Source organism: Capricornis sumatraensis, chromosome 21 (genome assembly GCF_032405125.1).
Source record: "Capricornis sumatraensis isolate serow.1 chromosome 21, serow.2, whole genome shotgun sequence".
NCBI classification, from domain to species: Eukaryota; Metazoa; Chordata; class Mammalia; order Artiodactyla; family Bovidae; genus Capricornis; species Capricornis sumatraensis.
This window is the reverse complement of record NC_091089.1, coordinates 6661835-6806013: the sequence shown is the minus strand read 5'-3', so window position 1 is coordinate 6806013 and position 144179 is coordinate 6661835. Positions and strand designations below refer to the sequence as shown.

At 44.5% G+C, this 144179-nt stretch overlaps 2 protein-coding genes across 3 annotated transcripts; one reads left to right on the top strand and one right to left on the bottom strand.

Moving 5' to 3' along the window:
* Nucleotides 1-30200: 30200 nt before the first annotated feature.
* Nucleotides 30201-65074, bottom strand: CYB5A (cytochrome b5 type A). Of its 2 annotated transcripts, XM_068993544.1 has the most exons (5): nucleotides 64837-65066; nucleotides 39378-39506; nucleotides 37251-37280; nucleotides 33758-33792; nucleotides 30201-31863 (listed from the first exon to the last, which is right to left on the bottom strand). In XM_068993544.1, the coding sequence occupies exons 1-5, from the start codon at nucleotides 64963-64965 to the stop codon at nucleotides 31782-31784; spliced, it is 405 nt and encodes a 134-aa protein (XP_068849645.1). In that variant the 5' UTR covers nucleotides 64966-65066; the 3' UTR covers nucleotides 30201-31781. The 2 variants fall into 2 exon arrangements, with proteins under 2 accessions (XP_068849645.1, XP_068849646.1); XM_068993545.1 differs by lacking the exon at nucleotides 37251-37280 and having other exon boundaries at nucleotides 64837-65074.
* Nucleotides 65075-79079: 14005 nt separating this feature from the next.
* On the top strand, nucleotides 79080-102767 carry C21H18orf63 (chromosome 21 C18orf63 homolog). Its single transcript, XM_068994012.1, has 11 exons — nucleotides 79080-79213; nucleotides 81178-81256; nucleotides 84559-84615; nucleotides 86527-86638; nucleotides 87347-87388; nucleotides 89667-89743; nucleotides 92324-92433; nucleotides 93328-93424; nucleotides 93538-93623; nucleotides 94542-94725; nucleotides 101706-102767. The coding sequence occupies exons 1-11, from the start codon at nucleotides 79080-79082 to the stop codon at nucleotides 102765-102767; spliced, it is 2040 nt and encodes a 679-aa protein (XP_068850113.1).
* Nucleotides 102768-144179: the final 41412 nt, after the last annotated feature.

The following is a 144179-nucleotide window of genomic DNA, read 5'->3' as shown; positions in this document are numbered from 1 at the left end:
AACAAAAGTCATGAGACAAAAAGCCACGACTGTGAGGTTACTGAAATTCAGGCCACAGGTGAATCTCTAAATGGGGCAGCTAGCTTTGTGGCTCTCATGCACTGATGAGGCAGGAGTCCTTATATCGAGTGTCTATTGAAGAACACATCCAAGTAAGTTGGAGTTTCAGATCCCTTTGAGTTTGGAAATGGTTTAACCACGAATCAATCTGAGAAGAAAGTTAGCAAGTAGCTACATATCAGGAAAAAGATCAAGTACCTTCTGAGAATATTTCTGAAAGGAAACTATCTAAGAAAGATAAGTTTAACATCTCCTTGTGTATCTTTAGGAAGCAATCATCTCACTTAAAATGCAATTTAAATAGTTGAATACAAAAATGTATATTTTCGCAAATTGCAGGATTTCCTTCTTTCTCATGCTTGAATAATATTCCATTATATATGTATATAATGTATATTATATATGTGTACTATATTTATTATATATCATGTATATGTGTTATGTGTACATTATATATAATATGTGTTATTATACCCACCATGGGTCAGATGGTAAAGAATCTGTCTGCAGTGCACAAGACCTGGGTTTGATCCCTGGGCCAAGAAGATGCCCTGGAGAAGGGAATGGCAACCCACTCCACTATTCTTGCCTGGAGAATCCTATGGACAGAGGAGCCTGGTGGGTTACAGCCGATGCGGACACAAAGAATCGTTCAAGACTGAGCAACTAACACTTTCACTTCACTTTTCATGTTACATATTATATATGTTATGCAATGTGTTATATATTATGTATCTGTTCTATATTGTGTGTGTGCATATCGTGTATGCACATGTGTGCTGTGTGCTTAGTTACTGAGTTGTGTCCAACCTGTTGCAACTCCTTGGACAGTAATAGAATATTGTATGTATATACACGCCACGTTTTCTTTATCCATTCATCCCCTGAAAAATAGGTTTCCATTTCTGGCCTGTTGTGCATCACACGGCATGAACACGGGGTGCAGACAGTTCTTCCGTACCCTGTTTTCATTTCCTGTGGGTATATATATACCCAGAGTTGGCACGGCAGCTCTATCCTTGTTTTTGAGGAAACTCCACACTGTTTCCATAGTCGCCGCACCAATCTACATTCTCGCAGCATCGCACGAGAATTCCCTGTTCGCTACATTCACACTGTCACTTGCTACCTCTTTTCTCTCTGATAGTATTCATCCACAAGGTGTAAGGTGATATCTCACTGGGGTTTGGATTGCATTTCCCTGACGGTTAGTGATGCTGAGCACCTTTTCATGTACTTGTTGGTGACGACATGGATGGATTTTGAGGGCGTTAAGTAACGTCTAAGCCTAATACTGCATGGTGTCATGTATATGTGGAATCAAAAACAAAAAAGTCAAACTTACAGAAACAGAGCAGAAAAGTGGTTGTCAGGGGCCAGGGGTTGGGGGAAATAAGAAGAGGTTGGTTTTAAAAGGGTACAAATTTTCAGCTAATAAGATGAATGAGCTCTGAGGATCAAATGTACAACATGTTGACCACCCTAAACGACACTGTTGTATAATTGAAATGTGCTGAAAGAGTAGGGCTTAAATGGTCTCATACACACAAAAGATAAATACATGAGGTGGTGGGGGATTAACTAGATGAGGGACGCCTGTCACAGTGTATATGGATATCAAGTCAGTACTGTGTACACTTCAATATCTAACAGTTCTGTTCATCAACTGCACTGCCATAAAGCTGAAAACAATTTAAAGTATGTTTGAAAAATATGTCTAAATTAAGAAGGCTGTGTCTGGACTAGGAAATGTGTTTAGGAGGATGGTGAGCGGCCCAGATTCTAGAGAAGGGCTCACGGGAAGGTGAGAAGCGATGCAGGCCTGGGAACCAGGGTTATCAGAGGCCACGCAGCCGGGGTGCCGCACAGCACAGACCCCCCGCCCACCTCCCAGTATCAGCTCACCTCCCAAGTGCTAACTCATTTCTAGAGTGTCTGGATGCATGCATAGGTGCTGTTCAGGAATAAACTGACACAGTGTGTAATTAATCTTGTGCAAGTCAGGCTTTAGCTTCGAATGTCTGGAACCAGATCAGCAAGCTTAGGGACAAAAGAAACTGAAAAAGCCCTGGAATCCAGGCTTGAACAGCCAAATGGTAGGGAGGTCACGACTCCTCCCACAGGTGACCGGCTCCTCCTCAGCAGAACGTCCTAGGAGATGGCCTGGGCTTAGCTCGACATTCAGAAAACCAAGATCATGATATCTGGTCCCATCAGGGGAAAAATTGGAAGCAGTGACAGATTTTCCTTTCTTGGGTTCCAGAATCACTGTGGATGGTGACTGCAGCCATGAAGTTAAAAGACGCTTGCTCCTTGGAAAGAAAGCTATGACAAACTAGTTGGTGTATTAAAAACCAGAGACATCACTTTGCCAACAAATGTCCGTATAGTCAGAGCTATGGTTTTTCCAGTAGTCACATACAGATGTGAGAGTTCGACCATAAAGAAGGCTGAGCAGTGAAGAACTGATGCTTTCAAATTGTGGTGCTGGAGAAGACTGTTCAAACCAGTCAATCCTAAAGGAAATCAGTCCTGAATATTTATTGGAAGGACTGATGCTGAAGCTGAAGCTCGAATACTTTGGCCACCTGATGCGAAGAACTGACTCCTTGGAAAAGACTGTGATGCTGGGGAAAATTGAAGGTAGGAGAAGGGGATGACGGAGGATGAGATGGTGAGATAGCATCTTCTGCTCAGTGGACACGAAGTGGGGCAAACTCCGGGAGGTGAAGGGCAGGGGAGCCTGGTGTGCTGCAGTCCATGGGGTTGTAGAGTCAGACATTACTTAGTGATTGAACAGCAATAACAACAACAACAGCCATGTGTGGCCTTAATGGGAGCCCAGCAATTCTTCCAGAGACAGTTGGTTGGAATGGGAATAGCAGGGGGAGGGGGACCACCCCCAAGTGAGTGGCAAGTTGTTGGGTGAGGGTGGGGATGGTTCTCACCTGCAAGGCACAGACATCCATCACATGGGTATCCAAGTGACAAGTAAGTAAGCTGATTTGGGGGGTTGTTTTCTTAAGACAACTTCTGGGGGTCAGATCATACATAACTCAGTTTTTTGTACCTTTTACTCAAGAGTGTTCCATGTTGAGACCAGGGATTCAAAAACACCTTTCCTTCACCAGTCATTTAAGGCATGCCTAGCGTATTTCAGGGCTTACGATCAGTGCTGAGGATCCATTGCTCAGGAGAACTGGCCCTTCCTGGGCGCCTCCTTACACTGCCATTAGGTGACTTTGCCTCTCAGAACTTCAGTTTCTTCCTCAGAGTGACTGAGACAGTTGACACCCAGCTTCTCCTTTGTAACAAGGAGACAAAGGCATAATACCCATACTCTAAAACATCCAAGATCGGTTATGTTCTACTAGCTGGTGATATTAAACATGTATTGTGAAAGAGTGTTTTAGTCGCTCAGTTGTGTCTGACTCTTTGTGATCCTATGTACCATAGCCCGCTAGGCTCCTCTCTCTGTGTCCATGGCATTCTCCAGACAAGAATACTGCAGTGGGTTAGCCATTCCCTTCTCCAGGGGATCTTCCTGATTGTAGGATCAAACCCGGGTCTCCTGCGTCTCCTGCGTTGCAGGCAGATTCTTCTTCCCATCAGGGAAGATCTGAGACTTTGTAGGTGAAATTAAAGAGAGTTTTTAAATCATATTTTAAATATTTTCCAGTTTTTTAATATGAGTAATGTCACTCATTAGAGTGACAGTGAAGTGCAGTCAGGTAGAGTTTGACCTTATTGACATGTTATTTTTTAGACGAAACTTTCTAAGCAGTAGTTGGTCATGGTTTTAAGTTTTAAGAGCACTTTTAAGTTTCCTGGAGATTAAAAGCTCACATGCTTAAGTGAGTGAGCAACTCACTTTTTCTCAGAGTCGTGAGACTAGTAAAAAACTTAGCTTTCACTGGCTATGACTGAGTAGCTGGGAATCCATTCTATAAAGTCCTTCCAGGCAAAGGGCAGCAGGGTTGGGGGAATGGGAGGAGGAGGCAGAGGACAGTAGCAGGTTCATTGACACCAGGGTGTTATCAGCAGGAGTTGACTTGTGAGACATTTAGTTTTGCTTTTCCAAAGAGCAATTGTCTTAAGATCTTGAGTATTGTCAACCAAAAATAAATCGGTATGGAAGAGTGAGAAATGGCATCTATCAGAAAAACTATACCATTTGTGTGATATGGGAATATTATTTCCAAGTCCATGACATATAATCAAAAGATGGAAGCATGTCATTGAAATGGCAGAAATTAAAAAGTGGGAGAGATGAGACCCATTAGTTTGGTTCAGTGAACAGTGAAATCATCCCTATTCATGTCTGCTCAATTCCACTCAGTGCTAGAAGCAAAAGTAGCTTAAGAAAATGAATACCCACATTTGATCATAAAATGCTGAACGTTTAATAATTATTTTACTTAGTTTCTTATAAACATTCATCGGGAAGGTGATATAATTGTGTTATGCTGTGTGCGTGCCAAGTTGCTTCAGTCGTGTCTGACTCTCCTATGACCCCATGGACTGTAGGTCCCCAGGCTCCTCTGTCCATGGGATTTTCCAAGCAAGAATACTGGAGTGGGTTGCCATTTCCTTCTCCAGGGGATCTTCCTGACCCAGGGATCGAACTAGCATCTCTTATGTCTCCTCTATTGGCAGGCAGGTTATTTATCACTCACATCACCTGGGAAGCCCGATTATGCTGCAAGCACTCAGAAATAAAAAATCTTCACAGGAGAGATATAAAGGTGAATTACTACAAAATGTGTAATTGAACTAGTGCTTGCAGTGTCATTCATATTACCTTTGAAAATGCCATTATATATCAAATGACCAGGCATAGTTCTAACTGTGGGAAATGATATATAAAAGAAATTCTGTATTTAGATGTGCATGTCCAATAATGGTATTATCATTGCGATCTTAGCCAGGACTCCAGATTTAGACTATTTTCCACTCTCGAAATAGAGCATCTATTGGCATGTGAACTATACCTCAACAAAGCTGTTAAAACAGGGCATGTACCACATTCAGAACACACACAAACAAAAATCACAGGTAACTCATGTATACTCTCAAGGACTATTTTCTAAACTATGGTTCATTATTTAGAGTTCATCAATCTGAACATGTTGCAATTCTAGCCCAGAATCTGTGCCTATGTGAACATTACCTTACTACCAAAACCCAGGTAAGAGCTAACATTTATTGAATCCCCACTAAATACAATAAGATGCTCCAGACACATTACATGAACTCACTCACCGAATTCTCACAGTGACATTAGGAAGTAGGAGCCGTTGCCACCTCTGTTCTATGAGAGAGGACACTCAGACACAGAGTCTGTACAAATTGCCTAAGCTCGCCTGCTGAGAGACAGGGCCAACTTCTGAGCTCAGGCAGCCTGGCTCCAGGTTATTTAGTTGTTAAGCTGTGTTTGACTCTTTGTGACCCCATGGACTATACCTCACCAGGCTCCTCCCTCCATGGGATTTCGAGGGCAAGGATACTGCAGTGGGTTGCCATTCCCTTCTCTAGGGGTTTTTCCCGACGCAGGGATCAAACTCGGGTTTCCCGATCTGCAGGCAGATTGCCTCCCTCCAACCCTAACAGAAACATGAAACAATAGATGTGCCTGCCTTCTCCCCATTTCTGCTCTAAACACCGGCTGCTGCTAATTACTAGTTAACCTGCTTTCTCTTTTGCATTCAAGTATTTTCATGTTGAGACTTATTAATAGTTTCCTAATTTCAACCCTCCTCCCCAGGTGACGAAAACATAGTATTAATCCACCTTCAAACCTTCTCAGCTGATGAATGGGCAGATAAAGGAAGTTTATCTGGAATCTCTCCTGTAAGGCCAGATGCAGGGGAGATGTGACCTACAGCCCTGAGTGGCACAAGGAATTCAAGACAGTTGGGTGGCGATCGAGGTAATGTCCAATTTCACGCAGCCCACCTTCCTTTTTTAAAAAAATTGTATTGACGTCTAGTTGATTAGAATGTTATGCTAAACCCACAGCAGACATTATCCTCAATGGTGAAAAATTGAAAGCATTTCCCTAAAGTCAGGAACAAGACAAGGGTGCCCACTCTCACCACTACTATTCAACATAGTTTTGGAAGTTTTGGCCACAGCAATCAAAGAAAAAGAAATAAAAGGAATCCAGATTGGAAAAGAAGAAGTAAAACTCTCACTGTCTGCAGATGACATGATCTTCTACATAGAAAACCCTAAAGACTCCACCAGAAAATTACTAGAGCTAATCAATGAATATAGTAAAGTTGCAGGATATAAAATTAACACACAGAAACCCCTTTTTCATAGTCTTTTCCATTATGGTTTATCCCAGTTTATCACTTGTTGTTGGAAGTTTTCCTCTCTTGAAATGCGAACTGAACCATCTAAACCAGCAGATTTCAAAGCTGTGAGAACAGAAAGCAAGAACTCTTCTGTGGGTTATTACGTCCCACCCTGTGGTTCCCAGAATGAGGGCCAAAGAGCATCATCAACCCATCTACTGGCTTAAGACATCCGCCATGTCCTTTGGGATGGTACCCAGCTTCCCAAGGGGCTGCCTGCCAGGCTGCTCTGTTCTTTCAGGGCCACTAATGGGGTGTGTGATGGTTGGCTGGAGGGTGAGAAGAGAGGAGCCCAGGGCTACATGTCTTCACCAGGAAGGAGGATGATCCCAATGCAGGGCTCCAGGACCATGGGCAAGGGGTGTCTGAAGTTCACACAAGCATTTCATTCGAAGAGGACAGACCCATACCCAGAAAGGATGCCTTTCCATTCATGAAGGACCAGTCATGATGAGAGGAGCATGACATCAGTAACTCACCGCTGGGTTTCCGGCAATGCCTCTCATCCCTGCCCCCCAGTTACCAGGCAATGGCATCCATTTATGGCTGTCCTGTTGGCAGACTGGGCCCTTGGCGGTGGTGGTACCCAGGTTGCCTTGAGAAAGAGGATGTCAGTGCTGCGCAGTCGAAAACCTCCATCTCTGTTCCCTTGGCCCACTGAGCCTCCTCAGAGCTGGAGGAAGAGGCTGGTCCACAGCACGGACCATCTCGCCCACTGATTACTGAGTCTTCTCTGCAGTAGAGACACTTTGACAAGCATTTACAGGGAACAAAGATCCTGGGACGCACTGGGGTTATAGGTCTGGGGGCAAAGGCAGGTGGTGAGAACAGACCTCAGCACACAGTCCTTATACAGGACTGCTTTCCTCGGACAGGGAGAAATCTAGTGAGACAGGCTGGAGGAATCGGAGTAGGGATTGTCCGGATTCTTAGCTGAGTCCACTTAGCTGTCTCCCTCCCAAATCCCCAGGGCCCTCCTCTTCCCCACTAATGCCACGAATTTAACATAAGGGATTTACTGTGGTTGTCATTTGGTTTTCTTTTTTAAATATAATATTATTCACTTATTTTTGACTGAGCTGGCTCTTCGTTGCTGCTCACGGGCTTTCTCTGCTTGCAGCTAGCGGGGGCTGCTCTCGAGCTGAGACTGGAGGGCTTCTCATCGCAGCACCTTCTCTTGTTGTTGGGCGGGGGCTCTGGAGCTCAGGCTCAGTAAGTTATGGCTCACTGTCTTAGCTGACCCTCAACATGTGGAATCTTCCCAGGCCAGGGATCTGACCCGTGTTCCCTGCGTTGGCAGGCAGATTCTTAACCACTAACCAACCCCCCAGGGAAGTCTTGGTTGTCATTTCTGCTGCCCACTCAATTAGATACCGGGCCTGATCCACAGCCAGGCCTGCCTTGTGGCTACAAGAAATGAACTGTTGTTTTAATGCTGACCTCTGAGTGACCTCTTGGATTTGCGCCTAACCCAAGACTTCCAGCTCAGAACTGGACGGTCATTTCAGAAGCTTTCCAGCACCATCTGCGTGACCATTATTACTGCACGTCAGTGGAATGTAGCCTCTAGTTTGTATCCCAAACCCTTGAACTCAACCAGCATCCCGACTCAAACAACAGGTGATGGTTTAGCCCAGAGAGGCGGGAGCCAGGGCAGGCCTGTCCAACAGAAAGCCAGTGCCAGAAAGAGTGCAGCCACTGCCTGAGACCCAAGGAAACATGGGGAGAAAAGCCCCTGTAGCTTGTCCCTTCCTCCTGCTCAGTCCTCCAACCCTGGTCCCTACTGACTGAATCACCTTTCTGCTCTTTTTGTTCAGTTGCTTAGCTGTGTCTGACTCTTTGAGACCCCATGGACTGCAGCACGCCAGGTTTCCCTGTTCTTCACCATCTCCTGGAGCTTGTTCAAACTCATGTCCATTGCATTGGTGATGCCATCCAACCCTCTCATCCTCTGTTGTGCCTTTCTCTTCCTGCCTTCAATCTTTCCCAGCATCAGGGTCTTTTCAAATGAGTTGGCTCTTCACATCAGGTGGCCAAAGTATTGGAGCTTCAGCTTCAGCATCAGTCCTTCCAACAAGTATTTAGTGTTGATTTGGATTGACTGACTAGTTTGAGAGTCGGGGAAATGGAGTCGGGGTCAGCCTCAAGAGACACAGAGCCGAACAGGGGACATATGAGGAAGAAATCTGAGAGCACAAACTGCCAAGGACCAGTACCCTGCACGGCAGGCTTAGGGCAAGTAGAACCCAGGTACGTAAAGCAGGTCGTGCTCACAAAATGGGCTCTGATGGGCAACAACCCCAAGGACTCGCCATGATGCATCTGAACGAACTCTTGGACTTGTAAATAGAACCACTGAATGTGAATAAACGTCAAGGGCAAAGAAAACACAACAAAGGTGAGATCGAACAAGCAAATACCCATGTCAGATAAGGAGGTCACCACTCCCGATGTGAGGCTCTGGGTCTGGCGGATCCCTGTAGTCCACCTGGGAGGGGAGTGCTGGACTTGCTCCAGGCAGAGCTGGAACGAGCTGGCCCCCTCGCCCACACACCTTCCAGTTCACAGGTGCACCCAGAACTCTGCCCTGGCAAACAGATTTCAAGCACCTCTTTTGAAACCCTCTACATATCTTTTCAAGACATACCAAGTATCTCCAAGAAGTCAAAACTATCGCTACCACCAGAGGTTAGACAGGGGGCTAGGGGTGGGGGAAATCAAACTTTTCAAGCTGCAAGAGGTCTTAGAGTGACCTCGTCTAATAAGGAGCCACCTACAAGTGACATACTGTCTATCTTAGGAGAAAGAAGTCTCGAATGTTACATTCAAAGGCTGATGCAGCGCTGCGATTCCTGATTTTAAGTGGGCATTTCTTCCCTTTAGCAGAGGAGGCCTGTCAGCCATGTTTTCCTACACAGGCCCTTCTGCAATAAGGTGCGCTCATCACCACCCCGGGCTCTGCCACTGAAGAAATCTGCACCCACAGAGGGGCGTGGCTTGCTGCCCAAGGTCGCACAGTCAAGCACATTGAAAACCCGCCTCTCCTTGCTCCTAAGCCCAGCGCTCCTTCCTGTTTCAACCAGTGCCAATTGCCAAGAAAAAGATGTGTGCTCTCACTTGAAGCCCAGGAGATTACAATGAGGCAACAGACCTCTAGCCCGGCCTGATGGCCCACGAGACCAGGCCCCCCTGCGAATGATCGATTGCGCCAGCCCAAGCTGTGTCGCAAGAGGGCTTGAAATATCAATCCCAACTGTGACATATGGGACTTCAAATGAAAAACTTGGGAAAAACCAGGCTTGGGACAACCCAGGCTCTCATTTGGGAAGAAAGCACACCGTACTTTGAATCCTACGTGTCACGCACATTTATTTATCTCTTGTCTGGCTCTCGTCCTGGGCTCTGTCGGAACACGGGGCAAGTGTCTGTGACAGCAGGGGTCCCACGCCCTCCCTGCCTGCACCTGCCCACCACCTGTGCTAGGTGTTCACAGCTCTGGGTCTCTAGAAACAAGTGGTTCCAACAGGTAGCAGCACTTGAAAAAATACATGCTCAATAGATGAAAGCACCAATGAGTGGAAGGTGCTGGTCAGTCATCACGCTTTCTAGAGACTGACGATTCCTGTAGTTCCAAAGGTGATGTGTCACGTGGTCAAGTTCTGCTGGCATCTTCCACCCACCAGGCAATATATGTGACAAATTCATAGTCCTTGAAATCGATTTCTAATAACCCCACAGCTGAGAAGTATAACTCCTAAAATATTTGTTGGAAGAATATTTACAGACAGCTTGTCGTTGTCATAAAATATTACATGGCATTATGCCTTAGCACTGTATAAAAGGCTAATATGAACATTCTGGCTTTACTTATTTCTTTTGGCTGTGCTGGGTCTTGGTTGCTCTGCAGGCTTTTCTCTAGTTGCAGGGAGTTGGGGCTGCTCTCTAGCTGCAGTGAGCGGGCTTCTCACTGAGCTGGCTTCCCCTGTTGCTGGGCGTGGGCTCGAGGGCACACTTGTGGCACATGGGCTCAGTGGTGGCGGCTCCCGGGCTCTAGAGCTCAGGCTCAGTGGTGGCGGCTCCCGGGTGCCCTGAGGCACATGGAATCTTCCCAGACTAGGGATCGAACTCATGTCTCCTGCGTTGGCAGGTGAATTCTTCACTCCTGAGCCACCAGGGAAGCTCTCATCCTTGCTTTTAACTCAGAAATGTTTCTTAAGTAGGTTAATATGCCCTATGGTCTCTTTTAAAATATGAATTAAGATTTTATTGAGTGGTTTATCATCTAGAAGATTATTTCTAAAAAGGAAAATGAAAAGACCAACTCAGTGAACATTGGCACAGACACAGATTGGATGGAGCTTGAGTTCGTGAGCTTGGGTTTTTGCCATCGAAGCCTGTAATCTGAAACTGGGCTAGGAGGTCCCAGGAGATCGGTCCTGGGACGAGCCCACGAGAACAAGCAGCGCATGTGCGGGGTGAGCCAGGCAAGGGCAGACAGGCAGCCGAGGCTGTGCCAGTGGAGCAGGGAAGGGCGCGGGCATCAGGGCTCAGCGAGGGCACGGGGCACACTTCAGCACCACCCCCTGCCGCGAGGAGGAAGGGGAGGTGCTGGCCCCCCACCCCAGCCCTCACTGATGGAGCCACTCCTAGGAGATCGCCTCCCAGGCGCTCGAGCCTGCCCACCAGCTGGCCAGCCGGGGTCCAAGACAGAGCCAGAGAACATCCCAGAGGCAGAGAACGCAGGGAGCCGACAGCTCCAAGGAGAAGCGGCCAGGGAGGCTGGGAGGACATGGCCAGATACTTGCCCTCTGCCCTCTGCTCTTCCTAGGCTTGGGAGCCCCAGGCCTCTACAAGACCTGGGTATCACGGAGGCCTCCTCACTGGTGAATATCTGCTGTGATGCCCAGCCCTTCTCCAGGCCCCAGCTTCCCTGGATGGGTCCCAGCTTCCCTGGCTTCCCTGGCTTCCCTAAGTGAGGGGTGCTGTAGCCTGGTCCAGTGATGGCAACATTGCTGAAAGACACCTTTTATTAACGAAAACCACACACTCCAATTATATACACTTTCTGCATCAGAAATGCCATTTCAGAAACAAATATGTTGAGAACCCAGGACACCAAAAGAAGAGACTCACTCATGAAAATCAAAGCCAGGGAAGCAAGTCATTAACTACTCACTAAAGAAATGTCAAATGTGCTAGAAGAAAATATCCTTTAGCTCACCAACCGGTGGCCAATCTGCTAGCTAAGAGTGAGCAGTTTGCACCTTTTGGCGGCTCAGGGAGTCCTGGAGAAGAAGAGCGGCCTGGCTGGGGCTTGGCTGGGAAGGACAGAGACACGAGGAGGGGGTCAGAGGAGGGGGGCGTGGGGTGCAGACCTGTGCTGGGCAGGGCTGTCCTGGCTCCTGGCGGCAGCTCCAGCAAGCACACAGCAGACCCAGGCCCACTGTGACATCCCGCAGCCACCGGAAGACACACTGCATTCTCTGCTGCCACCTCGCCTGCCAGGGCGCCATTCAGGTTCTGATTTTGCCAACAGACCCCCGACACCCTTTACGGCACTTTACCCTCCAGCACAGCGACCACCCAGGATCTGGTACTTCATCCATCTGCCGTGTGTCCTTAGTCATCTTTACCCTGGAACATTCCAGCAGCTTAAAAAAAAAAAATCTTTTAAGGTATTGCGTTTCTGAAGAATAATTTCCTCCTCCCTTTTGAATAGAATTGCTCTCATTTAGGGCTGGACACCTTTCTGGCCGGTGAGCCACATAAGCAATGCTGTGTTCACTGCAGACGTGCGGTGGCCTCTGGCCCCTCTCTGACAATGCCCGTCAGGAGTCACCCAGTTCTCCTATAGCATGGTTCCTCTTCGGGCTTCCCAGGTGGTGCTAGTGGTAAAGAACCTGCCTGCCAGTGCCGGAGACACAGGAGACCCAGGTTTGATCCCTGGGTCAGGAAGATCCCCTGAAGGAGAATATGGCAGCCCACTCCAGTATTCTTGTCTGGAGAATCCCACAGAGGAGCCTGGGGCTTTGGTCCATGGGATCACAGAAAGTCGGACACGACTGAGTGACTTAGCACACACACACGGCCCCACTGGTTCCCCTGCAGTGGGTACACGTGTGCTGATCCTCACAGACCTCCCCTGAGACTCAGCATCCAGCAGGAATTCTTGCCTGAGTCCGTCTTTACCTTGATGGCTGCACACAATGGCCCATGGCTGACACTCCTCAGACATCACCAGCCAGCACTGGGCATTCCTGTAACCCTCCTTTCTCTCCCATTTATTTATCCTTTAATTATCATTATGGCCTGAAGGTTGCTATTTTTTTTAATGGTTAATAAGTCACACTGTGCTTAATTGGCTGCTGAAATTGAGCTAGATTTGGCCAATGAAATCCCATCAAGTCGGCTCCCATGTCCTTTCAACACGCCCCATCTTGATTTTTAATGCTCCTTATTTTGTGGCATATGATACCCCACGCTCATGCAATCCACGCCGTCCTAGCTCTGACATCAGCCATTTCTACAAGGTGTCCGGCTGGCTCCTTTTGGTGGGAAATAGTACTCTACACCAAGGTCTGGGTGCAGGTGTGCTCATTGCTCCAAGGTGTACTTGGTTCTAGGTCTTTCAGTAGACACAGTGCTCGACAGTGTCTTGCATGACTGGGCAAATTCGTGCATCCCTATCTTAGGGATGTCCTTTCCAAGGGTCAGCTTTTATCAGAACTGGCATCATAAAACACAGTTCTCTACCAGGAACAAAGAGTCCTAGAGTTCAGACGAAGAGGAGAAAATCAATACAGACACTGTGATAAAAAACTGGGTTTCCAGTGCAAAGGTTGCATCTCTGTGCAGGTGTCACCAGGATCAAACATCCCTCCAGGATAGAGCTGTCAACATCTGAACCCCCATACGGGTCACTAGGGTTTGAATCTTTCCCGTGACCTTGGACAGCAAGCCACCAGCATACTTTAACTAAAAAACAGAGCAGTGAACTTTCTGGGACCTTCATGGAAACCACGGGGAGTGCTCTGCCGTCATGTCGATGAGGTGAATTCAAGGATGTCCATGCACGGTCTGCGGCAGCGTGGCACCAAAGAGCATGTGGCCCTTGTCCACAATAAACATAGGTACTTTACAAAAATGCACACACAGGCCTATGGTTGCAGCCTTAAACTGTCTTCTAGATGTGGGAATATTAGCCATTCCCCTCATCTTCCTCTTACCCCTCCTCCAGCATTTCACAGATTAAGGACTGGACTACATTTAGCTCCAAGAGTACTCTTGGTTATCAGGATGCTCACAGCTTTGGGGTTTGAGGTGGTAAATATTCAGGATATGTGAAGCAGCATGATCCATAACTGTATGGTCTTAATTACATAAAAATGGATGCTTAGCTGTGAAAATACACAAGTGAGACCTAGAGGGACACATCAAATGGTAAACTGCTTGTGCTTATGAATGAGTTTGTTTTTTGCTTCTTGTGTTATTTGGTTTCCTATTGTGCACATGTTAACTTCTAAGAAATAAACGTTATTTTGAAAATGTTAAAAAAAAAATCACATGGTTCATGTGTACTTTTTAAACCACTGTCTTTTGAAAAATTTCAAGCGCACACAACCACGCAAGAACCTGTGTGGCCTCACCCACCGTTCTTAGTTTGTCCACACCACTTGGTCCCCCATACATTCTGGCAAGAAAATCTTAAAGCAAACTTTAGACATATTTTCACATGCATCTCCAAAATTAAGGACAATGCCATTATCATCTCCAACAACAAAAAAAAGCAATAATCTAATTAGCTAATAGTACCCAGCTGATGGGAAGCTCCCTTGGAGGAGGGCATGGCAACCCACCCTAATGGACACAGGAGCCTGGCGGGCTACAGTCCACGGAGGCTGGACATGACTGAAGCGACAGAACACAGCACACACACCCCGTCTATGCTTAATCTTCTCCAGTTATCTCAAAAGTGTCTTTTCACACTTGATCTAAATGAAAATCTAAGCAAACATGACGGGTCTATCTCTTAAGAGTATTTTAACCCATAATTGTTCTCCTTCCTTTTTAATCCCATTTACTTGTTGAAGAAACTGGGTTCATATAGAAATTCCCATGTCTTAGATATGGCCGATTGCCAAATTAACTCTTAATATACGACAAACATTTAGTCCAGGAGAAATTACCCAGCAACCCGGTGCGTGGTTAACCCAGTGGGTGACATGGTGATAAGAAATATGATCGAAAGGGCCTGTGGGGGCCATTCAGCAGGTGAGAAAAGCGTAGACAAGGGGGCAGGAAGAAGGAGGCATTCCTAACTCAGGAAAATGCCTCTAGGAATTTGACATGGGTTCAGCTGAGAGAAACCGGTCCCTGCGGGTAGTTGACAGGTGGGCACCAAGGAAATGGTGCATGTTGGTCACAGGAAAGCCCAAGTCCTCTTTTCCAAAGCTATGCAGAGAGGGCCTTTCCATGGGCGTCCACCATGTGGCTGCCAGCCTGCATTTCTGATCCTCTGCCCTCTCTCTGCTGGTTCATATTACAGAAAGCATCACATTACCACCATTCTTATCGCCAACAAACAAAAACACACCTCAGTTCATTTTACAACCTTTCAAACAAACCCGAATGCTCTTTCGATTGCCTTTCAATGTGCATTCTTATTTAATTAACAGGCTTACTTGAATCTTTCCTACTGTTTAAATATCTGGGTATGCTATGAGGCCAAGGTCCGCGGGCACACAGACACGCATGACCGGTTACCCTGTGGGAAAACCAGGGCAGGTCAGCCTCTCTTAACCCGGCATCTCACAAGGGGCACCGCCCCGTTTCTCCCGTGATCTAGTTTCCTGGAGATGCTCGTCACAAGAGGCCACACGCCAAAGGGGCTGAAAACAACAACAGGGCAGCGCTGGGGGCCGAAAGTCCAAACCTGAGGTGTGGGCAGGGCTGTGCCCCGTCCGAGCCCAGCAGAGCAGGGGCCCTGCTCCTAGCCCGGGAGACTGCGGCAGCGTTTGTCTTCCTTGGTTTACGATTGCATCGCTTTCTCTCTCCCTTCACCAGCACAAGGCGTTCTCCCTCGGTCTGTCTCCCTGAGAGCATCTTAGAGGGACACTGATCGTACTGGATTAGGGCCCACCCTGCTCCAGTAGACCACATCTTAGCAATGGCATCTGCAACCATCCTATTTCTAAATACAGTCACATTCTCAGGTGCTGGGGCTTTGGACTCCAACATGTCTTTTCTGGAGGACATAGCTTTTAACCTATCACATTCTTCTCTCACATACAATTGCAATATAAATAAGCACACAGGTGTCACTACAACAAAGTACAGATTATCAAGCCCCCCACAACTTAAAATCATACATCTGCCCTATCCAGAGCGACCTATGAAACTCTCCAGGCCACCAGTGTCTGGAGGTCTTTTGTTGTTGTCGTTTAGTCGCTAAGCCATGTCCGACTCTTTCACGTCTCCTTGGACTGTAGCTCTGGCGGTCGTTACGATGCCACTATTCTAGAAAGCAGCTCATCACGGTTCCTTTACCAGTAAAGAATAAATGTACGAGCTCCTATGAGCCAGGCTAGGGCGGAAGGAGCACAGAGATGCTGGGAACCGGAGGGGGCAGGATGCCGAGAGCAGAGCCGGGTCCAGAAGCCTACACGCAGCCAGAACAATGACATTAGACACACGTACGTGGGTCCTCCGAGCTGAGCGACCTTCTGCAAGTCCCTGAGCTTTGCTGAATCCCCATTTCCTTCTTTGTGAGATGCTAAGTGGGCTTGCAGGGTTGCTGTGAGGCTGGAGTGAAAAGATGGAGGCGTGATGCTCAGCAGGCAGTGGTCATAAAACAGCAGGTATGGCCACCTGCTTCCGCCAGGCACAGACGGCACGGAGGAAATGCTGGAACCCACCCCAAGGACTTGCACGCCTGGGGACTGTCTGGGCTCCCGCCTCCTCACAGGCTTGTCAGGGTGAATCGTGCACTTCAGAGGCAGGCTCTGTGGCGGTAGAGGGGCCACCCCGCAGGGCTGCCCCATCAGGGACGCCTGGGGCTAAGAGAACCGTCGTGGGTGGTTTGAACCTCAGACCAACAGGAAGGAAGCTTGTGGTTCACAGAAGCAGCACCTCGACCTCGTGTGCACGGAGTAAACTTTGACACAAACTCTGCTCTGTGGAGAGATGCGGAGAAAGGAAAGGTGACCCAAGGGTGCGCCTGTGGCATTCCCAGGGAGGCGAGATGACCGGCAGTGATATTCCTGCCAGCCAAGAGTCTTGTCGCTGGGGCAAGGAGGGGGGAGGAAGCAAGCACTGTCCTCGATCGGCTGAGAACCGGGGGTGTGGGTGTCCACTGGGGTGCACGGACGGGGATCATCACAAAGGGGAGGGGGCGCTCAGTTCAGGGACTGACGCATGATGCTCCATAGAATCATTGCCCCAAACACGCAGAAATGAGCAAGAAGGCTCTGGGAATGCAAAAGTGAGAATGCCGTGTAGCAGAGGGATGGAATTCTGCACCAGATCTGTCCATGGCTCTTCCCCAGTCCAGCAAATCACACCCACTCTGAACCAGAGGTCATGATAATGCGTGACCAAGGGTTCTATCCAAGGTCTAGATGACGGAGCAGAAATCCAGAGCAAATAAACACCTGGCTGATAAGATAAAATCAAACGGGCATGCAGTCTCTGCCAAAGGCTCTTGGCTCACCCGGCTCCCCGGGTGCGCTATTCCCCACTTGAGCTCAGCAGAGGGGCTGCAAGGAGCTCGTCTCACATCCCACTCCTGCACCTTTCATCTGCATCCACTGTGCATGAACACGGGCTCACTACTTCCATGTCGATTCTGGTGGGGGAGTCTCCCCAAAACCTGACAGGCGTCTCAAAGTTAGGGTCAACGTCGGAAATGTGAGGAAAGATGCAATCGTTCTTTGGAATGAAATGACTTATATCTATATGTTAGGAGACATGGGAGTTACAGTTTCTCAATGCTATCAGACCCCAAGTTGTTGTTTTCTTTGCTACATCGTGTCCAGTTCTTTGCAACTCCACAGACTGTAGCCGCCAGGCTCCTCTGTCCATGGGATTTCCCAGGCAAGGATACTGGAGTGGGTCACTATTTCCCTCTCCAATCAGACCCCATATGTACCCTTTTAAAACTAAGATTTTGTGATGCTATCTTAGTCTGAAGTAATTCCTAGATGATAGCACATACACACTCTCATAACAACCTCAATCTAATATGAAGGGAAAATAAAATGGAAGCAGTTCATAATTAAACAGTAACATTTATTTCAATACATTAAATGCTTGAGGACAGTTTTGCCAGAAGACAAAAAGGGCCCACGCACATGTCCAAAGTACCCCCAAGGCGGCAGTGTGCTGCCTCCAAGAAGCACTAGGGCTGTGCTCTGCGACCAGGGCCACAGTTTGGACACAGAGATCCCCGACCCCGGAGGGCTCATCCACGATCTGCAGAGTCGGAAGCCGACAGTTAGCAGAGGCACACAGGTCCTTCCCAGCATCTGTAGTGGAGGACGTAAAGCAGACCGTCCAGAAGTCAAGACAAGGGCTGGGGACAAACTCACTGGGCAAATAACGGCACAAAAGGAGGCAATGGTCAGAAATAAACAGGGAGCCACAGTCCCCTAGAGTCATCTCTGATCCTGCCCCAGGCTCTCAGCCCGTGTCCCATCGCATGCACTCACTCCCCCGCCTTCTCTTTGACACGCCCTGACTCAGCTCCTGCCCTGCAGAGTCAGCCTGGAGTGGAAAGGAAGTTTGGATGAGGCCTGTTTGTTTGAGTCTGCTCCAGTGCTGGCAGCGACAGTGCCAGGGGAGCTCCAGCTGTGAGGCAGTGTGACTTCTAAATCTTTGTTCATCACAGACTCAGCAGAGAGCTTGAGGCTCTATTTATACAGCGTTGCATCCATTGCAAACGCCCCTTCTTCCCAGGTAAAGACTGAAAATTAGATCACTTGACTAGTGACCTTGGGATTGGAGCTGACACAAACCTGTACCACGCTTGCACAGAGCGGGTGTGCCCACAGCCCTGCCTGACTCTGCCCACAAGCCTCGCAGCACCTTTGGCCAAGCTCTCCTTCCAGAAGGGGCTGAGTCATGTGCCCTGGGAAGGCAAGGAAGGGCACTGCCAAGCAGGGAAGAGGTTTTCAACTGAGAAGGAACAGCAGACCCTGATGAAACCACGCGAGGCCCAAACTATCCATGACGGTCACAGGGCTTCGTTCTGGGCTCCCATCTACTGTTAACCAACATTTCAGAAACTGAGACCTGATTGAAATGAAAGGTGTTTGCTTTCAGAGTTTGTTAGGACTGCAGCCATGGACACACAAGTTCAAGAAGCACCTGGATCGCATTCTGCCAGAATAAAAAAAGCAGGGGAAGTCTATAAAGGCAAAACCCACAAGATTTCAGTTACAAGAGTTATTTACCAAGAATTCTCATAGGATCTGGCAAGAAGTGAGGGTGCTTGTTAAGTCAGGGTTGGTGGGGGGCTGCAATGGCTGCAGAGTTACAAGAGGGGACTTTGAGACTGTCAGGTTGCAGCCGGCAGGTGTGACTGGTGGTGTCCTTGGTACAGTTCATAGAAGACGGCTGAGGCTTTCAGCGGTGCAGAGATGTGTCTGAGTTCAGATCCTCAGGGGCAGTCTGACTCCATTTTTGCCTCCCTGAGCTGCGATAACTGTGGTATAATTTCACTTTGTCATCACTGCCGGGTCCTTGTGCTTCACCACGTGCAAAACACACAGTGCCCCTGCTTGCCTGGGAGCCGTTTCTCCATCGCAGCTCACGTCAGGGTCCTGCGCTTCTCCTGGCCTTGCTCTCGGCTCCCCTGCCTTTCATGAGGACATGTGGGAGCAGACAGAGCCCAAGGAGTCGGATGACCTCCTAACTCCCCACATTAAAGAGCTTTATAAAGCCCCCTCTCCAGATGATGTCCAGACCGGCTGCCTCCGGCCGTGTCCCTGCACCAGCTGGTTCTGGACGCTGCCCCGGTGCCGCTTTCCCAGGACAGACGAGCCCGTCTGGATCCAGTAGCCATTTCATTTTCATTGCTTTTCTTCCACCAACGAGAGGTAAAACCAATTTCTGGCACATTACTTTTCTGCTCTAAAAAGTTAAAAACGTGGGCTGTGGGTCACATTTTCCCTGAAATTCTGGCCCAGTGTTAACTTTACCAGCGGCTTGGGGTGCAGTGATTTCTCCCCAACTTCATATATTGAAGCCCTAACCCCCAGTGTGAACTTGTTTGGAAATGAAGCAACTAGTCAAGGCAAAGTCATGCTGGAGCAGGCTGGCCCCACATCCGGTGTGGCTGGTGTCCTCTCCAGATGGCCTGGGAGGACACACCTATGGAAAGCAGTGTGAAGATGGGGGCAGAGACGGGGTGATGATTCTGTGGACCAAGGCCGTCAGAGCCAGCCAGCCCCTGGCAGCCAGGAGAAAGACACACACGCACACACACACACATGCACACACACGTACATACATAACATTAATATACATTTATCTACATATATATATATGGGATCTTTCCTGGTGGCTTAGTTGGTAAAGAATCTGCCTGCAATGCAAGAGACCTGGGTTTGATCCCTGGATCGGGGAGATCCCATGGAGAAGGAAATGGCAACCCACCCAAGTACTCTTGCCTGGAGAATTCCATGGACAGAGGATCCTGGCGGGCTACAGTTTGCAGGGTCGCTTTATTATTTTCTCATTTAGTTATACTTAAGGCCAACTGTTAAATCAGGCGCACTGGGTATTAAATACATCATTTTCTTCTCTTCTGCCCACACAAGAATCAAAGGCAGCTTAAGCCGTGCAAGGGAAGGAGCTGGTTCTGCCTTTAAGGAGAAAAAGTTACAATGAGAAGACTCATCTAATGTGACTATCAAACACTGCTGAATTCTGGGAACCTGTCTCTGCTTCGGGAAGGGGAACACTGAGAGAGGCTTGGAATCTGACTCTCACTTAAATGGTATAATTCTGTGTGATTCTTTGTTTTGACTCCTTAGGAATAAACTGGGTTTTCCAGGTGGCGCTAGTGGTAAAAAAAAAAAAAAAACTTGCTTGCCAGTGCAGGAGACATAGGAGACGCAGGTTCGATCCCTGGGTTATGAAGATCCCCTGGAGAAGGAAATGGAACCCATTCAAGTACTCTTGCCTGGAGAATCCCATGGACAGAGGAGCCTGGCAGGCTACAGTCCATGGGGTCACAAAGAGTCAGACACGACTGAGCGACTTAGCACGATGCACAGGAATAAGGTGGTTAAAGACTTTAATAGCCCCCTGGTCGTCAGCCCTGGCAATGCAAGAGATTGCCTAGCAGGAAGTGCACCAGCAAGCTGGGCTGTCTCCTGTGTGCTTTGTCTCAGTAAGGAGCATAGGCAAATATTTTTGAGACAGAGTGTAGAAACAGACAGCCTGAGGTCATTGAGGGCAAGGGGACCATCTTCAATCTCCCTGCCTTGAGGGAAAGAACCATGAAATCGTGAATCCAAAGAACCCTTGATTTGAAATGTTTGGGCTCAGAGGCTTTGTCAACAATGCGTTTCACCCTGTGGCTGGGTTCAAGCCACCCTTTGAAGACTGGACGAGCAAGAAGCACTGGAGCCTCCACAGACCTCGGCTGGACCAAGAAAAGCACAGGACTTCACTTCTTTGGCTTATGGAGCAGACGTCGTCCCACCTGGACATCAGCTCCTACCCCAGCGAGGGGCAGGGATGAAGAGGCCCAGGGTGCCACGCCCCACAGGGTACCCCACCTGCCCGGGGCCCCGACAGCTTGGCCAGGAATGGAGGAGGCGCTGTCAGGAGGAATGAGTGAAACAGACACACGCGACGGAAGAGCAGCAGGTGTGCAGACTCTGACTTACCATTTCCTCTTCCTCCAGTTAAGCAAATGCTTGTTCCCTGAGGAAACACCATGGGCTAATAATACTAATTAACTATGGTCTCAAGTTATTGAGCAATATGAGGAGGAACGATCAACTGTCTGAAGCATGCACGGTCTAACCCACAAAACCTTCCTTCAGCCAGCAAGCTTGGCGTTGGTCTGACTTACCTCACTGCACCCAAATCCCATCTGGCTTTTCCCAAATATTCACTTAGAGTTGAAAAATCCAAACAGCTGCGGGCACCTGGAAGCCCCGCCATCCATCCTAATACATTTCCAGAAGGCACTTGTTTTCAACTGGGCTTCCCAGGTGGTGTTAATGGTAAAGAACCAGCCTGCCAAAGCAGGAGACGCAAGTTCGAACCCTGGGTCAGGAAGATCCCCTGGAGGTGGTCATGGCTCCCCACTCCAGTGTTCTTGCCTAGAGAATCTCATGGACAGAGGAACCTGGTGGGCTACAGTCCATGGGGTCATAGAGTTGGACACGACTGAAGTGACTTAGCACGCATGCATGCTTGTTTTTAGCCACGTAGATACTTAAGAGGAGGTAACATTCACGGCAGACACAACTCTCCTCAAAGATAGCTGTCGTCCCCCTCTCCCTCTGAGTCTGAGGACGTTTCCCAAATGGAGGAGGACTCCTGCCAGTGAATTTGCTCCAAGTCGCTGAGCTGGGCTGAGATCTGCTCTGAATCAAATTCTCCTGGGCAGGGACTCTCAGAAACCTGGGGTCGGTTAATCCGAGCCTGCCCCTCGTCTGCCAGCCTGGGCGTGCGCCAAGCAGCCTGTGGCCATCGCTGCTACAGAGCTAACCAGTGCACCTCTGTGTCACCTGGGTGTCAGCAGCAGGGGGCCCGGTAGCAGCAACAGCGCCACAGAGGCGTCCTGGAGTGGTCAGCACCCGGCTTCTCCTCTGTGTGAGGCTCTAAGTTCCAGCCTGTCTTAGCTACAGCTCACCTCAGACTGACTTAGACATTCAAAGGGATTTATGAATGTCAACTCTCAGGATGAACCCAAAGAAATTGCCATTCTTATAGGTCAACATCTATCAATTTATCAGCAGTATCATAGGCTTCCGACCTCAAGAAAAGGCCCATGATAGATCTGAAAGAGAGGCATGATCCAGCAGCTCAGCCAGTGTCTCTAAGAATGCAGATTTTCTCAGTCCTTTAAATCTCTCTTCCATGGCGACAGGCTCAGCTCCAGACCTCATGAGTCTCCACCCTAGTAGGACCCAAGATACCTCACGATGCCAAAATGGCTACAGCAGCCCATGACATCTACTTTTGCATCCGTCATTCAGGAGAAGAGAAATAGTCTCTTCTGACAACACACACAGAGGAGGGAAGGAGTTTCACTTTCCCATTATCACTGGCAAACAGCTCTCCTGCCTCTTTGGTTCTGATAGTACAAAATATTTTCCCACTGTGGCCAAGAGATCGGATTTTTTGTTTGTTTGTTTTAGCTCAAGAAAATTAATCATCCTGGATTTAGGAATTGTGTCAATCCTACCCATATCACATTGCAGAGAAGGATGAGGCTGGTCTCCTAAGAGACAGATCTGGGTTGTGTTACTGGAAGCCCTTGAATTGTGTTTCCCGGGGCTATAGTTAAAAGCCTATTAAAAGACACTTGCTTCTTGGAAGAAAAGCTATGACAAACCTAGGCAGTGTATTAAAAAGCAGAGATGTCACTTTGTGACAAAAGTCTGAATAGTCAAAGCTATGGTTTTTCCAGAAGTCATGTACAAATGTGAGAGTTGGACCATCAAGAAGGCTGAATGTCCAAGAAATTATGCTTTCTAACTGTGGTGCTGGAGAAGACTCTTGAGAGTCCCCTGGACAGCAAGGAGATCAAACCACTCAATCCTAAAGGAAATCAGTCCTGAATATTCACTGGAAGCACTGATGCTGAAGCTGAAACTCCAGTACTTTGGCCACCTGATGCGGAGAACCAACTCACTGGAAAAGACCCTGATGCTGAGAAAGACTGAGGGCAGGAGGAGAAGGGGATGACAGAGGATAAGATGGTTGGATGGCATCACCAACTCAATGGACATGAGTCTGAGGAAACTCTGGGAGATGGTGCCACAGTCCATGGGGTCACAGAGAGTCAGACATGACTCAGCTTTAAAAAGAAGAGGGCTGTAAGTGAAGAGGGCTACACACACTGACTCTGGTGGGAGCAGGTTCATGAGGAGAGAGATGAAAGTGTTATGGAATCCAGTTTGAACTTGAAAAGTAAAGAACCAATCAAGAATGGGCATAATGAGCAGAAGAGATTATTCTGAAACATAATAAGCAGTCACAGCATTGGAGATAAAGGCAATGATTTCCCTTAAAGCGTTTTGTTCTAATTTGTGAAAAGTGAAAGTGTTAGTTGCGTCCAAATCTTTGTGACCTCATGGACTGTAACCCACCAGGCTCCTCTGTCTATGGGATTCTCCAGGCAAGAATACAGGAGTAGGTAGCCATTCCCTTCTCCCCCTCTCCAGGGGATCTTCCTGACCCAGGGATCAAACCTGGGTCTCCTGCATTGCAGGCAGATTCTTTACTGTCTGAACCACCAGAGACTTTAGCCAAAAACATTGAGCTGTTCCCAGTTGTATCTGTTGGGAATTCTCCTATGAGATATCCAGTGTTTCAGTGCCTAGGGGTAGATCAGTGACCAATCTCACACCAAGAGGAAAGAGAAATATGCTTTCTCTAGTTACCTCAGTGGTAAGTCTTGAATACTGAAATAATCACGGTTTTCCCAGAAGGAGAGTGTCACTGGGGGCCCTTAAAACCTACAGCTTTCTGTTAAAAGGAAGGCTTTTAGGGAGGGCTTACTGCCAAGTAAACTTTACCAGCTTGGAAGAGTCTACAGGCTTAGGTCTGGGGTGGCTTTGCTGAAGTCATGAGATACTGCAGCTCGGCATAGATAAAGAGTAACTGGCAGAAGTTAATCAAACTCAGCTCCAAGAGCACAGAACTTCCCTGACCTCTGGGTGTGTAAGCAGCCTTGCCCTCCTGTTTGCACCTGATAACCTCCCAGCCTCCCTCACCCTCCGTCTTTGGGACAGGCTCCAGGGCTAGGTACTAACCTAGCCTCACTGACCAACTGGTTCCGACATGCTAAGAATATCAGTGCTTTGTCAGATAACACCTTTCTCCACATCGTGTCATTGCTGAAAAACGGCTAGAGCCTAAACATACCTGGGCTTCCCTGGTGGCTCAGTGGTAAAGAATCTGCCTACCAACACAGGAGATGCAGGTTCAATCCCTGGGTCAGGAAGATGCCCTGGAGGAGGAAATGGCAACCCATGCCAGTATTCTTGCCTGGGAAATTCCTTGGACAGAGGAGCCTGGCAGGCTACAGCTCCCTGGAGTCACGACTGCACATCTGAGCAAAAACGCACCTGGGCTCCAGTATACAAAACTGGGAGCCTTCTGGCTGCAGTTCTTAACGTTAACATCCTTACAGGCTGAGGAGCAGCCCTACCAGGTGCCTTCAGCACTGCCTTAGACTTAGCGCCATCACTAAAGCTTTCGTGCAAGAGTGACATCAAAGTGGTATTTTAGAATAACATAATAAACCAAACAAAAGATTAGAAACAGAGATGTGAGGTGGAGACCAGCTAAGGGACTTCAGTCATTTATTAGTTTAGTTAATCAGTCAGTTAGTTAATCAGTTTAGTTAAACAAATACCTCCTCTGTCCCATGAATTGGACAAGGCTTAAAGGATACACCATGGAACAGAACTAGTAGCGGGAAAAGACAGGGAGCTTTTGCAGCAGACATTCAGAAGAGCAGAGCTGAAGGCCTGCACTAAGGTGGGGACACTGGAGGAAGAGAAGGGAGGTGGCTTTGAGTAGAGAACAGACAGACCAATAGAGCTGTTTCTTATTTTTAACTGCACAAGTTAAACATTTTCATTCAAAAAACATAAGAGAACAAAATAGTAAGTAAAAAGAAAGAGTCCTTTCTCTGTCTTCACACCCCACATCTTTCAAGAGGCCACTTCTACCAGAGTGCTGATTTCAGGAAGTGATGCAGTGTGTGAGTGCAGCGCGAGTGACTCCCAAAGCTGGCATGAGCAGATGGATGCTTCCAAGATGACAGACACGTGAAAGGACCAATGTCTTCAGGCAGAAGGTGGCTGAGCTTGCCTGGTGGCCCAGCAGTAATGAATCCACCTGCCACTGTAGGAGATGCAGGTAGATGTGGGTTCGATCCCTGGGTGGAGAAGAGTCTCTGGAGGAGGAAGTGGTACCCCACTCCAGTGTTCTTGCCTGGAGAATCCCATGGACAGAGAAGCCTGGTGGGCTACAGTCCCTGAATTAATAAAGAGTTGGACAGGACTTAGTGACTGAACAACAAGGGCTGTTTGTGCTGAATTTTTTTATATAATTTTTTTTTAATTTTTGGCTGTACTGGGTCTTCGCTGCTGTGAGAGCCTTCTCTAGTTGCGGCACACGGACTTCCCGTCGCAGTGGCTTTTCTTGTGCAGCACGGGCTCAACAGGTGTGGCTCACGGTCTTAGTTGCTCCACGGCATGTGGGATCTTCCCGAATCAGGGATCAAATCCATGTCTCCTGCATTACCCACGTCCACAGGATTCCTTCCCATGGAGCCACCAGGGAGGCCCCGTGCTGAATTTTCTATAACTGCTTTATTGACCTATATTATAATCCCACACCATACAATTCACCCACTATAAACTGCATAATTCAATGTTTTTTAGTACTGATACATTCACAGATATGTGTAGCTATCACTCTAATCAATTTTAGAACATTTTCATCACCCCCAAAAGAAACCCCATGTGCATTATCAGTCACTCCCCACTTCACAACCCTAGGCAACCCCCTTCTGTCTCTATAGATGCGCCTGTTCTGAGCACTTCATAGAAATGGAGTCATACACAGTATGGCCTTTTGTGACCACTTTCACTCGGCGTGCTGTTTCCAGGATTCAGCCATGTTGTAACACACATAGCACTTTTTATCATCCAATAATCCTCCATTGCATGGATATAAAACCTCTTTTATCCATTCATCTGTTGACGAAGAAATACTTGGGTTGTTTCAACTTTTTGGCTATTATGAATAACGCTGCTATGAACATTTATGTACAAGCTTTTGTATGAGTCTTCTGTTGTTTTAGTCGCTAAGCTGTGTCCAACTCTCTTGTGACCCCGTGGACTGTAGCCCACCAGGCTCCTCTGTCCATGGGATTTTCCAGGCAAGAGTACTGGAGTGGGTTGCCATTTCCTTCTCCAGGGGATCTTCCTGACCTAGAGATCAAACTCAAGTCTCCTGTTTAGTAGGTGAATTCCTTACCACGGTGCCACTTAGAAAGTCCCTTTGTATGAGTACCTGTTTTCAATTTTACTGAACATATTGAATTTTTGGGTCACAGGTAATTCTATGTTTAATGTCTTTTAAACTGAAGTATAGGGTGGTGCAGTGGTAAAGAGTCTGCCTGCCAGTTTAGGAGATGCAGGAGATATATCTTCAGTCCCTCAGTCAGGAAGATCCTCTGGAGTAGGAAATGGCAACCCACCCCCTATTCTTGCCTGGAAAATTCCCTGGACAGAGGAGCCTGGCAGGCCACAATCCATGGAGTCCCAAAGAGTCAGGCATGACTGAGCACACACCCACATAACTGATTTACAATGTGTTAATTTCTATCATACAGCAAAGTGACTCAGTTATATATAATTCCCTTTTTAATATTCTTTTCCAATTATCATAGGAATGTTTTTACTTTTTTAAGAAATTGCCGTCTTGTTTCCATCTGTGGCCGCACCATTTTACATTCCCACCAGCAATGCACAAGGGTTCCAATCTCTCCATATCTTTGTCAACACTTGCCACTATCAGATTTTTTTTATTATGGCCTTCCTAGTGAGTGTGAAGTGGTATCTCATTACGGCTTTGACTTCCATTTCCTAATGAATAATGCTGGTTGAAATCAACTCATTTATGTGCTCATGGCTTTATACATCTTCTCTGGAGAAATTTACAGTCAGATCCTTTGCTTATTTTTCAATTGAGTTATTATTTTTATTGTGTTGTAAGAATTCTTTAGAAGTCCCTTATTAAATATATGATAGGCAAATATTCTCCCCCATCTGTGTGTAGTCTTTTCACTTGCTTGATGGGGTCCTTTAAAACACAGAGTTGTTAATCCTGAAGAGATCCAGTTCATTTCTTCTTTTGTAGTTTGTGCTTTTGGCATCACTCTCTAAGAAATGATCACCTACTCCAAAATCATCAAGAACTATGTCAGTGTTTTCTTCCAAGATGATTATGAAGCTTGTACTGTGTTGTTGAACTGGTTAACTGAGAAAGTGAATGTGAGAGCAATGCTGACTTGTTTTAAATATGTCCATCTGACAATTCTCAGATGACTTCTTCCTGAAGAGCTATCACTTGACAAGCATAATCATAAAGGTGAAATAAATTGTTAGGAATAAAATATAAGGACAATGAAACAAGAGTTTACAAAGTGACTGAATGTTCGCCACAGGATCAATGTTACTTAGACATATCACGTGAATTTTAAATTCTTTCTACCAGAACTTTTCTAATTGTTATTACCAGAATTCCTCCATGGCTCTAAGAGTATCAAAACAAATAGAATTTTATCTAAAATGTCATTTTAATGGTTTCTTAAATTATTTGGATTGAAGGTAAACAATTTTTGCAGTTGTGCCTTTTGAATCCTTTTTTTGGAGGATGTTAGCTGCAGATATAAGCAAGTTTGTTTCACTTGGGACTTCTCTGGCGGTCCACTGGCTAGGACCCTGAGCTCCCAGTACAGGGGACCTGGGTTCAATCCCTGGTCAGGGAACTATATCCCACAAACTCCAACTAAGATGTGTTGTAGCCAAATAAATAAATATAAATAAGTGTTTCAAAATTTTGTCTCCAAGCATCCTTGGGGTTGGTGCACTGGGATGACCCAGAGGGATGGTATGGGGAGGGAGGTGGGAGGTGGGTTCAGGATGGGGAACACGTGTACACCCTTGGCAGATTCATGTTGATGTATGGCGAAACCAATACAATATTGTAAAGTAAAAAAAAAAAAAAATTAATTGTACTTCCCCTTGACTGAAAATTTTTATTGTCTATGTATTGAACCTATAGATAAATGCAAACATGCATTCACCATTAATTTTAGCATTTTTGCAGTAACAGAAATAAAAAACAAACGAAACTGTAAAAAAAATTTTTTTTTTTTTTGGTCTCACTTCTTTCTTCTTTAAGGGAATGGTGCAGTCCACTCACAGCCCTACCCCAGAAGTATAACTGCAAAAAAAAAAATTTTTTTTGTCTCACTTCTTTCTTCTTTAAGGGAATGGTGCAGTCCACTCACAGCCCTACCCCAGAAGTATAACTGTTTCACCGCCAACCTGAAACCTTGAGCCAACTTTAGTTGGAAAAGCCAAATACCACCAGGTGCAGAGACTGACCATGGGATCAGAAAGACCTGCTGCCCATTCACCCTCCTTAACAGCTAACCTTTATTTAAGAAATTCTGCCTCCAAAGTTCACAGGGGTGATTATCACGATTTAAGGGTTCTTTGCATCATCAACCTCACTAGGAAAGTGGAATAACTAGGAAGATACTTGACATGAGGCAACAGCGGACAGAAGCAAAATGCAAGGTTACCTATTTCTCCACTTTTTAGGACTTTCCTTGAGAGATGCATCATTCCCACCCACAACTTGGGATTCATTTTCTATCTTGATGGAGGTTCATGTTTGACTTTCAAAAAGACAAATTAAGACTGCGATTTATGTTTCAGAATTTAGAGAATGACTGCGAGATCTTTCAGATTCTCAAACAACTGTTGATTACAAAAGATGCCTCCAGGTGAGCCCCCTGCCGCTCCTCCAGTCACCATGGGAACCCCTTGAATCGCTTTCTAGTTTCTAGAGATTGAGGCCAGGAGTCCTGCATAAAACAGCTTTCTCTCCGGTTGCCCTCCCCCAGTCTGCCCACCCTTCCAGCAGCTGGACACAGCAGACGGGGAAGTCCAGCCCGATGCCTGCCATCACATCTTCTCTTCCATGCCCACGCCTCCCAGGGCCGTGATCAGGCTCACAGAGGGCAGGGGTGACATGAAAGCTTGTCTTTGCTAACGCTGGTGGCACAGGAGTGGACCCTGATCTCTAAGGGCGACTGTGGACTACCCCCAGTCCCAGAGCTCCCCACCCGGATACGGAGCCAAACCAAACTGGGCTTCCAGATACGGTGACAGGAAAGACCCAGCAGCCAGGGCAGAGCAGAAAGAGGTGTCTGGAGGCAGAGGCAACCCAGCTTCAGACTCTGCACACGGACAGGACACGGCTTTTAACTGTAAAAACTGCAATCACAGTCACTCTGCCCAAATTTCCCATGCCAAGCATCTCATCCTCATCCTAATTTAAAACAAGCTTCTCTCTAAGAGATCCAGATGAGGGGCATACAAATAAATCACTGGAGTGTGACTTTGGTGGTCATTTCAAGCTTCACAGGAACCAGCTATGGGGCTGGGGGTGAGGGTGAGGGTCCTGCCTCAGTCGCTTTGGTTATACTGTTTATTTCCAGACACACCGTTCATGATGATGCTCAAAACCACATCCAGAGCTGTGAACCAACTGCTCTGCTACCCCAGAGGAAGAACTGGGGAACTCGACATGGAAACCCTTGATAGGTAGCATCAAAAAGCAGGGTGATGGTCCACGGTAATTTTTATTTAGCTGACCTATTCGTGACAGTCAGGATGGCACGTTACAGCAGAGCCTGCTGACTTGTCTGTGGATGTACCAACATGCAGAGGGTGGGCGGGCGCTTCAAGTCCATCACGAGAGGCATGAGTTTTGTTCCAGGAATATGTTTATTAAAATCTGAACAAAGGAGTCCTCTGCCAGGCATTTCCCCACGTGATACAGACACATCCCCCACCGCCCTCCAACATTCACTCTAACTTCCAGTCACAAAAGAGGCAGAGGGTGGTACATGTCATTGATTATAAAAATCTATGTATGCTCTGAAATTTAAACAACTGCTTTAATGTGCTTTAGATATTTCTGATGACTGCCATGGCTCGTCAGTCAGCTAGCATGCCAATGGACAATCATCGCTAACTATGATGTACTTCGAGTTTATAAATTCATCTCTCAAGTTTTTTGAGAGGGGAAAAAAAAGCACAGGGTAGAGAATAAACAAGAATGGGATGGTTGAATCAGAGTCACACCAGAGTTCCCCGGGGCCCATCACTAGAGCTAAATTTCTTCAAAAATCAAGACTCCGAATGTCCTATAATCTCGTGTGTGTTTGTACAAATTAGTGAATCACCAGTTCAAGACATTTTAAAAATTATCTGGGCCCTCTTTGACCCACATGTTATTTGGCAGTGTGTTGTTCCACCTGCAAATATTTCCAGCTCTTTTTTTTTTTTTCATTACTGCCTAGCTTCATTGATTTGCAGTCTGAGAAAATGCTTTGTAGGATTTCCTCTCTTTGAATTGTGACCCACAATGTTGTCTACCTCAATCAAACTTTCGTCTGAGCTTAAAAATGTGTATTTTGATGTAGTAGAAGAAAATATTCTATAAATGTTGATTAGATTCCGCCCCCCACCCCCACCAAAAAAAACCCAGAGTAGGGAATCAAGATTTCCTTATGGGGGCAGAAAAGCAGTTTTCACTTCTGAAGCAGAGTCTGTAAAACCTGAGAAACTTAGCTGAGAATCTCTGTGCAATCAGAATCTTTGTGCAAACTGTTTAAGCTCAGAGATGGGACAGCGGCAATGTTCTCTCATGGTTCTTAGGCTTCTTGTTGACGTTGCTGGTGTTTTTAATCAAAGACGAGATAGATTATCTTTTCTAGGTCTTGTAGGCCACTTTCCCTTTTTATCATCTATTCGATTGTTTTTTTTGTAGAACAGTTATTAGAAATCTTTAAGCTATTATTTCTGGGCCTTCCTAAAAAAAAAAAAAAAACAAAAAACCCTACACTAGAAACATGCAAAATCTGATCATTCAATTAGATGAAGCAGCACAAGGAACGACCCAAGGACACCCGTCCTTACCTCGGACAACTTGGGTCTGAAAGATGAGCGCATTAAACAACCGCCAAGTAATCAGATTCTAAACACTAAAGACAATTATACACCCAACAGACAGCTCAGCATGGTGGTATGTTTTAAAAGATCATGTCCACAATAAGCAAATGGTGTAGTGATGGAACAGCAAAACAAAGTTGGTGAATAAGAAGGCACACTCTAGAAGTTCAGTAGTCGAAAGAATGGAACAGTTTTGGTTTGTTTTGTGTCGAATGTAGGAGGAAAGGAAAATAGGTGTATTCAGATTATTTTCAGGTGAAGGGTTTGTCAGTCGAAGTTAAGAGTGGTGGCTTCTTTCTCCCTGGACCAACGCAGTCTTTTCTTCCATTGGCTTCTGAGAATGTATTTAGTTTTCCGAAGTGTAGAGGTGATACATCAGGGCTACAACCAGCGCTGAAATGGCTGGGATCAGCCAGTTGGTCCACCAGCTGGAAAGAAAGAACAATGACGCTTGCGTGATATTCCACACAGGAGACTCAAAACTCTGCTCCGTCTCCTTACCATGACAGTCACCATGGAGTGTTCTGTTACCCCTCTAACCTTTCTGGATGAAAAGCTCACTCTAAATTGCTAAAAGGGAAGTGAGTCCAACACACGTCCTGGTATAACACATGTCCTGGTATACCAGGACAACTGCTCCACCCTTCCAGCCTTATAAGAAACTGAACGCCCTCCCAGTCCCACTTAGATCTATTTCTATGAATTTATACAAACAGCTATCGATCACTCCCTCAACAGATGCCACCAAGGACTAGTGACTTATCCAAAGGACATCAATTCTGGGTTTCATATCACAAGTTCAGAAAAGTAAACAGGTATTGATCTAGGTACGTCCGTAAGGTAACAATGGCACTGAACTGCGAAGCAGAAGAGCAGGTTTCTCATTTAAAGAAAGCCATCAGCAGGCTCCACAGCCAAGGGCAAATCACGTGCCCCGAGCTGCAAAGCTAAGGGATGTGAAGCACAGGTTACTAAGGTTGCTACCAGCACCACAGCTCAACATTCTGTGATTCTGGTTAGAAAATCTAATCGCTACTTGTGCGCAGGAGGTTTAACGTGTTAAACAGCATACCCAAATGACTGCATCTGTAGTCCATAGCTGTGAATTCACAAAAATCCCTAATTTATATACTGTTCAGTCCCAATACATTGATCGACTATAAATGACAGATTAATCAGGGGCAGGGCTGGAAAGGTCATTAATACAGATGTGAACTTATAATTTCTTAGAAAACAGAAATCAATGTATGGGTTTTAGAATCTGGAGAAAGAGCAGGTAACAGCTGACACACATGTGACGGTTTCTGTCATAAACTTCCTGTCCTTTAATACTCTTCACAAAGAGCAAGTTCGAAATCAAGATTTAAATTGCAAAAGGATTACGAGTATAATTTGGTAGGTTTTCAGTTTCCATTTAGGAGGAGACGGACATTTCAGGGTAAAGCAAGAGGAAATACTGTGGGCAACGTACCAGAATATGAGCAGCCTAGGGGCAGCAAACTTAGGGCAGAATATAACAGGCAGCAGCGTGCGGCTTCGAGCCTGGGTCCAAAAAAGTGTATCTGATGGCAGTCCATAAGTCAGCATGGTAGAACTGCCAAAAACGTCAGGATGATCTTGTGTGTGCTAGGTCGCATCTGACTCTGCAACCCCGTGGACTGCAGCCCACCAGACTCCTGTTGTCCATGGGATTTCCCAGGCAAGAATACTGCAGTGGGTTACCATTTCCTCCTCCAGGGGATCTTACCGACCCAGGGATCGAACCTGAATCTCCTGCTTTGGGAGGCAGATTCTTTACCACTGAGCCACCTGGGAGCTATCAATATGATCTTAAACTATATGAAGAAATCAAGTGCCTAGAACAAGTGACTCAAGCTATACTTGGATCACTGGGTTCAATTTCAGGACAGACTAGAAAAGGGACAAGGGGAAAACTGAACCATGCTTAGGGAGATATAATCATGACAATTTAAGAAACTGGCCATATATCAAAGGAGGAAGGAAATGGAATGTTTGCCTCAAGATAGAAAGGTTGTCCAGCTCACAGTGGGGAGAACTGTTTGCTCTGTTCCTCCAGGTAGATGTGGCAGCATGGTGAGGTGTGGGGTTGTCTGAAATGTCTGAGCCATCTGACAGTTTAGGAAGGAAGGCCCTGGGTAGTCTGGATGCTAAGTGGAGAGGACCCCGACCTGTCCACAGAGAGAAGCATGGCAGGAGCGCGAGCAACAGAGATACCTTGGGTGTGGGGAGAGACCCTCTAGCCCAACTCTGATTCTAGGAGCCTTCTGATCAGTCATACTTTTAAAGAAAACTACCACATACCTGGAATTAGAATCAATGGTAGTAATAATACTTTCCTGAAACACAAGAAAAGGCAAGTTAAAGGGAACATCTGAACGTTCATTCAATTAACTATAACCTGCTTTAAAACAAGATCACAACAGTTTATTCAATTCATTAGTCTTATTCAATGCATTCTTCCAAAAAAAAGTCTGAAGGGAAAATGACATCATACTCTTCACTAATATACCCAAACTCACCATTTTTTCCGAAGAAAAAAATTTTAAGAAGGGTCTCTATTTAAATTACTTACGAACATAACCTCAAAAATTTGCAAGAAAATGTTAAAAATTAATAGGCTACCTAATTCTGTACATGACAGACATTTAAATGCTTGTAGAAACTGAACACAGGTATCATTTATACATACAAAAAATGTATCATTATCTTTAAGGAGACCAGCTTCATCCTTCAAAAGCAGTAATGAAATGTTCAATAAAACATCAGTTATTTCATCAAATCTCATAGAAGTAAAAGTGCACCCAGATTATATTTTTAAAAGTGTCAACCAAAAAAACAAAAACAAAAACAAAAAGAAGTGGCATTTAAATTGTAATAGTCTGGACCACCTTTCCTAGTCTTCTTTAACTCTGGCAGGTTTTTTTTTTTAGAAAAAAACAAAAACTGGCGGCCTCGCAGGCTGACATCACACCGTCACCCACCAAGAAATCCTCAGACGCCAGGGGCATTCACAGCTGCCTCCTGGTTTACCTTCCAACACCTTCTGAGAGAGGTTCTTCTTATCAATACCATGAAAATGAACTGCAGATGGCTCTGGGAAGACACAGTCTGCCCCAAACAATGGGGTAACCAAGGCCAAGTAGGATGTAAGCTTTTTCAGGCTTGAAAAGTTGTTAAGAAGCACTCTTGAAGCTCCACACCAGCAAAGCATTAGTGCCTCACAGGAAGGTAGACGGAAATTATGCAGCTGTAGTTTCCCAAAGCACAAGATAAAAAAGCATTAGCAAATGTTCAGTGATCTGCAGCAAGGCAATGCTATATACAGCAAAGCGCATTAAAGACATTCCCGTAAAAAGGCAGAAACCTTTCAGGGGAAAATCAGGCAAAGCAGTTATGACACCCACCAACCTGGAGACATGGCCTTTAAGATTCCTGACACAGGAGGAGGGAAAAACACAGTCATTCAAATAGAAAACTTCACAGTCATTATCTTTTGAAGCAACATTAAATCTCAGACACTACAAAAGTATTCATAACTACTGCAAGATTAGTTTTCACATTTTGTATAGGCAAATAAAATGAACAAGGATTACAAGAGGTAACTGGACAATGTGAAAATATTTAGCTATTAGAGACGTACAAAGACATAACCAGTCCTGAAACAAATGCAATAGTCCATTTAAGGTGAAGTGTTATTGGCACACTAGAAAGCTAAGCTTCAAACAGTGAACAGAGGTTATTTTGTCACGCCCAGCACATGCATTGCACCAAACGTGCTAACAACCCTGCATGGAAACTCGCTGGCCTGCCTTCCTCCACCTTTGTTGCTACCATGGGTGGAATGCACTACTAGGGTGTGGTCACCACCAGCAACAACGAAGATCCTCTAAAGAGCTGCACTGTAAAAGACAATACGCATTTTAGATAATAACCCAGGGATGCTTCAGCGTTAAGACAAGTTTGAATCACCACTTAGCATTGGGCCCCAGTTGGGTTTTGGTACAGAACTGACAAATCTGTCAGAAGACGGGGGAAAGACTGCAGTCTTTATTACAGTTCCTGTTCTCACAGTGAACTTGAGGGGTTCAGCTTCAGGTAGGAAAGGGTGAGCAATGAAATCAACACGTGATAAGCTCTCATGCAAAGCTCATGTAAATCATTTATAAGTTCATTTGACTAAACCCATTCCTTCACTGGAAGGCTCCCCTAAATATACTGCTGATGGAGTGATGCCTTTTATGCAAAGATCGGAGCCTACAGAGGCTTGAGAGACTCACAAGCACTACGCCTTAAACAGGTGCTAGCAGTGGTTCCACAGTGTGTGACCTTGAACAAAGTCAAAGCTTGGAACAAGGCTGAGTTTCATTCTTTACACTTTCTCTGGTAGGTCCAGGAGCTCCCCTATGATACCTTGAGAATCAATCAACTCAGTTATGTAGCAAAGCTTTTAAGATGGCAACCACAGAAACCTATCAGTACGTATTGCCATTACTGGTATCCTCCATGTCAAATTGATAGATCTGGATTTGCTCACTTAAAAATGCATTGTCTCTGTATTTATTAACACAAATACCTTAACTTGGCAACTCAATCTGTTTCCCTCTCGTGGGTTCAAGCTAATACTCTTTGGTGCATCTTATTACACAATTCAAACAGTTTAAGCAGGCAGGATTACAAAAATTCAGACCACAGTGTATGTTTATCAACCTGGAAACAGATGGATAGTTATACAGACACAACAAAGAGCTCTCTTCTTCCAGTAAGCTATAAGCACAAGAAAGATAAATCTAGGAAAGTGTCCATGTGTTTGCTTCTGGCCTCGAAAACCAGCAGGTTCCAGCCCCGCGCTCCCCCAGTTCTGCTCTGCAGTAAGCAAAGCCATGTCTGTTCGAGAGGAGCAAAGAGCGTGTCTCTCGGGAGTAAAGCAATCGCGTGGGAGACCTTAGCTTGGACTGGTGCTTTCTGCTGGCAGGAATCGTGGTTCAGGATATGGCTGGATCTATATCAGTTCTAAGTTCAGGTGATGAGCATTACCAAATCCTCATTTTACTATAGCTGAATAATATGTGCCAAGATAATATACTGGACACCTAACCGGAGAAATTACACTTCTTCCCTGACAGACTTTGAAGAAAAAGCAAAAGACTTCAAGCACCACAGAACTTCAGCAGTCCAAAAGGGAGCCTCAAAGAAGGTACTAAGTCATACAAATGAGCTGATCAGCTCAGAGAGAAGGGCGGGTGAACCTGGACATAAAATGAACATTACTGGAATTATTTTCCTTTCCTAAGGAAAAATGCATCAAAAAGTTATTTAATTAGCATTAAATTCAACCAATAAATATTTATTGAACACCTACTATGTCCCAGAGATGTGGAGATGAAGAAGACATTGATAGACACCTTAAAGGTTTAAGTATGAAGACTCCACTGAGATTTTAAGTTCTCTGAAAAGAAGACTTTTGTCAAATATTTCAGTTCAGAAGCACAATGCTACTTATGTAAATAAAAAGTAGAAGTAGCCCTTCAAAAGTCATCTGCTGATAATGATGATGGAAATGTTATTTTAAGTATTGACAATCTTATGAGGAGAACATAAAGCTATCCTAATAAAATATACTGATGGATCTAAACAGACAAAAATTTTGCTGAACCAACAGGGTACATATTCATCTAACTTAGTAAGACCTGTGCTGGTCTCAGGTAAGTAAATGACCTTTGCCCTCCAGTTTGACAGGTATGAAATACAGCGAAGATAATGTAGCCACCGAGATATTAGAGATGGTCACACGTACCGAAGGCTTGGTTATCTTTGATCTGTCATCCTGCAATAAAAAAATAAAGCCCATTATGAAAGGAAAAACATCTACAGAACTTACCATTTCTGGAGTGTTCACTTTTACTGACATTTTAAAAACTGCTATTCAATAATTGGCATTTTAGGTTGAACCTAAGTTATTAAACACCCAGTTTGATCCATCCTACTGCAACAATTTAAAGTGCTGAGACATACTGTGATCTAGAGTTCCAAAATTTAAAGCAGCATTTGTGGTAGTCATATTTATATGCTGATCTGTATATACATTTATTAGACTCAGATTCTGATCTGTAATTCAGGGAGCAGCTGAGATTTAATTAAATTTTTCCTTTCTGTCCTCTGAAACTCCCTTCCAGGTGTGTGTATATACGTGTATGGGTGTGCAATCTGTGAGGTATACTCAGTGAATTCCTGCAGTCTCTCAAATGTAGGGTCATAATCTACTCAAACTTCCATCTAAAATAAAGTGTATTAAAAAGGTGATTGGCTCAGTGGTAAAGAACCCACCTGCCAACGCAGGAGACGAAGATTTGATCCCTGGGTCGGGAAGCTGCCCTGGGAAGGAAATTACAGCCCGCTCCAGTATTCCTGCCTGGAAATCCCATGGACAGAGGAGCCTGGCGGGCTGCAAGTCCACAGGGTCGCAAAGAGTTGGACATCACTTAGCAACTCAACGACAAAGGCTGATCACAGGGGAGGCAAACACGCAGGTGGGACGTAAAGCACCACAGAATTTCAGCAGTCCAAAAGGGAGACTGAAAACTCACCTGCTCCAACCCCTGGAGCTTTGGAAGGGAAAGAATAAGGACAGGAGGGAGCATTTAAAGGGCAGGCCTGTCCGATTACCATAAACCTACATCACTTCGGGAAAATATGAAGATAAAGATGAAAACATGTGGGTGAATAAACTTTCCTGGGAAATGAAGCTGCCTTTCTCAAAGCACCATCTCCTACCACCCAAAACCCCACCTCCCCACTCAATGGAAACCTCTTTAAGACAGCTCCAGGCCCTCCCCAGAGAGCCTGCTTCAACCCTCCTTCAACAGCGGCCGTTACGAGAAGCCGCAACCAGACACACTACACATTCTCACGGGGTGTTTTTTATAGGGTTTCTTGGTGTGCTCACTGGGGTCGAGGCTTTTTGCTATGTTATTTCCTCGTTGGGGCCCACTTCTAGCAGTACCTCCACCCCTTCAGGTGGGCCACTGGTACCGTGTCCAGAGACGGGGGAGGAGACAGGCAGGCTCAGAGGGGAGATCCACGCCCTCTCGGAGGTGCGGGGTCCCCGCCTGCCTGCTCCACACTCCAGGTCTGCACATCTCCAAAGTTCCTGGCAACGCTGGTTGACGGATGAGCGCAGTCACACGTGCACATTTCAACATGCTGCACAAGGGCCTCAACTCCTATTACACCCCTGGGTTTATAGAAAAGCTGAAATAAGCCTCTGTTTTCCCAAAGTCAGTCCATGGACTAGCACCAAGGGAGATGTTCTCAAAGGTCTCAGGTAGAGTGAGAAGGATGAGGACTGTGTGTGGGCTTTACAGAAGGCAGGGTTTATTCATTTAACAGCTGATCTTTTAAAAAATTTCTAAATCACATTTTACAATTAAAATATCCTCAAACTAACAAAAGTAGAAAGGAGTTCCTTTTTATATATTTATTTTTCAAAATTTAATTTTAATTTTTCATTATTTTATTTTTAAAACTTTTATTTATTAAAATTTTTGTTTAAATAGATATAAAGAAAGAAAAAAAGAAAGGTATTTTGGTCAAAAAAGAAAAAAATAAAAATGACACTACTCTGGGCCGACACCCCACTTTCTAAAATCTGCTACTCAGGGGACTTCAGAGTCTGGGATGCACCGTCACCAGGACATGACCCTGGATGAGAGGGTTCTGAGTGCTCATGAAAAATGCAACCAGGGAGTGCAAGAAATTTCTGGTCAGTTTACTTTTTGATGAAATGGTGTTCTAAAGTCAGAAGGAATTGCTTTTTGCTTTATTCCTTGTTATATTTTGTAATATGCAAGTCTAAAGGTTTGAATAAGGTCAAACCATAGCCTGAAAGAGAAACAAGCCCCACCCCTTACCAAAAGGTACTTACCGGGTGCAGCTCCCCAATGATAAATGTTTTGGACAATTCTCGAGCATCTGTAGAGTGTCCAACGTCCTCAAAGTTTTCAGTGGCATCACCTCCAGCTTGTTCCCTTAAGACTTCCTCCCCACCAGGATGCTGTTTGAAGAAGAGAGAGAAAAATGAATATTTTTCTCCAGGCAAATGAGTTAAAAGGAAGTGGCTGGTTTACTTAACCAAAAAGGCTATTCTGGCCACCATAGGTGACAGTGTGGGAGTGTAACTTGTTCCTAAATCAAACAATTCCTTTGCATTCAATTTCCTACTTGAAAGTACAGAAAAACTTTCTCCAACAGTAAGATGTTCATTTCGCAGTTATTTATATGGCAACCAAAGCATTATGTACACATTTGTATCCTTTGAGAATGTCCCCTTTGCTTTGCCATAAAACTCTTCTCAATCTTCAAAAGTGAAAGTTTTAGTTGCTCAGTTGTGTCTGACTCTTTGTGACCCTGTGGACTGTAGCCCGCCGGGTTCTTCTGTCCACAGCTTTCTACAGGCAAGAATACTGGTGTGGGTTGCCATTTCCTACTTCTGGGTATCTTCCCAACCCAGGAATTGAACCCAGGTCTCCTGTATTGCAGGCAGACTCTCAATATTTAGCCAATCTGTTTTCAACTTATTCATATACCTTCAACTTTGACTTATTTCATCTAATCATGGACTTACTACATCCAAGACAATTCATCTCTGAAAAGTGCTCTGTATGCCTGGCAAGTACAGCAACGTCCAGTCAAGCAGATCCCCTGCCTCTGGACAAACTCACTTTCTAGAAGGAAGAAAAAGCAATGCAAACATGTGTAGGAGAGACCTGCTCAAGGAGGTGCCATGGGGACATGTGACTGACAGGGAACAACAGAGGCAAAGAAGAGAGAGCCCAGTTCTATAGGGCACAGGGCGGAAAGAGCCTCCTGTGGAATCTCAGCAGCCCAGCTGCTTTAACTGGTGCAACCTAGGACGGCCGCCATGCAGGACCCAGGACTGGCAGGGGCAGCTGGTCACGGACACAGCTGGAGACGTCCAGAGACTCTCAGGCTGGGGAAGAGGGCTCCCAGACAAGGAAAAGGAGGTGCTTGCTCACTTCATCCTAAACACTTCTGCAGGGGGAAAAACTTAGATCAAATTCACCCTGCCCTGAGCCAATCACCCACAAGTGCCCAGTTACAGAACAAGAGGGTTCTCCCGTACCTGACTGACTACAGGCTGTTCTTCCTCTCTCCCACTAACGGAAGGCACAGAGGGACAAAGACTGCAGAAGGTGGACAATTACTGTGAAATCTATGTCTCCTACCATTTAGACGTATCTAGTGCTAAAGAAATTTACTTAATTTTTTCTCTACTACTCATAAAACCTATCCATCTACCGTATAGTAATACTGGAAAGCACAAGAAAGAAAATAAAAATCATCTAAATCACCCATACTCTCAGCATCTAGAGAAGACTGGATATACATATACACGTGCATGCACGCCTGCGAAGCCGATTCAGCCGTGTCCAACTCTGTGCAATGCCATGGACTGTAGCCCGCCAGGTTCCTCTGTCCGTGGGATTCTCCAGGCAAGACTACTGGAGTGGGTGGCCATGCCCTCCTCCAGACATATGCATATATGTACGAATAATTTTTAAAAGAAGGTCATGATCATACCTAAGGCATACAGTTTTGTTAGATAAAAAAGGAGACTATAATATATACAGAGACAGTACTGCCTAGCGTTACTATGTGACCTTGGGAAAATAGTGTACTTATCTCATATAATTTTTGAAAAATAGGTGTTAATGTATGTGTTAATATAACCAATAAATATTATCCAGCATTTTTGTTAAATACTTTGCAATGTCATTGACTATCTTTCCTTAATATGGCTTTTTAAATGACAACATTACATCTTGTATGCATTTCCATACTTATTTAAGTCTTCCACTGGGACACAGGAATCTATTCAGATGTGGGAAGCTGCCCTGGAGGTACAAGCTAGTTCAGTTTGAAAGCCAACCCGAAGCTTCCTCATGCAAGTCCAAGGTTGTGACAGTAACAAACACGGTTTGTTCATCCGCAGTCTTTTTAGTCTTGGGCACAGCAATTGCACTCATCTCACATGCTAGCAAAGTAATGCTCAAAATTCTCCAAGCCAGGCTTCAAAATACGTGAACCGTAAACTCGTGAACCGTGAACTTCCTGATGTTCAAGCTGGTTTTAGAAAAGGCAGAGGAACCAGAGATCAAATTGCCAACATCCACTGGATCATTGAAAAAGCAAGAGAGTTCCAGAAAAACATCTATTTCTGCTTTCTTGACTATGCCAAAGCCTTTGACTTTGTGGATCACAATCAACTGTGGAAAATTCTGAAAGAGATGGGAATACCAGACCACCTGACCTGCCTCTTGAGAAACCTATATGCAGGTCAGGAAGCAACAGTTAGAACTGGACATGGAACAACAGACTGGTTCCAAATAGTAAAAGAAGTACATCAAGGCTGTATATTGTCACCCTGCTTATTTAACTTCTATGCAGAGTACATCATGAGAAACGCTGGACTGGAAAAAACACAAGCTGGAATCAAGACTGCCAGGAGAAAGATCAATAACCTCAGATATGCAGATGACACCACCCTTATGGCACAAAGTGAAGGGGAACTAAAAAGCTGCTTGATGAAAGTGAAAGAAGAGAGTGGAAAAGTTGGCTTAAAGCTCAACATTCAGAAAACGAAGATCATGGCATCCAGTCCCGTCACTTCATGGGAAATAGATGGGGAAACAGTGGAAACAGTGTCAGACTTTATTTTTGGGGGCTCCAAAATCACTGCAGATAGTGATTGCAGCCATGAAATTAAAAGACACTTACTCCTTGGAAGGAAAGTTATGACCAACCTAGATAGCATATTCAAAAGCAGAGACATTACTTTGCCAACAAAGGTCCATCTAGTCAAGGCTATGGTTTTTCCAGTGGTTGTGTACGGATGTGAGAGTTGGACTGTGAAGAAAGCTGAGCACCGCAGAATGGATGGTTTTGAACTGTGGTGTTGGAGAAGACTCTTGAGAGTCCCTTGGACTGCAAGGAGATCCAACCAGTCCATTCTGAAGGAGATCAGCCTTGGGATTTCTTTGGAGGGAATGATGCTGAAGCTGAAACTCCAGTACTTTGGCCACCTCATGCGAAGGGTTGACTCATTGGAAAAGACTCTGATGCTGGGAGGGATTGGGGGCAGGAGGAGAAGGGGACGACAGAGGATGAGATGGCTGGATGGCATCACTGACTCGATGGACGTTGAGTCTGAGTGAACTCCGGGAGTTGGTGATGGACAGGGAGGCCTGGTGTGCTGAGATTCATGGGGTCGCAAAGAGTCGGACATGACTGAGCGACTGAACTGAACTGGACCGAACAGCCTGAGAGGTACAGAAGCAATGATGTGGGAGACACAAAATGACTACACCCAGAAATTATGCAAATTCACAGACTGCTGTTTCTTCTGTGTGGCTGGCTTCACTCATGAGTTCCTTAACTTTTGGGTCCTGTTAAGGATATGGGAAGAATTGATGCTTTCAAACTGTGGTGCTGGAGAAGACTCTTGAGAGTCCCTTGGACAGCAAGAAAATCAAACCAGTCCATCCTTAAGGAAATAAACCCTGAATATTCACTGGAAGGACTGATGTTGAAGCTGAAGCTCCAATCCTTTGGCCATATGATGCAAAGAGCTGACTCTTTGGGAAAGACCCTGATGCTGGGAAAGATTGAGGGCAGGAGGAGAAAGGGATGAGAGAGGATGAGATGGTTGGATGGCATCACCGACTCGATGGACATGAGTTTGAGCAAGTCCTGGGAGGTAGTGAAGGACAGGGAAGCCCGGCATGCTGCAGTCCATGGGGTTGCAAAGAGCTGGACACAACTTAATGACTGAACAAACAAAAGTTCATTCAGGTGGTGCAGTGGTAAAGAATCTGTCTGCCAATGTAAGAGACATGGGTTTAATCCCTGGGTTGGGACGATCCCCTGGAGAAGGAAATGACAGCCCACTTCAGTTTTCTTGCCTTGGAAATCCCAAGAGGAGACTGACAGGCTATAGTCCGTGGGGTCACAAAGAGTTGGACATGATTGAGCACACACGCAAGTAAGGTTAACTGACTCCACACACATCCCGAGTGCCCCCATGTGCCAGACACCACGGTGTGCCAGACGTCATGGTGAGTGAAGGAGACCAGGTTTAGGGGGTGCACTGTTTCCTGAAGCACCTCCCCCTGGCCCCGCACTCACTGTGTCCACACATCTGGGGCGGCAGTAACTCCGCATCCCCTTCTATAAAATCACTACTTATTATCAGGTCACCAGGTACCACTGTGCACCGATAACACAAGAGAACCTCCAGATACAAACCAGGGAATATCAATAAAATAACCAGAACAGCCTTCGTTTTTTTTGCACCCTTTTTGTCTTTAAGAGTTATTTTCAGGGAAATAAATACAAAATAGACTTTAAAAGATGAAAGACCAGCATAGTCCATAATTCAGAAGACGTCAATTATCACAACCTTTACCCGTTCCTAAGGACACTTTCACAAAGACGTGGTGAATTCTTGTGGGATAAACAGGATGGTGGCTACCGGAACTGAAATCACCATCGGCTTCCTATCACTCACAGCATCAGTACTTCTGGGGACGCCAGCAGGGGATCTCTGCTCCTTGAAATGTTTTCTTAACGTGGCATCCAGTACAACAGGCTCTCCCAGTTCCCCTTGAACTCTGCTGGCCACTCCTGACCTTTTTGGAGTCTCAGCCCCAGCACTCAGTCCTTGGCGCTCTCCCATAGTACCTGGACACGCTCCCCTGGTGATCATACCTGGTCTCCCAGCCAGAACATCACCTGTTCTCCAGTACGTGCAGTTCATCAGGCTGCTCCTGAATCCCAGACTCCTCCCACCTGCAACAGCCTACTTGCCATGCACGCAACATCTAGGGAACACCCTGAACATAACATAACCCAAGCTTAATGTTGTCCTCTGCCCCCAGACACACTCCTTCTCTGTCTTTATTCTCAGTGAACACTGCCACCATGCATCCAGTTGTGTGTATGAACTCAGTTTCTCAGTCGTGTCTGACTCTTTGTGACCCCATGGATTGTAGCCCACCAGGCTCCTTTGTCCATGGGATTTCCCAGGCAAGAAGATTGGAGTGGGTTGCCATTTCCTTCTCCAGGGGATCTTCCTGACTCAGGGATCAAACCCAGGTCTCCTGCATCGGCAGGCGGGTTCTTTATCATTGAGCCACTTGGGAAGCCCTTGTATTTGATTGCTGCAGCCAAAAACTAGAAATCAAACTTCATTCCTCTTTCCTTCTCATTCCCATTGTCAGCAGATTCGGTTGGCTACCTTCAAAGCATATTGAGAATCTAACCTCCGCTCCCTACTTCCACCGCTACCACTGCAGATCAAAGCACCAGCACCTCCTGCACAGACGACCACAACGGTCCCCTGCCTGGGCTGCTGCTGCGTCTCGATTCTTCCCACAGTCCACTCTCCTGACGCCCTCACGCTATGAGGATGCTCAGATGTTAGCCAAGTGCAGGGGAGCTGGTCAGAGTGGAAGCATGGGAGGTAACAGGGAAAGGAGAAAAGCCACACAGACACCGTAGTGACGGCCTGAGGATGACACCCCCACCACTGCACAGAGCCACATCTTCCCACACCCTCCAAGGGCCGTGCCTGAGTCCTAGCTGGACGGCCTGAGGACTGGCTCTCAGACTTGCTAAGACGGTTCCCCGTCTCAGAAACTCAAAGCCACCTCCCATGGAATGCTCGTCTCCCAGACTTTGATGAGATTCCTTTATCTCTGCTCACATCAGCCTTCCACAGACCTTCACCAAGCTGCCCATCCAGAGAGTCCGCCCTGTCCCCCCAACACATGGCCCCAACCCCTCCCTGTACCCCCCACACGTGGCCCCCAGCCCCTCCTTGTCCCCCATACACCATGGCCCCAGCCCCTCCCTGTCCCCCCACACATGGCCCCAGCCCCTCCCTGTCCCCCCTACACGTGGCCCCAGCCCCTCCCTGTCGCCCCCACATGTGGCCCCAGCCCCTCCCTGTTCCCCCCACACTGGCCCCAGCCCCTCCCTGTTCCCCCCACACGTGGCCCCAGCCCCTCCCTGTTCCCCCCACACTGGCCCCAGCCCCTCCCTGTTCCCCCCACACGTGGCCCCAGCCCCTCCCTGTCCCCCCACACGTGGCCCCAGCCCCTCCCTGTCCCCCCACACCATGGCCCCAGCCCCTCCCTGTCCCCCCACACATGGTCCCAGCCCCTCCCTGTCCCCCCCACACCGCGGTCCCGAGCCCCTGCCTGCACTTTCTTGCACAGCACTTCTTAATCCTCATGTTCTATATTATCAATCACTTGCAGCATCCAGGAGGATGGAGGCTTTTGTCTGCCTCACTCATCACTGTTGCCCATACCTAGTTCAGTGCCTGACACCTGACAGATACACAGAAATGCCTGTAATTTTAAAGGAAGGCAATATGCACAGCTGAGTACACACTGGTCTTAGAACTAGTATATACAACTTGGTTAAGTGACAACTTTCCCATTGCAGCTCTTCTCGTTCACACCCCTTTCCTTTTCCTGAACTATACAATAGTTCATACCATTCAGAAAACACATAATTTCATATTCAGTTACTGTTTAATTCATTTTTAAAATGTTTATTTGGAGGATAATTGCTTTACAATGCTGTGCTGGTCTCTGCCACACAACAACATTGTCCCCTCCCTCTCGAACCTCCGCACCATGCCCCATCCCATCCCACCCTTGCCCCATCCCATCCCACCCCTCCAGATCACCCCAGGGTAGCAGGCTGAGCCCTGTGTTGCACAGCAACTTCCCACCAGCTGTCTAGTTCACACACGCCCATGTGTGTCTCCATGCAACCCTCTCAACACGTCCACTCTCTCCTTCCCCCGCTGTGTCCACAGGTCTGCTCTCTTTATTTGTGTCTCTATTCTTGCCCTGCCAATAGGTTCATCCATTTAATCAAAATATTTATGACTACTAGGTGCAAAAACACCCAAAAGTACACGAAAAATCGACATGACTGGATTCTGAAAATGCATACAATGAATTTGAGGCTGAAGGAAAAAAACAGGAAAGACCTTGGCCTTCACTGATAAAGCCTCAGAGTTTTGACTATTCCTGAGTGACCCGAGCGACCCGACAGGGCCTAAGCATGCAGTAGCAAGCATCACTGCTGAAGCAGGAGGCTAACCCCTTTCCCTGAGAGGCGGGAGTGAACGGGCACCTCGCTACCGCCAGCGCTCCCCCAGCTCCCTTCATTCATGTCACAGAGCAGCGTGCTGATTCTCAACTGACTTCTGAGAGAGTGAAGATGAGCTCCGTCTGTCAAGAAGCGTGCCCCTCTGCATGGTGATGATGAAAGAAGCGATGGCATAAGGGGCGCCCACAGCCATGGCAGTGCCTGGTTTCAAGGTGGGCAGGCCCATAGTTAAGGGTCGCTGGATAGAGGAGGAGCTCAACACAAACCAAACCGTCTTGCAAGAAAAAGCTTCTGCCAACGGACTCGTTCAAGGAGAGGCCACCACAAAAGCTGAAGACAACCACGGACCAAACCACTCTTCTCTGTGGCAGGTTTCAGCATCAAGAATGACCTGTTTGGCCACCGTACCAACCTTGGGCATTACAGGGTCAGAGTAGGAAGTTCTTATCTGTATGATGACAGTGTAATAAAAACTGCCATCTCATACAGAACTTTGGTTTGTATGAATTTAACAAATGTTTTATGGCTTTAGCCTCCCATTTGTAATCACTAAAGGTTGGAAGTGGTCTCTTAGGCTTTTCAGTTACACTTTACCTAATAATATAGGTGTAACTGCACTTTTGAATTTGAGGATGTATCAAAGTCAAGGGTTTGCCAAATGTACAAAAATGAGAGGAATGCAAATAAGGCAGAAAACAAAAAGTGTTAAATGAATATCAAGGAACCGACAGTTCATTCCAGTTGGAGGACAGGTGACAAAGGAACCCTCAATATGTTAATAGGACAGACGGCCAACGGAAAGGAGAGGTCACCCTTCCCCATGACCTGGTCACCTGAATTAATGACCCTGGCAGAATCTGTATAGTACTCAATGATCTAAAAGGGGTATCCCTTGATTTCTAAAGAATGAACTCGAAAAGGAAGAAAATCCTATGAACTTGGTAAACTTTTCTTCACTGGGCTCCAAATATCCATGATGAATTAAGCCTTATTTATAGTCCTTTGCACAATGCCAACAGAAACAAGCTCAGATTCTCACTTTTTTTTTTAATTTAAATATAGTTGATTTACAATGTTGTGCTACTTTAGAGTCTCACTTCACCTTTAATTAACAGTGTTTTCAGGTAAACACCACTGAGTTACCCAAACACTTAAACCAGATGCCCAGCATGTTACCCTTCACTTACAAAGCCAGACTAGCCATGATCCCATGCACCCTACCTCTTTCCAAATACTTCCACTGCTAAGAATTTGTTTGACCTGAAAAAAGCGCTCAGTGCTGGCAGAGCTGAAGTGCTCATGGGGCTGATTCTCTTAGGAGAGATAGCAAGGCTACCAGGGTTAGCTCCACACTGACAGCAATTACACGACCAGCTTCATTCACAACCGGAGTTCCAAGAATCTCTCCAAGAAGACATGTGGCCTGGTTAAAGCTGCAGAACTCCACGCCTTATCCCGAGTATGTGACCAGTCGTGTGTGCTTTGCCCACAGGCAGCACAGCCCACTGTAGCCCATCAGGCTCCTCTCTCCATGGGATTTCCCAGGCAAGAATACTGGAGTGGGTAACCATTTCCTTTCTTCCTTACCCAGGCATCAAACCCACATCTCCTGTGTCTCCTGCATTGGCAGGTGGGTTCTTTACCCACTGAGCCATCAGGGAACCCACCATCCTCGGCCTCACCAACTAAGGAAGGCTACAAAGACAGACCTGCCTCTGTCTCAGGGCTCCATCTGGCTGCGAGGTTTTCTCAATTAAAAAAAAAAGCCCCACGGGGTATGTAGACTCACACTGCAATACCAGTTGGGTCAAAGTCTTTCCATTTCAGGACTTGCTTAACTGAGCACAAACACACACAACAGCAGCAAAACCCTTTCCATGTAAATGTAATGTTATGTGGATCCACCAGTTCCGGAATTTAAACAGGACCTTTCAATCCAAACACTTAACACTGCCAGAAAAGGTGGCACAAACAGACCATCTATAAACAATGACTAGGCAAAAAAAAAAAAAAAAGAAATTATTTAAAGAGATTATCTTCAAGAGTTAAGCCAAAAATGAAAACAATCATTTGGCGTGCAATCAATTTATATAAGATTTAGAAAAAAAAATAACAAGATAGCTGAATGTTCCCTATCATTTCTAGACGTTGTTTTTCTGAGAAGGTAGAGGGCGATGGCCTTCAAGCTGGTGGGACCCTCAGACCTCTGTGCAGCTCTGCTCCCTGGGGACTGGAGAGGGAGCCGGCCCTCGGGTCTGCACTGCCCCGGTCCTCTGTGCAGCTTCTCACTGCAAAGCCCCAGGCCAGAGGCTCACAGACATCATTTGAATTCAGTCAGTTCAGTTCAGTTGCTCAGTCATGTCTGAGTCTCTGTGACCCCATGAACTGCAGCACGCCAGGCCTCTGTCCATCACCAACTCCCAGAGTTTACCCAAACCCATGTCCATTGAGTCGGTGATACCATTCAACCATGTCATCCTCTGTCGTCCCCTTCTCCTCCTGTCTTCAGTCTTTCCCAGGATCAGGGGCTTTTCAAATGAGTCAGCTCTTCACATGAGGTGGCCAAAGTATTGGAGTTTCAGCTCAGCATCAGTCCTTCCAGTGAATATTCAGGACTGATCTCCTTTAGGATGGACTGGTTGGACCTCCTTGCAGTCCAAGGGACTCTCAAGAGTCTTCTCCAACACCACAGTTCAAAAGCTTCAATTCTTTGGCGCTCAGCTTTCTTTATGGTCCAACTCTCACATCCATACATGACTACTGGAAAAACCATAGCCTTGACTAGACAGACCTTTGTTAGCAAAGTAATGTCTCTGCTTTTTAATACGCTGTCTAGGTTGGTCATAGCTTTTCTTCCAAGGAGTAATTCTCTTCTTTTCACTCGGAAGATGAGAGATGAAATGTAATACAAATCCATCTTTGCATTCACCCGGCTGGCTTATGAGACGTGCCTGCTCACTCAAACATCTGCCAAGGGCCATGCCAGGCTCTGTCGTTTCCAAGGTGGGTAAGTCACGGCCCCTGCCCTCAGGGAGTCACACCGCAGTGACGTGCAGACAAGCGAGAGCTAAACAGCATAAGCGCCAGGTGCCAAGCCAGGACACAGGGAGGGAGGGCTGAGCGCTCCTAGACCTGAGGCAAGAAGTGGGCTTCAGGGGCCGCCTGCACTCTGGAGTGGTCGGTTCTCTGGTGGTTTTTTGCAAGGGAAAATGGGTGGGGGATGGTCCATGCAAAGAAAACGGAGAACACAAAGGCCCAGAGAGAGACACAGCGGCACTTGGAGGAACTGCAGGTACTGCAAGTAACTGGATTCTGAATAAAGACGCCCTGCGTGACAACCTTCTCATTTGTTTTTGTTATTGGATGGGGGGGTGCAGGCAATTAGAAAGGAACTCAAGCACGTCACCTCCCAATCACTTTATAAGTAACACTTTCCCAAGTCCCTCATCAAAACGTTAAGTCAGACCCTCCTGCGGTCCCGTTTGTCCACAAGCCCCGGCACTGTGGCTGTGGTGGTTTGGTCTTCAGCTGTCTCAGCCCCTAAGCCCAGGAAGGCAGTGCGTGCTACGGAAGGACGCCTGGGCTGGAAGCAGAGGAAGCTGGATTCAAGGTCCAGCCCCGCCATGTCTTGGCAGAGCGACCCAGGAAAGTACCAGCTCTTCCTGAGCTGCCTTTTCTCCGTTATGAAATGCCCCTCCCACTTAAACTTCAGAGATTAAACGACGTAACCAGCAGAACACCTGGCATCTCAGTAACATCAGCTTAGTTCCATTTCCTCACCACGCCATTCAATGCTACCAGAAAGAGCCTTGCACAGACCTCACACAGCACCCAAACCCTGCAAACTCAAGTCCAGCAACAAACCCCAAACCCCAAGAGGCCCCTTCTTTCCATCCTGCCCTTCAAGAGATTTCCACAGAATAATTAACTGACTTAATCCAACTGAGCCACAGAACCAATGACAAGAGTTCACAGAAACTATGTATTTTAAGGACAAAGAACACTTTCTGCATGAAACAATTCTTAAAGGTCAGCAGGATGAGGAGAGATAAGCCACGCAGCTGTGAGCTGGGAATATAATGCTATTAGCTTCTCTCTTCCAAAAAATGAAAAGAAAGCAAAATCATTCATGGTTACTTTTAGCACTGAGACAGTAAATGTGTGGCTCCCAATTTACCATGAATCAGAGGTGACTTGGCATTTAGTCAGTGTGCCTGGACCGATATTTTTAATTCTACCATCACTAAACTTGTCTCAGTAGGTAATTTAAGTGAGTTCACTGGAGACACAGCAACTCCTTTGGCCCCCGAAGGGAATGTTAAGTCCCTGATGGAGAGGTCATGATCTTGGAGTAGAGGATGGGGCAGGGACACGTCTGCCTCTGAGGGACAAGAGCAGGGGACACTGAGACCCAGAGAGGAGTTGAAACACACACCACATGCCGCGTGAGTTGACTCAACCCAGTGTTCCTCGTAAGAACAAGCAAAGCCACTGAGGCTGAGAGCCCAGCGGTAGATGGGTCACGATCTAGAAGGGGCTGTTCCTCTGTCTCTTCTGGGATCCACCTGGAATCCACAGAATCCAAGGAATCCATCCACGGCCAGAAGATGAGAGGGACGGCACAGGCGACAGCTGAGACCCAAGGCGGACCGAGAGGGGGCCTGAGGGCGGAACCAGTCCTCCTCAACTCCAGACCCTCAGGCCGGACTTAGATTTTACACCTAGCATAAAAAAAATTTTTTTTTTCATAAAAAGTTTTTTTTAAATGGCTACTGCAGGCAACTCGAGGTAAGAGAGAAATAAAACAAGCTGTCAGGAAATTATGCAAGCTAGAACAACAGCCATTCTGCACTGATTTTCTAATGTTTTGCACTTATAAACTTGTACTTATTCATTCAATAAATATTTATTGTGCCAGCATTGTTTCAGTTGCTAGGATATAACCAGGGAATAAAGCAGAAAGAAACTCCCGCCCTCACAAGTATACATTCCAGTGGAGGGAGACAGATAAGCCACACACATGATAGGTAAATTATACAACGTGTTAGAAGGTGATAGGGAAACAGAGAAACCAGAGCAGGGTGGTGGGTCAGGAACACAGGGGGCTGGGGAGATGGCCGGTGGGAAACGGGGGTCAGGAGAGGCCTCGCGGAGCAGGTGAAGGAGGAAGCCTGATGGGATCTGGGGATAACCTTCCGTATGGGGGAGGGGTGCCGACAAGTTCGCAGAAGAGCAAGGGCATCAGCATGTGTGACGCAGGATGCGCCGGCAGCCAGAGAAGGAGAGACGCCAGAGGCAGAACCAGGTGCAACTGGGAGCCAAGTGACGCAGGGCCTTGGAGACGCCTTGGTGGTGGTGGTTTATTCACTCAGTCATGTCTGACTCTTCGTGACTCCGTGGACTGTAGCCCACCAGGCTCCTCTGTGCATGGGATTTCCCAGGCAAGAATCCTGGAGTGCGTTGCCATTTCCTTCTCCAGGGGACCCTCCCAATCCAGAGATCGAACCCGCATCTCTTGCGTCTCCTGCAGCAGCAGGTGGATTCTACAGCATTGAGCCACTGGGTGCTTTGTTCCCTTTTTATTGCTGAGTGGTATTCCCTCCACGTGTCAACCAGTCTAACCAGGAACTCGCCGAGTAACATGTGAGCTATTTCCAGTTTGGGGTATTCCCTCCACAATCTACCGGTCTAACCAGGAATCCACTGAGGAACATGTGAGCTGTTTCCAGTTTGGGGTATTCCCTCCACAATCTACCGCTCTAACCAGGAATCCAATGAGGAACCTGTGAGCTGTTTCCAGTTTGGGGCTTTACAAGTAAAGCTGCCAGCCCAACAGCCATTCTGCATCTATTGTCTGACATTGTTTATACTGATCGACTTTTAATTATTCGTTCAATTAATCAGTGTCGAGTCCTCTTTCTGTGCCAGCATTGTTCTAGTTGCTGGGATCTGCATATAGGCTTCTATGTGGATGTAAGTTTTCCTTTCTCTAGGACTAATGTCACGGAGGGCTACTGTTGGGTCACATAGTAAGTCTACATTTGGCATAGATTTTAAAATGTGTACACTAATTCCAATGTGTCTGTACCACTCTGTATTCTCACCAGCAATGCAAGACGAGTTTAGGAGTTCCACGTCCTCACCAGCATCTGGGTTACCTGGAGTTTTTTTGTTTACTGTAGCCAATCTAACAGGTATGCTGTAGTAGCTGTGGTTTTAATTTGCATTTCCCTAACAGCCACTGTCGGAGAAGGTGATGGCACCCCACTCCAGTACTCTTGCCTGGAAAATCCCATGGACGGCGGAGCCTGGTAGGCTGCGGTCCATGGGGTCGCGAAGAGTCGGACACGACTGAGTGACTTCACTTTCACTTTTCACTTTCATGCATTGGAGAAGGAAATGGCAACCCACTCCAGTGTTCTTGCCTGGAGAATCCCAGGGATGGCGGAGCCTAGTGGGCAGCCGTCTATGGGGTCGCACAGAGTTGGACACGACTGAAGCGACTTAGCAGCAGCAGCAGCAGCAGCAATACCCAGTGATGTTGGACATCTTTTCACGTTCACATTTGCCATTCATATGTCTTCTTGGAGGAAATGTCTGTTCAAGTCTTTTTCGCCATTCTTCTATTTGGATTATTTGTTTCCTTACTGTTGAGGTTAGAAAATTCTTTATATATTCTAAATATATCTTCTGTCAGATATGAGATTAGAAAAAGATTTCTCCTGGTCAATGCCTCTGCCATTTCATTCTCTTAACAGTGTCTTTTAAAGAACAGAAGTTTTTCATTTTTATGAAGTCCAATTTATCCACTTTTTCTTTTATGGATCATGCTTTCCCTGTTATGTCTAAGAACTCTTTGCCTAATCGTAAGTCTCTTGAAAGTTTTAAAAATTTTATATTTAGATCTATGATCTACCTTGTACAAAGTGTGATGTTTGGGTCAAGATTTATATTCTTGACTACTGATATCCAATTGTTCCAGCACCATTTGTTACAAAGTCTGCCCTTCCTGCATCAGATTGCTTTTGCATTTCTGTCAAAAGTCAGAAGCATCTGTGCGCATCTATCTCTGGTTTCTCTACTCTGTTCCACTCATCTGTGTACGTGTCTCTCTGGCCAGCACCACACTTTTTTGATTATTGCAGCTATATCCAAAGTTGTAAACTGAGTGGTGTAATTCGCCCCTAAAGATGTTTAAACAGGAAAGGGACATGATCTGATGTCTTTAAATAGCACTCGACTATAATACAGTAAAAGTCAGAGGTGAAGGCCGCCAAGCAGGAGGTGATGGCGCTCAGAGTAGCAAGACAGCACAGGGGAGAAGACAGACCAGTGAGATCTGACTTCATTATAAAAGTTGAGCCCACAGAATGTTCCGGGGAAACAGTGTGGGTGTGAGAGACAAAAGGATCAGACAGGACGCAAACAGATGGGCCTGTCATCACTGAGACGGGGAAGGCGGCAGTGGGGCACACCGTGAGACGGAAGGTCAGCTCAGTCTTTAACACGCTGGGTCTGAGAAGCGTGGCAGAGATCCGAGTGCAGACGTGAAGTGGGTTTTGGAGGCAAGAATCCAGAGTGTAGGAGGGAGGGAGGTCTCTGTCACCTGGAGGTAGAAATCCAGGAGCTGTCAGCACAGCTGAAGTCATGACCCTGGCTGAGTCAGCTGAGGCAAAGTGGAAAACACAGAGCCCGGGACACTCTGACGCTGCAAGCTGAGGCAGGAAATCCCCATGCCTGGAAGAGACACTGGGCGGCGACCTGTAGTGCGTGATGAAGGAGGGCACACCAGGCAGAGGGAAGCCACACAAAGTCTCTGGGCAGAAACAAGCCCCGCTTGTTAGGGACACAGAAAAGCGCGGAGGGCAAGGTGGTGGTAATGCAACAGCTGAGGTCCCTGCACCAGGAGAGGGGTGGCACCTTATTCTACATGCACCGCGGAGAGAAACGACAGTCTGCTTCCAGAAAATGAAGCTCTTTATGTCCTTCCAGAAATTACATCCTTTCATATAATAGCAACCTAATAATTACCTGAACTGAAAACTCATAAAGCAACAACTGATGTGACAAAAGTGAAAGTGTGAAAGTGTTAGTCACTCAGTTGTGTCTGACTCTTTGCGACCGTATGGACTGCAGCTCGCCAGGCTCCTCGGTCCATGGAATTCTGCAGGCAAGAATACTGGCGTAGGCGGCCAGTCCCTTCTCCAGGGGATCTTCCTGACCCAGGTATTGAACCTGGGTCTCCCGCACTGCAGGCAGATTCTTTACCGACTGAGCCACCAGGGTTGCAGGACATGTGCTCTGAAAGGGAAGACAGTCTAAGAATAGAGTCCTAAGAAAGGAGGATGAAGACAGGAAATGGCGAAGGAAGGAGGGAGAGGCCTGCCCGAGGCCCCCAGGAGCCACGTGTGTGTTGGGGGGGCGCTGGCAGTCAAGGAAACACGGCACCACCCAGAGCGCAGAAGATCAGCAAAGGGGTGGGAGGGGCGGGCAGGGTGTTCACTGAACCCACAGAAGGGCTTTATCAGAGCAGAAGCCGCATCCGATTTCCATGCAGGACAAGCCCTTCCAGGGCAGTTACTTAAGAGGGCCTCCAGAGAACAACAATAAGCCTCTGCACCAGTGTCCAACAATCTCCTTCCTAACTGAAATAATACGGCTTCTTAAGATCATCCTGAAGTCATCTGTGTTAGGAACAAATCCTAACACGAGGATTCCATCCTTGAAGACTCTCCCAGAATCTACTAAAAAACTCCTCTGAGGAAACCTGGAATGGCTGGTTTTGCCACCTTCTAGAAGGCAACAAGGTAAAATGACAGCAGGGGTGGAGAGAAAAGCACATTTTTGCCTTTTGACTTACAAAGGTTTTCTTCTTATTCTTTCACAACTTTCCTTCACTGTCTCCCTGCTTCCTGTGGAGAACACCGGGATAGCAGTTGCTGCGGAGGAAATCTCAAGCAAATAACAGCGACTGTGTACCAACTAGATGGCTGTTTTCCTTTAAAGCTGTACTAGTTACCTTAGTCCTCACACCCTAATCACAGAATTAGCAAAATCACTGGAGTCCTAGTCCCAGATTTAAACCCTGGCTGGATCGTCACTGGTGGAATGTCTTGAGCAGGTTACTGAACATTCCAAGCCACCTTTTTCTATCCTTTAAAAAGGTGAATACCACGACCCCCGCCACCACCAACCTGCTTTAAAAAGGTGAATGCCACGACGACCAACACCAACCTGAAAGGAAGGTTTCGAGGAGTAAAAGTATCAGTGTGAAGGAGAGGTGTACACACAAAGAGCATTTAGAGTTCTATCAAGCACACACTGAGGGTCAGCCAACGTTTGGAAGTGTCCCCTCTGCCACTGTCAACCCACTGAGGACTAGCACAACTTAACACTTTCTGAAAGCAGGCTGGATTGGTGTCCTGGCCAGTATGTGACAGAGTTTCATGAAGCTCAGTGAACAGCCTGCCCATGGTTAGCAAGAGCAGGCCCTCGAAGAAGCAGGTCGACGCTGACAAGCCAGGGCCTTCAGAAGGGCCACCGGCTGCCGGCCTGCACGCCAGGCACAGGGACGCCTGACGCCTTAGGTGGTTAGGCCGCCCACTCCCTGAACCACGCAGCTTCCAGATCCTCCCAGCGTCAGCACAGGCCACCTGCTCCCTGCCCAGCATGGACTGAGCCCCACCTCTCCAGCTCACCCTCCTGATCCCTGCTCACGACTCCATGCAAGACGCAAGCAGCCCGCAAATAAACACGGGGAAGCAAATGTTTCCAAGAAAACCGACTTCAAAACTGTGGCTTTGAGCCGCTGCTTCTTAAATCCTGAGCTAGTCTGCTGTTACCTCAGGCCAATACTTTGCTCCAATACTTTGGCCACCTGATGTGAAGAGCTGACTCACTGGAAAAGCCCCTGGTGCTGGGGAAGACTAAAAGCACAAGGAAAAGGGCGACAGAGGATGAGATGGTTAGATGGCATCACTGATTCAACGGACATGAGTTTGAGCAAACTCTGGGAGATGGTGAATAACAGGGAAGTTTGGTGTGCTGCACTCCTTGGCGTCCCTAAGAGTCGGACACGACTGAGTCGCTGAATGACATACTCCTAGTGAATATTTGTATTTTGAACCATTTCTATTTATTGGCGAACACTGTAATTTCTGTATATGTGCTGCTGAAGTGAGCACATCATTGTAAATTCTGAGATGTGTTCCTACTAAGTAAATATTGGTCCTACCGCAGAACAAAAAGTAATTATGACACTTATTTCATAAGAAAACTTTAAGTGAAATATTAACATACTTTTCCAAGTGTTTTCACACACATTCTTCTTCCAGTGTTCACAAATCTGAAGTGCAGGCAGGTGCAGGATATTCCCCATGGAGGAATGAAGAAAATGATTTAAAGTATTTACCTGCCTTGCCTGAGGTCACCTCAAAAATAATACCAGGACTAGATCTGGCTTTCCTCACCCGCAACCCCTCGCAATGCCTTCCCATGAATGTCTAATGCGACAGGGGCTGTTCTGACTCCATGATAATAACTGGCACTTACTGGCTGTCTCCTGTGGTTTTCAAGGACTTTTAATAGATATCTGTACTAAGTAGAAATGAGCATTATTTATTATTTGACTTATCTAAACTGGCTGGCATAATCTGTTCTGTCTTAGTCAGAACTTCTATCCATCTTAAAGATAAACAAAAACCAGAAGTCAACAATGTTAAGTGTTTCTTTTTTTTTTTTTTTTAACTGTTTCAAAACAAAGTAGCCTCACAAGCACTCTTGGGCCCTCTTCTCAAAAGCACCAGAAAGTTCCACAGACACAAGCAGAAACGATACAGGAGGCCCTGCCCTCAGGCTCACAACACCAGGTGAGCTGAGGCTCTGATGCCCGTTTACCAAGAAGCCTATAGTACCCTTACCGCCAGGGCTCCCTTTATATTTCCCTTCTACGGATTTCACATTTTCTGAGTTCTGTTTACTAAACTACATATGTTGGATAATAACAACCTTTCTGTTTCATACTCAAAGGCATATTTGCAACTGTAGCTTTTTAACAGTCTAAGATTCAGAGTATTATCAAACTTCCTTGAAAAAAGGCAAAGGCATTTCGGATTTTAGTATTAAATATGACAGTCCTACCAAGGGTAAAGATGTAGGGTCTTTTGTGCTTTTCAAAATTAAAGACACTGAATTGTAAGCACCCACATCCACACTCTGTTCCTGGACCCCACCCAGGCTTGGAACCATTTGTCTCTGCAAAGTGGGTACCCGTTTTCGAGGAAAACCACAGAAAGTAAGTCCCTAAAACAAAACCTGCTATAAAGAGCACTGCCTAAGACTCCAAAAGCAGAAGTGAGTCAGGGGCCGATAGCTCCGTGAGGCAGAAAGCTGTGAAAGAACATCCTAGGTGCAGAAACAGAGCACCAGAGCCCCAAGCTCACCAGGAAACATTCTGTAGAAACATTTCCATTTTGATCATGTAAAGGAAGGGGGGCAACTTGACACTAAGTATTATGCTTCTTAGTATTTTTCAAGATGTCTGTTTTACAAATGAAACATGTAATGACTTGAACTGAAAGCAATATTACTGCCATCTATTAAGTCATATTTTCTTCTCCTATTCTACACTACTGGTAAAACCTGGATAAATGCTATTGCCTCAGTTGCAGAAAGGGAAAAGCAAATCATTTCTCTCCCTGGCCCCAAAGTTCTATAATCATTAACCTCGCCAACAACACAATCAGAAATGACAAGACTCAACTTCACAAATATAAATTCAAAAACTAGAAATCAGAATTGAAAAAACACAAACCACCTTTTTCAAAATACATGGGCAACGAGGCTCATACTGTGGTAGCCAGTATCAGATAGTAACTAAACGCCTGCTGCTATTCAGATTGCCAGCAAACGCGAGCCAGTTCGCCCTCTCAGGCGTCTCCTCTTCTCTGGAAAACAAAAGAGCTTTATCAGACAATTATTCCAGGAGATGGAGCTCAATGCACAACTGAGAAGCTTCACTGGTATTCTTGACCAGAGGGTATAACTTTCATAACACTCTCTCGTTTCCATTCAACATCACGTGCCAAATTTACAGCTTCACCTACCATCTCACATTCTCACTCAGCTACATACGGTGCTACAGAAGCCAAGCCCATCCATGACTTGTGCGGGTACAGGGGTTTGCATTTCCTGTGCAGACCACATGCTTGCGTCGTGCTGTTTGTTTAACCAGCATTATGTTTTTTAATTCTTATCTTAACCCTTAGAAGTTGGTACCATCGCCATCCTGCTGTTTTATGTTAAATAAGGCACATGAGGGACAGAGAGAGCAGGCACAGACTAGGACTCCCTTCCATGCATCGCAGTACGTACTTTCTCAACTTGAATGCACATGTGCATATAAAGCTGTGATATATAAGGAGATCTAGCCCATGAGGCCTGAAAGTCCCCTTTAGAGGTAGGAAGGTGAAAAACTAACTTCTTTCATATTTGGGTAAATTAGGGAAAGCAAAATATTCTTTGATGTAGCTAAGTGGTAAAGAATCCGCCTGCCAGCGCAGGATACGCAAGAGTTGCAGTTTTAATCCCTGGAATGGGAAGATCCCCTGGAGGAGGAAATGGCAACCCACTCCAGTATTCCTGCCTGGACAATTCCATGGAGAGAAGAGCCTGGCGGGCTAAGGTCCATGGGGTTACAAAACAGTTGGACTGAGAGACTTAGCAACTGAACACACACACACACAGAGAATATTCTCTAGTTAACATGCAAAACTTTAATGAATTTCTGGACTTTTAAATGACAAAGAAAGGGAGCAGAGCAAGCAGGGAGAAACAGATCTTCCGGGCTCTTTGTTTCAGAAGAAGGGATGGAATTAAACAGCACTGGAATAATAAAGTGATGGAACAGGAGGAGAAGGAAGAAGTGAAACACCAACCAGCAGGGCACCCTGCAGGTTTCTGAATGAGATGTGTGTTTAAGATGCAGGAAGTCACAGGAATCTTAGGATGGCTGGGCTAAGGGGCAGGAAGCCAGAGACTATGACACGGCATTAATCAGAGATGGACACAGAAGGGAAAACAGTGATAACAGCAGATAGAACAGCTGGCCCTTCCAAAGTTCTGGGAAGGTCGGCACTGCCGATGACCAGCTCAACAGGCTGGCGAGCCTCTCTCCTCACCGCACGCCTTCACCCTTCTGAGAGGTCCCGCTGCACAGCCATTGGCCTGGTTCTTACCTTAACCCAGACCAGCTCTGGGAGCCCATCTGTTACCGCTGACTTTAGGCCCTATTCACCAGAGCCCAAGCCTGACGCCTCACACAGCCACTCTGGGTCCACTCCCCATCACTGAACTAGACTCTGGCTGATAGAGCACAGCTCTCTGTGCTTAAATCCCTGCCCATTGCATTGTTTACTGTGTTATTCCTGCTTCCTCAAACGGAAGCTTTTGAGAATAGAAATGGTATCTCTTTCCTCTCAAGTTCCACAGTCTCCACGATAAGAACTCAGCAGATTCTGGACCACTGATCAAAAGGAACGATGTTAGTACCAGAGGGTCGTGGTGTTCCAAACACAAGTCAAGGTAGGCTATTTTTTTTTTTTTTATGGAGGAAACTGCTTTTTGATGATGTGTTGGTTTCTGCCATACAGTGACGTGAATCAGTCATAGGTATACATATGTCGCCCCACTCTTGAACCTCCCTACCACCTCCCACCTCATCCTCTAGGTTATCACAGAGCACAGGTTTGAGCTCCCTGGGTTAAAGAGCAAATGCCCACTGGCCATCTGTTTTATATATGGTGATGTGCATGTTTCAAAGTGGCTCTCTCAGCCTGTCCCACTCTTTCCCATTCCCAAGTGTCCACAAGTCCGTTGTCTGTGTCTCCGTTCCTCCCCTGCAAACAGGTTCATCAATACCGTTTTTCAAGATTCCATATATACATGTATCAGTTCAGTTCAGTGGCTCAGTCGCGTCCGACTCTTTGCGACCCCATGAATCGCAGCACACCAGGCCTCCCTGTCCATCACCATCTCCCGGAGTTCACTCAAACTCACGTTCATCGAGTATATATGCATTAATATACAACATCTGTTTTTCTCTCTGACTTACTTTGCTCTGTATAACAGGCTCTAAGTTCATTCACCTCACTCAGTTCAGTTCAGTTCAGTTGCTCAGTCATGTCCGACTCTTTGCGACCCCATGAATCGCAGCACGCCAGGCCTCCCTGTCCATCACCAACTCCCGGAGTTCACTCAGACTCACGTCCATCGAGTCAGTGGTGCCATCCACCCATCTCATCCTCTGTCATCCCCTTCTCCTCCTGCCCCTAATCCCTCCCAGCATCAGAGTCTTTTCCAATGAGTCAACTCTTCTCATGAGGTGGCCAAAATACTGGAGTTTCAGCTTCAGCATCATTCCTTCCAAAGAAATTTCAGGGCTGATCTCCTTGCAGTCCAAGGGACTCTCAAGAGTCTTCTCCAACACCACAGTTCAAAAGCATCAATTCTGTGGTGCTCAGCTTTCTTCACAGTCTAACTCTCACATCCATACATGACCACTGGAAAAACCATAGCCTTGACTAGATGGACCTTTGTTGGCAAAGTAATGTCTCTGCTTTTCAACATGCTATCTAGGTTGGTCAAAACTTTTCTTCCAAGGACTGTCTTTTAATTTCATGGCTTCAGTCACCATCTGCAGTGATTTTGGAGCCCCCAAAAATAAAGTCTGACACAGTTTCCACTGTTTCCCCATCTATTTCCCATGAAGTGATGGGACCAGATGCCATGATCTTCGTTTTCTGAATGTTGAGCTTTAGGCCAACTTTCTCACTCTCTTCTTTCACTTTCATCAAGAGGCTTTTTAGCTCCTCTTCACTTTCTGCCATAAGGGTGGTATTATCTGCATATCTGAGGTTATTGATATTTCTCCCAGCAATCTTGATTGCAGCTTGTGCTTCTTCCAGCCCAGCGTTTCTCATGATGTACTCTGCATAGAAATTAAATAAGCAGGGTGACAATATACAGCCTTGACGTACTCCTTTTTCTATTTGGAACCAGTCTGTTGTTCCATGTCCAGTTCTAACTGTTGCTTCCTGACCTGCATACAGATTACTCAAGAGGCAGGTTAGGTGGTCTGGTATTCCCATCTCTTTCAGAATTTTCCAGAGTTTCTTGTGATCCACACAGTCAAAGGCTTTGGCATAGTCAAGAAAGCAGAAATAGATGTTTTTCTGGAACTCTCTTGCTTTTTCAATGATCCAGTGGATGTTGGCAATTTGATCTCTGGTTGCTCTGCCTTTTCTAAAACCAGCTTGAACATCTGGAAGTTCATGGTTCACGTATTTTGAAGCCTGGCTTGGAGAATTTTGAGCATTACTTTACTAGCATTGTGAGATGAGTGCAATTGTGCAGTAGTTTGAGCATTCTTTGGCATTGCCTTTCTTTGGGATTAGAATGAAAACTGACCTTTTCCGGTCCTGTGGCCACTGCTGAGTTTTCCAAATTTGCTGGCATATTGAGTACAGCACTTTCACAGCATCATCTTTCAGGATTTGAAATAGCTCGACTGGAATTCCATCACCTCCTCTAGCTTTGTTCGTAGTGATGCTTCCTAAGGTCCACTTGACTTCACATTCCAGGATGTCTGGCTCTAGGTGAGTGATCACACCATCATGATTATCTTGGTCATGAAGATCTTTTTTGTACAGTTCTTCTGTGTACTGAACTGACTAAAATGTGTTACAGGTAGGTAATATGCTCTGAAGGAGCATTTACCAAGTAGCAATTAAGAAAGGTTGGTATACAGGAACCGCTATAAATTTGTTTTTATTTATCTCACTACAAACAGTAATTTTGAGTTACCTAGCTACAAGTATTAGTTATCAAATATTAGTGATAAATGCAATTCATCACATTTTTTCCTTGAGAGATGTTCTCCCCAAGCTCCTTTTAAAGAGAGTCTTGAAAACTGACTAAAAAACAGAATTTGCTGTCAGCTAATTCACCCACTGAGAAGCTGGTCTGCAGCTCTTCCGGTTTTGTTTAGAAACTTTGTGCAATTCCTTTTCTGCCTCATAAGAACGATATAAAAGTAAATGGTTTATGGTACAGTTTAATAATCTCTTATCTGCTGAGAAATGTAGCCATAAAAAAAGTCATGCAAGATATACCTTAGGGCAGTGATTCTCGACTAGGAGTGACTTTGTTATCCCCAAGGGGACATTTGACAAGAGTTGGAGACATTTTTGGTTGTATTGGGGAAGGGGGTGAGGGGGTGGGGATGATACTGACGTCTGGTGAGTGAGACAGTAATGAACACGACAGACTCTACAAAAAAGAAAAAATGGCAAACGCTTCATTAAATAAAATATCCTGGTGGCTCAGACGGTAAAGAGTCCGCCTGCAGTTCAGGAGACCCTGGTTCAATCCCTGTGTCGGGAAGATTCCCTGGAAAAGGAAATGGCATCCCACTCCAGTACTCTTGCCTGGAAAATTCCATAGACAGGGGAGCCTGGCGGGCTACAGTCCATGGGGTCGCAAAGAGTCAGACACGACTGAGCGACTTCACTTTCACTTTTTCACTTGATAAATACTATTTTTTTTCTAGACACCAATAAAGTGCGTACACACTGGATTTTAAAATCCCACGATTATACATACCCTGGGAATGGGGAAGGAACAGTTGTAAGTAGACATCTGGCATCCATTAGGCCTGATGTTATGATACAAGACTGTTCAAGAAATTCTAATAGCAAATAAGCTCTGTTTCTCAGCAGAAGGGATAGGACAGATCTGACCCTCTGCTATAAACCACTCTTAACCACATCAAGACACTATTTTATCTTCTGGTACATCAGCTGGTAACAATTTAACAGTAAAATATGTTACTAATAGACAACTTCAACCTTTAAAAAAATTAAGCATTCTCTGCCAAACAAATGTATTTTGATACAAATTGTGATCCAGCTCAGATCAAGCCTCTATCTTCATTCTTCTCACAAACTAAGTAAAGAATTTCCATCACTAAACATTCCCGTTTATTGTCTGGGGGAATGAAGGAGAGTGTTACATGTTGACGGGAAACAACAAAATTCTGTAAAGCAATTATCCTTCAAGTAAAAATAAATTTAAGAAAAGAGGGAGGGGATGTATGTATACATATAGCTGATTCACTTGGTTGTACAGCAGAGACTAACACAACATTGTAAAGCAATTATACTCCAGTAAAAAAGTTTAAAAAAAATTTTTATGACTGAACCCCCCCCAACACACACACACAGTGACAAAAGTCAGAAGTAGCAAACAAAAACCCCTTAGAATTTACTGCAAAAAAGTATAATCAATGCAAAGAATCAAGGCAAAGGATTGTTTTCCTCCAAGTTACCCAGCTACTTTACAATTCCCAAAGCTGCCTAAGGGTGAAGTCGCACTGGCTCTTTTCACTTGTCTGTTCACTGCCACTCGCCCCCCACCCCCACCCCCGACCCCCACCCCAGCCCCTCGCAGGAGTCCAGTACTGCGCCTCATCCTTAAATATCACTAGGCGCCTTCTAGGTGAACAGCGGGTGACTGGGCGTGGATGGTGGAGTGGCACCGGCTCCAATTAGGAATCCACTCCAGGAATAATAAGTCGCACGACCCTGGTCCTAGATGAAGACCTGGCCTATGCAAACTCAAGATAAAAAGGACCTTCAAAAGTCCTCCCGTAGTTGCGCCCTCAACTCCACGTGCGACTTTGCTCCCTACTAAGTGCGAAGCGGGGCTCTCCCACCTGCCCGCGCAGGTTCCCGGGAAGCGGCTCCCGCCCCACGAGGGCGCGCCGCGGGCTGCGAGACTGGCTCACCTGGCCGCAGCACCTATGCACCTCCGGTCGCCCCCAGGTGTTCGCACACGGAGGTGCAGCCTCCGGTGACAACGCGGGCGCACAGACTCAGGGGTACAAACTCGGGGTCCGCTCCCAGGTGTGCACTCAGGCAGCGCGCACACAGAGAGAGGCAGAGACACAGGCGTGTGGATGAGGGGAGTGCTCCCAGGTGTGCAGAGCCCGGTGCTCCCGCGCGGGTGAGCACACTCAGGTGTGCACGCGGAGTCTTGCGCAGATCAATCCCGCCACACAAGGTAAGTCTCGGCAGGGAGCCCCTCAAGCCCCGGTCGGCATCCTGCCTGCATCAACTCACCTCCTCCAAAAATTTGGTCAGATCGTACACTTTGTAGTGCAGGATCAGCCAGGTGCTCTTGCTGTGGTTGTGCTTCTGGATCTCTTCCAGGGTGTAGTACTTAACGGGTTTGCTGGACTCCTCGGCCATTTCTTAACGCAGCGAACTTAAGGCCCTAAAAGCAGCACAAGAGCGGGACGGAGAAGAGCGGGCGTCTCTGCGAACTCGCCCTGGGACATTCCCAGCTGCCGGGCTCGGCTCCTGGGGAGGTCTGTCCTCACGGAGGAGGGGAGTGGCCGAAGTACGGCCTCCGACGATTGGCCAGAATTCCTGTCGCTCAAGGGCCCCGCCCCCGCCCGACACTCTCCACCAACCCGGCGGGCCCCGCCCAGTGAGCAGGTGTTGATTGGCTGCAGAAGATGCCCTTCACAATCACAGCTTAGGAGAGCGCGGGGGGCGGGGTTTCCCCGCGTCTGCGCGGAAGGCGGTGGCGCCGGGGTCAGGGTGTTCGGGATCGCGTGGACCAGGCGGGGTGACCCACGCAGAGTCCACCTTGTGCAGGGCAGCGACCCCACATCAAAATCGCCGCGGTTTCCCAATCCGATCAGACCTGGGCGTTCGTTAATTTGTAACAGAGTCCTTCCGCAGCGAGTGTAAGGGCCTGAGAAATGCAGAGCAACCTGGTGGACGTGGCGGCGGACGAGTGTGCTGCCCGGAGCACTGCTTGACCCATCCCCTCCCGCCCCAGAACTGCCCCATTCTCTCAGGAGAAAAACAAAACAAAACCCGGGAACTGTTCCAAAAAAGCAAAAGCGGCCTCAAGTGTAGGTTCTGAGGACGTCGGTGGCTCTGAAGTTACTCTCTCTTCACCCCTGACTAGGCGAGTACTTGTACTAGTGTCTTCTGTCTTTTCTCACCAGTATATTGGTTAAGGTAAATTCCAAATGATTGATAGCTCTTGGAATAGAGTCTGGAGCAGTACGTCCCCAGCTGAGCATCCATAGGAAGATTTACAAATGTTCCATTTTAAAAGGCGGGGGAGAGAATTCCAGCACGTAAAAAAAAAAAAGTAGTCTGATTTTTGTTAAGGCCTTTTTCAGCAATGGTATTTACTTCCAAAAAGAACGACACAATGGATTACACATGTAGGTCATCCTCCAGGAAACAGCACAGTTCTTTCCACTCGCTGCTGCTAGTGTTGGTTTCCTACCCCCTTGCTTACCTCTTCCGTAGGAATGCAAGGCCAAGAAGACAAGTTCCCAAACATTCCAAATACTCTTTATCCATTTCACATGATGGAATGCTTTGTTTTCAAATACTGCACCAGCCTTGCATCTCTGGAATAAGCCCTACTTGCTTATGATATGTAATTCTTTTTTTTTTTTTTCCAATGTGCTTTTTAAATTATAAAGGAGGCAGAAATATACAATGGAGAAAAGACAGTCTGTTTACAAGTGGTGCTGGGAAAACTGGTCAACCACCTGTAAAAGAATGAAACTAGAACACTTCCTAACACCATACACAAAAATAAACTCAAAATGGATTAAAGATCTAAACGTAAGACCAGAAACTATAAAACTTAGAGGAAAACATAGGCAGAACACTCTCTGACATAAATCCCAGCAATATTCTCTATGATCCACCTCCTAGAATAATGGAAATAAAAACAAAAATAAATAAATGGAGCTTAATTAAATTTACAAGCTTTTGCACAACAAAGGAAACTACAAGCAAGGTGAAAAGGCAGCCTTCAGAATGGGAGAAAATAATAGCAAACAAAGCAACTGACAATTAATCTCCAAAATATACAAGCAACACATGCAGCTCAATACCGGAAAAATAAATGACCCAATCAAAAAATGGGCCAAAGAACTAAACAGACATTTCTCCAGAGAAGACATACAGATGGCTAACAAACACATGAAAAGATGCTCAACATCACTCGTTATCAGAGTAATGCAAATCAAAACCACAATGAGGTACCATCTCACGCTGGTCAGAATGACTGCCATCAAAGAGTCTACAAACAATAAATGCTGGAGAGGGTGTGGAGAAAAGGGGACCCTCTTACACTGTTGGTGGGAATGCAAACTAGTACAGCCACTATGAAGAACAGTGTGGAGATTCCTTAAATTAAAAAAAAAAATAGAACTGCCATATGACCCAGCAGTACCACTGCTAGGCATACACATCAAGGAAACCAGAATTGAAAGAGACATATGTACCCCAGTGTTCACTGCAGCACTTTACAATAGCTAGGACACAGAAGCAACCTAGGTGTCCATTGGCAGACAAATGGATAAGGAAGTTGTGGTACATATACATAACGGAATATTACTCATCTATTAAAAAAGAATGCATTTGAGTTAGGTCTGATGAGGTGGATGAAACTGGAGCCTTATTATACAGAGTGAAGTAAGTCAGAAAGAGAAACAGCAATACAGTATATTAACACATATATATGGAATTTAGAAAGACAGTAATAATGACCCTATATGCAAGACAGCAAGAGAGACACAGATGTAAAGAACAGACTTTTTGACTATGCAGGAGAAGGCAAAGGTGGGACGATAAGAGAGAATGGTATTGAAACATGTATATTACCATATGTAAAGTAGATGACCAGTACAAATTCGATGCATGGTGCAGGGCACTCAAATCCGGTGCTCTGGGACAACCCAGACGGATGGGGTGGGGAGGGATGTGGAGGGGGGTTCAGGATGGTGGAACACATGTACACCCAGGGTTGATTCATGTCGATGTATGGCAAAACCCACCATATATTGTAAGTAATTAGCCTCCAATTAAAATAAATAATTTAAAATAATAAATTTTAAAAAAGTATAGTTTATTTACAATGTTGTTGGTTTACTGATTTGTTTCAAAGAGCTCACTTCTGGCCTCTGATTTTCTCCACTGTTTTTCTTTTTTTGGTCACTAATTTCTGCTCCTTATTGAATCTTCCCTTCTGCTTGCTTTGGGTTTCTTTTTTTTCCTAGTTTCTTGAGGTGGGAGTTTAGATTATTGAATTGGGATTTTTCCTCTTTTCAAATACATGCATTTAGTGTTATAACTGTCCAAATGTTTTAAAAACAGTAAATCAGGTTATGTATACCATTACCCTAACAGTTCCCAGGTCTGCTGAATCTCCACATGACTCTGGCAGAGCAGTGTGTCAGTGACGACTGCCTCTATAATCCAATGTCAAGACTGTTTCAGATTTCAGTGCCAGTTCTGAATAACTCCAGAAGTGGTTAAAACAAAACTTTGGTGCCAGTGACCTGGATCCTATTCCTGGTTTAGTAACCTATCAGATGCATGACTATGGCCTAATCAGTTAACTCTCTAAGCCATTGCTTATAAAATGTTTAGCCAGGGTCTGGGACAAAGAGAGCAATCAACAGATTTTAGCAAATGCTATTATCAAACAAGACTTCCTTACTTTAAAACACTGGTATAAGGAAACATCCTACATGGCAAGTGCTCCAAGGTGAAGCGTGTGCCAAGTCCCTTCAGTCGTGTCCAACTCTGTGCGACCCCATGGACTGCAATTCCCCAGCTCCTCTGTTTGTGGGATTCTCCAGGCAAGAACTGGAGTGGGATGCCATTTCCATCTCCACCAAGGTGAAGTAAATTTAGGCAAACTTAGAAACAAATCTAAGAAATTAAAAGGAATACAGATATTTACAAACTTCCTGATGTTCCCTCCAGCAAAGAAATTTTAATAAACATTTAGAAAACCAACTCTACTCCTGAAGTTCCTCAGGTGAAATATACTGTAGAAAGCACTCACTCTTCTACTAAAAAGCCAAAATAAGCAAACATCATTACGTTTTTTATTCCTTTTCTAATTCCTCCTGCCACTCATGCACAAGACACACTTCAGCAGCTCTTTACTTCCCATTGACAAATCATTATGTTTGCTATAACCATAGAAACCAGGTTCCCTTGACAAATGGGCACTCTACAAAGATGGACTCCAATTCAAATCTACATGGATAATTTGCATTAAACCCGTGTCTTAAATACGTTCAGTTCAGTCGCTCAGTTGTGTCGACTCTTTGCAACCCCATGAATTGCAGCACGCCAGGCCTCCCTGTCCATCACCAACTCCCGGAGTTCACTCAGACTCACATCCATCGAGTCAGTGATGCCATCCAGCCATCTCATCCTCGGTCGTCCCCTTCTCCTCCTGCCCCCAATCCCTCCCAGCATCCGAGTCTTTTCCAATGAGTCAACTCTTCGCATGAGGTGGCCAAAGTATTGGAGCTTCAGCTTCAGCATCATTCCTTCCAAAGAAATCCCAGGGTTGATCTCCTTCAGAATGGGCTGCTTGGATCTCCTTGCAGTCCAAGGGACTCTCAAGAGTCTTCTCCAACACCACAGTTCAAAAGCATCAATTCTTCGGCACTCAGCCTTCTTCACAGTCCAACTCTCACATCAATACATGACCACTGGAAATTAGCATAGGTTAACTGTTCCCTTCTAAAAATATCTATTTCTCTAGTATACATATCCTATGTAGTTGATTTCCAAACAACTCCCCATCTATTGGCAATAATTTCCAAAGCTTACTAAATTTTAAAAATTTTCATTCATTTTAAAATGGACTTGAAGTTGTTTTTACCCACGTATATTTATAACACACCAGAATGTCAGCTGATAATCTCTAATCAATTGACTATCAGAGGCAGAAATGAGGAGCAGAGAGCAACAGATATCATCTGATCACAAAGAATACAAATGTCATAAGTTCACTGCTGAGGTAGAGCAACTGTCCTCAGTAACTTCAGACAAGGCAAGCTAATTATATGTAGGAAAGCTTATTATAAATACATTCTTAGGCATATTTCCTTGTATGTATTCCTACATATTTCCTTGTATTTAATATGTCCATCTTTAAACAGGAGCAGGTAAATAAAAAGATTAAATGTTTGATTGTACATGATTGCAATATTAAATTTATTTTTAAAATCTTTTTGTCTCCAGCACAAGTAAATAGAACAGAGTAAAATGGTATAGATAAGGAAAACTCCAGATATGCTATTTAACTTTGTAGAAATTCAGGGTTCTAGACAGTTTTATGAAATACAGCTGATGGTGTTATCATCATCAGGTCTGCCAAGTCAGAAGACTGGGAATCATAGAGGTCAGTCTCCTCTTTATCCCTACTACCACTGCCCCAGGTTTGCCTTTCAGGATTAGCTGCCTGTCTGTTTACAGTAACTACCTTACATGTTCTTCCAGCCTTTAGTCTTGAACTTCTCAGACCCATCTTCCATCAATAATGAACCCCAAATTAAAATCTGATCACATCACTACTTGTCTGTATTAGTATCAGTTGCTCAGTTGTTTCTGACTTTTTGCAATCCCAAGGACTGTTGCTTGCCAGGCTTCTCTGCCCATGGGATTTTTCAGGCAAGAATACTGGAGTGGGTTGCCATTGCCATCTCCAGGGGGATCTTTCCAACCTAGGGATCAAACCCGGGTCTCCTGCATTGCAGGCAGATTCTTTACCATCTGAGACTACTTGTCTAATACCTTCCAATGTCTCTCAATAACTAAAGTTCAAATTCCTTACCGAGAATCTGAAGATCATCCAAGATCATTCAAAATCTGCTTCCTCTCTCTAGCTTCCTCCTTTGACCTTTCCCCCTCAAGCCTCATGGCCTAGCAACAGTGAGCTATTTTAGATCTCCCACATGTAGCATTCTTTCCTCTCTTTCACATCCTTGCTCAAGCCCTGTCCTCTGCTGCTTACCGTAAGTTTACCTCTTACCCCTTATTCTCCCTACCTCCTTTATCCTGGCCAAAGACTCAGGACCCTTTTTGACTCAGCTTAGGAGTCAACTGTGGTTGAGGCATGTGCTGACCACACCCTTCCCCTCCAAGTAATGCTCTGTGCTCCTTTATTCTCCAGTCATGGCTATCACGCACTCACTACATCACCGGTCTATGTGTCTGCCTTTCTCACTGGACCAAAAGTTCCTCAAGGACAGGAATGGTTAGTCACATCTGTATCTTCAGAGCCTAGCACAGTGCCTGGCACTCAGCACATGCTCAGTAAATGTTTTTGAATGAATAAGGGTATAAAAGTGATACAGAAGAGGGTAGGTACTTGGAAAAATCATAAATATACAATAATAATACTGAGAAATGTGGATTAATTTATCTGTCACTAGCAAGAACATCAGCTAAGTTTTAAATATTTCCATGGACATCTACTGAAACTGGGGGTAATCATCAGTTAGTTCTATTAAACCTGTAACCTGCTATCACTGATCAAATTTGCTTTGTTTTTACAAAATCTTGTGTCTCTAAGTGTCACATGGCCTAAATAATAAGAAATGTTTGCCCAAGTTGTTTATTAGGAACTTGGAGTCAGCTGTGTCCAGTTCAAGCTCCAGCCAGTTAAGACTGGTTTAGATGGTAAAAGTATCCACTTGGTGACCTTTGATATCTGAAGGCCAAAATCTCCACCCTAAAAACATACTAATGCCACCATTTTCTGAGCAAGTGTCCCATGAGGAAGTCTGGGGCTTAAGCTGCACAATGATGATTACCTCATTTTTCTTGCTTCTAATTTCCCCATGCTCCTGCTACCTCAGATCCCATAACTATCCCAAGTTCCTTGCCTTTGGGGAAGTGGATATGAGATTTGTTTTCCCATCTCCTCACTTGGTGGCCTCGAGAATAAACCCTTTCTCTGCCCAACCTCATTTGGCTTGCTGCATGTCAGACAAACCTGGTTCAGTAACACTATTAAAAGTAAAACTGTTTTATTTCTTTCTAGGCCTAGGAAATTAGGGGAAAGAAGCTAAAAGCAAAGAGCAGCATGTAAATAATTTTAAATGAATGAATGGATCTAACACTAGTCTAAGGTGCTCAATGCAGCCACCTAAGCGTACAAGTAACATGGATGATGGAGAGGGCAGTAGAGTTCTCAAAAGTTGGGAGCCCCATGTCAGAAACACAGCTCCCTACCAGAATAAAAGTGCCATCCAGGACCTCCAGGGCTTCCCAGGTGGCGCTAGTGGTGAAGAACCCGCCTGCCAAGGCAGGAGACATAATGAGACCCCAGGTTGGGAAGATCCCCTGGAGGAGGGCATGGCAACCCAATCAGTATTCTTACCTGGAGAATTCCTTGGATAGAGGAGCCTGGAGGGCCCAGCTCATAGGGTCACAAAGAGTCAGACATGACTGAAGCCACTTAGCATGCACACACGCACAGGACCTCTAAGGCTGATGTTAGAAGGAAGTAAACGTTCGTTTCCAGGTACGCAACTGCATCCCTCCATATCCTTCTGTCCCTGATTCTCTCTCTGATTACTGATACCACTCCCCACCACCTACTATGAATACTACGTTATCTTCTTGACTCTCTGGCATCCGTGTGGATGGAACCCTTTCTTTGCTGTTTGCAGCAGGGCCAGAATATTTAAATGAACTTTACTAAAGGATAGCATAAAAGAATTTTCCGCTATGAGAACCTGACATAGTTCCTTCACCTTTAATAAACGAAGCAGTGATGCCAATTCAGAAAGTCTGTCTGACTGACAAACCTCAAGTGACTGTGAGGTGCACACCCAGTGAGCACCCTTTTTAGGGACCCACCCTACCGAGTCCACCTCTCCCTTTGTGTGTTTGAGGGCAGCGGATTATATTCTACCCATAAATACAATCTTAGACATCCAAATTCTTCAAATTCCAGGCAAAGGTACATGCTGAACTCAGCCCTAACACCACCAAGGTTTTGTCATCTTAGTTCCAGTTTCCTGTCTAAACAGCTGACTCTTCCCCAGGTAATTTTTCTAGAAATGACCTTCATCTTCATGTGGTACTTGGCTACTCACAAAATATGGTCTTATCTTTGCATGTCCTGACAATTTAAACATGATCTAAGCCAATACAATGATCTTAATCTTCATAAAAAAGATATATACAGTCAAACTATCAGGCAGAATTCTTAGGATTCTTTTCCATCTTGAATGCCTGTGAGTGAGATAAAGGGAAACTTAAGTAACTCATATCTGGAAAACTGAATAGGCTTGCCAACAGGCTTGTCATCAAAATGTATCCTGTCAGGAAAGTTTTTCCCTGAACGAAAATTCTTGCCATGCTAAGTCACTTCAGTTGTGTCTGACTCTTTGCAACCCTATGGACTCTAGCCCACCAGGCTCCTCTGACCATGGGATTTTCCAGGTAAGAATATTGGAGTGGGTTACCATGCTTTCCTCCAGGGGATATTCGGATATTCCTGACCCAGAGATCTAACCTGTGTCTCATGTCTCCTGCCCTGTCAGGTGGATTCTTTACCACTAGCAACACCTGGGAGCCTAGGTGGCACTCTTATGTATGAAACATTACATCATTATGTATAAAACATTACATTACTTGTAAAACATCTATTTCTGCTTTATTGACTATGCCAAAGCCTTTAGACTGTGTGGATCACAATCAACTATGGAAAATTCTGAAGGAGATGGGAATACCAGACCACCTAACCTGCCTCTTGAGTAATCTGTATGCAGGTCAGGAAGCAACAGTTAGAACTGGACATGGAACAACAGACTGGTTCCAAATAGGAAAAGGAGTACATCAAGGCTGTATATTGTCACCCTGCTTATTTAACTTCTATGCAGAGTCCATCATGAGAAACACTGGACTGGAAGAAACACAAGCTGGAATCAAGATTGCCGGGAGAAATATCAATAACCTCAGATATGCAGATGACACCACCCTGATGGCAGAAAGTGAAGAGGAGCTAAAAAGCCTGTTGATGAAAGTGAAAGAGGAGAGCGAAAAAGTTGGCTTAAAGCTCAACATTCAGAAAACGAAGATCATGGCATCTGGTCCCATCACTTCATGGGAAATAGATGGGTAAACAGTGGAAACAGTGTCAGACTTTATTTTTTTGGGCTCCAAAATCACTGCAGATGGTGACTGCAGCCATGAAATTAAAAGAAGCTTACTCCTTGGAAGAAAAGTGATGACCAACCTAGATAGTATATAGATACTATATATTACTTTGATGACTAAAGTCCATCTAGTCAAGGCTATGGTTTTTCCTGTGATCATGTATGGATGTGAGAGTTGGACTGTGAAGAAGGCTGAGTGCCGAAGAATTGATGCTTTTGAACTGTGGTGTTGGAGAAGACTCTTGAGAGTCCCTTGGACTGCAAGGAGATCCAACCAGTCCATTCTGAAGGAGATCAGCCCTGGGATTTCTTTGGAGGGAATGATGCTGAAGCTGAAGCTCCAGTACTTTGGCCACCTCATGCGAAGAGTTGACTCATTGGAAAAGACTCTGATGCTGGGAAGGACTGGGGGCAGGAGGAGAAGGGGATGACCGAGGATGAGATGGCTGGATGGCATCACGGACTCGATGGACTTGAGTCTGAGTGAACTCCGGGAGATGGTGATGGACAGGGAGGCCTAGTGTGCTGCAATTCATGGGGTCACAAAGAGTCAGACACAACTGAGCGACTGAACTGAACTGAACTGAACTGATGGTTGTAAGTGAACGTGCATATATATTTTGAAGCCATCTCAAAAACTACAGAATGATCTCAGTTCATTTCCAAGGCAAACCATTCAATATCACAGTAATCAAAGTCTATGCTGCAACCACTAATGCTGAAGAAGATGAAGTTGAATGGTTCTATGAAGACCTACAAGACCTTCTGGAACTAACATCAAAAAAAGATGTCCTCTTCATCATAAGGGACTGGAATGCAAAAGTAGGAAGTTGAGATATACCTGGAGTAACAGGCAAGTTTGGCCTTGGAGTACAAACTGAAGCAGGGCAAGGCCTAACAGAGTTCTGCCAAGTACTATAAATAAATACCAATGAACACTTCACTTGATTTGGGGACTGTGGGCTCTTCCCATATCCCATTCTTCTGCCTCTCCAAAATCATTGTTATCCTGAATTCTGTTCATCATGTCCTTGCTTAGCATAAGGAAAAAAAAACCATATGGATATATCAACAATTTATTCAGCTTTCTTGGAGAATGATTGAGCTTTCTAAAAATAGGATTATACTCTTTGTAGTCTTCTGGAACTTTCCTCCCCATTCAAAATCATGTTTTTAAAAATTCATCCATATTTAATAGAAGGTGAACATAACAAGTGAACAAGAATGGTCTTAGCAGCATTCTTCATAATAATTCTAAACTGGAAGCAATCTAATTTTCCTTCAGCCTCAGAAAGGATAAATATATACACACAATGGAATCCTATCCAGCAATGAAAATGAATAAAATACTTCTACCCTCAACAATGTGGATGAATCTCATGAACATAATATTTACAAAGAAGCTAGACACAGGAGAGTTTGTGTTGTACGATTCCATTAATACAAGGTTTCAAAACAAGCAAAAGTAATGTATGATGTTAGCAGCTGGGACACTAGTTGCCTTGAATGAAGTGGGTAAGTGGCTAGGAGAGGGCACCAGGAGCACCTCCTAGATACAGATAATGTTCTACTGTTAGATCTGGGTGGTAGGTATATAAGGATGGTCATTTTTGATAAACCATCTAAGTGTGTACTTACGATATGTTCACATTTTAATTTTGAAGGTTTACTCATGTTGTTGCACATAACTGTAGTTCATTATTTTTTGTTTGCCATATAATATATAATTATGTAAATATAATTCAGTTTATCTATCAATTCCCTTGTCCCTGAACATTTGGGATTTTGTTTGCTTGTTGTAGCTACTTAATTTATTCAACAAACAATGTTGCTACAAATATATTTCTTGGTGCACATATGCAAGAATCTCTTTAGAGGAAGTCTATATAAGTAATTTCTAAATCTAAGGGTATGTTACAGTATTCAACTTCAGAAGATTACATTACATTATTTTCAAATTTTCATTCTTGCATTCCAACAGTGTATGGGAGATCTAATCCTGCATCCTTATGATTTTGTCAATACTATGGTATCTCGTTGTGGTCTTATTTAGATTTGATAATTAACAATGTTGAGTATCTTTCCACAGGCTTTTAAGTCATCCTTCTTCTTTCTGCAAAATACCTGTTCATGACTTCACTGCTTTTTTCTATGACACACTGTCTTACCCTAAACTGATCTGTGAGAGTTCTTTATATAGTCTGGAAACTAACCACTCGTGGATTACTTTCATGAAAATATCTTCTCCCAATTTGTGACCTGTATCTTCAATCTATTTTAATTCTGAAGAACATATTTTCTCAAAGCTTTTTATTATGGACAAGTTCAAACAAACACAGCAAAAGTGGGAAGGAGGCCAGACAGCCCATCTTTTAGTCAGCACGGGGCTCAGCCACTGGCCCTCTCCAGCGGCCATACCCTGAGGATGCATCCTACCTCTGTTTGGGAGACAGCAACGGCCTTGCGCCGGGCCACACCATTGCCAAAGCCAGCTTTCTCTCAGAGAACCGTGGGTGCAGGATGAACGGCTCATGCCAGTAAAAGCTATGGCGGGAAAACCGGGCACACAGCGGAATGCTGGGAATGTTCAGAGCATGCTGGGAGCACGCAGAGTATTCTGGGAGCCCTCGGAGTAGGCTGAGAGAGCTGGGGTACGCTGGGATAAGTTGGGGTAAGTTGAGGGCGCTAGGGGTGGTGAGGGGAGGTTTGGGATGGCCAGGCATGCTGGATACAGTACCCCTGAGCCACGGAGAGGGCGCTGAGGAGCGAGAACACGCAGGCCAGGAGACTGAGGAGACTGAGGCCGGAAGACGACTGCTTGCCGAGCCTAGAGGGAGAGAGGGAACTGCGGAGGTTGCTCCAGGCCGGCCTCCCAGCCTGCCGCTGCCTCACCGCGAGGCTCGAGCGTCGCCTCCTGAGCGGTTCTGATGGCCTTGCTTTGGCAGGAGGCGCCTGCTGAAGAGATAGTTGTAGCTTTTGAAAAGGGAAGGAACCAAGATTCGTTCTTTCACGAAGGCCCACGGGTTCCAACATTAGGGCATCTAATTTAATCAGTAATTTATAGAATCGCCTTTTAAATAAGGCACTTACGTAGGTAGAGACCTTGGAGATATTTCCACCAATTCCATGCGGTGCGTAAGAAAATGAGGCCCCAGGGGAGGAAACTTGCCTGTTGACCTTGGAAGCGGTGGGTAGGGCCGGTGGGAATCCAACCGCCAGTCAGGCTTCTTCTTCCCACCAAGGCCCCACAGAGGGAGGACCAGTGAAGCTCCGGCGGGGCTGGACGCTGCTTAGACGGCAGGTCACTGATTTCACAGCCTGGGCGCTCACGATGACCTTGGTTCTCTTGGGGTTTTGAGTCATCAAATGGACAATTTGTAGGTACCTGTTCCTTACTGTAATACTTATCACCAGGGCAGAAATGTGTTTAAAATGTTATTTTTAGTCAGCAAGTTTTCCATTAATCAGCTTGGATGTGAAAGGTGCTACTCTCTAAACAATCTGTTAACAGATCATCTGAATTTTGAGCCTTCCAATGGAGTCCTTACACAGTCTAGGGCAAGAAATTTGTGCATTTTAATTTGTAAGTTTTGCCAGTTATGAATTGAAAAAAATGTTTTCATGTAATGCTAAATAATAAAATTAAATAAATTCCTGCCTATTCCCGAACAGGTCAGAGTTTTTTACACAGTTTTCTGATCAGTCTATGAAGCTGACAAGAGAAGGGGAAGACCACTCACAGGACTTTTTTGGTGACTTTGCTGTAAGATATTTAAAGGAAGAATGAGGCAGAAAGTAATTTTAGTGGGAAATGTGTTTCAGAAAAGAAAGCAACAAATCTCTAAATTTCAACTGTCTAACCTATTTTCACTAACGTGCACTTTTGTACTTCTGGGCCCAAGCCGTAATCAGTTCTTTGTTTTTTTTATTTTACTTCATTCATTATTGATGTTCTTTACTTTGGTGAAGTAGACTGAGTTGGCCTTGGAACTTTGTTCTTCATTAAAAATTTTTTTTTTCCACAACAGTGAGCATTTAGCATAGAGAGAGAGTAGAAAAACAGAGAGAAGGAAGGAATGTTTCTATTTTTACTATCAGCAATCATCTTAATTAGGTACACCAAATTAATTAACACCTTGTGTGACTTTGTGTTAATCTTTCTAAGAGTACTTGCAGTTTTAAAAGAATTCCATGATCTTTAATAAAGAAAATTTCAAGTGCTGTAGTACTTGAGTGAGAAAGACGTGGGAGCCAGAAGGGCAATGCCACCATTGGTCAAATGGCACCATAAGGGTATTTGGTTACTGAGATCAGACCTAAGGCTGGTCACACTCCAGATTCCAGGACTGTGTTACTACTCTTCTTAAAGAGAGAAAATATGTGGATGCTTAAAAGATTGAAGTACCAGAATACCAGTTACCTTCCCTGGGTATGTTTGTGTATCCTAGAGAAACTGAGCTGAAATCATTCCACATTGCAGTTCTCTTTTCTGTTATATGTAAGATAGACCCCAAAGGTATGCCCTGTGAATTATCAACTGTAAAATGTGTCCCACAGAGAAGTTGGAAAGCCAGAGATTAGTGGAAAAGGAAACTAAATAACAATTTAAAGATCTCAGTGAACAACTTTCTTTAGTGTAAAATGGTGAAAAATATATTCTTCAGCTTTGAAATGCTTTATAGAGATAATTTAAAATAGCAGAAGGCTTTGCTATACATTTTGATTTTTTTAAGAAGTATTGTTGTCATAGGAAATATTTTGTTTTCCTGAAAACAAAGAGAAACTTAATAGCCAAAATTTTTAGAAAGAATTTGTTAAATAAAAACAATATAGCAGAAACATATCTAGTATCCAGAACAGAGTATGCATTTAATACATATTGCTGGTGGTTCTTTATAATATTTGTGCTCAAATTATTCTATTTCTCAAATTATTCTATTTGTTATATAGAACTGCAGGTTTAAAATTCTAGATTTTATTTTTGGGGTGGCAGAGTGTTCTAAAGTGTATTGTGATGGTTGTAACCCTGTGAATGTAGTAAAAGCTATTTAATTATACATGGTAAATAGGCAAATTGTATGTGATATGAATTATATCCTAATAAAATTTGTACCCCCCAAATTCTGGATTATCATTAGAAAACCTCAAAGGTAAAATGTAAGTGGTATTTAACTGCTAATATTTGCTAAACTTGTTTTTGCCATCATATACCAATGCAATATCAAATATTCTGTGATGGATTGAAATGCTTTACCCTATTGGTAAACTAAATAAAAGTTTACTATGTTTTTATTGTTGTTTGTTTTTAAAGGCCTGATTACTGAGGCATTCAGTCAACAGGAAAAGATGAATGATTCTAAGCAGCAGTCACTGTTCTTCATCACACTTCCTGATTTACACAAACTCTGTGCTGTCAAGATAATATTGAGTAACAGAGTGGCAGACACTGAGATTAGGAGTAGACAAATGAAGATATGCAGGTAAAAAAACACAATCTTGTAACTAACACTTTCTAAACTTTTTACATCTGTAAGAGCTGTTTTAATAGTATCTCCTTTAAAGCAAGATACTCATTTGCTAAATCTGTTTATACAGTTTTAGAATAAAGGAATTCAGTATTGTTCTGAACAAGTGTATTGAATTACATTTAAGGGAGGACTTAAAGTACTTCAGATAGAATATATCACTATTGTGATATATTCTTGTGTGTTATTTTAATTTAAAAATTTTATAGACATTGATGAATTAAATCAATGGATTAAGTCAAAACTTACTCCTAAGTTTTGGGAGATAGTCATTAATAACTGTTTATGAAGTACCTACTGTTTATGAAGTACTTCAGGAGATACTGTAAACATAATTTTTAGATTTTCAGATTGATGTAGGAGTATTTCTCCAAGAATTATCTTGAAATTTCTAACCTAAGATAGTCTTTGGAAAACACTTCTAGAAGTTGACGCCCAAAGTATAACACTGAAGACCCACCATGTATTAGTCCCTTAAATTGTTTGAGACACTCAAGGAAGAACTCTTAGAGTACATAACAAGATTATATGTCTAATTGAATTTCTTAGAGAGGAGCAAACACTTATAAGATGGCTAGGAGTCAGAAGTAAAATACTCTTGGGTGTCCTCCATTTTGCTCTTATTTATAAAACTTGTCTTCTGACCACTGTGTATTTTCCCACTCCAGTACATCCAGGAATCTTTACGCTTCCTGCTAAGGTATAATTTGATACCCACTGAACATTTACTTGTGACCCCTTAGGGAAGCAAATAAGTAGAAAACCTTAAGAGAGATTTTCTGCCATTCACTCTCATATTGAAGGTGGTCTTGCCCATAGAGAGGGATGCTTTGACTCATCGCCCCAATAACTGACAAAGAGGCTAGAACAGAAGGACAAAGACGTGGTTGTGTCAGACAAAGGCACATCTTGTACAAGCACGTCCTGGGGATGTCCCTGGTGATCCAGTAGCTAAGACTCTGTGCTCCTTGGGCAGGGGGCCCGGTTCGATCCCCCGTTGGGGAACTAGATCTTGCATGCTACAGCTGAGTTCACACTGCAACTAAAAGATCCTGTGTGCCTCAGTTAAGACCTGGCATGGACAAATACATAAACATTAAAAAAAATAATAATAAGCCTGCTGCACCACAGTTCCAACAAAGATGAGCCTAGCAGAAACACGTTGATCCATCTCACGTTTTGACATAACCCCACACACACATGCACTCCTAGCCTTTAAAATTTGTTTCCCTGATGATTAATAATTTTGAGAATTTTTGTGTTTCTACATCTATTCCCTTTTGTGTTTTTCCCATCTTTTCTAGTAAAATTATTGATGGTAATTTGAATTGTAATGGTTGTTGCTATAAGTTCATTTGTCTTTTGAATACTAAACTAAAACCACTACCCACTTCATTTTCCTTCAAAGAATTTCCTTTTTGAAGGAAAAGAATCTAGTCAATAGTTCTGACACTGAAGTAGTTGATAACTACGCTGTTCGTTAGACTCTCTTCTCCAGTGCTTCTGACCACCACTTTAAAAAAAGGAAAAAAGGAAAATGGAAGAAATAGGAGTTAGAAGAGCTGAAGTCTTCATAGTGCTTAGACTTTTTCAAGTCTATACTTAAAATAGAAATGAAGTTTTAAAAGAGAAATTTTAGTTTACAGATGAAAGGGTTAGGAAACAGATGTGCAGACGAGTTTTTATATTAATATCATATCTAAAACTTTATAGTTCTCCCAATTCAAATCTTGGCTAATTGCTTACAGTATTCAAGGTACCATGCTAAGTGTGGAGAGACATACAGAAATCTATCATACAGTCCCTGCCTAGAAGAAGCTTAAACTTTTCATTGGAATTAGCAATTTCTAAACGTTCTGATACAGTGAAAACAGAGGGTGGGCACTCTGCTTTAAAATTAATACATTTCATCTCCACAGGCAGTTGCTGTTTTTGCACCAAGATATCCTTACATCACCTGTACCTGGCATATTTACCCAAATTTGGGTGGTGATGGCGGTTAGTATTGTAACATTTTATACAGTATCATTTATAATCATTTAGAACAATATTGATAAGCATTAATTTGGGTATTAATTATAACTCAAACTGAAGACAGTTTATGAGGACAAATTACATTGTGTTGTAGGTTGATCAAAACATTAACAGACTTTAACTTTGATATACCTCATGTTTAAGATCCATTTTTGTGGCTCTGAATTCATGTTTATTTTTCTCTGTTGTTGATGTTAAAATAAAGATTAAGCAACCTAGATGTCCATCAGCAGATGAATGGATAAGAAAGCTGTGGTATATATATGCAATGGAGTATTACTCAGCCATTAAAAAGAATACATTTGAATCAGTTCTAATGAGCTGGATGAAACTGGAGCCGATTATACAGAGTGAAGTAAGCCAGAAAGAAAAACACCAATACAGTATACTAACACATATATATGGAATTTAGAAAGATGGTAACGATAACCCTGTATGCAAGACAGTAAAAGAAACACAGATGTATAGAACAGTCTTTTGGACTCTGTGGGAGAGGGAGAGGGTGGGATGATTTGGGAGAATGGCACCAAAACATGTATAATATCATATAAGAAATGAATCACCAGTCTAGGTTCGATGCAGGATACAGGATGCTTGGGGCTGGTGCACTGGGATGACCCAGAGAGATGGTATGGGGAGGGAGGTGGGTGGGGGTTCAGGATTGGAAACACGTGTACACCTGTGGCAGATTCATGTTGATGTATGGCAAAACCAATACAGTATTGTAAAATAAAAAATAATAATAAAAAATAAAGATTATCAATGAATAAAATATGTTAACAGCATAGTTTTTAAGATAGCACAGACTTAATCCTTTTTTATATTTTATTCTTTAGAATTACATTTAATATAAAAGAAGTTCCTTGTTCCAATAGATCTCCAGTTGTGTTTAAAGAACTTGGGCCAACATATTTTTTATTTTGGAAATTTCATTACAATGTTTTTCTTACTTAGTAAAATTAGAACAAGAAATATATTTTCTGGTGCTGTATATAGCCCTTAATCTGAGATTTTAATTTCCCAGAAATTAATATTTATTAACAATGCTGATAGATAGTTCAAAATCTTTAGTTTTTTTTATTTTTCTCTAGGTTTTAGGTTTATATCTATTTTTTATCTTCTCATTCTTAATATGGTTTTTAAGAAAGACAAGATGTTAGTGAACAAGTAGACAGTAATGTCTCTCTATTCTTTTCTACCTGAAAAACTTAGGAAAAGAGTATCCTAATCTTAGCAAGAAAAAGAAGAAAGTCACTATATAAAAATATGTTTTGAACTTTCTCTTGATCTTCCACTTGTGTCTATTTTCCTTATTCATGTCTAAGAAATAATTGTTTAATAAGAAAAGTATTAAATATTTATAACATGAAATTTACTGGCCTTTTCCTTTATATGGTTTCTGGATTCAGGTCATTTCCAGAAAGGCTTTCCTCACTTAGAAATGTACCCATAGATTCTGTTGGGTTTGCCAGAAAGCTCATTTGGTTTCTTCTGTAAGACGACACTTGTAGCACTTCATTGTCTTTAACTTCATTTGAAACAGTCGTTAGACTTAATTGTGACAGCTGTCATATCAATGTGCATTTTTTAAAATCGAGATTGATACATTTTTGTGTAGCCATTTTAATATTGAAGATGCAAGAAAAAAGCGACACTTTCAGTAAATTATACTTTATTATATGAGAAAGGTGGGCTTCCCTGGTGGCTCAGATGGTAAAGAATCTTCCTGCAATGCAGGAGACACAGGTTCAATCCCTGGGTCGGGAAGATTCCCTGGAGAAGGAAGGCAACCCACTCCAGTATTCTTGCCTGGAGAATCCCATGGACAGAGGAGCCTGGTGGGCCGCAGTTCACGGGGTCATAAAGAGTCGGACGTGACTGAGCGACTAACACTATACCAGAAAGGTAAAAAGCAGCTGAAACAGCAAAAAGATCTGTGCGGTGTATGGAGAAGGTGCTATGATTGACCGAACATATCAAGTGGTTTACAAAGTTTCATGCTGGAGATTTCTCGCTGGACTATGCTCCATGGCCAGATAGATCAGTTGAAGTTGATAGTGATCAAATCGAGACATTAATTGAGAACAATCAATGTTATACCATGTGGGAGATAGCTGACATACACAAAATATCCAAATCAAGCACTGAAAATCAGTTGCACCAGCTTGGTTATGTTAATCACTTTGGTGTTTATATTCCACATAAGTTAAGCAAAAAAAACCTTGACTGTATTTCTACATGCAGTTCTCTACTTAAACATAATGAAAAGCTTCTGTTTTTAAAACAAATTGTTATGAGGGATGAAAAATCGATACTATACAATAAGGTGGGACTAAAGAGACTGTGGAACAAATGAAATGAACCACCACCAACCACAACTAAGCCTGGTCTTTATTCAAAGAAGGTGATGTTGTGTATATGGGTGGGTGGGTGGGTGGGGGATTGGAACGGACTTCTCCATTATGAGCCCCTTCCAGAAAATCAAATGATTCATTCCAACAAGCTGCTCCCAATTAGACTAACTAAAAGCAGCACTCGACAAAAAGTGTCTGAAATTAGTCAACAGAAAAGGTGTAATCTACATCAGGACTGCATGTTTCTTTGATGTCCAGGCAAAAGCTGCTACAGCTTGGCTGGGAAATTCTGATTCATCTGCCATACACACCAGAAACTGGACTTTAAGATTTCTTTTTGTTTACAAAGTTCTCTTAATGGGAAAAAAATATCAATTTCCTGGAAGACTGTAAAAGGTACCTGGAATAGTTCTTTGCTCAAAAAGATAAAAAGTTTTGGGAGGATGGAATTATGAAGTTGCCTAGAAAATGGCAGAAGGTAGCAGAACAAAATGATGAATACACTGTTCAATAAAGTTATTGGTGAAAATGAAAAATGTGTCTTTTAGTTTTGCTCAAAAACCAAAGGAGCTTTTTGGTCAACCCAATATTTCAGGAAGAGAATGATTATCACTTGCTTCTTTCTCTACTGCTGCTGCTGCTAAGTCGCTTCAGTCGTGTCTGATTCTGTGTGACCCCATAGACGGCAGCCCACCAGGCTTCCCCGTCCCTGGGATTCTCCAGGCAAGAACACTGGAGTGGATGGCCGTTTCCTTCTCCAGTGCATGAAAGTGAAAGTGAAAGAGCATAGGAACTGGTAGGATGATGGTCCTCTGCTGTGCTCTGCTGTATAAAGGTTTAAATTCTTTATGTAGTGCATTATTTAATAATATATTTAAGTCATTTTTATAAATATGGATTTCTTTTTAATAGATAACATTTTATAAAGCTGGAAAACTTAATGCTTATCTGGAAAAATATGAAGCTAAGGTAAGTTTTTAAAAGGATAATAATTCCAGATATTGTTTTATTGATTTTGTATATTCAACTTATTTTGTCAGTAAACAAAAACTGGAATATCTTTCTCATAAGTTGTTTCTATGCATGTGAAAAAACTAATATTTTCTCTCAGGACAATTTTTTTGGGCACATTTAATAGAGAAAGGGGGAAGAGGCTTAATTTTGTTGGGTACTTTATTGCAGGCATTTTATGTGACATAATTTCATTTGTCATCTCTATTTTCCAAGAAGTGAATATCCCATGTTTACAGATAAAGAAACTGAAACCCAGAGAGGTGAAAAAAAAAAATTGTCCACAATCATATAGCTAATAAGTAATGGAACAAAAAAATATAGATTGTATTCCCCATGGTGATGAGTGTCTGGATCTTAGCAAAGAAAAAAAGAAATGAATACTTGAAGTAGAGCACCTCTCATGTCTCAATACTCAGGCTGCCCATCATGACTCTGCATGGGTGTCTGAGGCACTGTATCCTTGGTTATTCTAGCAGCCTGTCCAGGTATCACTGCTGGCCTCTGTTCCTAGATCTAGTGGAGTTTGGAATGATGAGGTTTTTGGTCATCTTCAAGATGAAATGCTTTAAGATCTAGGAGAATGATGAGGTCTCAATAATACCCAGAGATGCTTTGCAGTTCCCTGAGAAATACCTGAATAACCTGAAAGCTGATTTTAGCCATCATATACCATCTGTGGGAAAGCAGTGTTCTTCTCACCTGTGTTGAGCCTGCACAATTATGCTCAAATTGTCTTTATCTGGATACTTTGTACATGAGTAATAATCACAGCAGATAGTTATTGAACATCTATGATATACTGAGCACTTTGCTTGTTTCTGGAGATAAAGCTGGGGACCTGATAAACTTCTTGCCCTTGGGAATCTTAACATAGAAAAACAATTTCCTCCTTTTTATTTATTGGGTGATAGTTCTCGGCTCTCTCACTTTTGTGTTGCTAACAAAGGCAAAAGTTATCATGTTTTCATCTGAGCTGCATTTGCAAGAGTGTTTGCTCATGTGAATATGCTATTACATATGCAACTGAAATACTCGAGGAGGGACTCCACTGATCTCAGAGTTTTCTGTCTGTGCAGCTCTCTTTTCTCAATACTCTGCCCTCCAAACTCTAGCTACTGTGGCCTCCATGGATTCTCAGTTCCGTCCATTCAACCCAGGGAGCCTGCTGCCTCTTCCAGGATTCCCCCTCCCTGCATTGCAGCCTGGAAAGCCTCTTTAATCAATATGCTGGGGTCTCATGAGTTTCCCAACTCCTAGGGGTTTGTCTTTTTCTGTTGCTTGATGGCCTGTGTGTTGTGAAACATTGTTTCAGTTAACTTACCCAGTGTTTTAGTTATTTCAAGTGGGACAATGTGTCTGGATCCCACTGGTCATAAGTGAATATTCTGACCTTTGAAAATTGTGTGCAAGTAGAGATACCTGTTGCACTGTATCTGGTACAAACACATACAAACTGCTGGCTCCATGTGTGCTCATATAAACATTTAACTTTTTTGATATTGGACTAGAGTGAACAGTAATGAAACATGTTACAACATAGTTCTGGCCGGCTTCCTTTGTGCAGAGCAGAGTACAAAGTAAAGTGTAAGGTTGTAGCACATGAGCTCCAAAGATTTAGGCTTATTGAGGCAGGATAAGCTGGTAGCATTTGGCCATTACAGTCATAGTGTCAATGTGAATATATTTTAACACTTCTTTAACTTCAGAACCAGATAGGATTAGCTGGAGTGATGGCTGTAACTTCTACCCAGGATAGCCCAGTTTTGTTGGGAGGCGATCTAAGCACACAGACATTTTCTCTGAGTTTCTAGGATAGTATAACAATTACTGTGAACTTGCCCATATTTTGTGCTTTAATATTTTTAGGTGGAGGCTCCACAACAAGTAATTCCTGTAATTCTTCAAAACTGCCTTTCATATTCACTCACGGCTAGACTTGCTCCAGCCTGGAATAAAGCTGGCCATCTCTTGATACAAGGTGACTTTATCTCTTTCAATCGTTAGGGCTTTCTGAACCAGATTACTTCTATTATGTACGTCTGTTTTTAATTTCAAAATATATTGTTTTTAGGGAATTTTTTTCAAAAAAAATTTTTTATTTTGTTTTAGGGCATAGCTGATTAACAATGTTGTGATAGTTCAAGGTGAACAGTAAAAACATTCAGCCATACATATATTATACATGTATCCACAGGGAATGGTTTTTAAAGCATAGCCCCAACCAAACATTCTTAAGCAAGGCCCCATCAACAAAAGTGTCCTCTCCTTCCTTTGTGATTATATCCAGAGGAGGTCTCCTAGTGTTTCTATGGAAAAAAGTGGTTTTATTATAGAATACTTGATGTTTAAAAAGGAATAAATATAAGTTATGGAGCACTGTAATAAACACAAATTATTAGTGTTGTTGGAACCAAAAGTCTATTCTCAATTTTGTGTTGTGATCTATTTTCTAAATATTTTACACCAAGAAAAAATATTTGCAGGAAGAATTGAGTATTTCTGTCTTTTTAATATAAGAGATATTTTTGAGTGTTCAATTTTTTCTCTGAACTATCATCATATATTCATTTGTATAAAACTGCATTGTAAAGCATTTTCTGCAGCTTTGATAACTTTGCATAAGGAAGTTATATTAAGCATGATTTATGAGTTTTAATAATATGGTATATTCTATGAATTTTTTAAGGAAGAGAATTTCTTTCTCAGATGGGAAAGCAAAGTGCTGTTGGTAAGTAAAAATATAAAAGTTAATAGATAAAACATTAATAAAATAGTTGTTTAAAAAGTGTTATAGATTGTTGGGTTATTAAAATCTTGATGATTAGCTTGTATCAAAAGTTAATCAGATACTGTTATAATAACAGTTTCACTCAGGAAATCACTTCTGATTCAAAAATATATATTCTTCATGAGAAAAAAATTCACTTTTCTTAGTTGAAATAAAAGCTGCATTTTAAATTTCTCTAGTTAAAATTATAACTAAAAAATAGTTTAATTTTGTAGGTATTCATAATATATAGTCTCTAGAACCACATTATAAGAATTCTTTAGTACTGTTGTAAGTAAAAGCTTTGGTTTTTTTTTTTTTTTATGAGTACATGATTCTTGTTTTTTAAAAAAGATTAAAGCTCAACAGTCAGAAAACTAAGATCATGGCATCTGGTCCCATCACTTCATGGGAAATAGATGGGGAAACAGTGGAAACCGTGTCGACTTTAATTTTTTGGGCTCTAAAATCACTGCAGATGGTGATTGCAAGCCATGAAATTAAAAGACGCTTACTCCTTGGAAGGAAAGTTATGACCAACCTAGATAGCATATTCAAAAGCAGAGACATTAATTTGCCAACAAAGGTCCATCTAGTCAAGACTATGGTTTTTCCAGTAGTCATGTATGGATGTGAGAGTTGGACTGTGAAGAAAGCTGAGCACCAAAGAATTGATGCTTTTGAACTGTGGTGTTGGAGAAGACTCTTGAAGGTCCCTTGGACTGCAAGGAGATCCAACCAGTCCACTCTGAAGGATTTCTTTGGAGGGAATGATGCTAAAGCTGAAACTCCAGTACTTTGGCCACCTCATGCGAAGAGTTGACTCATTGGAAAAGACTCTGATGGTGGGAGGGATTGGGGGCAGGAGGAGAAGGGGACGACAGAGGTTGAGATGGCTGGATGGCATCACCGACTCATCTGAGTGAACTCTGGGAGTTGGTAATGGACAGGGAGGCCTGGGATACTGCAGTTCATGGGGTTGCAAAGAGTCGGACACGACTGAGCGACTGAACTGAACTGAAAGAGACACAGATTGGTCTAATCTAACTCTTTCATTGAGACGCATGGCTCTATTGCAGGTAGACAGATTCCTATCAGTAGTCCAGAGATGGCAGATAGAGGGGAATCCTGAGCCAAATAGACATTGTCAGTCATGGTGGTTTTCACCAGCATTTGACCATAGCCTTAAATCTACATGTAATCCACAGACTGTTCCATCTGAGTTGGCTTTCAAGCTGAAGCCCGTTTGCCCATCTTGCTCTGGGTTTGTGTGTAAGTTGGGCAGTGGCAGTCGCTGTGCTTCAGCTCTGGATGAATGAGTTCTTTTACTTGTCCCCAAACACTATCGGGAGACTCAGCTGTTGGAGAGCACTCCTCACTCGTGTTAGAACTTTTTCTTTTAGTTTTATTGAATGTAATATTCTATAGCAAAACTTACAAACTGTAGATGTATAGCTCATTGGATTTTCACAAACTAATAATATCCTTATAACCAGTTCTCAGATCAAGAAATGAACATTACCAGTACACCAGAAGCCCCCGCATGCTTTATTTCAGGTAGCACTATCTGACTTAGATGTTGTTGTGGAGTCACTAAATCAGGTCCGATTCTTTGCGACCCCATGGACTGCAGCACACCAGCCTTCCCTTTCCTTCACTATCTCCTGGAGTTTGCTCATATTTATGTCCATTAGTCGATGATCTAACCATCTCACGCTCTGCAGCCCTCTTCTCCTTTTGCCCTCAATATTTTAATTACGAGAAAGCAAGATAGATGCCTTGGGGCTCTGAAAGATTTGAAATATATCTGCCAGTATATTTGAGGAGATTTGTTAGTAAGTCAAAAACATGGGATGGTACCTATTCTAATTTAAGAAGAGTCTTCATTTTTCACACATAATAAATGTCAGGCTTCTAGGAGGTGTTAGAAGTTTTCCTCTCAACTGTGGGATGTCTCATTTTTCTCATTGTAACTGTGCCCTACACATTATACCCACATATGTACTGTTCTGTGCGTTTGTCTTCTTTTAGATGTCTCATCTGTAGACCATCAAATAATATAATATATTCACCATATAAGGTGACTATTTGAAATTTTACCATGTGTGAAAAAAATCAATTCTTAACTGAATTTCTAACTTGAGTAAATTGAGTTGATTTCTTATGTTACTAAAATACTTAATTTGTTAGGTTGGAGTAATAATTCCAGAAAGTTCATGGTTAATAATTTTATTTTCAGTGTTAGATATCAATGTAACATCAACTCAAGTTTGTCTAAGCATAGAAGCTCACACAATCAGACTGCCACCACCTCAGGTACCACATATTTTCATTTCTTAATATATAATTAATGTATTTTTATTACTATATAATTAATAAATTTATTATCATTACTGATATGCTGCTACTGCTGCTGCTGCTGCTAAGTCACTTCAGTCGTGTCCAACTCTGTGCGACCCCAGAGATGACAGCTGATATGCTAGGAGGTTTTAGTTTTTAATAAGAGCGATGATAAATTTTTTATTATCAAAATCCATAAATCCATATTATTAAATACTTGACATATTGATATTGTCTTAAATCTGTTTACCAAAGAAAACATCATTCTGTCAGTTTAACACTGATCTACTTATGTTATTCCTTTGCTCAAAAATCTTTTTAGGTAGCATTCAAGACTCCACAATGCTGCCTTGCCTCAGCACCTGCTCTTTGCCTTTTTTTCACCTCCAAATATTAAAAGTGCTATTTCAGCTCATACTAAATATATTAATAATAAACCCACATTGGCATTATTATAGTTTTTTTTATCTTTTTTTTTAACACCTAACACTTTTTGCCTTCTTAGTAGAAGGACATGTCTTCTATTTTGCTTATTCTCATAGCACCCCGTATAGAAACTTTCACATGAATGGTAACTCAGTGAGTGTTATTTTTCTTCTTCTGTGACAGTGGTTCTCAACAGAGAGAGGTGGAGGGTGAAATGAGTGATTTGTTCCCTGTGAGACATCTGTAACATCTGCAGAAAACTTGGCTATCACTAGGTGGGAGAGTGTGTTGCTACTGGCATTAAGTGGACAGAGGCCAGGATGCCGCTGAATGTTCTAGAGCACACCGGAGCACCTCCACTCCCATCCCCACCAAGAGTTTTCCAGCCCAAATGATCAACAGTGGCCACACTAAGAAAGCCCAGGCACAGGACAGAAGACTCTTCTTTGCTTAGAGTGCCCCTTGAGGTGCTATACACTCTGCTTGTTCTTCAGAGACCAGCTCAAACGCTGCTCCATTCATTTCTCTATAACTTTTTGATTACTTGTTATGTTAAAGCAATAGACAAGTCAGAAATGAATAGGATCTCTGTTCTGGCCCTCAAGAGTTATGTAAGCCAGTAGGAAAGCTGACCTGAATATGAGTAGTTGGAGTCGCTGCTGAGTCCATGCTCTTACTGCTCCTGCATGGCGGGCCAGTAGATTGAAGCACGAGGTGTTTGGGCAAAGACTTGTCAGCAGATGGAGAGCATGGTGGACTAGCGTTCCAAAGAACCATCTTACCAAGTTTCAGCTCAGGTTGCTTTTATACTAAAGAGGGAGCAGGTGTGGCTAGTTGTTACAAACCCCTTGGTGCCCAAATTCTTTGTTCTTGCAGCTGTCCATGTCAGTCAAGTCACGATCTTCCTATAAACCTTCAACAAGACAAAGTTTCCAGAACTTTCTAACTCTATATGAATGAAAAGTGTTATACCTTTCAAGGTCAGGCCTGGGAAACAGGGCTTGAGAATGGGCTATCACATATATTTCAGGTTGGTTCTTCTCTGTCACAGAGACAGTGGCATAATGTGAATATCTTGTACTGACAAGGAACCTCCCTAAAGCTCCAAACCCACTGTGATCTTTCACCCACTAAAACCTCCACACTATGCCTCACCACGTATATTTCTAGTATCTCCATTAATCTCAGAAACGCAGTGGAAATTCAGAGCACAATTAGTCATTGGATGTGGAGGAAAAGGGTCTAGATCTGGGCCTGTAAGGTTTGTATCGGCAGAATGGAGATAAATCAGTGTGGGGGCAGTGCTTTAAGCCAGGGCCTTGTTACAATGCTGATGGCTTGTCCAGGAATTGGAAAATTGGCTGGGTCAGCTGGAGTTCATTGAAAAGCAGCAGGCAGTAGAGTTAGAATGTTTGTTCCCTGAAGATGAATGAATAAGAGCGAGAGATGTGAAACGTTCTCTCTAAACACAGTGTCCTCCACCCTTTAATATTTTATTTTGCACCTCACTTGAGGTCTCTCCAACCTCTGCCTCGCTATAAGAAAATGACCCACACTACCCAGAGTGAGGAGACTGTAAGTGGCGAGTAGTTGCCGGACAGGGCACCTGAGGACACAGAAACAGCACTCCAGATCCTGGAGAAGGGATTCAAAAGGAGAGTGCAGGTGCTGGCTCTGCCCGCTTGCCTCCAGAAGACCAGAGGAAGGCATAACTCCCTAACACATCCTCGTCCTCCACTTAAAAAAATCTGTTTAAAATGTAATTAAGAAGCTATTCTGATAGAATGTAAATATCTTCCTTTGGACAGAGATTCAGCTCCCACTTAACATAATTAAAGAAACTGAAAGCCAGTTCAAAAAGTACAAAACAGGAGTTTGGCTTTGGACAATAAGAGGGAAAGTATGAAATATTTGATTAACTGTGTAAAGGAGAAACGGGTGAGCTGAATCACTGATTACCTTGTGTAAAGTGGTCATACATGATTCAATGTAACAGGCTTTGAAACTGTTTCTTAACTGATGGTGTATGTGTGATAAATCTTTGTTTTTAATCTGTGTTTTTAAATGTTTCCTTTTGTTTGCCAAACTCTTTGGAGGACTTATGCATTAAATTCTTATTTCTATCAAAAGCTAAGAGAATTTGATATTTCTCAGAGTATTATAAAGAATTTTGAAACTAACCAGAATGCTGTTATTGAGGAACAGTCCATTTTAAGCAACTGGTGCTATGTTTTGCCAAGGTGAGATTTCAGTTTGTCATATCTAGGGTGGGTTTGGGATATAGTAGTTTTCTCTTATTTTGCTTCAACACTGATATGTGCAAAGTATAAACCATTTTTGTGAATTTTGGAAACTGAATTGTAACTCTAAAAAGATATTGAAACAATATTGTCATACTTGCAGAAGCCATCAAATTACTAAAATAATTTTATTACACATTTGTATATTTATTAGACCTCATTTTAAAACAGTAAAATTTCTAGATATACAACTATATATAACATCAATAGAACCTTATAAACATGTACATATAATTAATGATTCATTACATTTGATATGAGCTAAGTTATAAGTTTATACTATCTTCAAGGGAAAGAATGACTTGTTATTAACATAAATATGACTATTAGCATGAAATTTTAACCAGATTAGAACTTTAAGTAGTGGCATCTGCATTATAACTTGGTCATTGAAGCAGAGAAGAGGTAGATAGGGAACATAGATTTGCTTCCGACTCATTCAACTCTAAACAAACTTTTCCCTAAAGTCTAAAATTACCAGGCATACCTCTGTGTGGCAACACTGTATTTATTAGTCATTGTTTTGTGTTTGTAACTGGCATATTGTTTGCATCAGTTCAACTTTGTTTTTCCTAACATTTCTTTGTTAAGAATTTAATACAGTGTTAATTTAGAACTGGGAGCAAATGAGTAGCTTATTACTTATGTGTTGATAGTTGCTAAAATTTTTGAATGCTTTCCAAATCACATAGTTGACTTAAGCCAACCCAGGGGTCGAAACCAGTTCTCGTTTATCTCTTGCTTTGGCAGCTGGTTTCTTTACACTAGTGCCACCTGGGAAGCTCCGTGTCTAAGCACTGGCTCATAATATTTTACCAACTGTATTTTTCGTAGTATGAAAATGGGACGAATGATAAGTATTCTTCACACCATACCCCCTGACTGTCCTTTTCACTCATATGAAGATTTCCAGATGCACTGGGATGGCCTGGTAAGGAATAGAAATATATATTACATTAGTAGCTATTTAATTTTGCTTCTTGTAATTTAACCTTAAGTTTAGCTTTCACTCAAGAGAATTTCAACTTTGTTCTTAATTTTTAGTATGGCTATAAGCTTCCAGAAGACCTTGGAACTATTGAAATATACTGCTGCGTCTACTTCAAAATGATAGGAGAAAGGCTCTTCACGTATCCTTTACAGATGCTCTCTGCCCACCCCAGGATCCAGGCATGACTCCTAGTAGAAAGGAACAAAATAATTGTATAGGATTCTCCTTAGCCAAGGGCTCCCTCTGGTGGCATATTGGACACTATTGAAAGGGTAGAATTGAAAGAATGTCACTTAATGAAAATTTCTTTTTTGGAGAACAATTTCACAGGCAAAGTTTAGAGGATTTAAATTGCACTTAATGCACCTCATTGATTTGAGAAAATATTTTTCTTGGTGTTATTTTTAAAAGTCTACACACAGAGCACAAGTGCTCAGGTGAAACTCTCCCATCTTAATTAACACTAGTTTCATCGTTTTTGTTTCTTTGCATTCTGACCAGCTGGTCTCTAAAAGGAAGAGAGGAGCCTAGTGTTCTCTTTCTGTATTTTATATTTCCTAACCCAAATCTTAATATAAAGTTGAAGTTAACAGCTATCAATTATTCCCCTTCATTAGATGCCAAGACATTATTTTAAGTCTTCAGAATGTTTTATATCAGAAAAAGTTAACTGCTTTGCTCAAAGAATCACGTTCAGACCTTGAATGCAATTCATATGTGGTGTTTCTCTGTGCTGAATTTTTACTGTTCTTGGAGATGCAACCTGTTTATTGTTTACTGCGGATATTTACATTTATAATCTTTGAAGATCATAATGTCTTTTTTATAAATCATTTTTTGGATAGCTTAGTTTGCCAGTCTGTGGCAAGAGCCATATAGTAATAAGGGTACTACTGTGAGTAGTTTTTATTGTGAAAGTGAAAATTTAAAGTAATTAGGATTTAGTTATTTGTATCTTTTTAGCAGTTACAATTTTCAGACCTTTTTACATCAGTTAAAAAAAATGCCATCTCCTATCTGCAAAAAAAATGTCCCATTGTTCTTTAACAATGTTCAGGTACCCTCTCAGTTGCATCAGAAGTCAACCCATACAGTTCTTTCCAAGGGTAGATATGGAAGGTGTGTTGAAAAGTTTTCTTTCAGATTTAAAATCTAAACTGCCCCATATATGTGGATTTCCCATAAAGATGACAACTAAACCGTGCTACTACACACAAGAACTAACCACACTGCATTTGCAGGTGAGTAGCTTTTCATGTCCTACCAAGTTCTCTAAGACATGCTCTGCACGTATATTACTCGGATCTTTGCCGTCAGTGATGGACAGCCTAACCCACTGTGCTAGGTCTTTTCCCTCAGTTCGGTGTTTCCCTGCTGCTATTTGTTTTTGTTGTACCGTCATTCCTATCATTATTGTATTTACCTTGGTATTATGGTAGTTATCGGTCTGTTTCTTCTAATTAATATAGCGTGACTTCCTAGAAGGCAGAGAACATATCCTAAGTTCCTGGTACTTAATATATGTTCATTACACGTTTCTTCAAAGAATCAAAGAATAAATGATATTACAGGATAATTTGGAAACGTCTGCCTCATACAAATCCAAGTTTTCTTTGAAGTTCTGTCATTTCCAGTCCAATTGATTGAGAAAGCCTTTGAATAATTGATAGAAATTGAATTAACTTGAGAATATTTTTATTGTAAGATGATATGCTAAGTGAATCTTATTTATGAAAATAAATAATAAGCAGTTTAAGCAGTACTGATGAAGAAAATAAGATGGCCTGTCTTCACACTCAATAGGATACAATTTCTTTGTCAAAAGGCAACAAAATCAAAAGGGAAGCTTTGGAAGAACAAATGGAAATTTAATTTAAATTTTTCAACAAGAATCTTTCTTTTAAGTGACAGATATAATATGTTTTCATCAGAAGGAAAGACAAAGGTTTGAATAATTTGAGCAGTTTGAAATATAATATGGATTACTAGAATATTGCTGAGTCTCCTTTCTTGACTTACTAGCGCCTTGTTTTATTGTAGCCTCCACTGCTCAAATGACTTAGGCTTTCATGTACGTTGACTTGCTATGGCTCCAACAGTATGCCTCATGACATTTTTCGCTTTATATTTTCAAGCCAGATCATATCATCTGTCACTAGGCAGCATGGGGGTCTGGTGTCCTTGGGTTAAGGGTCAACACCTCATATAAATGCTATAAAAACATGACAGGCAAGATATCAGGTACTATAGGCAAGGCCATTTCGCTGGAAGATAGTGTGGGTGGGTGAATATCAATTGACATCTTTTTGAACTTTATGAATCTTAAAATTTTGGCCAGACATAACATTTTAAAGAGTTTAGTTGTTGGCCAAGTCGAAATCTGAGGAATTTAGAAGACATGTCATTACATCATGCACTTTTATCAGATATGTTTATATATTTATTGACTACCTAATATTTCCAGCCCGTGTCTGTTTTGGAAATGGTGAATGCAGACAATGTATTGGTGAAAATTTGCTTCTTAAATGTAAAAGAACACTTAAATGGAATTTCTGATCTTTATATTGCCTCTGACAATTGGAACATTGACAATGAGAATTTCTCCTACCCAGTTTTATTGAGCGCCTTCTGTATGCCTTCTCATTTAATTACTCTTGGGGTAAAATAGACTCTTGGGGTAAAAAATTGTTTTCTCAATTTTGCAGAAAGGAAAACTGAAGCTCATAGCATTCAAGTAATTCAACCAAAGCCACACAGTTAAATACATTGAAAAATTAAAACTGAAACCTGAAGGATCAGATTCTTAGTTCTAAAATTGGAAAGTTTAGATTTGTGGTTAAGAGGTCAGGCTCTGGAGACAGGTTGCCTGGGTTTGAACCCCTTATTACTTATATAATCTTGAAAATGAAAGTGAAAGTTGCTCAGTCATATCCAACTCTTTGCGACCCCATGACCTATACAGTCCATGGAATTCTCTAGGCCAAAATACTTGAGTGGGTAGCCTTTTCCTTCTCCAAAGGATCTTCCCAGCCCAGGGGTCGAATCCAGGTCTCCCGCGTTGCAGGCGGATTCTTTACCAGCGGGGCCACAAGGGAAGCCCCTGTATAATCTTGGACAAGTTATTTGGTCTCTCTGTGCCTCTATTCCCCCAGCTGTAAAATGGGGCACCCCAGTAGTGATAGTGCTAGTGCTCATCACAAACTGGGCTCTCCAGTAAGCCTGCTCTGAGACAGAGTCCAGTGTGTATGATGATTGTTGAGAACCACCCTTGGAATCAACACCTGTGCAAGGCAAGGGAAGAAGACTGGGTGAAGGGAGAAGTCAAAACCAAGGCAGGTACTAAAATTGCCAATCACAGTGGTTCTGCACTGGCCAAAATAGCAGGCCTGTATACCCCCTTCCAATCTGTTGTTAGATTTGGGCCACCTCGAGACAGGCAAATTCTAGGGTGAGATGGGCGTCGATAGCCGAGGCCGTCTCTGCAGGGGCTGCCTACCAAAGGAGGTTTGCTGATAACACCTGGCAGCGGGGATCCCCCTTTCTGGAAGGAGCTCTATGCAGCACATCACCGTTTCCTTCCCAGAACCAGACTACACGGGGTTTTGTGGTTTTTATTTTTAGATTAGATAATCCTCCTTGGAACAGTTGCTTGTATTTAAGCCTTCAGTAAATGTTAGTTTCTGTTATTGCTACCACCTTGTTAGCTCTAAGAGTCATGCAGTACTTAAAAAGAATAAATTTTAAAAATGAAAAATAAATGGATCAAACTGCTTGAAAAAACTCAACTGACTTTAAAAAGGGTTTCATAAATTAGCAGGAGTGCCTAGCCCAATTAGCTTTTAAAAAATAATTATGAGAATTCTCCAAGATACATAAAAGTAATTACTGTAGTATAATGAACTCTTACATGCCTACCATCTGGTTACTCCTTGACATCTTTTTGGAGTGTGGTGTAAACTGTAATATTTTAAAACAAATCCAGGATATACTATTATTTAATTTATAAAGACTTTAGCATTAATGTATGTCTTTCTCTGATAAGAGCTTTTTAAAAAAAATTATTTAACAGTAATTCCCATGTGTGTGTGTGTACTTAGTTGCTCCGTCATGTCTGACTCTTTACAACCCCATGGACTCCTCTGTCATGGGATTCTCCAGGCAAGAATTCTGGAGTGGGTAGCCATTCCTTTCTCCAGGGGATCTTCCCCACCAAGGGATCAAAGCCAGGTCTCCTGCATTGCAGGCAGATTTATTGCCATCTGAGCCTAGTCATACTCTAATTCCCTATTTATCTCAAAGGTTTATTTTAAAGGTTTTGTTTAAATCAGAATCCAGGCAAGGTCCACTTAATTTGGTTGTTACATCTTTTAAATCTCTTTTATTATATAACATCCCAAACTCCTTTCCCTTTTATTTTTATTTTTTTTAATTTCTTAACACTGATTTTCTTTTTTTTAATTTAAATTTATTTATTTTAATTAGAGGCTAATTACTTTACAATATTGTATTGGTTTTGCCATACATCAACATGAATCCACCATGGGTATACACGTGTTTCCCGTTCTGAACTCCCCTCCCACCTCCCGCCCCATACCATCCCTCTGGGTCATCCCAGTGCACCAGCCCCAAGCATCCTGTATCAAACCTGGACTGGTGATTCATTTCTTATATGATATTATACATGTTTCAGTGCCGTTCTCCCAAATCATCCCACCCTCTCCCTCTCCCACAGAGTCCAAAAGACTGTTCTATACATCTGTGTCTCTTTTGCTGTCTCACATACAGGGTTATCGTTACCATCTTTGTAAATTCCATATATATGCGTTAGTAGTATACTGTATTGGTGTTTTTCTTTCTGGCTTACTTCACTCTGTATAATCGGCTCCAGTTTCATCCAGCTCATTAGAACTGATTCAAATGTATTCTTTTTAATAGCTGAGTAATACTCCATTGTGTATATGTACCACAGCTTTCTTATCCATTCATCTGCTGATAGGCATCTAGGTTGCTTCCATGTCCTGGCTATTATAAACAGTACTGCGATGAACATTGGGGTGCACGTGTCTCTTTCAATTCTGGTTTCCTCGGTGTGTATGCCCAGCATTGGGATTGCTGGGTCATAAGGCAGTTCTATTTCCAGTTTTTTAAGGAATCTCCACACTGTTCTCCATAGTGGCTGTACTAGTTTGCATTCCCACCAACAGTGTAAGAGGGTTCCCTTTTCTCCACACCCTCTCCAGCATTTATTGCTTGTAGACTTTTGGATCGCAGCCATTCTGACTGGCGTGAAATGGTACCTCATTGTGGTTTTGATTTACATTTCTCTGATAATGAGTGATGTTGAGCATCTTTTCATGTGTTTGTTAGCCATCTGTATGTCTTCTTTGGAAAAATGTCTATTTAGTTCTTTGGCCCATTTTTTGATTGGGTCTTTTATTTTTCTGGAATTGAGCTGCAGGAGCTGCTTGTATATTTTTGAGATTAGTGGTTTGTCAGTTGCTTCATTTGCTATTATTTTCTCCCATTCCGAAGGCTGTCTTTTCACCTTGCTCATAGTTTCCTTTGTTGTGCAGAAGCTTTTAATTTTAATTAGGTCCCATTTGTTTATTTTTGCTTTTATTTCCAGTATTCTGGGAGGTGGGTCATAGAGGATCCTGCTGTGATTTATGTCAGAGAGTGTTTTGCCTATGTTCTCCTCTAGGAGTTTTATAGTTTCTGGTCTTAGGTTTAGATCTTTAATCCCTTTTGAGTTTATTTTTGTGAATGGTGTTAGAAAGTGTTAAAGTTTCATTCTTTTACAAGTGGTTCTTTTCCCTTTTATTTATGCCAATTATTTGCTGGGGAAAATGGATCATTTACCCTGGAAAATGTTCCATATTTTGCATTTGAATGATGGTTTCCTTGTTGTCATGTCTTTTAAACTTAACACTTTCTTCCAAGACCCATATTTCCTACAAACCGCTAGCTAAATCTGAGCTTAACTGAATCCTGGTTCGACTTTAATTAAAGAAACTCTCGGGTGGTGCAAGGCACAGAACCAAATTTTAATAGATAAAGCACATTTGATCCATCATTTTGGTTAGTCTTCAAGCTTTATTTAAATATTTCCTTAATTCTAGGCCTCTATTAGATATCTATTTAAATATAGGTTAAAGCTTTTGGTTTCCCTCTGTAATTTTACATTAATGTACAAAGTTATATAAATTGTATACAGTTCTAGAAGTTAAAAGTCACCTAAGCCACAGTGACACCTGGCAGAATAGTGGTCATCATGTGGTAAAGCATGTGTTTTCTCTTAGGTTATTATTTCACAAAGCTTTGGTTTGTTGATAATTTACGTATTTTAAGTTCTGTGAATTATTTATGATTTCATCTGCTGTTTACATAAGCCCTTTTTGTAGCCTTAAAAAATTTTTTTGAATATAAACCTAGAGGTTTCCCCCTTTGGGCTGTTTACTATATTTTAGAAATTGAAAGAATGCATAAATAATATATTGACAGGCTAGGGGGCAAAAAAAAAGCCCCTGGAAATTATTTCCATCAGAGGTATATTCCTGGAAAATATTCAGGTATATTTAGGTATATTCCTGAAGACAAAACTGGATGTGAATGTAAACGTTTCAGATACAGATTATAAAACGTTTGAGTTTTATATCAGAATACAAGTAACCTATTCTTATATAAATCTGCCTAGATTTTTTCTTCTTGTATCTCAAGTAGAATATATGTTGTTTAACAGTTATTACAGTTTATAAAAACCAAGAGTCTAAAAATGTTCTTGGATTTTCTGTAATTGATTTCAACTTAATTCTTGAACCATATTTTCGTCAAACAGAAAATATTCAGTCTAGGCACTTCAAGATGATTTAATCACTTCTGACAGAGCATGTTTCTGAGATAGAATTTTATGCAAATTTAGAAATCATTCTCCCCGTGGTAGCATCTGTGTACAGAGGAAATCCTCGTGGGGTGAGGTTGCTGGTGTGTGGTGAAGTGCATGTGGTATGTTTACCTAATATTATTCACACCCGGAAAGTGACAGTCCTAAGCTCTGTTTCCAGACAGCTACAAAGCTGGTGAGTGGACACTTGGACTTCTGCTAAGTCTGCCACCAAAATTCCAAAGTCATCCATAAGTAAACCTTTCAGCAGAAACTACAGAAGTATGACTTTACCTCGCTTCTTTCTTCCAAATATTGTATGAGTGCATCTGATTGGTTGATCTTAAATCACATCCTGAACCCTAGCTGCAAAGGAGAAAATGTTCATTTTAGATTTCTAGGCTCTAGAAAGAGTGCTAAGAGAAGGAAACAGAGTTACTGCTTAAAGCCTCTGAAGTTCCTGTTTGGCATTTTTATAAATAATAGTGATGATTACACAGCAGTACAGTGCGGGATATACTTGATGCCACTGAATTGTGTGCTTAAAAATGGTTAAAATGGTATATTTGATATTTTTTTTACCACAATTTGTTTAAGAAGACTATGAACACTTGTTTCTCCTTGATATATCTGACAAGTCAGTTTGACAGATATTTCCAAAACGCTTCCAAGTACCAGGAACTCTAATAGGCAATGAGAAGACAAAATGATTAAGACAGTCACTGCCCTATAGTCAATATCATACTTACTCTGAAAGGCCCAGTGTAAATGCCTCTTCCATTACTTTAATTTCTTTGAATAAAGTGTTTTGTTAGTAACTGTGTGGAGGATTTAAGAATGTGAAGGATATAAGAATAAGTAATGCATGGTTTTCCTACCCTCAAAGAGTCTAGTACTTACTTAGGGAGAGTGAATATGCACACTAACAGACCAGAGCGCTACACTGTCCTCTTTTTTTTTTTTTTTTTTGGTGACAAATACTGACTGATAAATGATCTTTGGGAAGCTGAAAGGGAAAAAAACGGAGAGAAGAGAGACATTCTGAGGGAGAAAGACGCATGAACACGTTTGAAACACAACGGTAGTAGCTAAGTGTATAGTTTTTACAGTTTGGAACACAACTTCATCTTAAAACATTATCTTGAATGGATAGTATCGAAAGTAGGATACAAATCATAAGAAACGCACACATGTCCTCAATAAGGCCCATTTGTTTTTTGTTTTTCTTTAGCTGTTCTATACATTGTAGTGTTACTTTCTATTCTTACCTTGATGATATTTTATAAATTATTTATTTTCCTTTAAGGGCAGTTTTATATTTTCTAATGTTTATCCTTACAGGAAAACAAAGTCAAGCCGCCCAATCTAACCGCTGAACAGAGGTTCAGGTCCTCTCCAGCTCAAGCCCCTTCCACAAGACCGGCGGGGGCCCCAAGCTTCCCGCCGTGCTCAGTAGCTGCGGGCCACAAGGGGGCGCGCTCGGTCAGCCCGCCGAAGCCCTCGGGGTCCTCCGCTCTGCGCCTCCAACCAGAGTCTGTTCTGAGCAGCAAGAAACCGCCGTCTGACCAGGCCGCACAAGTACTGGAAGTACCCAAGCCCACCAGAGGAAATGCTCAAGTTCAAGACACAAACTTTAGCTCCCAACGTAATATTGCCCCTAGACTCATACCAGTTTTCAAAAGTCGACCGTTACAGATGACCAAAAGTATCTTAGCACCTGAGAACCCGAGAAGAAAAGAACGTGTTAATACAGAATCTAAGTTGTTTTCACTGAAATCTAGTGAGATCCCGGACGATAAACTGAATTTAGATCCAACTACTGAGAAAAGACCTAATCATAGCATTCAGATGAAGGCTAAAAATCTGAATCTCAAGACTTGTAGATCTCTGCCAGAAAAAAACACTGAATCCTATGGAAATATGACAAAAAATCCCCTTTCTAGTGGAAAATCATTGATCACGAGTTTAAGTGAAAGTAAACAGCTGTCTAATAGTTCAGTATTTCAGATGCCAACTAGCAATTTAGGTGTAATAAAAAGTGCTGCTGGCTCCCAAGTGAATGGTAAAGAGAATTTGACAAGCAAATATATAACACAAATTTTAGGGAAAAGCCATGACTCACTAAAAGTGAAAAGGCGACCACATATTTTTGAGTCAGACACAGATCCGGAAGATTCCCAACCACTACAGCCGCAATCAATTGACCAAACTAAAGAAGCTGATGTAACTGACCACCAATTAACAGTAAGAAGAGCAGCCCCCAGGTCCAAAAAGAAGTTATGTCAGAACTCTCCAAAAATGTCAAAGAAGCCTCACTCCAATACTGTCCTTTGTGGACAATCCCGTGCTAGGAAACAGGTAAAAATCCAAAACAGTTTTATTCTGGGGCCACTCATCATGTGATACACTTTTAAACCCCCTAAATAAAGATTTAAATGATTTGCCAAAGATCTCCTAGAAACACACTGAGAATCAGAGTATCTAACAAACCTGCAAGTATATACGATTAATTTATAATAAAAAGTGATTCTTCAATCTGGTTACAGATACATCACTTGGACGAATCAAAACCCAAGAAGTCTCTCATTCCTAAAGCTTAGGACATGGATGTGAAAGAAGGAAATATCTACCAGGTAACTTCGGTGATATCTTCTGAGTCGTTTTTTTTATGACATTACCCAAATTGGAATCATCAAGATTAGGGGTCCCCCGTCTCATGTACCAAAGGAGCTACCTTTAATTCCTTGAAGCCTTAAAATCTAGGAAAGAGTAAATGGTGGGGACAGTACAGCCCTTGACGAAGGACTGTGTGCAGCAGCTGTGGTGCATTGTAAGAGGGCCCTACAGAGGGGTCAGGTAGAGGGGTCCCATCGCTGGCTCTCACCCACTGTGTTCTGGGCTCTCAGCAGACTGAGGAGGGCGCTGCAGCAACAGACTGCCTAAAGATGTAAGATTTCACAGCTGTTAGAGCACCTACCTTTTGGACTCTCACCCAAGATAACTAACTTCAAATGATGTTTCCAAAGTTAATCATTAAGTTCAAGTTTACTCAAAGAATTTTACAGTGCTGGCTAAAGTTAAACGTGAGATTTAGCTGAACATGCTGAGTCCACAGCTCTGAAATCACAAAACTATGCATCTGGAAAAAGCATTTTATTTTGTCCTGCCATCTGGTTAATCTAAGAACAAACATATGACTAAAATACACACAAATACTTTTCTGCGTAGAACTGCTGGAATATTTTCAATTCAAATTTATTGTGAACAAACTAGAAAGCATTTTCTTATTTTCTCTCCGAAATGCTATTTCTCTCCATAATTAATAGAATTTTAGCCTGATTTGAATTAACCGAAAGATAATTAAGTCTATTTTCATTTATTTTATAATTTTATGTTTCATGTAGTTTTTTATATCTTTCTTTAAACAACCAGTAGGTGGTTGAGGAAAAAGTTTTATTTCCATTGTGTAAGATAATGAAATCTACTCTGGGTTTCATATTGTTTTAGAAGTATAGCACTTTGCCACTTTGGATTTTGCTGTTGTTTAGTCTCTAAGTCCTATCCAACTCTTGCGACTCCATGGTCTATAGCCCTCCATGCTCTGTCCGTGGGATTTCCCAGACAGGAATACTGGAGTAGCTTGCCATTTCTTCCTCAAGGGGATCTTCCCAACCCAGAGATCAAACCCACATCTCTCGAGTTTCCTGCATTGGCAGGCAGGTTCTTTATCACTAGAGTCACCTGGGAAGCCCTCTTTGAATTATATAAGACCTAACACAATTTTTAACAATTAAATAATCATTCCATCAGCTAGGAAGAATAACATGATGAGAAAAATCATAGGATATTATTATAAAAAACAATATCCCCAAATATAAAATTAATATATATGCCTGTAAAATTTTTGAATAATACAAAACAGGTTCAAGAAAAGGTAAAAAATAAAAAACCACCTGCAATTCCTCTTTGCAGAGATAACCACTCTGAACAATGGATGGACATGCACACACTCCTGTGAACATGGAATCAGGCTCCATATGCTGCTGTGGAAGCTCTTTTTTCACTCAACAGGCTTTTTCGTCGTTGGACAGGATTCCATTGCATGTGGATGTACTATACTTGACTGTTCCTAGTGATTGACGTTTAAGTTGTTCCCAACCTTTCCCTATAACAACAAGTGTTACATAATTAGTCTAGTACAGATCTTTGCAAAATGTCCGGTTATACAGTAACTTATTGAAACTTGCTTGGATTCATTATTTTTACTGTTAAAATTTTCAACCACAGAACATACAGATAATAATGTAAAAAACCTCTGAGTATCTATCATCCTGCTTCAAGAATTATTAATATTTTGCCACTCTGTTTCATCTATTTCTCACTGATACACTGTTTTACTATACTAATTTAAAGCAAATTCAGCACATCATTTGGTTTTACCCTAAATATGTTTTCTCTTACAGATAAAGCATAGAATATTTTTAAAGAAAAGAATGTGTTTATATACATTACATTTTGAAGGTCTACCATATCTTTGTTGAATCACTAAATTTCATTTTAGTTTAATAGGCAAACTAACAGGAAACCCTCAATAAAAATAAAATCAATTTCACGGAAGAACTAGAGCCTTCAGTCATATAATCAGGATACTGGAGGGAGATTTTATCTGTTCAACCTTGAAATGATAAGGCTGCAGTTGACCGTGTGGTCTGGTGTCCAGCAGTCCCATTCCATTGGGTTCCTGGCCAAGATGCAGAAGTATAAATATATCGAAGCCAATGTCAACAACGACATTTGGTCTAATATTTTAAAAGAGGGAAACTGAAATGGAGCTTCTGTTCTAGTATTATTCTGGCTTTCAAACATTTTAGGTATTTAATTTATAAATGTGATATAATTGTTGTGGTAAGATATCTAAAGAAACCAAAAATCCTTATTGATGTTCCACTGAAATAATCCTTCATTAAAAAAGAGCCAGCAGAGAGTCAAACATAAGTTGAGCTTAGATTTTATAGTGACTTACTGCTTTTACTACTTCCCTAAACCATTGCAATTAAAGGCAAAAGTGAACACAGATTTTATTTCAAAACTGTAAGTATAATTATTGCTCTTAAAATTGTACCTTGTTAGTTTACTGTATACCTTTGCTGTAAACATTTCTAATAGAGTTATCTCTATTTTATAATTATTTTACCATTTTCATAGGAAAGTACATCTGGTTTAAACCCTGTTTTGAATATGCCTTTCTCATTCTAAAACTAGTATGATGGACAACTAGTAGACTGCAGTAAAAAACGGTGTGTCACTTTGTGAGGCTATGGTGGAAATGTTTGTTTTTGAAAGTGCTGTTAATAAGGATGAATATTTGATCACTGGATCAGTCGTCCACACCACACTCATTGCTAAAACCAGTGTTTCTTCTGTTCCATGTATCTCTAGACTGCCTTCCTGTTATTGTTCTGTTATCATGCCTCAGGTAGTTAAAACTTATTTTACTATTAGACTTAGCAAAATAATTTTAAAAGATAAATCCACTTGATCAGGTAGTGTATTGTATCTTCCTGTTCATTATATAAAAAATCTTGATAGCCCCTCCTCCACTCCATTAGTGTCTAAAACTTAGAATTTATATACTCCACTAGTGTCTAAAACTTAGAATTTATAGGAAAGTATTTCTTTAGATAAATATTAACCTACATGGCAAAAGCCTGCTTATGTTAGGATCAGTCTATTTTCTGGTGTAAAGTAGGTTTATTTTTCATCTTGTAATATGTATAATATCTAAATGAAAATTTACCAAATATATATATATACATATATAAATGCATATACATATATGTGTATATATATATGATTTACTGTAAAGATAAATTGATTGATAATTTACTAGTCCATATTCAGACCACATTGTGCTCAAATTCACTGGAGAAATCAGTGAAGTTTTTGATTCATTTTAAAGATTATAATTTTGAAAACCAGAATAATTCCAAATCTAATTAAGGAAAAGTTAATTATTTTCTTGTTTAAATTTTTGGTAATCTATATGCATTGTGGGATACCTCTAACTCTGCCCCCAGATCATTTTTCACATTCCAATTGTATGTTAGCTTTAATACCATTACAAGTTTAAAACCATAAATAAATGATTTTGTTTGCCTAAATACAGAATCTGAAAAGATTAGCCATTGCATTTAAAAACCAAATATGCTGAAATTAATGATAAAAATCACCTTCATAGACATTTAAAAATTTTTTTCTACCTTTTATATTTTAAATTTCACAATATTGCTTACTATACCTATTTATTTGTATTTTATTATATATTACTATAATTTTTATATCTCATTTTATTTATAATTTATTTGTTGCTTACATAGCAAGTAAGTAAGAAATATGAGTTAGTCAATGATTAGCTTTTATCTGACTAGCCAGTTGACTACCCAGTTTTTGCTGTTTTTCAAATTTCACATCATCTGCTGCTATGCTGAAACTGACTGTATTGAGTATTTGCTGATACTTAAGAATGGTCAGTAAGAATAAAAAAGAATTAAAGATTTTAAAATTAAAAAAATAATAAAAAAAATTAAAAAAAAAAAGAACAACGGTCAGTATTGATAAATGCTTAAAGATGTCATGGTCTTTATTTATTGATGCTTAAAATACTCATGTTGTATCCTACATGGTGTCATAGTGTCTTATTTTTAATGAAAAAACTGTATTTCAAATAGATGTATTTCCTTATGTCAGAGTGACTGTAAGTAGGACTGGAAAGGCTTGAATAAATAATAAATTCTTTTACCTCCGTGGTTCCATTTCTTTGCACGCATTTACTGCTGGACCCATGTAAACAATTTTAGGTTCTCACCCCTTAACAAAACCTTTATTCCCAAAGTTGCACATCCCTCTTTTTAATACAGTTTTATTTATTTCAGCTGTGCTGGGTCTTGGCTGGTGTGTGGGCTTTTCTCTCATTGCAGGGAGTGGGAGCTCCTCTCTGGTTGTGGTGTGCGGGCTTCTCGTCGCGGTGGCTTCTCTTGGTGTGGAGCAGCAGCTCCGGGGCGCGCGGGCGCAGTGTGGCAGCTCCGGGGCTCGCAAGCGCAGGCTCAGCAGTTGCAGCCCACAGGCTTAGTTGCTCTGTGGTATGTGAGGTCTTCCCAGATCAGGGGTCAAACTCATGTCTCCTGCATTGGCAGGTGGATTCTTTACCACTGAGCCACTAGGGAAGCCCCAAGTCTCACATTCTTTCATTCAACAAACATTTATTTAGTATTTGCTGTGTTCCAAGAGCTATTGCAGATGCTTGGGATACACCAGTGAACACTGGCAGAAAGAGACAAACAGTAAACAGAACAAATAAATTACGTTTTAGAAGGTGACAAATGTATGAAAAAGAAATATATATTCCTATATAAAAATAGAAACCTGCAATCATATTCAAGGAGAAATCTGGCAAAATTACTGGCTTTGTGGTTTATTATATATCTACTTATCTCACCATTAAAATAGTTTGGGAATAAAATATTTAAATCTCTGAGTTAAGCAGCTTTTAAAGTAAAATCCTGGGTCTGCACATAGAGGGAAGTATAATCATTTAGTTAAGATGAATAACATAATGGAATTTTTAAAACATGCTATTTAAATCATTATAAGGTTTTATTTCTAAGAGTAAGGATTTTATATAAATTGCCTTTTCCAAATCCAGTTCTAGCTCTGCCCCTTACCATTACTACCAAAAAGAAAGAAATATGGGATTTTTATGAAGAAAATGCAGCCTCACTGCCCTCATTTCCCTTTGGTTCTCAGCTTGGTGAACGCTTGTTTTGGTCTGGATCAGAATTTGAAAACTAGCTACCTTTTTGGATTTCCTGTTTTTGATGATGGCACGCTAGGTTATTCAAGCTAACCCTCTCATGGAAAGCAACTAAAAATGCTGGATGAATTTTCTTAAAGTTCGTAGAAACATCCAAGAACCAAAATGACATATGGAATTACAGTCAAAAAACACTAAGAAAAAAGCCAGAAGGGTAAACAGAGAATTCAAAATCACTTTTGCTCCTAAGATATGTGGTAATCCAGACTTGACTTGGAGCTGGGTTTCCATGACGTTGAAGAGTGAGGGGAGACACATGTCAAAGTTCCGAGCCCGCAGAGACAGAGAGCCTGAGGAAGGTGCTGGCATGCCCTGCAGCACATGTGCTTTCTTGGACCCTGAAGGCTGTGCCCACAGTGAAGGGACGCCCTCGTAACTAGCTTCAGGCTCTCTTCCCCCAGGGACCTGTAAAGGGCCCCCCAGTGGATTTCTGCCCGAAGGTATATCACCAAGGTAATCCAAGGAACCTCAAACCAAGAATTAGCTTAAAATCATACCAGACATATAAAACTATTGGAAATGCGAAAACCTTTGGGAAGAAATGGAACTTTATTGAATTATATTAAAGAAAACTATCCAAGTAAGTGGAGAACTATGTCACGTTCATAGATTGGAACTCAATGATGGAAAAATTGAAAGAGATTTCCATCCAAATTTCAACATATTTGTTTTAGAACTTGATAAGCTTCTTATAAAATTGATATAGGAATGTAAAAGTCAAGAATAAACAAAGACTCTTAGAGGAAAAAGATAAGGGAGAACTTGCTCTCCAGATAGCAAGATTTATACAAAGCTGTACTAATTGAGACAATACGGTATTGGTATGCAGATTAACAAACCGCTGCAACAGAGTCCAGAAAGGGACCATTCATATAAGATTTCATACTATCCCAATGAGCTTCCCTGGTGGCTCAGATGGTAAAGCGTCTGGCTGCAATGTGGGAGGCTCAGGTTCAATCCCTGGGTCAGGAAGATCCCCTGGAGAAGGATATGGCAACCCACTCCAGTACTGTTACCTGGAAAATTCCATGGGTGGAGGAGCCTGGTAGGCTATAGTCCATGGGGTCGCAAAGAGTCGGATACGACTGAGCGACTTCACTTTCACTTTCGCTTTCAGTTCATAATAGCTCAAACACAATCTAAATGACCGTTATGAATTTTACAAACATCAAGAAGCAAAGTAACAAAAGAGCTTCCATTCATGAGTAGTCCAAAGAGAGGACAAATTCAACCGTGTTGTTTAAGGATGAATGCTTGCCTGAGTCCTGTCTGACTCAGCAACCGCATGGACTGTAGCCTGCCAGCCTTCTCTGTGTATGGGATTCTCCAGGCAAGAACACTGGAGTGGGTTACCATGCCCTCCTCCAGGGGATCTTCCTGACTCAGGGATCGAGCCTGAGTCTCCTGCATCTCCTGAGCCACTGGGGAAAGCCCTCGGGGATGAATATATAAGTATAAACACTATAAAGGAAAACAAAGAAATTGTTGTTTAAAAATCCAGTACAGCGGTGCCTCCCAAGGGAGGGGAGGGACTGTAACCTGGGCAGGTAGATGGTAGGGAAGTCCTTTTGGAACAGTGGTAATTTCCATTTCATTTCTTGTCCTGGGTGATAATCATACAAGCAGTGACTTTATAATTGTCCATTAAACTCTACCTATATGTTTATGCACTTTTTAATGTGTAGGTTATATTTCATGGGGTATGTGTGTGTGTGATTTTGAGAAAAATAATACCAAAAAAATAAAACCCCTCACACAGCGTAGAAGCCGGAAAGGTCTTACCTTTGGGGCTATAAGGTAGTAAAATGGGGCTGTAGTTGAGCCCCATAACAATTGCATTCTGAGAGTTCTCTGAAGGATGGTGGGCGCCCAGGGCTCCCAAAATGTAACAGCAGTTTGAAAGCAGAGTGAGCTGCCTTTGTGGGCATGGGGGTGAGCGGCGAGGGCAAAGGGCAGCAGCAATAGCGTCTGGGGTGTGGGATTCACAAGGCAGACCTGTGAGGCTCGGCTCTTCCTGCCCAGAGTGATGCACTGCTTCATGCTTCTCCACCCAGCAATGCAGTTTCTAGAGGTTCATCCTGACAAAGTTACTGGATAAGAAACCAAGTACACGTATACATGCTTGCTAACATTGTTAGCACTACAGACGCTAACACTTCAGACACTCATCAAAGCAACATCGCGTCCTTCTAATGGGTCCCTACACACTATTACCGAGAAGGAAACGGCAACCCACTCCAGCATTCTTGCCTGGAAAATCCCATGGACAGAGGGCCTGGTGGGCTACAGTCAGGCATGACTGAGCAACTGAGCACACACACGTGCACACACACATGCACACAAGGCAGTTAATGATTATGACCTAGACTTTTACGGCATATCTATAAAACAAAGAACTTTTATATATTATAACATTAAACAAGCTCTGTTTCCCAGAGCAATAAATCCAGCCTGCCTTTTCTCTCCTAAGAACTAGTTTTAGTACTTCATAAACTAAATAAAGCCACGCTATATATGGGGCTGCTGAGATGAAACAAAGGAAAGCATTTTTAGTCATATTTCTCTTGAACCAGATTTACCACATCTCATTCCTTTGCTGCCTACTATTGCTCTGCAGTCCCTGAGGAAATAACTAGATGAAACTGAGAATAAAAACAGCATGAAGTAGGACATTCAATACCCCAGGTTGTATACACCCAATCCGGTTGCACAGTGATTAAATTTAGCTCTAGTTAACCTGATTTCAAGTGCAGTTCAAATCTGGGGGCTATGAGAACCAGAATGCTTGCTCTACGTGATCAGAAAATATTTCTATTGAAACATATGGTTTTGAGTTTCCCTTGCATATAGGAACATTAACACACACCAGGCGGGTTCTCCTTTGAGAGATCACTGAGTTGTGTTTGTACTGCCAACGTGACAAAGATTTTATTTGGCCAAGAAGAGCGTCAGCCCAGCAGTCCTTGCTGCTCCCCTCTCTACACCGACGTCTCCCTCTGTGGTGTCTCCACCCTGCGGTGCTCGAGGAATGGGTAGACGGCTCCCTCTGGATGTTGGAGACCGTGAGGTTTCCAACAGGCAGCTCTCGTTAGAGTCGGTCTCCAGAAGCTTTCCAACTTCGAATGCATCATCTCACTGTTTGAAAACAGACCGCAAAGCATAGAGCCTCTGGGTAACTCAGAAGGAAGAATTTTAGACGTTTAAAGTTGATTACATAACAAAGCTATGTAATCTCTTCCTGGAGAGGGAGAGAGTGGAATTTCCAAGTCAAACTGAGTCACTTTTGCCTGGACTGGCTTTAATTAACTGGCAAATCTTCTGGGAAGTATGGAAATAGACCAAATGTCCCAAGTTTCCTTCAAACCTGCCTGCTCTTTGCTGAAGGACAGAACATAAGACCAGAAAGAGATCATGGCCGAGGGGGCCAAGTCCTCAACAGAGTGGTGAGGGAGCTGAGGCGCAGAGTAAATACTGTTCATGCCATTATGATAATGATGAGGAAAAAATAAGTGTTGCTTTCCAGTCCCATCTTGCTCTTTAAAAAAATCTTCTCATTGTGAAAGATATCATGGATTCAAAAGAGTTTATAAAGTATGCATGCGAGGTTCAGTATTTCAGAAGCTTCTTCTTTATAAAAAAATAATTTATTTGTTTTAATTAGAGGCTAATTACTTTACAATATTGTAGTGTTTTTTTGCCATGCATTGACATGGATCAGCCATGGCGCACATGTGGCTTCTCTTCTTTAATATTCATTCACTTATTTATTTGGCTATGCTGGGTCTTAGTTGCCACATGTGGAGTCTTCCGTCTTTGGTGTGGCACACAGGACCTAGTTTTTAGCTGCAGCATGGAGGATCTCTAGCTGTGGCATGCAAACTCTGAGTTGCAGCATGGGGGTCTAGTTCCCCAACCAGGGATTGAGCCCAGGCCCCCCACACTGGCGGTGCGGTGACACTGGACCCCTGGGGAAGTCCCCCTCAGAGTGTCTCCAGTGTCTCTGCCTGACCTCAGCCCTTTCCTGCCCCCGAGGAGCAGCACAGGGAACTCTCCTTAGTGGTTTGTAACAGGCTATGTGGATGGGAAATCCGAAAAGGAGGGGATAACGTGTGGCTCCCGCTGTGGCTCAGCTGGTAAAGAATCCACCTGCGATGCGGGAGACCTGGGTTTGATCCCTGGGTTGGGAAGATCCCCTGGAGAAGGGAAAGGCTGCCCACTCCAGTATTCTGGCCTGGAGAACGCCATGGACTAGACAGTTGCAAGGAGTCGGACACCACTGAGCGACTCTCACTTTCATAGCTGATTCACTTTACTGTGCCCCTGAAACTCACACAGCATTGTGCATCAGCTATACTCTAACACAAACTTTTTAAACAATTAGACGGAGCAAGACACAGTATTTTTTTGTCTTGGCCAGACAGCCTTTTCCTTTTGCTTCATATATACAAAAATATCACGGGACTGACGCTGTTTAGGTTAATTCCACTTGGCTTTCCTCTTTTGTTCTTATCAGTTTCATCTTCACGGCATCAGGCATGCTTCCCTCAGATGTGTGCCGAGTTTCTGCTTTTGCTCTTTCGAGGGTACTGGGCAACCTCCCAGGCCCTCCCAACCCTCCTCCCAGGAAGCATGAGAGGGGCGCTGCCGGACAATGTCACACACACCAGCTCTCAGCACGGGAAGATGAGGAGATGGGAGGGCCCTGGGGCCTCAGAGGGAGTCCCAGTAACTCAGAATTGAGAAACTGCTGTTTCAGGCAGTTGAAACCACAAAAGCTGATGAGCTTTCTCAAAGGTTAGTATTTAAGTAACTACTGGAGCAACGGTAAATATACGCTTCCTGGGAACCACGTGGATCCCCAAACAGAATTCAGGGGCCTTGTTAAGCTGCAGCAGCAAGTGGGTGCTGGGAAATAATCAATGTTGGCTGCAAGCTGTAACCCCAGAACCCTGACCTCATCGACCTGTAACCAAAAACTTAGTGGTCATATTTCCACTAAAAATGGGCTTTCTTTCATTCATTTGTCAAATATTTAGAAAGCACCTACTATGTGCCTGGACCCTGGAGAAGGAAATGGCAACCCACTCCAGTATTGTTGCCTGGAGAATCCCATGGACAGAGGAGCCTGGCAGACTATAGTGCACGGCGTTGCAAGAGTCGGACACAACTTAGCGACTAAAAATGCAACACACATGTGCCAGGAACTGTGCTCTGGGCCAGACATGTATCAGATGTAAAAGACCCAGTCAGTCCTCCCCGAATCCAGCAGGGAAGAGCAATCGGGCCATGAAGAGATGTCAAATGCTACCAGAAAGGACGTGTTGAGTGGCCTAAGAGTTCTTTCTGCAACAGTATACAGAAAAAACTGAACGAACTTTTGGCGGACCCCATGCAATGAGCTATTATGGAAGCTATCTAGAGCCGCAGCAAAGCTTCCAGAAAGAGGAGACTTTTAAGGATATATCTGTGGGTGAGAACTCGTAGTGTGCCCTGGAGGTAAAAGAGTGGTCTGCATGCGTGCCAAATTGCTTCACTCATGTCTGACTCTGTGTGACCCCATGGACCATATAGCCTGCCAGGCTCCTCTGTCCATGGGATTCTCCAGGCAAGAATACTGGAGTCAGTTGCCATGCCCTCCTCCAGGGGATCTTCCTGACCCAGGGATCAAGCCCTCGTCTCTTACGTTTCCTGCATCGGCAGATGGGTTCTTTACTACTAGTTCCACCTGCGAAGCCCAGAAAGAGTGGTCTAGACAGAGGAAAACCTGTGTGTGAGAAGACCAGAGAAAGGCATGGTAGGTAAGTCTAGGAACTAAAGCAGGTCTGTGGGGCTAGAAGGAGGCAAGGAGGAAGGAGCAGTGAGAGATGCTGCTGGACAGAAGGGATGGGGGATTTGGGATTAGACGAAGACAAGGCTGGATAGGAGGGCTTCTGTTAGGAGGGTGTGGTAGCATGATGCAGACAGTAAACTGATTCAGAACGTATTAGAGCTTTCTCTTTTCCAACACAAGCATTTTTAGCATTTATAAATGTCCCTCTAGGCAATGTTTTAAGCATATCTCATAATTTTAACACGTGCTTTCATCTCAATTCAGTTTAAGTTGAGTTTTTCTAAATTTCTCCTTAGAAGCCTGATTAATTTTCAAATATTTATGACTTTTCCAGATGTTTTTTCTATTTTTGCTTTCTAGGAAGTCTACTGTGGTCATTTATTTTAAATTTACTGAGACTTGTTTCATACAAGACTTGTTACACCCATGTATTGTATATATATCAGTTCAGTTTCAGTTCAGTCGCTCAGTCGTGTCCGACTCTTTGCAACCCCATGAATCGCAGCACGCCAGGCCTCCCTGTCCATCACCATCTCCTGGAGTTCACTCAGACTCACGTCCATCGAGTCCGTGATGCCATCCAGCCGTCTCATCCTCGGTCGTCCCCTTCTCCTCCTGCCCCCAATCCCTCCCAGCATCAGAGTCTTTTCCAATGAGTCAACTCTTCGCATGAGGCGGCCAAAGTACTGGAGCTTCAGCTTTAGCATCATTCATTCCAAAGAAATCCCAGGGCTGATCTCCTTCAGAATGGACTGGTTGGATCTCCGTGCAGTCCAAGGGACTCTCAAGAGTCTTCTCCAACACCACAGTTCAAAAGCATCAATTCTTTGGTGCTCAGCCTTCTTCACAGTCCAACTCTCATATCCATACATGACCGCTGGAAAAATCATAGCCTTGACCAGATGGACCTTAGTCGGCAAAATAATGTCTCTGCTTTTGAATATACTATCTAGATTGGTCATAACTTTTCTTCCAAGGAGTGAGCGTCTTTTAATTTCATGGCTGCAGTCACCATCTGCAGTGATTTTGGAGCCCAAAAAAATAAAGTCTGACACTGTTTCTACTGTTTCCCCATCTATTTCCCATGAAGTGATGGGACCAGATGCCATGACCTTCGTTTTCTGAATGTTGAGCTTTAAGCCAACTTTTTCACTCTCTTCTTTCACTTTCATCAAGAGGCTTTTTAGCTCCTCTTCACTTTCTGCCATAAGGGTGGTGTCATCTGCATATCTGAGGTTATTGATATTTCTCCTGGCAATCTTGATTCCAGCTTGTGTTTCTTCCAACCCAGCGTTTCTTGTGATGTACTCTGCATAGAAGTTAAATAAGCAGGGTGACAATATACAGCCTTGACGAACTCCTTTTCCTATTTGGAACCAGTCTGTTGTTCCATGTCCAGTTCTAACTGTTGCTTCCTGACCTGCATACAGATTTCTCAAGGGGCAGGTTAGGTGGTCTGGTATTCCCATCTCTTTCAGAATTTTCCAGAGTTTCTTGTGATCTGCACAGTCAAAGACTTTGGCATAGTCAATAAAGCAGAAAGAGATTTTTTCTGGAACTCTCTTGCTTTTTCCATGATCCAGCAGATGTTGGCAATTTGATCTCTGGTTCCTCTGCCTTTTCTAAAACCAGCTTGACCATCAGGAAGTTCGCGGTTCACACATTGCTGAAGCCTGGCTTGAAAAATTTTGAGCATTACTTTACTAGCAGGTGAGATGAGTGCAATTGTGCAGTAGTTTGAGCATTCTTTTGCATTGCCTTTCTTTGGAATTGGGATGAAAACTGACCTTTTCCAGTCCTGTGGGCACTGCTGAGTTTTCCAAATTTGCTGGCATATTGAGTACAGCACTTTCACAGCATCATCTTTCAGAATTTGAAACAGCTCCACTGGAATTCCATCACCTCCACTAGCTTTGTTCATAGTGATGCTTTCTAAGGCCCACTTAACTTCACATTCCAGGATGTCTGGCTCTAGATTAGTGATCACATCATCATGATTATCTGGGTTGTGAAGATCTTTTTTGTACAGTTCTCCCATGTATTCTTGCCACCTCTTCTTAATATCTTCTGCTTCTGTTAGGTCCAGACCATTTCTGTCCTTTATTGAGCCCATCTTTGCATGAAATGTTCCCTTGGTATCTCTAATTTTCTTGAAGAGATCTCTAGTCTTTCCCATTCTGTTCTTTTCCTCTATTTCTTTGCATTGATCGCTGAGGAAGGCTTTCTTGGCAAAACTCTATTAGTCTTTGCCCTGCTTCATTCCGCATTCCAAGGCCAAATTTGCCTGTTACTCCAGGTGTTTCTTGACTTCCTACTTTTGCATTCCAGTCCCCTATAATGAAAAGGACATCTTTTTTGGGTGTTACTTCTAAAATATCTTGTAGGTCTTCATAAAACTGTCCAACTTCAGTTTCTTCAGCATTACTGGTTGGGGCATAGACTTGGATAACTGTGACATTGAATGGTTTGCCTTGGAGACGAACAGAGATCATTCTGTCGTTTTTGAGATTGCATCCAAGTACTGCATTTCGGACTCTTTTGTTGACCATGATGGCTACTCCATTTCTTCTGAGGGATTCCTGCCTGCAGTAGTAGATATAATGGTCATCTGAGTTAAATTCACCCATTCCAGTCCATTTTAGTTTGCTGATTCCTAGAATGTCGATGTTCACCCTTGCCATCTCTTGTTTGACCACTTCCAATTTGCCTTGATTCATGGACCTGACATTCCAGGTTCCTATGCAATATTGCTCTTTACAGCATCAGATTTTGCTTCTATCACCAGTCACATCCACAGCTGGGTATTGTTTTTGCTTTGGCTCCATCCCTTCATTCTTTCTGGAGTTATTTCTCCACTGATCTCCAGTAGCATATTGGGCACCTACTGGGGAGTTCCTCTTTCGGTATCCTATCATTTTGCCTTTTGATACTGTTCATGGGGTTCTCAAGGCAAGAATACTGAAGTGGCTTGCCATTCCCTTCTCCAGTGGACCACATTCTGTCAGATCTCTCCACCATGACCCGCCCGTCTTGGGTTGCCCCACGGGCATGGCTTGGTTTCATTGAGTTAGACAAGGCTGTGGTCCTAGTGTGATTAGATTGACTAGTTTTCTGTGAGTATGGTTTCAGTGTGTCTGCCCTCTGATGCCCTCTTGCAACACCTACCATCTTACTTGGGTTTCTCTTACCTTGGGCATGGGGTATCTCTTCAAGGCTGCTCCAGCAAAGCACAGCCACTGCTCCTTACCTTGGACGAGGGGTATCTCCTTACAGCCACCCTTCCTGACCTTCAATGTGGGATAGCTCCCCTAGGCCCACCTGTGCCTGCACAGACACCACTCCTCAGGTTGCTCCTCCCGGCCGCCGGCCCTGGCCTCGGGCTCGAGATGGCTCCTCAAGGTCACCGCCCCTGACCTCGGGCGCAAGGTGACTTCTCCCTGCCACCCCTGACCTAGGACGCGGGGTGTCTCTTTCCGGCCGCCACTGGCCTGGGACGCAGGGTAGCTCCTCCCAGCCGCCACTGACCTCAGACGCAGGGTAGCTCCTCTCGGGCGTTCCTGTGCCGACGCAGGCTGGCACTCTAGGCCGCTGCCCCTGACCTCAGACGTGGGAAAGCTCCTCTCGCCTGCGCTTAGGGCGCTGGCGTGCGTCCAGCTGACACTCCCCTTTTTATCTGGCCTTGCCATCCGGACTTTTCCTTCTTTCTCTTTCTTTTTCAATGATCTCTCCTCCCGTGCAGAGAAGTGAAGGTCAGACCTGCATAGATTTCCTACGGTCTGGGGGTTTTTCTCAACACTGCCTTTGAGGAACAATGTAGCAATTTCACAAAAATAAATAATAAGATATTGGCATGCATGTGAGAGTTGGACCATAAAGAAATCTGAACAGGGAAGAACTGATGCTTTTGAACTGTGGTGAAAGTTCAAAGACTCTTGAGCTAGTGAAGACTCTTGAGAGTCCTTTGGACCACAAGGAGATCCAACCAGTCAATCCTAAAGGAAATCAACCCTGAATATTCATTGGAAGGACTAATGCTGAAGCTGAAGCTCCAATACTTTGGCCACCTGATGTGAAGAACTGACTCACTGGAAAAGGCCTGATGCTGGGAAAGATTGAAGGCAGGAGGAGAAGGGGATGATAGGATGAGATGGTTGGATGGCAGTATTGACACAATGGACATGAGATTGAGCAGACTCTGGGAAATAGTGAAGGACAGCGGAGCCTGGTGTGCTGTAGTTCATGGGGTCACAAAGAGCAGGACACGACTTAGCAACTGAACAACATGTTGCAGTATAAATCCATATTTGGGAAAGAAAATTACTCTAAAGGATCACAATCTGTAGAAATGTGACTGGCCACAATAATTACAACTTTCATATTACTATGCAGAGGGGTTGGAGCCAGAGCCACATGGCTTCAAATATCTCCTTTCTCAGAAGAGGGTCTTTCCACATTGCAGTGGCTTCCCAGAAGAAAAACATGTTCAACCTCAAGGACAAATTCAAACTCTCATCTCTCACGAGGAAGGAAATCGTTGCATTTTTCTGTTCTCTCTCCATTCATCTCTCTTTACAAAGCTGATCTCACGCACAGTCATTGTGTTTTATTGCTATTTTTCAGTGAGGAAGAGAATCATGTATTGAATTGGGAATTACAGGTTCTGCCTTGCTTTCCATGAGTGGTTAAAACAAAAATAACCTCCAAACTCAGGTGGGTACCTACTGATATCTAATGCCAGCTCCTAACCCCGTTACCTTCTTCCTTTTGTAATTGTAATAGTGTCTGGGAAGTTCAGCTAAGAACTTATTCCACTTAGTTCTCACGACATTGGAATTCTAGTAAGTTTTAAGATACTGCTCAGCTCTCTTGTTGCAGAAGACGGAGTCCCTTGAGTTGGGTCATAGATATTCTTGTGCAGGTCTCTCTGCCTTGTAAATTAACAAAGGAGCAGCTGATAAAAGTAGGGGAAGACACTGTGGCAGAGGTAGTGTGAATTATTTTACGTCCTTAAAGTCACGAATTCTGAGGAATCTAGTGATATTTAAAGGGAAGAAAACAAGGGACATGTTTTTTTCCCATCATTCAGAATTTTATGCTTTGAAAGAGGAAGTGGGCTACAGAAGGAGCTGTGAAGTGGGTTACAGAGTCATGTGGCAGCCTGCATCAACTTTCAAATAGAACACCTTGATGTTTGATGGTTGTTTTAACTCTCTTTTGATGGTTGTTTCTTCTTGGGGTATGTAAAACCGTATCTCTCCACACAGCTTAACTGGAAATGGTCAGCCACCTCCACCCCACATCTGAGCTCATACCGGGGCTCTGCTGGCGCACCAAGTTCCACGCTAGCCATCACCCTCACATTTGACTTGTATTTCTCCTCCAGGCTCCAGTCTGAGTTCCACAAGTCCTGACTTAGCCACAGCCTAACGAGAGCAGATGTCATGCATTCCTCTAGTCTCTCTAGTGAACACTGGAAACCTCCACGTCCTACAGGCTGGGGAGCCAGGGCAACAACTCAGCTTCTCTCCAGATGCCTGTCTGTCACTGTCCTTAAGCTGCTGGCCCAGCAGCTACCAGCTGCTCATGGCTACTCATGGTAAGGAATCCGCCTGCAATGTAGGAGACCCAGGAGTGATCCGCGGTTGGGGAAGATCCCCTGAAGACGGAAAGGGCAACCCACTCTAGTATTCCTGCCTGGAGAATCCTGTGGACAGAAGAGCCTGGCGGGCTACAGTCCTGGGGTCACATCACAGGGCTGCTCAGCCTCCACAATTTCATAATGCAATTCCCCATAATCTCCATATCTGCATGCTCACGTGTGTGTTTAACAGGGGAAGTACATATAACCAATGGGTTTTATTTCCCTGGAGAGTGTGGACTAATACAACAACCTTCTTCAAAAGAGTTCTGAGTTCTTCCATGAACATTTTGCATTTATTTATCTCCACCCTTGGAGAAGGCAATGGTCCCCCGCTCCAGTACTCTTGCCTGGAAAATCCCATGGGCAGAGGAGCCTGGAAAGCTGCAGTCCATGGGGTCACTAAGAGTCAGACACGACTGAGCGACTTCACTTTCACTTTTCACTTTCATGCATTGGAGAAGGAAATGGCAACCCACTCCAGTGTTCTTGCCTGGAGGGTCCCAGGGACGGGGGAGCCTGGTGGACTGCCATCTATGGGGTCGCACAGAGTTGGACACGACTGAAGCGACTTAGCAGCAGCAGCAGCATCTCCACCCTATCTTGTAATAGGAATTGTGAACGGATGAACTGTGTGAACCTATCTAACCTCTCAGGTGGGCAGAGCACCTGGACCTACAGGAAGGTGAGGCAGGACACAAGGGAGCGAGCCCCAGGCTGTGCGGCGCTCACAGCCCTCTTGGCCTCACGGTGGCTGCCTCTGCCCCCTTTGACAACACTCGCTCCTTTCCATGGCCTGGCACCCATCGGGCTCTCCCTGCCAAGCCCCAAGTGAGGACGTTCCCAATTCAAGCTGAGAACATTGCACTTTCCTCTCTACATGGAGCTTAAGGTCAGAGGCTGCTGGTTCTCACGATTTCAGAAACTCACACACACATTCCTCGGTGTGAAGCACTCCTGATTGGGCCTCACGAGCACAGAAGAACAGGGAGGGGACTGGCAGGGCCAGGCCGGTGTCAGCGCCCTCCCAACCATCAGCACCGCTCAGTGCCCACAAAGAACAGCTGTTCTTCTGTTTCATCTTCCCCCTTGAACTTGGGCATGGCCATCCCGCAGATGCCAAGCTAAAACAAGAGGGGAAACCAGGACCAGCTCTGCTGATGACGGGCTTCCCTGGAGGCTCACATGGTAAAGAATCCGCCTGCAATGCAGGAGACCCAGGTTCAGTCCCTGGGTCGGGAGGATGCCCTGGAGAAGGAAGAGGCCACCCACTCCAGTGTTTTTACTTGGAGACTCCTAGGGACAGAGGAGCGCAGAGGGCTACAGTCCATGGGGTCGCAGAGTCAGACACGACTAAGCAACTATCACTTTCACTTTTCATATTGATGAAATGCCCATATTTTATATTTTTATAGGGCTTAGTGGAGAAGGCAATGGCACCCCACTCCAGTACTCTTGCCTGGAAAATCCCATGGACGGAGGAGTCTGGTAGGCTGCAGTCCATGGGGTCGCTGAGGGTTGGACACGACTGAGCGACTTCACTTTCACTTCTCACTTTCATGCATTGGAGAAGGAAATGGCAACCCACTCCAGTGTTCTTGCCTGGAGAATCCCAGGGATGGGGGGAGCCTGGTGGGCTGCCGTCTATGGGGTCGGACAGAGTCAGACACGACTGAAACGACTTATCAGTTCTTACTCAATTTGATTCACCTTGAAATTTTACCATTGTGTGTTTTCAAGCATTAATCCTCAAGCATTATTTTTTAATTTATTGTTTTATTGAAGGAAATAAAAACAAACGTAAACAAGTGGGACCTGATTAAACTTAAAGGCTTTTGCACAGCAAAGAAAACTATAAGCAAGATGAAAAGACAACCCTCAGAATGGAAGAAAATAATAGCAACTGAAACAACTGACAAAGGATTAATTTCCAAAATATACAAGCAACTCATATAACTCAATACCAGGAAAACAAACAACCCAGTCAAAAAGTGGGGAAAAGACATAAACAGACATTTCTCCAAGGAAGACATAGAGATGGCTAACGAACACATGAAAAGATGCTCATGCGTTAATGAGACCTGGAGACGGCAGACAGCACTGGGTTCTCCTGCGGGCTGACGGCGGGGCAGTAGGAGCTCAGCAGTACTGCCCTCCCGCTGACTGTGCGCAGCCGGCGCTCTCAGCCGCTGGCCATGGGCTTCTCACCCCTCCCTGAGGCTCCGGGCACTTGGCTTCTCCATACTGCCTCGGCTCCCACCCCTGCCTCACTGTTCAGCTTGCACTGGGACTGCTCGAGCACACAGCTCACACGAGCATCATGCCCATGCTCCTGGACCAGCTGGGGCTTGCCAGGGGCATGCCAGAACTTTCGAGGGACAGAGTCCAACACCAGGAGGCACGAGAGGAAGGGACACGCTTCAGGACTGTAACCTGCGACATTGTCTTATTTCTCAGGCTTGCCAACGTTTGCCCAGCCCCAGATCTCTGGGCGTGTTCTCAAGAAACGCTGCGACTTCCGTCTCTTATAAATAAGAGCTCCAAAGGGAGAGCGGGGGCTGGGATGGAGGATTCCAGTTTACGTTTTATGGCTTCAGATTTCCCAACTTGAAATACCGCAGTTAATTATCCACATTACACACGCAGCACTCAAGGTATTTACTAAGGTTTCATTTAATCTCACAGGTCTCTGGCACCTGAAGAAATTAGGAGCCTGGGGAAAACAGTGATTAGCAACCATTCAGGACTGAAAGCGCCTTGCAGCTGCAAAAAGCACTTTTAAATGCTTTTCAAATATGTATTTCTCAGCACCTCTCCCCTGAGAAGGTACCTCGGCTCCAGAAAAGGTAACCTGGGTAATTTTTACAGACGAGGGAGGTTAGAACTCTCCAGGTTTTCAGTCCAGGTTCGCCTCCTTGTGTAAAATGTAGGGGACACTTCCTCAGCACAAAGCTGGGCACAAACCTGGAATCAAGGGGTCTCTCTCTGCAGCTCACCACCCTGCGAGCAATAGAGGAAGGAAACCCCTCACCCAGGTAGATGTTTGTATGCAGAAAATGCAGATTACTTGTGTCAGTTTTCTGACATGGTCAATCCCAACCTCCTCATACTTTTTCATCTCATTCTGTGACATTAAAATAATTCAGAGGGCCAGAGTCTTTGAAATGACACAAGATGTCCTTGCAGGAGCTGTAACTCTCTTTGGTTGTACAGTCAAAATAGCCCTGGGTCTGAGAAGGCCCAGCAGCCACAGAAAGACAGTATAAGTGAAAGTGTTTGTCAGTGTCCTTTTTTAAAAAGAGGGCAGTAATGCCTAACCTCAAAGTGCTGCAGTCCATGGGGTCGCAAAGAGTCGGACACGACTGGGCAACTGGACAACCAAAGGACTGCATTGCTAACTGCGGAACTGCCTGTACCTGCAGGGGTTATGGAGGCTGAAGAGGGATCCTGTCCGTGAACGTCTCAACTCAGACAGTGGAAGCTGGACCTAGGGATGACAACGGTTCCTGCAGACTAGACTTCTTGACTGTCCCAGAGGAGGATGATTCTGGAATGTACGACTCTGGGCTGGGAAGCTGCATCTCCCACAAACTCCCAGGTGATGCTCCTCTGAGAACCACGGGGCTGGCACACCTTCCTCAGGTAACCTCGTGTGCTTGTAAACGCATCTAAGCCTGCCTTCACTCTTTACTCACTGTTGTGTTGACAAGCACCAGACTTGAACCATAGTGTGTGCCACAGTGCCCGCGGGCAGTATTGTGCTTTATAGCAGAAATACAGGCTTCCCAGGTGGTGTGGTGGTAAAGACCTGCAATGCAGGAGACACAAGAAAGGCAGGTTCGATCCCTGGAAAAGTGTATTTGGCCATTCAGATGAGAACTAGTACGAGACACTTATACTTGGTCATTCATCCACAGTTCCTGGCTCACAGCTCCCCAAACTCTTGGAATTCCCTGAGCAATAAGGGCAATGAGATAATACATGGCCTCTTGTCTTTAGTTCCTGAAAACACATCAGGAAACCCCACACAGGGGTAGGGGCTGGTTGCCATGAGAACCACGTGATTAGAGAATGGAACCCTCAGTCCCGCCCCCTGATTTCCAGGAAGGGAGGGGGCTGGCTGATGAATCAATCACCAGTCGCCAATGATGTATGCCATCATGCCTGAGTAGGGTTCAGTTCAGTCACTCAGTGGCGTCCGACTCCTTGCGACCCCATGGACTGCAGCACGCCAGGCTTCCCTGTCCATCACCAACTCCCAGAACTTGCTCAAACTCATGTCCATTGATGCCATCCAACCATCTCATCGTCTGTCATCCCCTTCTCCTCCAGCCTTCAATCTTTCCCAGCATCAGGGTCTTTTCCAAATGAGTCAGTTCTTCGCATCAGGTGCCCAAAATATTGGAGTTTCAGCTTCAGCATCAGTCCTTCCAATGAAGACTCTGATTTCCTTTAGGATGATTTCCTTTAGGATGGACTGGTTGGATCTCCTTGCTGTCCAAGGGACTCTCTCAAGAGTCTTTTCCAACCCCATGGTTCAAAAGCATCAATTCTTCGGCACTCAGCTTTCTTTATAGTGCAACTCTCACATCCATACATGACTACTGTAAAAACCATAGCTTTGACTAGACAGACCTTTGTCAGCAAAGTAATGCCTCTGCTTTTTAATACGCTCTCTAAGTTGGTCATAGATTTCTTTCAAGGAGCAAGTGTCTTTTAATTTCATGCCTGCGCATTGTTATTTAGCAACTAAACATCGAGTAAATCAATGATCTAGTGAGAAAACAGGTGTCCCGAGTTCTGGGATCCATTCTAGCACATGAATGGAACCTGCAGTGGGGGTGGTGGAAGCCCCTTATTTATAGCCAGTGGGTCAGAAGTGTAGGTAACAACCTGGACTTGAGATTGGTATCTGACGTGTAGGCCGCCTTCTGGGGCTGAGGCCTTGGCCTGTGGAATTGGAGTCTGTCTCGGGGTAGAGGGCCTCAGAGTTGAGTTGAATTCGGCCACTTGGAGTCTGAGAATGGTGTGTTGGTGTGAGGAAGCCTGCACACGTGTCCTGGAACTGGGTCTGGGGACCCAAAGGCCATCCCCACCCCCATCCCACCCCTATCTTTTCTGCTTACTGTATTGAAAGTGATGGAAGTCAAACAAGTCAAGGGAAGAAAAAAGAAGCTGTTAAGGTTAAAAAAAGAGAGAGAGACTATGAATTGCTTTGGGTTCTGTTTTAAAGAAAATTCCTAGGCTTTGGCATGGTCACCTTGAAAATGGAAGCATGCCCATCTATTCCTGTTGAGAGTCTCAAGTTTCCCAAGCAACGTGTTCCTTTCCTGGTTCCTAATCTTAAAATTCACACTTCCGAAACAACTAACTGCTGAGCTTATGTCTGTCCAGCCACCAAATTATGTAAGGGCTGTTACTGTTTTAAGGAAAGAGAGAGGGATATTAAAACGCCACATCTAACCAAGGAAAAAGATGCAGAAACGATGTGAAGTTCTAGCACATTTCTGTGCTTACAAAAACCCAGTGCCAGGCTGCCCGACTTGTTCCAAAACCCCCTCCTGACTCTACTCACAGCTGCGCTTGGAGAATGAAAGAAACATTGCCTTGCCATTAGTGGTCTTTCTCCTCCCTTTCCTCTGCTAAGTCCTGGAGGCTTCTCATGCAATCAAAAAATATGAAAATGAGGTAGAAGTTGATAACAAAGAAGTCATAAAGAATAAAGAAGTTGATAATAAAGAAAGATAAAAACCAAAGAAGGTGCTGGGAGAGGTATGGGCCCTCTGAAGACGGAGCTGTCATCCTTCTATGGAGCAAGGTCAAGGTCCCAGAGAAGCTTTGTATCAGACTGTCAGTGAACACTTAGCAAGCATCCAGCCAGTGGAGGCGGCGCCGCCAGTGCCGGACTTGAGGGCGAGAAAGGTGGGAATGAAAAGGACCAACACCAGCCTCACCTCAGCATCCCACAGTGCACGGGGCAGGGCCAGAATGGAGACCTGGCCAGAGGCACCAACCCAGTTCACAGAGACTCTGAGTGTGTCACCCTGTACACGTGCGTGTGTGTATGTGTGTCCAATTGTGTCCGATTCTGCAACTACATAGACTGTAGCCCTCCAGGCTCCTCTGTGCATGGGATTCTCCAGGTAAGAGTACAGGACTGGGTTGCCATTTCCTCCTCCAGGGGATCTTCCTGACCCAGGGGTCAAACCCAGGTCTCTTGTGTCTCCTGTATCGGCAAATGGGGTCTTTACCCTGAGCCACCTGTATGCCACCTGTGTGTGTAAGTTGCTCAGTCATGTCTGACTCTGTGACACCATGGACTGTAGCCCGCCAGGCTCCTCTGTCCATGGGATTCTCCAGGCAAGAATACTGGAATGGTTTGCCATGCCTTTCTCCAGGGGATTTTTCCCTACCCAGGGATTGAACCCAGGTCTCCTGCATTGCAGGCAGATTCTTTACTGGCTGACCCACCAGGGAAGACTTATGTCACCTTATGTGCCATAAAGTGCTTTGCAGATGTGATTAAGTTGAAGATCTTGAGTCTGGGACATCATCTTGGAATATTCAGGTGGATCCAGTGTAATCACAAGAGCTCTTTTAAGGGCAAGAAGGAGACAGGGGAGTCAGAGAAGGAGATGTGAGGATGGTTATGTTTCTGGCTTTGAAGATGAAGAAGGAGCCAAGGAATGAGGGGCTGGAAAGAGCAGGGCTCTGAGAGCCTCTAAAAAGAACCTGATCCTGCTGACACCTTGATGTAGCCCACAGGACCCATTTCAGACTTCTCCAGAGCTGTCAGGTGGCTAATACGTGTTGCTTCACAGAATAAGTTGGTGGCAATTTGCTACACTGGCAACAAGAAACTGATCAGAGGGACAGGGAATTAGAAAACCCCAAGCACCCTGGGTGCCCCACACAGGCCCCCTGATCAGGGCCTGGACACAGGAGTCTGTTCCCATGTAAGCGAGGGGGACATGGCCTGGGTTTTCATCTGTAGGGTAAGCAGCCCTGCCTAAGGGTTTCTTAACCCCAAAACATGTAGTTGACTCCTTCACCTCCATTGTTGACCAAAATATTTTAGGCCTTATGCTAATCAGTTCAGTTCAGTTCAGTCGCTCAGTCGTGTCTGACTCTTGGCGACCCCAAGAATTGCAGCACACCAGGCCTCCCTGTCCATCACCAACTCCTGGAGTTTATCCAAACTCATGTCTGTTGGGTCAATGATGCCATCCAACTATCTCATCCTCTGTCATCCCCTTCTCCTCCTGCCTTCAATCTTTCCCAGCATCAGGGTCTTTTGAAATGAGTCAGCTCTTCTCATCAGGTGGCTAAAGTAGTGGAGTTTCAGCTTTAGCATCAGTCCTTCCAATGAACACTCAGGACTGATCTCCTCTAGGCTGGACTGGTTGGATTTCCTTGCTGTTCAAGGGACCCTCAAGAGTCTTCTCCAACACCACAGTTCAAAAGCATCAATTCTTCAGCGCTCAGCTTTCTTTATAGTCCAACTCTCACATCCATACATGACTACTGGAAAAATCATAGCCTTGACTAGATGGACTTTTGTTGACAAAGTAATGTCTCTGCTTTTTAATATGCTGTCTAGGTTGGTCATAACTTTCCTTTCAAGGAGCAAGTGTCTTATAATTTCATGGCTGCAATCACCATCTGCAGTGATTTTGGAGCCCCCCCAAAAAAATCTGACACTATTTCCACTGTTTCCCCATCTATTTCCCATGAAGTGATGGGACCAGATGCCATGATCTTCGTTTTCTGAATGTTGAGTTTTAGCCAACTTTTTCACTCTCCTCTTTCACTTTCATCAAGAGGCTATTTAGTTCTTCTTCACTTTCTGCCATAAGGGTGGTGTCATCTGCATATCTGAAGTTATTAACATTTCTCCCAAAAATCTTGATTCCAGCTTGTGCTTCCCCCAGCCCAACATTTCTCATGATGTACTCTGCATATAAGTTAAATAAGCAGGGTGACAATATACTGCCTTGATGTACTCCTTTTCCTATTTGGAACCAGTCTGTTGTTCCATGTCCAGTTCTAACTGTTGCTTCCTGACCTGCATACAGGTTTCTCAAGAGGCAGGTCAGGTGGTCTGGTATTCCCATCTCTTTCAGAATTTTCCAGTTTATTGTGATCCACACAGTCAAAGGCTTTGGCATAGTCAATAAAGCAGAAATAGATGCTTTTTTGGAACTCTCTTGCTTTTTGATGATCCATTGGATGTTGGCAATTTGATCTCTGGTTCCTCTGCCTTTTCTAAAACCAGCTTCAACATCTGGAAGTTCATGGTTCACATATTGCTGAAGCCTGGCTTGGAAAATTTTGAGCATTACTTTACTAGCGTGTGAGATGAGTGCAATTGTGCGGTAGTTTGAGCATTCTTTGGCATTGCCTTTCTTTGGGATTGGAATGAAAACCGACCTTCCCAGTCCTGTGGGCACTGCTGAGTTTTCCAAATTTGCTGGCATATTGAGAGCAGCACTTTCACAGCATCATCTTTCAGGATTTGAAACAGCTCCACTGGAATTCCATCACCTCCACTAGCTTTGTTCATAGTGATGCTTCCTAAGGCCCACTTGACTCTGCATTCCAGGATGTCTGGCTCTAGGTGAGTGATCACACCATTGTGATTATCTGGGTTGTGAAGATCTTTTTTGTACAGTTCTTCTGTGTATTCTTGCCACCTCTTCTTAATATCTTCAGCTTCTGTTAGGTCCATACCATTTATGTCCTTTATTGAGCCCATCTTTGCATGAAATGTTCCCTTGGTATCTCTAATTTTCTAATTAGAAAATTATGCTAATCAGGAGGGATTAAATATTATGGAAATCCTAGTGCCGTATTTTTCAGACCATCCCCCCACCACCCCCGGAAATGGAATCTGAGAAACAGTTCCTCCAGGGGAGAACCACTTAGGATTCTCCATCAGCCTAGGCGAACAGGCTGCACAGCACCCACGAGGAGGGTGCCAGCTGAGCGACACAAAGATTTATTAACAAGGGACACTTTCCAGTAGTACTCCGAATACTACATGCAGACAAGCCCTAAATTAAGCACTCGGGACAGAAGAAGTTGATTTAAAGCTATTCACTGAATGAACCAAAAATAATTGCCCAAGAGGCTTGGGATAAAGCCAACAAAAGCAGGGAGCAAAGCCCTCAGAAACACATGAAGCTCTGACATACATTTGCTTCAAAACTGGTAGCTTACCGACCATTTGAAGTTGGTCCACCCTGTCCTGCTTCCTACTAAAAGGAGACCAAAAGGAGGGAATATACGACCCCTGCGTGCAGGTCAAGAGGAATGAGGAACTCCCAGTGGCTCGGAACAAAACTTTGGTTCAGCCAGTTTCTTTAGGTAGCAAAGAGATCAGCGGCATGATAGGAAGTGCGGCCACAGGGAAGAGGACCAGGTGTTGCTGAGCTCCCCAGGCATCCATGCCACCAGCTGCCCGATGCCTGGGCAGTGGGGCCACAGAGGCAGGTGGGGCTCTGTGCTCTCTAGAATCCTGCCGGCAGGAAGGGGTGGGGAGTGGCGCTGCTGGAGGTGTAAGCCATTAACTAAGATCTGAAATGTGGAAGAACGACGTGGGGCCCTACAGGGAGGGATGGGTCAGCAACTGGTGGTCTTGCCTTGCTCTGGCCGGACCAGAGCGTGCAGGTTGACAAAACTTTGAGGCAGAGTGGGAGGAAAGAATTGTTGGCCAAGCTTAAGAGGAGATAAGAGGGAAGAAAAGAGGCGATAAGGGGTGGAAGAGAAAGAGCAGGAGTGAAACAGCTGCTACAGGAAAAAGGATCTTGGAGAAAGAATATTTTAAAGAGGATTTTTATGAATTCGTGTGATTTGCGAGGGCTTCCCAGGTGGTTCAGTGGTAAAGAATCCACCTGCCAATGCAGGAGACGTGGGTTTGATCCCTGGGTTGGGAAGATGCCCTGGAGAAGAAAATGGCACCCCACTCCAGTATTCTTGTCTGCAAAATTCCGTGGACAGAGGAGCCTGGTGGGCTACTCTACTATAAGTTTCCATCGAGTCAGTGATGCCATCCAACCATCTCATCCTCTGTTGCCCGCTTCTCCTCTTGCCCTCAATCTTTCCCAGCATCAGAGTCTTTTCCAATGAGCTGGCTCTTTGCATCATTTGGCATCTTTGCTCCAAAGTTTTGGAGCTTTAGCATCAGTCTATCCAATGATTATTCAGGGTTGATTTCCTTTAGGGTTGACTGGTTTGATCTCCTTCTTGTCCAATGGACTCTCAAGAGTCTTCTCCAGCAACACAGTTCAAAAGCATCAATTCTTCAGTGCTCAGTGTGTTTTTAACCCCCAACTTAACAAGGCAGAGACTGGAACCCAGTGAGATTAAGTCACTTGCCCAAGGTCACTCAGCCAGAAATCAGCAAATTCCGTCTGAGAATTCTGAGGTTTGTCTGAGCCCCTTGTTCCCCCTACTGCTCTCTGGAAACTTCTCAAATGTTTGCCAACAGAGTGTAGAGCAGGAAGAAAATGTATTCTGCACAGTCTCCATGGTCAAATGAGGTTAATGGGCAGAAGCTAAATGGAAACTGACTTTGACTCATATGAGAAATTTTTATACCAATTAAAATAACCAAATGAGCCTCCTGGGAAGGTAATGAGCTCCTGGGCATTAAAAGAGCTGGGATGTTGACTGGATGCCCTACTGGGATGTTGCCAGACAGAATTCCAGCAGTCGGCTGAGCCGAGGGGTCCTATAGTACTGGAAGGTTTTGTTTTCGGTCCTGTGCGACGCCTGGATTCTGGGACCCTGGGACTCCAGCAAAAGCTGTTTTCACATCTATTCAGAGCCGGCCATTCACTGGACTACAATGCCTCTTTGATCTAACTGATGACCCAAATCGCTCTGAGCAGCTCTCAGAGGGTGGCCCGGCCTGTGTGCTGGATATCCAGTTCAGAGAGCGGCAGACCGAATCGTGGGCACAGCCCGGCGCCCCCCAGGGTCAGGATGAAGGAGCCCTGTGGCTTGTAGGGCCCCAGCCTGTCCCCACAACCTCACCAGGGAGCCATGAGGAGTAGAATGAGAAGGAGCAGAAGAAAGAGAAGAGAAAGCGGGGTAGGGAGGGGCAGTGTGCGTGTGCTGACTCGGGGGCTCGGGTGATAGCATTGATGCACAATTAGCCCCAGTCCAACGAGACAGGTCAGCTCCTGGCTCCGGGGTCCACAAGGCAGGACGTGCCCATTGTCCAGGTGGAGGAGCCCTGGGCATTACTGTCCTGCGGGCTTTGGATGCCCCGGGCCGTTAGGTCCAGTGACGGCACTTCCTCTCAGCCACACACAGAGCTCAGCGCCCTGGATCTGAGCCTGGATCAGGGGTCACCTTTGTGGGAGCAGATGGGGTCCTCCCCTACATCCTCCCGTGCCACCTGAGCCTCCATGCAGCTCCACGTAGTACCTTCGCCATTCGCCTCTGGGGCCCTGGCCTCCAGCGCTCCTCTCCCCTCCAGGGTCCTTGACCTTGGCAATGCAAGAGGAAGGCGGTAGACGGTGTTGTGACTCTTGTCTTAGGAAGCCTCCCCTTCCTGGAAGCTGCACGTGGACAGAGGCTTCCAGGATGGCTGTTTGAAAGAGGATACCGAGGTCTGAGGTTCCCAGAAAATTCACACGTTGACGCTTCACCTTCAAGGTGGTGGGGTGAGGAGGTAGGGCCTTTGGGAGGTGAGAGGGTATGAGGGCTTCCCAGGTGGTAGTCGCTGTAAAGAATCCACCTGCCAATGCAAGAGATGTGGGTTTGATCCCTGGGTTGGAAGATCCCCTGGAGAAGGAAATGGCAACCCACTCCAGTGTTCTTGCCTGGAGAATCCCATGCACAGAGGAGCCTGGTGGACTACAGTCCATGGGGTCGAAAAGCGTTGGTCATGACTGAGCGCGTAACACACACACAGGCCATGAGGCTGGAGCCCTCACAGGTGAGATTAGCTCCTCATCAGAGACTCCAGAGAGCGCCCGTCCCCCTGCATTACGCGGACACAGTCAGAGGACACCAGCAGGAGGGTGCTCACCAGACATGCCCGGACCATGGACTTCCAGAACCGCATAAATGTCTGCTGTTTATAACCCTTCACACGCACCCCGCCAGTCAGTCAAAGTCTGCTACAGTAGCTGGCATGGGTGAAGACGCGTAAAGTGCTGACCGATCTATCCTGAGCATTGCTCACAGGCAGGCCAAGGGCTTACTCTAGAGAACTGTCCACAACCACTGAAACAGCAAACATTTCCTTCCACTCGTTGAGGCGAAGATCTCTGCACTAGAATCAGCCTTCCACTGTCACCCTGGTCCAAGCGCTGGGACAGACGGGACGGAAGAACACTGGAGGGAAGTAGACACCCCAGGTTCCAGAGATGGAGAGCCCGTCAACCCTCCATCTTACAGCCACAGGGGTGCAGCTGCTCTGAGAATGAAGGAGTGAGTGAGAGTCGCTCAGTCATGTCTGACTCTTTGCGACCCCACCGACAGTAGCCGGCCAGGCTCCTCTGTCCATGGGATTCTCCAGGCAAGAACATTGGAGGGGGTAGCTGTTACCTTCTCCAGGGGATCTTCCCCACCCAGGGATCAAACCCAGGTCTCCTGCACTGCAGGTGGGTTCTTTACCAGCTCAGCTACCAGGCAGTCCTGACCGGAGTCACTTCCGGGCCCAGGTTTCCCGTAGAAAGGGGAGAGGTCGTCCGAGGTCACCGGCAGGCCCCCACGGTCAAGGTGAGAGTCCCTGTGGCCTTTGGCAGTGGCGCCTGCAGAGCCCCTGGGGCCTCGGAAGCTGCGAGGCCTCAGGGGTGGGGGCTGGTTCACCTCTCAGGAGGAGGTCAGGTCGATTCTGAAGTCAGTGGAGGTTAAGCCCAGGACGGGACAGGCCTCCTGGGAACCAGGGCCTGCTGAGAGCATTTCAAATGCTGCAGGACTCGGGCCCTGGGGCCCTGCAGGGTGTGTTCCTGGCAAAATGTCTGTTCCTTTTGCTTCTTCCAAGCAGATGTGGTCTTGTGAACCACTCACAAGCCTTTCGGGTTAGATTCCCCGAGCTCCTGACAGGTGCAGATGGGGCCCGAGCGGCCCTGTGGCTTCGCTCCTTCCGACCCCGCTGCCCCAGGTCCGCTTGGCCCCGTCTGGGGCGTTGGGCCTGGACGAGGGCCGCCCCAGGCCTGGCTCCCCGCTTGGTGCCCAGCCACAGGGCCGCTCTCTGGCTGAGGGCGGCCTGGGTGCGGGGCTTGGGGCTCCAGCCACACGCGGGCGCGCTGCCTGTGAGGCGGGAGCGCAGGAGCTGGGAACCTCCGTTCCCGCGGCCGGTCCCAGCCTCCTCTCTGAGGACACAGACTCGAGAGACAGAGGCGCCCCGAGGCCGCGCCCTGCGGCCCCTGGGCCCAAGCTGGCGATACCCTCCCCGGCTTCTCCTCTGCGCCTCGGGCCGGCCCCACAGCTCACCGGCCCTTTGGGAGCCTCTGCGGGGAGCACATTCCCACACACTCAGGGCGGGGGGCACGGACACCAGCGTCTAAGTTGGTTCCAGGCATTAGCAGCTCGAAGGAGTCTTTCATCCTAAAAGACTTTATTTGGTGTCCAAGACAAAAACAGTATTATTCACGTATGGCTTTAAGGGAAAGAATGTCTCTTTTTAAAATACAGTTATTTGAGTTCCGTGACCGGCTATTCATAGTCTTGAGGTACTTTTGAAAAGTACTCCCCTCACTGCGACCTCCCCAGGAAGACTTGTGGACAGGCTCCAGTGATTTGTAAGCTGTTGGTCTCTGTTTCAACAGTCACAGCTGCAACACGCAGAAACTGCCCCCTCTCCCAGTGTTTGCATGAGTGAACTCCTGCTTCACATATGGAGAAATTTTCTCAGAGCAGTGTGGCTGTAGGTTAAAAGGACAAAATAAACCAAGTGAAAATCGAGTATTTCCTTTCAGGAACCTGATAGCTCAGGCCACAAATGATCTTCAGAGCAGGTTGAAGCAGTGATAGTGTGTGTATGTGTGAGTGTGAGTGTGTGTGTTTGTGTGTGCTTACTCGTTCAGGCATGTTCGACTCTTTTCGACCCCATGGACTATAGCCCTCCAGGATCCTCTGTCCGTGGGATTTTCCAGGCAAGAATACTGGAGTGGGTTGCCATTTCCTCTTCCAGGGGATCTTCTCAACCCAGGGATGGAACCCACGTCTCCTGCATCCCCGGCATTGCAGGCGGATTCTTTCCTCACTGAGCCTCGGGGAAACCCACTGATAACCATGTGACCTAAAAGGTTCCCGGCCATGCTGAGTGGAGCAGGCCCCTCGATCACACCCCTGCAGAGGCAAGGCCTTTGCTCTGCCCTTCTCCTCCCTGCTGCCTCCCCTGGGCTGGGCCTTCTCAGACCCGCGTCTGGAGTCCACTCAACTCCCGCAGAACCCCGCAGCCCCTGTCTCTGCGTGCCCCGCCCAGGCCTCCTTCAGCTCCGTAATCCTCCTCATCAGTGTGCATCGCTCCCTGCGCCTGACTCTGGCTACATTTAGGGAGGCAGTGAATCTGCTCCGTGCCTGCCTTGGGGCCTTCGCTCAGGCCGGTATTGCAGAGCGCTGACCAGTGACCTCCCCGAGACGTCCACATCCTCTTTCCTGAAACCTGCGAATGCCTCCTTAGGTGACAAAAGGTGCTTCGCAGATGTGACCACATTAAGGACCTTTCGATGGAGAGATTATCTTGGCTTATCTGGTTGCCCTAAATGATACTAAGTGCCTCCCTAAGAGGGACACAGAAGGCTGTCAGGCTCCAGAAGAGGAGGAGGCGAGGCGATGATCGATGATCGCGGAGTCGGGGTGGCGTGGCCTGGAGTCCAGGAGCAGCGGCAGCCCCCAGAGCTGGAGGAAGCGAGGAAAGGGCTGTTCCGGGGGCTCACGAGAGCCGGCCCGTTCAGACTGTGAGTCCAGCCCGGGAAAACCGGTTCTGCACTTCTGGCCTCCAGAACTATAAGAGAATCAGCTTTGGTTGCTTTAAGCCACTGGATTTGTGGAGATGTGTTACAGCAGCCGCAAGATACAGCGCAGGTGTGTCATATGATAGTGTCCCAGGTGGAGCAGTGGTAAAGAACCCACCTGCCAGGCAGGAGCCTCAGGAGAGGCGGGTTCAGTCCCTGAGACAGGAAGATCCCCTGGAGAAGGGGTAGGCTACCCTCTCTCGTATTCTTGGGCTTCCCTGGTGGCTCAGACGGTTAAGAATCTGCCGCAATGCGGGAGACCTGGGTTCCATCCCTGGGTTGGGAAGATCCCCTGGAGAAGGGAAAGGCTACCCACTCCAGTATTCTGGCCTGGAGAATTCCATGGATAGAGGAGCCTGGTGGGCTCCAGTCCATGGGGTCACAGAGAGTCAGACAAAATGACTGAGGCAACTTAGCACACACCATGTAATAGTTCAAGTGAAGTGAAAGTCGCGTGTCCAAACTCTTTGTAACCCCATGGACTATGCAGTCCATGGCATTCTCCAAGCCAGAATACCCGGGTGGGCAGCCTTTCCCTTCTCCAGGGGAATCTTCCCAACCTGGGGATTGAACCCAGGTCTCCTGCATTGCAGGTGGATTCTTTACCAGCTGAGCCACAAGACAAGTCCCTAACAGGCACTTATTTTGGTGCCTCCTGGAGACTCCTTGGTCGAAGCTCTGCACGCACCTCCTATTCTCTGTCGCCTCTGGGCCCGTGATGACTGTAAGCTACCCAGGGTCTTCTGGTACAGAGTGTTGTCTGTTTCAATGTCACATGCCATGCAAGCAACAACTGCTGGACACTTACTCAACCCTCTTGTAAAGGAAAACTTCCACAGGACCTGAACCTGTGACACTCTGTACCCAGTCACCTATTTCCTCGGTTATGAAAGCAGCACCCAGTAAACTCAGTGTGACAGCAAGGCCTTGACAGTTTCCTCTCCCACAAATGCAGCTTTTGCTTCTGTAGAGGCGCGTCCTTGGAGTGGGGGACTCCTCTGCTGATGGTGGAGCATTCTGCAGAATGAAGGGCAGTTTCGTGAGGGGCGTCCTGACCGGGCCGACCTGCCTCAGCTCACTGGCATAAGGCTGGCCCTCAGCCTCCACAAGGGACTGACCGAGACCACTCTGAAAGACCAGCCAGTTTGTAAAGGCATCGCACTGGGTTGCTTTTCTGTACCAACAGTTGGCAGACCAACCTAGCTGATCATCAGAATCACATGGGGAAGCTTTTTAAAAAGGTCAGGGGAGGGTTCTGGTGTCGCCCTTATAGTGTCTGACTTAGAAAGTTTGGGATGGAGCCTGGCCGTTTGCTGTTTCGGAGAGTCTTGGGCTTGGCCAGCTGGGAAAAGCACTGCTGTGAGCTTGCCAATATTCCTTCTTCTGAGAGCTTTGCCTCACTCTGTTTATAGCTAAGTGTGTCCCTGCAGCTTCCCTGGGTCAGGTAATATTTAAGAAACCGTTTAGTCACTGCTGGACACCCTACACTTCCAACACTCAGGAGATGGGTGTTGAATCACACCCTCCTCCAAACATAATTGCCTCCAGAGGCAGGATTCCATGACGAGAGCCATAGCTGGTGATGGCCAGGCAGGGAAACCCTTCACGCTCAGTGAAGCTCTCTCTTCTGTAGTTTGTCTAGCTCATTCAGCCAAGACGTTTATTGAGCACTTGTTACATGCCAGGGGGCTTCCCTGGTGGCTCAGATGATAATGCAGGTTAATACAATGCAGGAGACCCAGCTTCAGTTCCTGGGTTGGGAAGATCCCCTGGAGAAGGGCTTGGCTACCCACTCCAGTATTCTTGCCTGGAGAATCCCATGGACAGAGGGGCCTGGTGAGCTACAGTCCGTGGGGTCACAAAGAGTCAGACACAACTGAGCAACTAACATTTTCACTTAAGTACCAGGAACCAGGAATATAAAAGTGAAGGAAATATACACAAATCCCTGCCCTTTAATCCACATCCGATCATCCCATCCTGTCATCCAGCAGACTGAAAGTTCCCCTAACCGGTGGACCACTGTGTCTGACTTCTCCTTTCAAGGATGAGGAAGCCCAATCCATCTTTTTATTCCTCGACCATCAGCCCAGCCCTGACCCCAATCCATCCATCAACTTTGTGGCTCTTGCCCACGGCCCCCCAACAAGTTCCCCTTCTTCCTTCGTGAATAAGTGGAGATTTGTTCCTCTGTCCTCCACACAGGATTTCTAGGGCAGTGAAGCTACCCCGTGTGATGCTGTAATAGTGGATGTGTGTCTTTGCACATTTGTCAAAACCCATAAAGTAGACGCTAATGTGAGCTGTGGACTTTGGTTATGAGGATGGTGGGAGGATGTTGATAGTGGCAGAGACTGTGCTTTTGTGGGAACTCTCTGTCCTTTCCGCTTAGTTTTGTTGTGAACCTAAGACTGCTCCAAGAAATTAAGTTTTTTTTTTTGGATAGCATAACTTAGTGCAGAGCTTGCATGATTCAGTTCAGTGCAGACCAGCTCCAGCAGCTCACGATAACCCATGTTACCCTAGCCAGCACTGGGACTTTTTCTAGAGGCAATGCAGATTTTAAAGCAGAAAAATGACGAGATCGTTAGTGAGATTTAGGAAGATGGCTGAATGGGAATTAGTTGAGCCAGCAACGAGTCGGGGAGCCATCAGAACTGTGTGGGGAGGGCCTCTTCTGCCTCACTGGCCCCAGGCCATCCGCTCTGGAAACCTTCGGGGAGCGGAAGAATTCCCCCAAGGCCCAGGGGAAACCCCAGCCTACTTCCTCTCATCCCGGCATTTTGACATAACAGGTGTAGGCATCCTCTGTTTGAGAGTGGAGGAAGCACCTTGGCAGTGCTGGGTTCCACCTGTGGCTTAGGGATCTCCATCAGGAGCCTTCCAGGCAGACATGCGTGCAAAGCACCTGCGTGTGCCTGGTAGAGACTTGGCTACCCTCCTTAAGAATGGGGGTAGACTCTGGTCAGGCCCAGTGGGCACCCAAGAAGGGCTTGGGCTTCATGGTCTTTCTCTAAGGCACGCTCCTCTCTGCCTGCTCAGATGTCTGTCATTACCCTTTTTCATTTACTTTTTTAGTTTTTCTAAAAAAACTTCTCTTTTTTTTTTAGGCCTCACCCAATCTTCTCTCATTGATTCCCCTTTATTCCCTCCAAGGACTCAGAAACCTTAACGTCAATTTCAATTTCCAAACCTTGGAGCTATTGAGAAAAGTGTTTCCTCTGGATCAATACTTCCTCCTGACTTGACGTGGAGCAATTAACGACTGGTGTACGGTTTCACTGGGAAGGAAAAAAAAACAGAAGCCAATAGAACTATAATCCATGGATATAAAACACACTGGTTTTATGGAGAGGCCCTAAATGCTCAAAGAAGAAAGATGCTCTAGTTCACTGCCCTTTCTTGGTCCACTAAGCTTGTCACCACATCCAGAAACTAGGTCTGTTTGGCAGGAGTCCCTTCAAGATTTTTCCGCCAACTTTGTGTGGACATTTCTTTCCCTCCCCATAATTTCAAATAGGCTACTTTGCCGGCCACGTCAGCGATTTTGCTTAGCAATTAAAAGTTATTTACAGTTGCTAATTGACTTACTGGGGTCACTTCTTGAAAAGTGAAAGTGTTAGTCACTCAGTTATGTCCAACTCTTTATGACCCCATGGACTGTAGCCCACTAGGCTCTTCTGTCCATGGCATTTTCCAGGCAAAAACACTGGAGTGGGTAGCCATGCCCTCCTCCAGGAGATCTTCCTGACCCAGGGATAGAACCCAGGTCCCCCACCTTGCAGGTGGACTCTTTACCATCTGAGCCACCAGGGAAGCCCTGGGGTCCTTTGTTAGTGAACCAGAAAGGCTCGAGTGTTTCCACTGGTGTGAAGTTCAGCTATTCCTCCGGGGCTGCCCCCAGTTATTCCTTCTGCAGCGCCCGTGCCTGTTTCCCCAGAACTCCCCTCCTGGATTTGGGAGCACCCATACCATGGAAAATTCTGAAAGAGATGGGAATACCAGACCACCTGATCTGCCTCTTGAGAAACCTATATACAGGTCAGGAAGCAACAGGTAGAACTGGACGTGGAACAGACTGGTTCCAAATAGGAAAAGGAGTACGTCAAGGCTGTATATTGTCACCCTGCTTATTTAACTTCTATGCAGAGTACATCATGAGAAACGCTGGGCTGGAAGAAGCACAAGCTGCAATCAAGATTGCCGGGAGAAATATCAATAACCTCAGATATGCAGATGACACCACCCTTATGGCAGAAAGTGAAGAGGAGCTAAAAAGCCTGTTGATGAAAGTGAAAGTGGAGAGTGAAAAAGTTGGCTTAAAGCTCAACATTCAGAAAATGAAGATCATGGCATCTGGTCCCATCACTTCATGGGAAATAGATGGGGAAACAGTGGAAACAGTGTCAGACTTTATTTTTCCAGGCTCCAAAATCACTGCAGATGGTGAGTGCAGCCATGAAATTAAAAGACGCTTACTCCTTGGAAGAAAAGTTATGACCAACCTAGATAGCATGTTGAAAAGCAGAGACATTACTTTGCCAACAAAGGTCCATCTAGTCAAGGCTATGGTTTTTCCTGTGGTCATGTATGGTTGTGAGAGTTGGACTGTGAAGAAGGCTGAGCGCCAAAGAATTGATGCTTTTGAACTGTGGTGTTGGAGAAGACTCTTGAGAGTCCCTTGGACTGCAAAGAGATCCAACAAGTCCATTCTGAAGGAGATCAGCCCTGGGATTTCTTTGGAAGAAATGATATTAAAGCTGAAACTCCAGTACTTTGGCCACTTCATGCAAAGAGTTGACTCATTGGAAAAGACTCGGATGCTGGGAGGGATTGGGGGCAGGAGGAGAAGGGGACAACAGAGGATGAGATGGCTGGATGGCATCACTGACTTGATGGACGTGAGTCTGAGTGAACTCCGGGAGTTGGTAATGGACAGGGAGGCCTGGCGTGCTGTGATTCATGGGGTCACAAAGACTCGGACACGACTGAGCGACTGAACTGAACTGAACTGAACTGAATTGATGCTCCCCTCCCAGGCAAAGCACAGGGAGACGCTCACCCGCTCGGCCGCCCCTCTGCCCGGCACCCCTTCCCCACACCACTACTCACAACGTCAAGGAAGATTCTCCTGAAGGATTTAGAACAGCTCAAGAGAATGACATGGTCAGAGTAGGAGGTTTTTAACAGCACAAGGTGGCATCCCCTTCACAGGTCCAGAGGGAAGAGAAACCAGCTGGGCTGGGAACATCACAGGCTCTCCCCTTCTCCCCTGGCTCACAGAGCCGGTCCTCAGCCCAGAGGTACCTGTGCCCCTGCTGAGTTTGCCTTCAGAATGCGCCCTGAGGGTGTTAGATCAGGCAGGCCACCACGGGCCCCACAGGGGCCCCTCTAGTCTCCTCATCCTTCCCTCCCAGACATCAAGCTGGTGCCAGCTGGGACAACACACACAAGTGTGCGCGCACCCAAGTTCAGCCTCAATGAAGACCCACAGAGTCAAAACCAAGGATCGGAACAGAAGCATTTTCCTAAGGACCCCACAGTTTGCAAGGTCGTGATGCCATCGGGAGGGTGTGATTGCATCTTGTCCTCATGTGCTTCACTCACCGCCGCTCCCGCCCCACACCTTTCAGATTTTGCTTCCTTGGGCCAGAGAAAGGAGCTCATTTCTTACAAGGCCGGAGGGGCTGGGCCGTCCTCTCCAGCTGGGCAGGAGGGGAGTGAGGTGCGAAACTGAAAGGAAGTGTGATTCCTCCCGAACTTCTGCAAGGAGCAGGGTGTGCATTTTAAAAGGAAGCTTCTGAGCCGGGGAGGGTCAGGGAGGACCTCACTCCCGCTCCCTGACCTTCCCTCCTCTCAGGAACACCGAGTGCTCCTCCAGCACGTCGACTGAAAGTCTCTGCCAGTGCCTTTACGAGCTCTTGGCACCTGACCCTGGGAGGTTCCCTTCCCCTGCTCATCTGTCACTTACACTTTCAGCGCCTCTGTGAATTTTATTTCCCCACAAGAGTACCATTCACTTAACATTTTTAACTTCTGCTCAAGCTATTGATATTTTTAAGGAATTACTATTATAAGTATGATAGATAAATAAACAGACAGATGATAGATAGAGATGGTGGATGGCTGGACATGGACCTATGGACCGACGAATAGTTAAGATAATACTTCCTCTCTCCAAACCTAACACATTCCAGCTATTTCCTTGGAGCAGGCCCCTCAGCCTTCTGGCCACTTATTAGTTGAAAAGGGGCCTCCCATGTGAATCTTCAGACTCAGCTGAAGAGGAGCCTTCGTCAAGCTGGGGAGGAGACGGCTGCACTGACCACTTCATCAGGGGGCTCAGGCCTCCGCATCCCCAGGAAAATGCTCGTCAGAATTTGCTTCAAGCCCACTCGGACCCTGGGAAGTAGCAGCAGGAACAGCTGTCTTCTGAGGCCCTTGCTGGCCGGCCTGCGTCTTGAAAATTTTAAGGAAAGGCTTCATGACACCAGTGTCCTTGATCAAGTATGTTGTGGCAGCAATCAGAAACTCGTTGCACCGCTGGTCCCTTCACCCACCACACCGTGAACTTTCCAAGTCACCGTGGGACGCTTCCTGTCCTCCATGAGTCCCTCCCCGAAGGGTCCCCCTGTGGGAAGGTTCCAGTCCTGAGTCACGGAGACGGATCCAGGAAAAAGGCGTGGCCAAGACGCAGATGTCTGGTGCTGTTTCCAGCAGCTCCTGCTCACCAGCTAACCCTGGACCCCCGCAGATGCGCTGAGTCACCGCTTCCTCGATCCAAAGAGCCTTCCAGAGATCACCGTGGTACAGCCTCTGTGTTCGGAAGTAAATATAGTTTCTCAAGAATTTTTAAGCAGGAAAATCATCATGGAGCCAAAGCAAAATAATGTATCAAAGGCCTCAAAGATTCTTTCGGTGAATTACCTTCAAAGTTTTACAAACCTACTTTCTTTGTAGGCCCTGCCTTTTTTTCCTCCCTGTGTCTTGAAAATTTAAGGAAAGGCTTCACGACACCAGTGTCCTTGATAGATTATGTTGTAGCAGCAATCAGAAACTCTTCCCATCTTTGTAGAGAGAGAGGGGTTTTAAAGGCATATCATTTACCTCTACTTATATTTAGTTATGGGACTTCCCAGGTGGCTCAGTGGTAAAAAAAATCCGCCTGCCAATGCTGGAGACGTGGGTTCAATCCCTGGGTCGGGAAGATCACATGGAGAAGGAAATAGCCACCCACTCCAGTATCCTTGCCTGAAGAATCCCCTGGACAGAAGAGGCTGACGGGCTACGGTCCATGGGGACACAGTGTCAGACATGACTGAGCAACTGAATAACAAATAACAACCTATTTAGGTGTGTAGTCTACTTGTCCACACAAATAAGGCTAATTACTTCAGAAAACCACAGAACAATTTTTTTAAAGGTAATATCAGAAGTAAAGTCAAATTTCATCCAGTCAAAATATTTGAGTATAAACAATGCCTTGAATTTTAAAGCATTTCAAATGATGCAGTTTTCTCTCAAACTACCAACCTAGCCTAGCATAGATGCTGTGTTTATGTGGGATCGTATTCATAAATACAAATGCTAAGTTTCAGAAAGCATGAAATCAAACCCCTTCATATCCACACCCCCCATATTATTCAAAGACAGGGAGCTCATATTTTGAGTGTGAGAACAGAGCTGCTTTGCGTCCTAACTCACAGAACTATTCTGTACTAGGGATAGGAGCAAAAATAACCTTGATTTTTATAGACTTGTATTTTTTTCCAAGGCCTTGGCCCATAATCTTATTAAATGTAACAGTTCAAAATAAGCTTCCCTGGGAAACTTTGAAAACTGACTCAGAAAACTTTGAAAACCTTGATATATATGTTATTAATTTTTAACTATCAAATATGATTATTACCCCAAAGTCAGAAATAATACCGAAGGATATAATTTAAGAAGTGAATGCATGCATATTAAGTCATGTCTGAGTCTTTGTGACCCCGTGGACCCCTTTGTGAGCCCTGTCAGGCTCCTCTGTCCATGGGATTTCCCAGGCAAGGATATTGGAGTGGATAGCCATTTCCTTCTCCAGGGGATCTTCCCGACTCAGGGATAGAACCCGCGTCTCCTGTCTTCTGTGTTGGCAGGTGGATTCTCTACCACTGAGCCATCAGGGAAGCCTAGGAAGTGAACATATGTACATATGTATACGTGTAATGTATTTGGTTGCTCCCGGTCTTCATTGCGACATGCAGGATCTTTAGTTGCAGCATGAGCGACCTTTTTAGCTGTGGCCTGTAGGATGTAGTTCCCTGACCAGGGATCGAACCCCAGCCCGCTGCATTGGGAGTTTGGGGATCTTGGCCACTGGACCACCAGAGAATTCCCAAGAAGTGAATATCTGTCCTTCCTACCCTCTGTTGGAGATCATCACAATCCGTAGTTTCGTGTGTATATTTTCAGAGCTTTAGATAGATACATTTGTACACACACACACACACATATTCAAATATACATGTATACCCACATGTACACAGAGGTGCTTTTTTTCTTTGGCAGAATTTGATTAGTAAGAGACTAGATGTTAATTGTTCCCACCACAAAAAAGAAACGGTGACTGTAACATGATGGAAGTGTTAGCTAGCTCTGTGGTGACTATCATAGTGCAGTGCACACAAGCATCGAACCAGCAAGTGGTACACCTCCAACGTGCCCACTGTTCTAAGCCAGTCACATTTCCGTTTTTCTCAAGTGAAAAGCAAACGGGGTGTAATATACCGGCTGTTCTGCTGCTTGCTGTTGTCATGTAAGGATCTGTCAAAGCATCTCTCCAGGTTGGCGGTTGGCAGAAAGGTGATTCGCATGCGCTGTGTGCTCTGTATGGAGCTGTGTACTCTGTATAGGGCCGTGTGCTGTGTATACGGCTGTGTGCTGTGTATGTGGCCGTGTGCTCTGTATAGGGCCGTGTGCTCTGTATGGGGCCGTGTGCTCTGCCCAGGGCCGTGTGCTCTGTATAGGGCTGTGTACTCTGTATACGGCCGTATGCTGTGTATAGGGCCGTGTGCTCTGTATGGGGCCATGTGCTCTGTCAGGGGCCGTGTGCTCTGTATGGGGCCGTGTGCTCTGTATAGGGCCGTGTGCTCTGTCCAGGACCGTGTGCCCTGTATGGTGCTGTGTGCTGTGTATGGTGCCGTGTGCTGTGTATGGTGCCGTGTGCTCTGTCCGGGGCCGTGTGCTCTGTCCGGGGCCGTGTGCTCTGTATGGAGCTGTGTACTCTGTATACGGCTATGTGCTGTGTATGTGGCCGTGTGCTCTGTATGGGGCCATGTGCTCTGTCAGGGGCCGTGTGCTCTGTATGGGGCCGTGTGCTCTGTATAGGGCCGTGTGCTCTGTCCAGGACCGTGTGCCCTGTATGGTGCTGTGTGCTGTGTATGGTGCCATGTGCTGTGTATGGTGCCGTGTGCTCTGTCCGGGGCCGTGTGCTCTGTATGGAGCTGTGTACTCTGTA

Excerpts from the sequence above, each read along its gene's own strand:
- CYB5A (XM_068993544.1), bottom strand. The coding sequence starts at position 64,965 with ATGGCCGAGGAGTCCAGCAAACCCGTTAAGTACTACACCCTGGAAGAG. Across the intron at positions 39,507-64,836 it reads TGACCAAATTTTTGGAGGAG|CATCCTGGTGGGGAGGAAGT; the intron begins GTGAGTTGATGC and ends TTCTTCAAACAG. Across the intron at positions 33,793-37,250 it reads CAAAGATAACCAAGCCTTCG|GAAAGTATTATTACTACCAT; the intron begins GTACGTGTGACC and ends CTTGTGTTTCAG.
- C21H18orf63 (XM_068994012.1), top strand. The coding sequence starts at position 79,080 with ATGAATGATTCTAAGCAGCAGTCACTGTTCTTCATCACACTTCCTGAT. Across the intron at positions 86,639-87,346 it reads TGGCCATCTCTTGATACAAG|GAAGAGAATTTCTTTCTCAG; the intron begins GTGACTTTATCT and ends GAATTTTTTAAG. Across the intron at positions 87,389-89,666 it reads GGGAAAGCAAAGTGCTGTTG|TGTTAGATATCAATGTAACA; the intron begins GTAAGTAAAAAT and ends TTTTATTTTCAG.